This window comes from Tinamus guttatus, unplaced genomic scaffold (assembly GCF_059628265.1).
Source record: "Tinamus guttatus ecotype Peru unplaced genomic scaffold, ASM5962826v1 Tinamus_guttatus_pri_ptg000242l, whole genome shotgun sequence".
Taxonomy (NCBI): Eukaryota; Metazoa; Chordata; class Aves; order Tinamiformes; family Tinamidae; genus Tinamus; species Tinamus guttatus.
The window spans coordinates 6,799,231-6,918,029 of NW_028288776.1; the positions used below are offsets into that span (position 1 = coordinate 6,799,231).

At 51.7% G+C, this 118,799-nt stretch overlaps 3 protein-coding genes across 4 annotated transcripts; 1 reads left to right on the top strand and 2 right to left on the bottom strand.

Annotated features, from left to right (window-relative positions):
* Positions 1–866: 866 nt before the first annotated feature.
* On the bottom strand, positions 867–12,439 carry LOC104580622 (E3 ubiquitin-protein ligase HECTD3). 2 transcript variants are annotated; one of them, XM_088526126.1, is made up of 21 exons: positions 12,110–12,439; positions 11,726–11,886; positions 10,446–10,538; positions 10,016–10,151; positions 9,473–9,588; positions 9,114–9,227; positions 8,394–8,476; positions 7,753–7,918; positions 7,265–7,346; positions 6,123–6,305; positions 5,531–5,583; positions 5,157–5,221; positions 4,686–4,789; positions 4,218–4,337; positions 3,720–3,809; positions 3,144–3,350; positions 2,621–2,750; positions 2,097–2,171; positions 1,809–1,890; positions 1,617–1,688; positions 867–1,359 (listed from the first exon to the last, which is right to left on the bottom strand). In XM_088526126.1, the coding sequence occupies exons 1-21, from the start codon at positions 12,437–12,439 to the stop codon at positions 1,275–1,277; spliced, it is 2,547 nt and encodes an 848-aa protein (XP_088382252.1). In that variant the 3' UTR covers positions 867–1,274. The 2 variants fall into 2 exon arrangements, with proteins under 2 accessions (XP_088382252.1, XP_088382253.1); XM_088526127.1 differs by having other exon boundaries at positions 1,339–1,421.
* A 126-nt stretch (positions 12,440–12,565) lies between these two features.
* Positions 12,566–16,743, top strand: UROD (uroporphyrinogen decarboxylase). Its single transcript, XM_088526128.1, has 10 exons — positions 12,566–12,795; positions 13,848–13,960; positions 14,048–14,121; positions 14,444–14,512; positions 14,609–14,806; positions 15,080–15,241; positions 15,384–15,521; positions 15,948–16,048; positions 16,293–16,359; positions 16,551–16,743. The coding sequence occupies exons 1-10, from the start codon at positions 12,581–12,583 to the stop codon at positions 16,713–16,715; spliced, it is 1,302 nt and encodes a 433-aa protein (XP_088382254.1). The 5' UTR covers positions 12,566–12,580; the 3' UTR covers positions 16,716–16,743.
* Positions 16,744–18,791: 2,048 nt separating this feature from the next.
* Positions 18,792–114,450, bottom strand: ZSWIM5 (zinc finger SWIM-type containing 5). Its single transcript, XM_088526129.1, has 14 exons — positions 113,769–114,450; positions 46,710–47,066; positions 37,753–37,901; positions 37,124–37,274; positions 31,948–32,127; positions 28,675–28,851; positions 27,338–27,484; positions 26,236–26,373; positions 25,447–25,707; positions 24,465–24,600; positions 22,944–23,101; positions 20,745–20,908; positions 20,462–20,543; positions 18,792–20,006 (listed from the first exon to the last, which is right to left on the bottom strand). The coding sequence occupies exons 1-14, from the start codon at positions 114,433–114,435 to the stop codon at positions 19,144–19,146; spliced, it is 3,630 nt and encodes a 1,209-aa protein (XP_088382255.1). The 5' UTR covers positions 114,436–114,450; the 3' UTR covers positions 18,792–19,143.
* Between the last annotated feature and the right edge of the window lie 4,349 nt (positions 114,451–118,799).

Consider the following 118,799-nt stretch of genomic DNA (forward strand, 5'->3'; position numbering starts at 1 on the left):
GCAGCTTCTGGATAACATGTTTCTCCAGGGAGGAAAGGCAAGAGGTGTGAGACAACAGGATAAGTGCTACCTCTCAGCCCCACTCTAGCAATAGTGGCTCAGTGACTCTCTACTAAAGATGGCCCAGCCAGACAACAGACTGACCCCAGAGCTGTGGGAGGGGGAATAAAAGCAAACTGACGTTTGGCGGCTCACGGCTGGGAAGGTGAACGAACATGTTGTTTGGTCTTGAGTTTGTAAAGCTTCCGTCACCTCCATCGCACGCTGACCTACTAGCATGTCCTGCACTTGAACTCCACCAAGTGCTATCTCCAGTCCTGCCCTGGTGGGAGGACTGACCCGCTGCAATGTGGGCATCCACCTCCCTGCTCATGGCAGAGGGGAACAGAGACTGAAACTCCCCTGTTTGCTGCTGCTCTAACCCCTGCTCTCTGGGAGACATCTCTGCAAGAATTCTAACAGGAAAACCAAGACTTGAAGGGCCTGGGAGAACGGCTGCTCAGCCACCAGCCTGCACTGCGGCATTCACTGGGAGATACAGAGCAGGAGGGAAGCAGACAGTTTCCATCCCCTGTGGTGCAGACAAGCACAGGTGGTCACAGGAGCCAGGAACTGGTGGGACATAAAGCAGCCCTGCCCGGACAGCATCCCCGGTCCTGCTGTGCCTTGGCATGCAGATCTGTCATGACACCTGGTGGCCACAGGCACCCCTGCAGCGCCTGTCACCAGTCTGCCCCTTTTCTCCTAAAACCTAGATAAATGATCTCATTTCTTCTTGTGTCTCATTCCAAGGGAATGTGGCCAGGATACTCAGGCTGGGAAACAGGAAGCATCTCTGAACACCCCCACAGTCACAGCAGCATCCCACAGGGTTCTCCATCCTGTACCATAACCTGCCACGCAGCTTTGCAGCCCTACCCCACCTCTGCCTGGGGTAGAGCACTGCCTTGGAAGGGTGGGAATCAACTCTGGGCTGCAGCAGGGCCTTTTGGAGAAGAAACTCATTATAATTATCAAAACCTATCAGATCTTTCTGATGTATCATGGCTGGGGACAGGGTTTCATTCCTGCAATCACATTTATGCTCTGAGCTAGCTCCTACCCTGCCAAAGTCCCAAACCTCCATGCCCAAAGCAGTGCTGATTACCACTGCAGGGAGCCAGGCTCCACACCTACACATTTATTATATATACACATCCTAGGGATGAAAGGGGGTCTTCCCATTTGCATGGTTTGGTTGAACGATTGTCCGTGCTGATGGTCCGGTTACAACATCACTCTTCCCATGGACTCATATCTGTGTCGATGGCCACGCAATTATAGGCTGCATAGCGTAACTTCTCTTCACACACTTTGGCTCTAGGGATGACAGGAGGGGGGAAAAAAACACGAGGAGGAGTTGCCATTGCTGTATCTGTCAGCTGAGATGACAAAATGCTTTTTTGAGTTGGAGGCTGGGCCTCAACCACCCCACATGGAGGGAATCATAGCAGCTGCATAGTACAGTCAGGGCAGCTTAAGTGTGGCAAAGTGACAGGATCCTATGGATCAGCATCAAGGCTGGGAGGAGAACCCAGCTGCCCAGCCTACCACATACAGGCAGCAATACAACTTACGTGGCATAGTTGGGCAAGAAGAGGGTGCTGGAGCAGGTGGAAGACTCTGGCAATGCATCTGTTGTCTCAGAGCTTGGGAAGAAGGTAACAAAGTGCTCAGACCCAATGCAGGCCAATAAGGCAGAGGAGACCCACAGATCCCCTTCAATGTGGTTTCTGTCAGCCTTGTGACTTCGAGAGGGACAGACTCACCCCAGCTTGTCTGGATAGATGTAGATTCGTGCTGGAAGACGGCTTCTGCCAGTGACAAACCTGAGGAAGCGGCTGCGGTCCTCTGTGAAGAGAAGGCAAAGACAAAGCTGATCCCAGGGATATGGGAAGAGACGTTCAGCCACGTCCAGGTGTCCCCAGCGCTGGCAAGGAGTTGCTCTGCTCAGCTGCCATCTGCTCCCCAGGCAGTGACTCCTCTCCCAGGTTGCAGAGAGCACCCAGGGGCTGTTATGGCACAAGATGACATGTAGGGGCAAGCAAATCACTCACCATTGGTAAAGTTGTTGAGTGCTTCCCAGAAGTACTGAACCCGAGTATCCAATGGCTCAAAGTCCTCAAATCGTGCTGGAAGGAAAGATACAGAAAAGGAGTTGCTAGAGCCTCTCCCTTGAAGAACTACAGCAGGACTCCCCTGTTTGCCCACAGGCCCTCTGCTAACACACGAAGAGACTTCTAGGTGTCTGCAGGCTGTCAGCACACGGACCCGGGATGTGGGGACACATGCACTCAGGTTGTCCTCAGAAAACTCCTCCAGATCCAGATCTTGGCTCCAGAGAAGCTCGCGCACTGGGAACACAGGCACAATCCAGCCTCTCTGCTGAAGCCCTGCACGGAGGCGAGCGGCTCCGCTGACCCTACCAGCACTCAGCTAAGGGCAAGAAATAGGCAGACCAATTCTTCACTGAAATAAAGGATAATGCATCTGTTTACTGTGCCTCTCTCTGTCCCAAATGGCAGAGAAGACCACCATCTCTCCTTCAGGGAAACTGGTTTTGGTAGAGTCCTTCACTTACTGAGCTTCTTCAAGGCATCAACTGTGACTTCAGGGTCTCCACAGACTTTCTTTTCCAGCTCCTGCCAGGTGAGAAGGTCAAGAACAGCTTGGGGTACCACCTTCAGCAGCCCAGCCTGCATGGCCATGATCTGAAAAGAAGATGGGGCAACTGAGTGGCATGTCCTGCCTGTTTCCCTGGCTCACAGTAGATTCCAGGGACTGCACTGGATTGAAGCCGTGCAATTGCTCAAGAAACACTCCAAGGAACATGGAAAGGAGAACAGGGTCCCACAGAGAAGCATATGAATTAATTCAAGAATGTCAGGTCTGAAAATAAAAGCCCTATATCTCCTACACTGCTACGAGCCACTTGCCTTTCAGCAAACCCTGGAACTCCAGGATCCCACCCAAAATGGCTGGTTACTGCTGCACTACTGAGCATAGGGACCCCACATGCGATTCATTTAAACAGATGTGGAATAGTAGGGATGTCTCAAGGGGCTGCCTGTGAACTCAGCCACTGATGCTCTGTGCAGCGTTACCTGCTCCTTGCTCTCCTCCAGCCGGGCCTTCTGCACCAGGCGGATGAACTCCTTGCGGTCCTCGTAGCGCACCACGGTGCTGCTGCCGTTGGGGATCAGCTCCACCATGCGCTGGTCGCTCAGCACCGTTGTGTAGGTCAGCTCATTCCCGAACTTGAACTCAAACGTGTCTTTGTCCATGACTTCCATCACCTCCAGCAGCTTCACCTGCTCAGCCCCCAGAAGAGTGTGTATTAGGGAGAGGCCCTCAAGCAGCCATGTGCCTGAGCCCCCATCTCCTTCCTTCTCTGGCAAGGGCAGGAGTGACTGGGTCAGCAGCACATCATGGGATACACTGCCTGGATCTGTACTTGCTTTTTGGTGGACCCTGGGGTGTTACATGCTGAGAGCAGGAGGTGGCAGGGCTACATCTCCCTATCAGCTGTGGGCTGCACGAGTGCTAAGAGCACCCTTTTTGTGCATGTTTCTCTGACACATCATAAGAGTCAAACACAACATGGTGACAGGGACACAAACCACCCCCTTGCTGAGGTGGCAGAAGGAACACAATAGGCACTGCCTTTCAGCCCCTCTCACCAGCACAGAGTCCACAGCAGGAAAGTCTTTGCTCCAGCTGACTTCCTCCCCTGTTAACTGCTTCCATACAAAGCCAGGAAGAGCCAGGACCTGAAAGAGAAAAAATATTTTACTGTGCAAGAAGATATATTTCCAGAGGTGAAGATGGGGCACAAAAGTGCAGATGAGACACAGAGCTGGAATAGGTGGAAACATAGGAGCTTCTCTGCTTTCCCCATGCCCTCAGGCCTTGTCCTTCTCTTATTAGGTATTGCCAGGCACCTTGGCCTGCATGGTGAAGAGCAGAAACCAGAAAAGCTCTCATAAGCTCCTGGCGTAATCGCCCAAAATCCAGGTTGTGAGCTCTCCTAATCCCATGACCCCAAATCCTGACAAAGATGCTTTGCCCCATTATGTGATCGCAGGGCCCTCCCCCATTCCTGCTGGATGGGCTGCAGAAGAGGGCTACTGATTGCCTTCGGGATAAACCTCCATGCAGAGAGAAGGCTGAAAGCTCACCAGAAACTCCTTGCCTCTCAGAGCTGCTCCCATGATCTGCCCAATCCACTCATATTTTGGGAAGTCTTTGCAGGAGGGATTGGGCACATACATGTCCCTGGCTTCTCCAGTGCTGTTACCCTACAAGAGAGAGTAAAATTCCAAGTCATATTCTCAGTCCAGCATGATGCACCACAGACTCAGCTCCTGCAGTGACTTTGTGCACTTTCTACAACAGAAAAGGCCTAAAAAACGTCTTCCCTAGTATTGCTCCTATTGAGAGACAATAATCCAGGCACTTGCCACTGTATCCTAAAACTGGATGCAGCAAAACAATTTCCAAAGCCTGTTAGGTGGCTCAGCCAAACCCTTTCGCTAGGAGAATTTTGACCAGCAGAGGCAGGTACATTCCAGACATGCAGGGGGACAGGACAACACTGCATCACTAGGCATGGAAAGATCCGCCCCAGGCATCCCGACCCACAGCACCTGGTTGGACGTGCGCACGAAGAAGGGCAGGGGCACGGGGGTGTCCGCAGAGCTAGGACACAGCTCCTCTGACATGTCCGCCAAGCTGTCCCGAAAACCACCACCTGCAACCCCAAAAGACCCACATTTTTAGTGATGCAAACTCTATGTGCTCAATATGCAGCAGAGACCAGGAACGCTGGTCAAACCTGACCCCACTGAGCTCCTCTCAGTGTCTTGTGGTACCAGAGGAAATAGGACAGGAAAACCCACCCTGCCTGGCCTGTGGGGGGCAGCCACATTTGGCAGTGCCAGTGCTGCTGGAGGGGCAATGTACATCCTTACGAGGACATGGTGACCTGCCTTCCCTCTCCCCCCATCCAGAGGCAGCAATACAGGAGGCAAGCATGAGCCAGGGCAGCAACGTGGTGCCCCCTTCAACTAACTCCCCACTCTGCCCCACAGAGAGGCCTGGCCCCACGCAGGCTCTACCTTGGTCGATGATGCCCTCTGCGATGAATTTGCACTCCCACCACTGGTCATAACGCAGCGGCCACCTGTAGGGAACCAAGCACAGCCTGAGCCACTGCTTACACCCCAGGTGCTCGGAGCACCCGGGGCTGAGGAGAGACTGGGGAGGCAGCAGGGACAGCTGGGGCACCAGGGGCTAGAGGAGACCAGCCAGGGCCTGAGACAGGGCAAGACATAAGTTCTCCAGAGCCAACTGCATCCTCAGTGGGGAGGCAACGCCTTGGGAATCGCCCCGATACCCTGTGGAACTGTATCCTGCCCAGGCAACCCTTCTGTGTCAACGGGCAGAGCTCCTAGCAGTGCACGATGCTCTCCCTCCCTCAGGCACCACTTACCTATAATCTAGGGGCTTTTCAAACTTGTCAGAGGGTTTCAGGCCTTCATACACCTGTAGCAAACAGAGAAGATCAAGGTTGGCACCTCAGTTTAGAAGGCCAGGTCACTCCCAAAGGGCCACAGGGAAAGTTTGCTGCTCTTTTTAGTGCAACATTGTTATCCTCTGCATCAGTAACACACCAGGGAGAGAGTCCAGCTCCATGGTGTGTTACTGTCTAGGACAGACTTCAACTCAGATCTCCTAAATTCCTCCTAGCATCCTGTCCTAGGGATACTCTGCCTCTCTATCAATCTCTACTCGAGTCAAGTCAGGATGAGACTTTAAAAGATGAGCTACATATTTTACTTACAATATTCAGTGTTATTTATCATTTAGTATTATTATTTACAGTATTTAGCACCATTCCTGGATAAGGGACCATGATCAGCACACATATCTAGAGAGCTTAGGAGTCATATAAAGAGGTACTGGGTAACTCCAGCTCCCATTCAGCTCCCTCCATCCACCCCACGCCAGTTCCTTTTGGTTTCAGAAAACCCCACTCTTCCCATAACAGTGGGACCCCTTCCTGCACTCAGGAGGGGCAGTACCTGGGTGAAGACAGCATTCTTACAGCTGGGGTCCAGAGCAGGGTTGTCTCGGTGCTCCATGGCCAGGCGCCGGTTAATATAGAGCCGGGGCATGAAGTTGGGCTTGCTGGTCTCCGAGTCCTTCAGACACTGGGTGATGAGAGCCGTGCGCCGCTTGGACAGCAGCAGGAACTGCTTGATATGCTGCCAATGGACATGGGCAAGATGTCACATGTGCCCAGCGGTGCCCAAGGCAGCTCAGCTGCTTCCCACCGATAGCTCTGAACTGCCAGACCTCCCCCCAACCCAGAGCTGCTGCAACCTACATAAAACCATGTTCTCCTGAACAACTTTTGTTCCACCTCTCCACTGCCTCACAGAGACTTTGTCTTCTGGTTTGAGAGAGATGTCATGGAAGAGAGATGTCCAGCCTGACCCTCTCTTCGTCAGACCTCATCCAACTCCCTGGCATCACTCAGACTCTCCTTTACCCTCCCTCTTGCCAGACCACAGATCTTATTAGCCCTCCTATTTGTAAGCAAATCAAGCTGTGAAAAATAAAAATCCTCAAATGCTTTGAGTTTTACACTAAGTTATCGTGGGAATTACAATGCTCTCTGACACCAAGTCTGGAAGTGCACAAAAGGGGAAAAGCCTGCAAATGCTCAGCCCACAAATTCTGGGAGAAGTTCTGAAGCAAAACAAACACACACACACTGGAAGGATGAGCCACCTCTCATGAGAAAAATGCAGATCAAAAGCTTAAAGCCAGAAAGTGCTTATTAGTAAAAAGCCTTGTCAATTGGTCATGGCCAGCTCAGAACTGCCAGCAGCGAGTTCTGGAACTAACTTAGAGAGCCCTGGGCTGAGATCTCAGGGCAAACATGTGCTCAGATCACACCCAGTGCAGCTAGTCTGAATCCTTTCATGGGTTAAGCCCGCTCACCCTGGAGTTCTAGTTTGATTCTGCTTGCAACCCTATATCTAAATATTTGCACACCAGAATTTTAACAGGAAACTAATCTCCAAGATCGTCTTTGATAGCTTTAAGGAATTACGCTCTCCAAGATACGTCTCTGGAGTTGGTTTAGAAGGCAGTGACTGTTTCCCTTGCCACAGCCCAGCTGAAGTCACCCTGCCAGAGCTGGGCAGAAATCTCCCACCTTGAGCTTGCTGAACGTGCCGACAGTGTGGTCCCAGGCTGGCACCAGGTGATGCAGGACACTGTCCAGGAGCTTAATGAACCTAGATCACAAAGAAGATGCTGTGACACATATGAGGGCCAGGAATCTGAAAAAACGTATTCCAGCCCAAGAGATTCCAGGTAGAAGCAGAAAAGCAGCAACTCATCTGAACAAAACCCAACGAAGACTTAAATCACAGAACCTTTGCCCTAAGTGCCCGTTTCCTGGGATCATACAAGCTCACAAAGCACTCTGTGCATGCCTGCCCCATGCACAGCACGGCTGTACTGTACTCACAACATACAAAATGCAAGCTGTAAGCCCACACTTAAAGCATAGGAAGCTAATTCTGGGCTCCCACTTTGTCCCCATATGCATCTGCCATTTCCTCAGGGGTCCAGGATGCCCTTCCCGCAAGGAGGCGTGCAGGCAACACCATGACCCTACCAGCTCCTTCCCCAACGCACCTCTGAATGAGCACGGCCCGCCGGTAGAGCAGGTCGGGGTCGGTGCCCTCCAGGCGGGGGTAACGCACTAAATTCGCCAGCTGGAACATGTCGGCACTGAGCCCCAGGTCTCGCTGTCGAGAGGATTTGATTTTGATCCCTCGGAGTCGAACGTCAATCCCATCATCTGCCAAGGAAGAGCAAGAATGATATGCTAAGGGCAGGAGAAAGTGAGCCCTGCAGCGAGGGCACTGCACATCCCCACCAGCGAGCGAAAAGCCTTGGCTGGCAGAGATGCAAGGACAAGACCTTCCCAGTCTCATGCTGGCTTTGCTCCCTGCATAGTTGGACTGCAGAGCTCCTGAGCAATGGTGTTCACAGTTCTCCTCCTGGGGCTTAGTCACCACCTGAGAAACTCAGGGAAACAGTGAAGAGCCAACTTCCAATCAGAGACAGAGCACAGAACCAGGCAGAACAGAGTCACCAAGTCTAGCTTCCTGTCAGCATGCTGGCCATCCAGGCCCCTCTGGAGTTTCCCATAGATCTTCTGCATCCCAGCTGGAACACCAGTGAGGCCAAGAGTGTGAGCCTCAGAGACCAACCCTAAACACACAGCACCCTACAGGACACGTTACAGATGCAGCCATAACACCCAGGCCTACCTCTGCACTCCACAATGCGGATCTCGATGACAGGCAGGTGCATCGTCATGTCCTCAAGGACACACACATCTCCAATGTAGCTCCTGCAAACACAGCACAGACAGGGGCTGCAGAGATGCTCCCTTGCCCATCCTACCAAAATCTGCCTGACAGCTTACTGGGAAAGACGGTTCGACCTCTGAAATGGCAAATTGTGACTGGAACCCAGCCCCAGCCTCACGGTTCCATCAGCCCTGCAACATGCCCAATGTGAAACTCGCAGCCTCCTGCTGCCTCACGTCTAGGCAACCCATTCCTGACCTGTCCTACAGGACAAACATGGCTCCCCAAATCAACCCAGCAGCTACTGGGCTGCACCAATGCTTCCCCGCTAACTACAGGCACAGCAAGGCCCTTCAGCTGGCCTGCAGGAGTTGGGCACGGGGTTTGCCAACATCCCTCAGACTTTAGTGCATCCGCAGCCTGTTTGCCCAGCACCTCACCTGGGCAGGAAAGGGCATGCAGAAGGTCTGCATCTAAGACTGCATCATTCCAGGACGGCTCTGGGAAACAGGCACAGATGATGGCTGCAAATCTGGGTCAGGAGAGTCCTGAACATCTCTCCCAAGGTCCTGTGCCTTTTAGGCCAGACTGGTGAGGATGTAACTGCCCAAGGTAAGGGCTTCCAGGACACCCTGGTCCCTACAATGACCACACTGCTCTCTGCCTCCTGCCACTCACTCATCAATGCCGACATCATTCAGTTTCTTCAGGTTGTCCCCCTCACCGCCATACACTGCAACCCGCTTGGGCATGAAGTTCTCATCGGTGGTATCCACTGTCAGCAGAAGCTTCCTGCAATGGGAACCATGAAATTAGGGAAGATACACCCTGCATGTGAGCACCCATTGCTGCTTCCCTCATGGCCTGTCCACACCCGTATGATGCTGGCTAGGGGCCTCTCAAGCCCAGACCCAGGGTGGGAGCCAAGGAGCAGAGAGGCCAGAGCAAATCAGGGCCACGATGGCCGTGCATAGAGACGGAGAGCCGTGGGGCCCACCCCAACCACAAACCAGCACGCAAGGGGAGCGATGCCTCACTTGACAATGGTGCCTTTCTTCATGTTGAGTCGCACCCAGTGCTGGCCCTGGGAGCCGTCGCTCTCCCAGTAGGTGTCTGCGTGGCTGTCGGTCAGACACGACACGTTGAAGTCCTCCTGGAAGAGGGTGTGAATGAAACAAAGATCAGATCACAGCAGGATTCACTTGTCCTTTAGAAGCTGCTCTCAGCATAAGTCTCAGAGCCAGAGAGGGCTCCAAATAGCCCAGCTCCATTTGCTGGGCTGTGGGAAGTCAGAGGTTCCCACTCAAGGACACTGGGCCAGACCCCAGGGTGCTCTGGGTCCAGGCACACAGCAGGGCATGTCAAACATTCCCTAAAACCAGCTCAGCAGCTCCCAGCAGCAGCTGCTTCTCAGACAGCAGCTCGTGCACTCCTCCCACACAACACCCTGCACAGCACTCTCCTCGGAGCCCTTCACTCCACAGCCCTCCGAGGTGCAGAGCAGTGCAGAACGGCGCAGCACACACGGCACCATCCAGGGCACCGCACGCAGCCCGGCACCCACCTCACCCGCTACTCACCGTGTAGGACGAGACGTCGATGCTGTCCACATACTGCTTGACGCTGCCCAAGTTCTCATCCTCCTTCCCAATGTGATCATATAAGAAATGCACTAGGTCTTCATCACACTCGTAAGTCCATGTTGGGGGCACATACCTATGAGAGCAAGGAGGTTAAAGGGCCTGAAGAGGCAGGAACAGCAAGCCTGCGCTAACCTGCTGGGTTAACGCATCAGGGAAGGTGAGTCTGTGCCCTGATTGCTTTGATCTCATGCTGATTTGGGCTTTGTGCAGGCTTATCTAGGACAAGGCTGTTTGTGCTGAGCAGAACCATCCTGCCCAGCTCCCGCAGCCCCCTCCACCCCGTCTGGAGGCGGCTGTCTGAACAGCAGGGGAGACAGCAACTCGCTCCCAACCCGCAGCCGAAACGCACAGGGGAACCTGCTCGCACCGAAGCCTCTCCACTGCAGCCTCATCCTGCTCCATGGGCTTGGGTTTTGCTCCAAGGCGCAGGGAGTACGTCAGATCCACCACCTGCTCCCACCTGAAACAACCCAGAAAAGAAGTGAGGGAAATGCACAGAAAGGAGGAGCCAGCAGTCAAAGAGCGGCTAGGAGAAGGTGACAGGGGTTTAATCCCCCATCACGCTGCATCTTTCACCACCTCAAGCCTCATGGCTGCCCTTTCCTTCCAGATTATCTCTAATTCTTCCAAGCCATACCCAGCTATATGGGTTCCTTATTGCCTCGCTTTCATATATGAAATGCCCAGTGGACTGGGACTCTTCAGTCCAGAGCAGAAATGGCTGAGGGGGAGGACACCAAAAAGCACAAGCAGCCAGGCACGGGCCAACAAGAACCTTGCTGGGCTCATATGTAAGGAGAAAGGGATGTCAAACAACGAGGACAGGCTCAGAGCACAAACACAGCGAGGAAGATGGTTCTACATCCTATATGTGATTAATCTGTGGAAATTCTCTCCACAAGATGCTGCAGGTGCTAAAGATGGATTCAAGGAGACATCACAAAAGCTCATAGAGAAATAAAAAAACACTAGAGTTGCTAGACGTACAGAAACACCTCTGGCACTGCAAGTTCCTGACCAAGGAACAGCTGGAGGCCATGGAGCTGACTGGGGAAGGTATTATCACAGCTGCTGTCTTTTCGACACTGTTGGGGGATATTTTGTCAGGTGGACCTTTGGCCCTACGCAACACAGGCGTTCTTGTGCTCTGGAGGGTTGGAGGTCAGGCTGAAGAAACAGCAGAAACAGGATTTTTGATCTTTTTAAACAAGGACTAGCTCTCCCACTTCTGCCATTACCGTAGCTGTGTCACAATGCACCTATAAAGAGCAGGATTCACGTATGGATCATGGGGAAAAGTCCAGACTAAAGATCTCTCAGCGAATTATCTACTGGTGACAGCTCAGGCAAAGCTGGCCTGTCCTAAGCACATGCCCAGGGACAGGGAGATGCTGAGAGATGGGAGGCTCAGTCCAGAGGTGGGACAGCAGTACAAAAACTTGAGCGCATAAGTCATATAGATCATATGCATATACAGAACATCACAGCCAAGGACCTAGGTTTAATGTGCAGGTCTCCGGCTCCCCACTGCGGGCAGCAAAACCCCGGCTTCTGCTCCATGTCAGGGTCTGGATGCTGCCCCATCCTGCACAGGAGGAGCCCGGCTGCACGGACGCGCGTGACGCCCTGCGGGGACGACCACGCTACCTGATCACGGGCTTGTAGTCGACGCCGAAGAGCTGCTGCTGCCGCTGGATCCTCTCGGTGGACTCCACGGGGACCAGCCTGTCGCCTCCCTCGGCGTGCTTGCACACCAGCACCCAGCCCTCCTCCAGCTCGCAGCCGCTCCGGTACTCCTCGAGCTGCTCCTGCGCAGGACACGCGGCCCCTCAGCGTCCCGGCCACGGATGGGACCCCCCGGGACGAGGCGCGACGGGCCAGGCCCGGCGCAGCACGGACGGGCCCGCGGGACGGCGCAGACCCCCGGGGCCCGCAGCGCGGCCTCGCCGGGCCCCGCCGCGACACCTCGGCGATGGGCGGCGGCGCCAGCACTGCCGGGGGTGTCACCCGCCGCCCCGGTGCCGCCGTTACCTTGCTGAGCTTCACCCAGAGCCCGGCGCCGTTGCAGTACTCCTCGCCCGTGGCGCGCAGGCAGCCGCCCTTGCGCACCTCGATGGTGGCCCGCGCCGCCCGCTTGCCGCCCCGCGCCGGCCCCGGGCTGTCCCAGACGCTGAGCAGGCTGCGGGCGGTGGCGGCGGCCGCGGCGGCGGCGGGGTCCTTGCAGATCTTGTACTGCACCTCGCGGGGCACGTAGCAGAGCGCGGCGGGCAGCGGGCGGGCGCGGCGGAAGCACTCGCTGCACTGCAGCAGGAACCGCAGCCGGCCCAGCACCTGGTGCGGCGCCTCCGCGCCCGCGCGCATCGCGGCGCCGCTCCGGCCCGCGCGCCCCCGCGGCCGAGCCCCGCACCGGAGACCCCGGCGCTCGCTGCTCGCGGGCTTACGGCAAACCCCGCCCGCTGCCCTGGCAAGATGGCGGCGCCCGCGGGGCGGAGGCAGGGCAAGATGGCGGCGCCCGTGCTGCCTACGGAGAGACAGGGAGCGGTGCAAGATGGCGGCGTACGGAGAGGGCAAGATGGCGTCGCCCGTGCCAACTACGGAAGGGAGGGGCCGCGACAAGATGGCGGTGCCTGCGGGGCGGGACGGAGCGGAGCGGGGCGGGCCAGACCAGGTTGGGGAGGAGCGCGGCGCAGCAGCATGGAGGACAGCGAGCGGCTCCTGTGAGTAGCCGGGGCCCAGGAGGAGCCATTCCCGCCGCCGTGCCGCACCGCGACCCCTCCGGGGCGGCGGGAAGCGGGGGGCATGGGAAGGAAGCGAATCCAGCCGCCTCCTCTGTACCCCCACCGCTGGTGCGACACCGGCGTGAAACTGGAGTCCCGTGCTGGGGACACGGTGCGATACTGGGGACACTGGAGCGGCACTGGGCCCTCCGCCAGGTGGTGTAGCCTTGGGGCGACACTGGTGTAGCCTTGGGGACAGGGGTCCTGCCCTGGGATGGCTCTCTGGGGACATGTCTCCTCAGCCCCAGGCCATGCGCAGGGGGACAGCGCTGGCCTGTCCCATGTCGAGGCCGGGGCTGTCCCGTGCTTGGGGACTCCGCAGGGCCGGGGTCTCTGTGCCTGCTCCACGCGGCTGTCCCAGCTTCGTTCCGCGGGTGCCGACCCCTCTGGGAAGGGGCCGGAGATGCCCTGTTGCCTGATGGCGCCAAGGCTGCCCACAAGCAGCACATGCACTGAGTTTGTTTGTTTGCAGGGGCTCAGCCCCATGCTGCCAGCCCAGGCCTGCGGGGCGCAGATAGGGGCTGGGACACCAGGCGCACACTGGGACCCGGAATCTCTCTGAGCGGGAGCAGCTGCTGCTCCTGATAACCTAATCTCGCAGGGCCCTGGGCAAGGCGCTGCCCACCCGCAGGGAGCCCCTGCGCTGCCCTGGGGGTCCTGGGGCTTTGGCCGGGCCCCACGCGGCCCTGCAAGTGCTGCCGTCCCAGGGCTGTCTCCTGGCTTGTGCCCGGAGATCAGCCTGGCTCTGCTCACCCTCCTGGCCATGAGCAGGGAAAGCACCGGGCTGGGCTCCCGCCTCCAAGATCTCCTTCCCCTTGGAGCACCAAGGGGTCTCCTGTAGTGTCGCAAGAGGCAGGACGGAGTGTTAATGACCCCGTGCAAGGCACCACCCTGCCCGCTCTGCCCTGCTTGTGCCTGGTCTCCCTCTGCACCAGGGTTAAGCGGCAGCTGGTCCCTCTCTGATGACAACCTCTTTCTCCTCCTTCCTATAGCCCCAAGGGCTTCCCCAAGCTGAAGAATGACACGTTCCTGCGAGCGGCCCGTGGCGAGGAGACCGAGTACACGCCGGTGTGGTGCATGCGGCAGGCAGGGCGCTACCTGCCCGGTGAGCAGCCAGCGGGCGCAGGCGGGCGGCGGGCAGGGCCGGCGCTGCCCCGCGTGCACCGCGTCACGCTCGGCCTGTCCCCTGCAGAGTTTCGGGAGACACGGGCTGCGCAGGATTTCTTCGCCACTTGCCGGAGCCCCAAGGTGTGCTGTGAGCTGACGCTGCAGGTGAGCAGGCCCTCGAGGGGGGTCAGTTTGTCCTCTGTCTTCTCCTAGATCAGGACAGGCGTCTTTTGCTGCCTCCCGCTCTGGGTGGCTGCATGTTCCAGGAAGTTGTGTAGCCTGAAGCTTGGCTCTTTGGCAGTCACGGAGCGACCCACTGGGGTGGAACAGGGTAGAAGGGGCCGTGCAGCCACCCCTAACCAGGCAGTTTCCTGAGTTGCCTCAGGGACCCCGTTGCCTGGGCTGGCTGTGTGCAGGTCTGAACCCTCTGTGGGAAGGGTGCCTGGGTCCTTCACTAACACTGCTTCTTCCCCTCTGCCACCTGCAGCCACTCAGACGATTCCCCCTGGATGCTGCTATTATCTTCTCCGACATCCTGGTGGTGCCCCAGGTGAGTGCTATGGCTAGCAGTGATGGGAAGCAGTGCCTGGGAAGGGGGCTGGTCCAAAACTGCCCCATTCCTTCCTCTTCTCTTCCCCATCCCCAGGCACTAGGCATGGATGTTGTCATGACACCCGGCAAAGGACCCACCTTCCCAGAGCCCCTGAAGGAGGTGGAGGATCTGCTGAAACTGCGGCAGAAGGTGGATGTGACTGCGGAGCTTGGTTACGTCTTCCAGGCCATCACACTGACACGGCACAGCCTGGAGGGCAAGGTGCCCCTCATCGGCTTCTCTGGGGCACCTGTAAGTGCTGGTGCTCCACGAGGTGGAATTTCTAGTTGGGCATGGTCTTCCCCACCCCTTCCTCTGGGATGATGCCTTTCCTGGCACCCCCAGAGCTGGAAGGATTGACTTTGGTAGTGTAGTTCATCCTGTGTAGGGCAGGGGATGTTTGATGTGGCAGCAGCTCAGCCTCAGGCTGTGGGGTGCTTACAGGTCTTACCTTCAGCACTGAGCCCAGGACTGGTCCCTCACATCTTCCATCTCCCTCTTCACCTTCTCTTCTCCTTCCCACAGTGGACGCTCATGTCCTACATGATTGAAGGTGGTGGCTCCCCTACGATGGCCAAGGCCAAGAGCTGGCTCTATCGCCACCCCGACGCGAGCCACCGACTGCTGCGGCTGCTCACGAACGTCATCATTGACTACCTGGTGGGGCAGGTGGCTGCCGGAGCGCAGGTGTGTCCCAGGGCCGAGTCCAGGAGGCAGGAGGGCAGAGATTAGGGACAAGAAGTAACGGGGGTCCAGCAGCTGGGAGCAAGAGGAGGAAGGACTGGGGTGCGTGGTGCCCGTGGCTCTCCCAGCCCTGCATCTCCGACAGGCGCTGCAACTCTTCGAGTCCCACGCGGGGCACCTGGGCCCAGAGCAGTTCCAGGACTTTGCCCTGCCCTACATCCGAGACATCGCCCGGGGCGTGAAGAGCAAGTTGAAGTCTGAGGCACTACCCCTAGTGCCCATGGTGAGTCTGGGGCTGCCCAAGGCAGTCCTGTTGCCTCCTACTCGTGGGGAGTAGGAGAACCATGGTGCTCTGCCCCAGCCACGGGGAAGAGCTGGGATGAGAACAGGCCAGAAAGCCATGCCTGGGTGTCTGGGAATTCCTTGCTGCAGGGTACAGCCAAACTGTGAGCAGGGACCCTCCTAGACACAGGGTCTGCAGGGAGCCCCCACCAGCCTGTCCTGGGGGCTCAGCACTGGGCACTGACCACCTTGCAGGCATTGCTCCTCCAGCCTGCAGCAGGAGCCCCACGACAGCTCCCCCCTTTGCAGCTCCTGGTATCTCTCGTGTCCTCCTGGGTGGCCCCTGTTGTCCCCAGCATCTCCTGTGCCAGCCTGTGGCGAGGGGCCTGGCCGGAGCAGGGTCGCTGCCCGTCTCCTTCCTCCCCAGATTGTCTTTGCGAAGGACGCGCACTACGCGCTGGCGGATCTGGCCCGTGCCGGCTACGAGGTGGTTGGTCTGGACTGGACTATCCGGCCACAGGACGCTCGGTAAGAGTCTGGCAGAGCGCTCTCGTGCCCACGCTGCACCTTAGGCTGGCTGCCCCGGCACCTCCTCTGCTCTGAGCTGTCACAGCCTGGGGATTTCTGACCCAGAGGTGGGGAGAGCCAGGCCCCGGTGCCGTGTGGAGCTAAGAGCAACCAGGAGCTGTCCAATGGTGAGGTCTGGATCGGGCCAGGCTGCCCCTTCTCCTGAGCCACACACAGCAACTCACCTGCTTCTTCCCCACTGCAGTGCACAGATAGGCAAGAACATCACCCTGCAGGGGAACTTGGACCCCTGTGCCCTCTATGCGCCCAAGGTGAGTGATGGCTGTGGCCAGCAAAACAGGTTAGTTTTGACCTGGGTTAAAGGCCTCCTTGTCTAAGTTTCCCTACCTGGAAAGTTGGCTCCTGTCCCAGTAGGACTAACCTGTGCCCTGCCCTATGGCACGGGGCCCCAGGTACCCCAGGCTCGATGGGGCTGACACATGGTTTCCCACCGTGCCTGCAGGAGAAGATTGGGGAGCTGGTGAAGAAGATGCTGGAGGGTTTCGGGACGCAACGCTACATTGCCAACCTGGGCCACGGCCTTTACCCTGACATGAGCCCGGAGCACGTGGGTGCCTTCGTGGAGGCCGTGCACGCACACTCCCGCCACATGAACAAGCACAGCTGAGCCCCAGGGCACAGGGACAGGACTGTGGCTGGAGCCTGGACCCGCCATGGCTGCAGGGCTCGTTCGAGGTTGGGGGTGGCATTAAACCAGCACCTTCTCTGTGGCAGCCGTGTGGCTCTGGCTGGGCTGGGGAAGGGGAGGTTGTTGGCTGCAGAGCAGAGGGGCTTTGCTGCCAGCCTAGTGGAGTCTGTGAGGGTGACGTGGAGCAGCTGAGCCCAGGCTCGTGCCTGGGATGGGGCACAGGGGGATTCCAAGGACACCCATCCCCTCTGATCTGTAAAGCAGTTTCTTGGGAGCCCTAAGAGCCCGGCACCAAGGCCCAGCCTGGGTCCAGCCATCCCCCTCCAGCCCTGGACAGGAATTGCTCCAGTTCCAGGCACTAAGGAGAGGCTCAGCCCAGCAAAGGGACAAGAGTTGTCGTGGGCCCCAGGGACTTGGGAATCACATTCCACCTCTGCTACAGGCTCACTGTGACCACTGCCAACGCTCCTGGTGGCCTCATGGCATGGCCCTGCTGTGGCTTAGTTTTCCACAGCCTCCCTCCAGCAAGAGCAATGGGAGGGCTCAGCAAGCACCTGGGGGTGCTGGTAGCACCCAGATGACTGAGGATAGGAGACTGTGCCACCCATAACATCCCCAACCCCGGCCCACTCACTGCGGTCAAAGGAGGCTGCAGGATCCATCAGGACGAGGCCAGTGCTCGCTCCAACGCTGCTCCCGCTGGCGCGGCCAGGGCCGTCCTGCCCTCAGACCCGGATTGCTGGTGCCGGGCGCACGTGGGAATTACACCAGGGTGATCAGGGTGTCTCGCTGCGCTCTGCCCCTCCGCAAGGAAGGGATGCGGGGTGTCCTGGAGAGCCAGGGCAGCCCCATCCCGGCCCGCGGCACCTGCGCCCCGCACGGAAACCCCTCCGGCTTCAGATAAAGGCAGTAGAGAAACATGCGGTAACGTCCATCCCTTTTATTATTAAACATCAGATGAAGAGGTCGCACACACACATACACGCACGCACGCAAAAAAAAAAAGGCAACAAAAGAAAAAGGAGAGAAACAGACTGCTTGAAGAATGCTATTTCGGTGGCGACAGATACCGAGTACAATTGGTTTCCTGGCCGGAGCGCGGACACGAGTCACTTTCCAAAAAATTGTAAATCAAACCAGACAGTAGATAACTAGCCCACGTTCTCTAACTACAAGTCACCATCCAGACTGGCCCCGGCCCCCCCAGCCCTCCCAACCCTTCAGGAAAAAAATGAACTAAACCTACAAGCTGCTGGCCAGGGGCCCCAGAGAGAGTCCATCCCCATGCAGGGCTTGTCCTGCAGCTGGGCGAGAGCTCGGCCTGGCCGCAGCTCCGACACGGAAAGAACGAACGTGCCGAGGGGCTGCCCTGCGGCTCCTGCCCTGGCGCCCGCGCCCACCGCGGAGGCCCAAAACCGCCGCGTGCCCAAGGCAGGCGCTGCTGGAGAGGGGCCCGCGGCAAGGCCGGCGTCCGTGCGCGTCCCAGCGGGCGCTGCCAAGTCCCTTCCTTCGCTGTCCTCACGCGTGGCCGCTCCGTCCGTCCGTCCGTCCGTGCGGGGCTGCGGGTCGAGCGGGCGGTCGCCTCCCCCCACTCCCTTCTCGCTGCCGCCGATGCCGTGGAAACCTGAGAAACGCTCGCGTGCCTTCTCCTCGCTGCGGTGGTGGTGGTTTGTTTGTTTAAATAATAGCTGATAATAATAATAATAGCAATAATAAAAATAATCGTCCCAGCCCACGACAATTTCAAGTATCCCCCAAATAAAAGACAGAATTATAAATAATTATAACTTTACAATTTAATAATTGACACATATACTATAGTATTTACAGTATCATAAATGCTTTTTTGTGTTACTTTTAGTAAGCAATCCCTGAGAACAGTTACTTTAACTTGTTTTTATTGAAGTATCTTCACAAATAGAGGAGTTTGCATGTCTCGGGCGGGCGGGAGAAGCACTCTGCAAAGCCATCGCTTTTGGTGACGCATGAGGTTCTAGTGTTGCGGGTTTCTTTGCTCACTCTTTTATTTTTTATCCCTCCACGTAACTTTAAAGATTTTTGAACTTTGCAACCTTCAGATCCCTCCAGCAGCCGCTTCCGTCAGGAAAGAGGTATTAGATTTCCAGGTTAGCTTTTGGTATTGGCAAGGGAGGGCCAGGGCTGAGCAAACCATTTCCCGTGGTTGCCTTTTGGTTTGTGCCCAAAGAATCTCTGGATCCTCTCAGCGTGTGAAATGGTCAAATCCAAGAAAGAAAGAAAAGAAAAAAATAAAAAAAAATAAACAAAAGAACAGAACAGAGCAGCCTCTGCCGTTTGGGGAAGGTGTTCTCCGCTTTTGTTCCTTCTTCTTTCCCGTGTCCCCGGGCCGTGGCCGGACCCTGCCAGTGCCAGCGGCAGCGGCCGGGGCTCACCCAAACCGTTCTCGCACCAGCAGCATCAGTTTTTTCTTGCCTTTGTAGATTTGTTTGAGATTGTCAATGAACTGGGCGAACTGTATGTGCCCGTCCTGCGCGAGCAGGAAGGTCTCCCTGGCCTTGCTGAGGAACTCGATGAACTCCCCGTAGTGCCGCGGGCTGATGTGGGTGAGGCGGGAGTGCGTGGTGTTGATGTAGGCGCTTATCGTGGCGTCCAGCAGCTGCCGCAGGGGCGCTTTGTCGGTCGACATCAGCTTCCCCGAGTTCCTGCGGCCGGGGATGCCGGCCAGGCCTGGGGCCGTCATGGTGCAGCGGCGAAGGATGTCCGAGAGCACCGTGGCGCAGTGCACGCTCTTCACCACCAGCGGGATGATGGCCGCCAGCTCGTTTTTGCCCAGCGAGTGGCTCAAGGCGCACGCCCAGAGCACGTCGTTGATGGCCGGGTGCGTGTCCTGGTTGTAGGCCAGGTTGAGATGAGTCATAGCCAGCGAGGCCAGTTTGAAGGCCCGGAGCGGGTAGCCCCGGTGCTCCATGTAGCGCGCGATGGTGAAGAGCTGCGTGTAGGTCATGCCGGTGGAGGCGGCGTCGATGACGATCTGGTAGGCGGTCTCGAAGGCGATGTGGTCCTTCTCGCAGAGCGTCAGGGCCGACAGGGCGCAGTTCTGGGGGTCCTTCATGGCGCACTGCAGCGCCAGGGTGCGGGCACAGCTGGCCAGCTCCTCGCGCTGCGGGTAGTCGAGGCTCAGGCGCAGGATGGTGTTGTGGGACATCACTGTGGCAGCCACGATGCTGGTGGCTTCCGTGGGGGTGAACAGAGAGTACCAGCTCTGCAGGATGCTCACCAGGGCCCTCACTCCTGCAAGAGAAACAGGGGTTACGGCAGAGGCCCAGCACCCAGCTTGGGTTACGAGGCTTCTCTTGCATTTCCAGACATCCAGAGCCACCCTGGAGCCGCAGCCAAGGAAAAGCAAGTCCCCAGCAGTGCTGGGGCCATGGCCTCCGCTACCACAGGGACTGGAGGTCTGGAGGGGGGCACACGGATGCCACCCTGCACTGCCATGCCGCAGGGTGTTGGAGAGAATAAACAGCTCCAGCCTGCCCCAACTTGGGGGAACCTGTCCCAGACCCAAATTCATTCCTTGCTATGGCTCTGGGGGTGCACTGAGTTGCCCAAGAAGAAAAGGGAAGCTCAGGAGACCTCCAGCACCCTGCCCCAAGGTTATAAACTGCTCCTGGGACTTCCCTTGCCCGCTTTGCTCCCACCACGTGCAGGCCAGTTTCCCCTGGTAGAGCGAGGCAGCAGGTACTCACCCACTTCTGTTGCACAGGTCACCAGCCACCTCACCATCTCGCGTCGCCGCCAGTTGAGGGTGGACAGAGTCATGCGCATCACCTGCAAGGCAAACCCAGGGTGACCAGCGGCCCCACGGGGCCACCCACAGTCACCCAGGACCTCCCGGGGCGGCGCTACCCCACTCAAGGCCATAGGAGTCTACTCCTTCCATGCGAGTCCTAGGCCACCTGGGGGAGACCCAAGGCCAGCCCCGCAGCCAGGCGGGCAGAGGGCTGCAGGACGCCCGGCGCGTTGCCGTACCTGCAGGCCCAGCTCCAGCGCCACGTTGAGCAGCGTCGTGTCCGAGTTGCTGTCAGCCGGCGTGGCGATCTTGAACGCGTCCTGGGCCAGCTTGAAGATCAAGGAGGAGGAGTGGATGTTCTTCTGGATGGCCTCCAGCACGGTGCGTAAGCGCAGCATGTCCCCTGCACGGTCACAAGGATGGTCAGGTGGCCCAGCCTGCCCCTCAGCCATGGACCCTATTCCCTGCCCACCCCGTGCTGCAAACCAGCCCTCGGGCAAGGCCAACCCGCAGCCAGGGAGGCGTCTCCAGCCACACGTGCACATGGATGTGCAGGCACACAGGATCCTGCAGTCTGACACCTAAATAAGACATCTGTCCCCTTTTTGTCCCCACAGGACAATCCTGTGGCCAGGGGACCAGGCCACAGGACAGCCAAGTTTGCCAATAAATCACCAATGCCAGGCTCCTCTTGGAGGAACGGGCAGCCGCTCAGGCCACAGGCCTCCAGGCCCTGCTCTAGTCTCTCGTCCGTGAGTTGTGTGAGGCAACGCAGCCTAGAAAGGGCACTCAAAGTCCTCCCTCAAAGAGAAGATAAATCCACCAAGAGGAGAACACTCCCCAGATACTTTCCAATACATTAGCACCTGCCCCCAGAGCGGCTCAGTCCCCTGGTATCTCCACACTGCTGCATCAGACGGGACACACAGCACCACGATGCCCGCAGGACACCACCTCGCTGCCCAGTGTTCCTGGTAGGAGCCGCCTGCAGCTTCTGTGCCACAGCACCCTGATCCCTGCAGCCACGCAGCAAGAGAGCACAAGGCTCCTCACTCTGCAGCCTTGGAAAAACTGCAGCAGTGCTGGATTTCCAGCTGGGGAGAGACAGCTTGAACCTCCTCCATCCATTCTGGCCATTGCTTTCAGCCCTAAGTGCAAAACCCTGGGCCCGCTGCCCACCTTATGCCCTCTCCTATGTAAGAGCATCTCCTGCCTCAGGCACCGAGCTAGGAAGAGCAGCGGTGTGGCTTGGCCTGCAGTGACCTCCTGCCTGTTCCTCGCTAGTCCGAGAGCAGATGTCTCCAGTCCAGCATGTTCCCAAGGCCTCTGACCTCTGGTTTATTCCATCTACCCTGGGCTCAAGTTCGAAGGCTGTAAAACAGACTTCTCCCAGCAAAGTACAGCTATAGGGAGATGCCCAGTGCTAAATGGCTGGGGAAAGGTCAGTCTTTGTTTAGAGTGTCAAAAAAAAAGACCCAGCCATTTTCCACACACGTACTGTTTTGTGCTGTAATCCCTTCCCACAGCAAAGCCTGGCCAAGACTACCTGGGTTTGCTGCTTTACTGGACCTGAGGTGTCTGAGATGGAGCTTTACTCCCACAGTCATAAACTGAGCAGCTGAAACTCATGTTAAAAAAAAGCCAAATAATGCACAGAAACACAGCAAACCTCAAGCTGCACCTGGGCACACACAGACAGCTCGGATGACTAATAGCTAAAAATACCTCCTGCCACGCACAGCAGCCGTTTGCAGCATCACCAAATTCCAAGTTTCCCTAAAATGGCTAACGGGGGCGCAGGTGAGAGATGCAGTGAGGATATGGGATCGCACCGGGACATGCTGCGGTGAGGGAGAACTCAGAACTGTTGGATAAAAACAGATTTAATGCAATGCCTATAGCCCTGGCATAAGACTCACGGCCGTAAAGCCGTGTCAGGGAGAAGAAAGGATAAACCCCTCCTGTCCAGACACCAGCTCTCTACCAGCTCAGCACGCTTTGGAGACAGGACACAGCCATCCCTGGAACAGGTGTTGCAGACCAAGGCTGCAGCTTTCTGGAGGTGCCCGTGGATGCTGTGCTGGATGGCTCGCCAGCCCCAAATGCCTGGCTCGCCAGCCCACGGCGGGCACGGAGCGTTTGCCGCCAGAAGGTGGTTTCTGAACAAATGGAAGTTTAACGAGAAGCCTCTGCTAGCCTCCATCATTGGGCCTGGGCAGGAAATGAAGAGGCCCAGGAGACCAGCGAGGAGGTGTTTTACAAGCTGCTTGCAGCTGGGATCCCGGTGTCCCGCACAACACACCCGTTTCCTATCGCCAGCGCTGCCGAAAGCCACCCGCGGCGCCCGAGCGAGAAATGGCCGCGGCGCAGGACGAGCACCTGCAAACTACCCCGGCAGCGCGTCCGACCGCGCCGGGCCTCGCCGGCCCCGCACCAACCTTTGGCCGCCGTGAGCATGGTGGAGGCGAGCTCGCACTGCTGCGACTCCAGGTGCCCCAGGGTGAACCAGCGCGGGTATCTGCTGGGCACCACCGAGACCAGGTGGTGGGGGTGCGTCACGTCGCCCGACGGGGCCGTGGTCTCCAGCACGGGCAGCCTGCAAGGACAGCGGAAGAGGCAGCGACGTCAGGGGCCGGCACGGCCCCCGCGGCGCTGGCGGGGCGAGGAAGGGCCGCTCGCCGTGGCGGTGCCTTTGAACGCGTCCTGCTGCCGCGCACGTGCGGGGGCTCCCGGGCGGCGTGCGCAGCACATGGGCACCGGGATCAAGCACAGACCTACTTGAAAGGGAGAGAATGATCCGTGAAGTGATTTATCAACTTGTAAGGAAAAACACAAACCTCAGGAAAAAAAAAAAAAAGGCAGGAAGGAAGGAAGAAAAAAGCCCTCCTCCCTATGGTCTGCTTTTATGTCAAAGCGTGAAGCAGAACTCCTGGCTTTATCATCTGCTTCTTCTTAAAACGTCCGGTTATGATCAGAAGCGGCAGCACAGATCCCCAGGGCCTCTGCAGCGGTTTTGGGTTACCTGCTGGTGCAGGGATATGCAAAAGCCTGAAAAACCTGGAGGAAAAGGAAGCCTCAGGAAGGGGAGCAGAGGTCTCACTTCGCTAGCCGCAGCGACATAACCTTGTCAGCTCTTACACGTGCCCTGACATGAGTTGGTGCTAGTGTCACCAGCTCGACAGCCAGCCAGGGCAGGAAGGAAACTGCCTCCCTGGGCACCAAGGGTCAGGTAGGCTCTGCTTTCCCTGGTTGTGGGCCTGGGGCCCCCACTCGAGAGCAAAGACCAAATCTTGCCACCCAGATCGGAGACCCCCAACCGAAGGGGTCTTGGCTAGGTGCAGGGCCAGGCACCAACACACACTAGGGAGCAGCGTGATGCACATCCCCTCTGCCACTGTGCAGAATGGTGCGTTTTGCTCCTCTGTAGGAGTGGGCAGTGACTGAGCCTGGCAGGACAAACCCTGTGGGCTGCAGTGGGGCTGTCCTTTTCCCAGGGCAGGGTGTTGATCCTGCTCAGCAGCCACAGGTGACCCTCTTTGCTCCCCGGGGTCCTCCAGCACAGAACAGCCCCTGAGTCCTTAGGTCCTGCTAGGCACGGGGGCCCCAGGCACTGCAGGGCACTGTGGTTGCTCTTCTGCTCTGGCTGCCTCCTAAACAGCTCTTCCCAAGGCAGGGGGAATCTCAAAATTTCTCTCCGAGTTGCAGGGAGAAGGCCCAACAGTCAGCCCATGCAAATGCCTTTGGAATTGAAAAAATTGGAGCTTGAAAACCTGGAATCACCCAAACAGGGAGCAGGCGCATAGCTACCTGGAGCCAGGACACACAGCGCAGGATGCCGAGTCCTGGGCCTGCTTCTGCTCTCATCCTTGCTCTAAGGTTGCCCAGAGGCCCTGGCTGCCCAGTGGAGCAGAGCAGAAAGGAAAAACCGTGGGCAGAGTGAGAAGGAAACAGGCACCAACCTCATGGCCCGCAGAGCCAGCTTGTAGGCCAGATCCGCGTCGTGGGGCAGCAGGGCGGAGAACAGGTACTTGGCAAAGGTGTGCATGGGGACGCTCTCCCGGTGGATCACCTCTCCCAGGCCGCTGAAGGGACCGCCTAGGCAGAAGCAGAGCCCGTCAGCCGCCCGCACAGCACGAACTCTCGCTGGGGTTTGCACCCCAGATCCTGCTCGGCAGCTCTCTGGCGCATTAGTAAGGTTGGATGCAGGGCAAATGGCTGCTTGCTTGTTTTGTATAAACCCTTTCAGGCCGACGTTCCTCCAAAGCTCGGGCCGTGTGCCTCATGCCCCCCTCCACAACGCCTCTGCTCTAGAGACACCAGCAAACCCCTGCTGTGCCGGATCATGGCACAGGAGCAGAGCAGCTCTTCTCCAGCCCCAGCACCACAGACCCGTGCACAGAGGAAGAAGCCAGGATCAGGTCAGAGCCCTGTGTGCTGGAAAGAGCATCTCAGAGATGCTGCAACACCCAGCTGAGACGCAGCAGCCAGCTAGATGCAGACTAGTGGTTCACAGGAGCAGCAGAGTTTCCCTCAAAATACCACTGCAAGCACCCCCCTAACCCCTTTTTCTTTGCAAACCAGGTGAGGCAGTTGCATACAGCCTCTTGGCTGGGGTCAGTGATTCAAGAGATGCACGAACCCAGAGCTGCCTGGATGCCTCCAAGCTCATCACCCAAACTGACAACAGCACAACATGACGGGAGCAAAAGGCAACAGATGCCTAACCCGAAATATGAGAAATGTGAAGCCAAGCAGCATCACTGGAGGAGAAAGTATGAAAAAACCTTGATGCTCGAGTGTTGGTGGTGGCCCGGAACCTGACGTAACGCTCTGCAGGGCAACACAACAGGCATCAGCCCATCTGGGGCTGGCCCCACACAGGGATGAAGCGCCCCCAGCATAGCCCACTGCTCCCAGTTACCTCCCGTGCTAAGCCCCTACCTTCCAGCAGCAGGATGCACTGCTTGCGCAGGGTCTGCACCAGCACTGGGTCCAGCTCCAGGTCCTGCAGCCGGGCTATGATCTGCTCCTCGTTGCGACACACCTTGTCCTGGGCATAGAGGCCTTCAGGCATCACCCTCTGCTGACCCATCCCCATCAGCGCCACCTCTAAGGCCAGGGACAGGTAGGACTCGGTGCTGTCTTGGCTGCCGGTGGCCACGGGCACGTGTTGGTACACCGGGGGTTTGGAGTCTCCTGTGTCTGGAAGAAGGGGAGAGATGCCGCAGGGTTAGAGCAGCCCTCCCAGGTGAAAGATCCACAGCAAAGAGCAAAACCTCTAAAATTCAAAAGCAAGAACCATGCTTCCCTTGCTACCTGCCACAGATAAGGAGATATCCTGATTGATGGATAAAATCTCTTGATAAAATCTGGGGCTTCGCCCTGTTTCTTGCTCTTAACAGCAGAGCAGGGAGACCTGAGCCAAGGGTGACCTGAGCCAAGTGTTTCAGGGCAACAGTTAAAACCAGAACTTTCCCATGGGCTGGCATGACCTGGCCCAGCTCTGCTATGCAGCTACACTGCTCTGCTCCAGCTGCAAACCCTGGGGCCTGTCAAGGCACCACTTCCCTCCCTCTGCACTGCAGTGTTTTTCTGGCTGCTCCTCCAAATGGGGAGAGAGGGAAGATCTGGAGCCCAGGAATCCTGAGCTCAAGAGCTACACCTCGACCTTCCTGCTGGGCACATTTCAGCTGGAGTCACCTGGAACAGAGTAAGGAGCAGCCTCAATACCTGAAATTTCAAGGCAATTTTCCTCTTCTAATCTACAGGCTTCAGTCAGTGTGAGGAAGAGGCAGCCGATGGGGTTCAGAGGGTGGCCTACCCAGCCCTCCAAGTTAGTGATGGTTGTTGCCCCTCGCTGCAGCAGCTCTGCAGAAAAGAAACAAAAGAAAAATAAAAGTGAAGAATTTAAAGACAGTTTCTGCACTTGGAAACGTCTCTGAGACAAGAGGCCTTTCCTTACACTGGTGGCTTAGGACAAGGGGACGTCCAGAGACTGGGAATCAACTCCGGGACCTTAGTTGGAGAGGAAGACAAGCAGTTCAGCTGCCACGCACACTGCTGCAGGGAGCAGCCACCCACCAAAAAAGTGTCCCTGATCTGCTGGGAATGCGATTAAGGGCACAGAAGATGCAGCTGCTTGTTCTTTGCTCCAGGGGGACACAAGGGAAGAGAAATGGTGGATGCATTGCAGAACCCAAGACAGAGTCTGTAAAGTAAGACCTGCAGCTTATCGACTCATCCGCAATGGCAGCCTGGGTATGTTTTGGAAACATGAGTAGAAATCTCTCTGGAGGGAAGAAAGATCTCAATGATTTTTAAAAGCTCCATCTTTTGATGACCTGCAGCTGTCTGAGCTAGCAAGGCCCCGAGGAGCTACCCCCATCAGCTGCATTGTAGTAGCTGACCCCAGCTCTCTGCCGACTGCAACCGCAAAATGAAGAACGCTGCTCTTGTCTCCTGGTACGTTTTACTCTGCAACTGCAACGTCCAGGTAGAATGGGCAGCCAGTTACTGCAGCTCTGCTGACAAGCAGCTTCTCTTTAACGCAGGCACCACCTGCACAGCCCTTGCATGCAGCACACATGGCAACAGTGGCAGCACAAACGGTTTCTGAAGCAGCCCGGAGACCTCGTGTGTTAGTGGGCTCCTCTCTGTCCTGAAGATGTGGGTGCCAACACTGGTTGCTTCAACCGTGTGCATCAATTTGTCATTCTAGGGTGCGAGCAGTCTGGGCCAGCACCACTCTCTGGGGTGGAGAGGACCTTCCCAAGCAGCTGCGCCACCACCAGCCAGACCCAGCAGGATCCTTCTGCAGCAGCCCTGGTCGTACCTTTCTTCTGGTGCTTATATATCTCCAGCTGCCTTTGCTGCTGCAGTCGCAAGGTGTTGATTATGGCAACCGTCAGTCGGAGAGCTTCCCTGGGATACCCGTGGGAGCGCAGCGCATCCACCCGAGCACAGGCTGTCGGGACGTGCTCTGCAAGGCAAGGTCAGACACGGGCACAGCTGAGCCAGAGAAATGCAGAAACCTCTGGGATGTTACTGAAGAGGGAAAGAGCCTAAGAGCATCCGTTTTCTGGGCATTTTTTTTTTCTGTTATCTTCCCCACACCCACTTAAACTCCTGCTCTCGTTTAAAGCCATTCGACTCACCGCTCGTGGCACGGATGCTTCCCAGGAATACTAATGGGACTCCCATCACATTCCACCTGTGGCAGCTGTTGCAGTACCTAAACACTCACCTCAAAAAAACCTGGTATAACTGGTATAGCCTATTGGAAGCATTTTTGTGTGCCCCTGCTGTAACATCACAGATCCAAACACAGGCTGTTATAACCCTGCCTCTTACCTCTTCTAAAATCTGCCCATTTTACAGTCTATTTTCATTGGTGCTCATCCAGCCACCTCTCTCCATCTCCTTCAACAACTCCCTGCTCTCATTACGTAGGAGATATACAGATTAAGGCAATGTGCCTCTGCACTGTGCTGGGAGAACCAGCATATTTGGGATGACATTTTGAACTACTTCCTTGATGCCTCCATGGAGTGAGTTCTGCAGAAACTGTGTCTCTTCTGCTGTCTCCTACCTGGTGTTTTATTATTAGGAACAGTTGCGTGAATTCTCCACAAGACTCACAGTTGCCTAGAAATTCATCCGCTCCTGCTGCTCACTGCTCACCTGAAGTCACAAGCAACTGTGGAGAGGATTATAACTGACTGAGAAGTGAGCAGGAACAGATGACATGACATGCTGCATAATAAGCAGTGAAAATCTCATATTCTTGCAAATGTCCAACCAATGGAGAGAGGGCAGGGGGAAAAACCAAACACAGAAGATCTAAAGTTATGGGCAGGGAATCTATTCTATTCCTGAAAGAGATCAGAGAGCACTGAAAATGCAGACAGCCACCTCCACAAATGGGGTTTCCATATTGCAAGTGTCACCCACAGGGAACACACAGGAAATAAGGGTAAGAACAAACACCTGCACATCGGGCCTTGCTGCTCGTTCCTAAGGCTAGGGGCAAGGAGGTGCTTTCCATCTAGGATGAAGCAGTTTGCAAACAGGAAGATCGTGGGGTTTCCCCACGGGGAGGACCGGGCTAGCAGAGCCCCGGCGCCCGGCGGGGCAGCTCGGCCGCGTCGGGCCGCAGCTCTGCGCGCTCACCTAGCCACAGCGGCTGCCCCTGCGCGTTGAAGAGGAGGCTCTCGCCCTCGCGCTGGTAGCTGGGAGACACGTAGAAGTCGCTGCTAATGATGCGCTGCAAGTGGCTGTCCTGCCAGTGCAGGTCACAGCCCTCGATCGCACGGGTGAACACGGTTCGTCGGGGCCTGGCCAGGGAGTCTGCAAAGAGAAATACTGTGAGTGCCTCGGGGAAGCAGCGGGATCCACCGGCAGCCCCGCAGCAGGAACAGCTCCTGCATGGGAGCCTCCGTGTTCAGCTCCGGGATGCTCAAGGTGACGGTGAGGGCCGTTAGCTGGGAGCAGCTCAGCCAGCACTGCTGCTCCCGGCTCGGAGCACAGAACAACCGAGACGTGGCGAGTCCTTCTCTCAAGGACCCTGCCAGCAAGCGCGGAGCCGCTGCCGGCCCCATCCGACTCCTGCCATTGGCTTCTGACGCTGATCTGCTGTCACGTACAAAGCTGCTGCCTCAACAAAATCAACACTGCAGCCCCGAGGGGAAAGCACAGGGCACAGCACTGGGCTCGCAAAGGGACCTGTGACAGCAGGTCCCGCTGGCCCTCTGGGCAGTGGGGAACCATCTTCCCAGGAAACACTGCAGAACAGGCAAGAGGGCCGGGCAGGGAGGAGACGGCACCATCCCAAACCCGCGGCGCTGCAGCAGTCACCTGCCTGTGCCCATGTTTGCAGCCAGGCTGCTCGGTACCTAAACTGACGTTATTCAAAGCTAGCAAGGGCTGCTCTGTTATTATGCAACCCAAAATAACACAACTTGCTCTGTATTAACGGAAGAGAAAAAGGGAACAGTCTGCTTCCTACACGCATGTCTATCCGTGTGGTCCCTCTGCCTCTGGAGACAGAGGGCTCTGCCCACACACCCGGGCTGATACTACTGGTAAATCCAAATGCTGCCTATTCTAGTCACTACCTGCTCTCCAATGATTCAGGCAACTGCCTCATCTGGCTCTTCTGAGCTGAGATTTCCCTTGGGTCATCGTTTTTCTTGGACAGTGCTGTTGAGCAGCAGCAGAAGGACACTGCCTGCTTGCTTCCTAAGCAAGAACACTGGGGCAAAAGGTGAACTTCTTTTCTCTGACAAATCACACAGGTAGTTTGCAGGGAGAAGGCTGCAGCTCCCCCCTGTCACCAGCTCGGCCACGCTGGGACACAGCAGCAAAAAAGGCTGCAGGACAGGAAGCCTCACGCACGTTGCAATGCTCAGTGCTGCGTCCTGCAGCCTGCGAGATGGCCAAGTTGAACGAATTTGAGGAGGGAAAACAAAAGGCTCTGCTCAAAGCTGAATCGGGGAGGCTGGATAAACACACTCTGGAAACGATGGCAGCAAGCAATTACCCTGAATGCTGCAGGCACCCTGAGGTGGAGAGAAATTAAACAGGTGTTCCCATGTACTGAACCAATCCTTCCCCAGCCAGCAGGTTTACTTTAACAGGAAGCATTTCAGGAAGCAGTGTTTATCTTTCAGTAATAAAAGAGACTGGCAACAATTTGCAGCAGTATTTGCATATTCACAACCATTAACCCCGGGACACCTCCTGGATCAGCTCTGCTTCCAGCGTCTGCCTCGGGCGGGCAGCAGCAGAGGGACGAGGGGACGCTCTCGGCACGGGCTGAGCAGCAGAGGCGCTTTGGAAAGTCTCTGCGTGTCTAAAAACGTGACCTGCTTCGCCCCAGCGACCTGCCTCGAATGCCGGAGCGAATCCTTGGCAGAGCCGGGAGCGCTGGAGCGGGGAGCCAGGAACAGGGCGCGAGGCCGCGCTGGGGTTACGCGGGTCCCCGAGGACGCGCCGCGCAGCGGGCGCGTATGGCCCTGGGCCGAGCTGCAAGGGGCTGTCGGGCCGGCCCCTCTCCCGAGCCGCGGGGGAAGCCGAGAGCACTAATTACACCCCGAAGAGCGAAGTTTCCTTCGCAGCACGGCTGCCTTCCCCGCTCTCTTCTTCCCGCTCCGGCTGCACGTAATACACCAAAGACCAATTATAGCGGCGCAGATGGAGGCACTGTAAGAGCAGTAAGTTTCAATTAATGTCTATTCCAGGCAAAAGGAAAAGGGAAAAAAAAGTGCTTAAACATAAAGGGATCAAATGCTTTGTCAGGGGTCGAGAAAATACTTTAGCGCTAATGAACAACCCCACAACTGAGGTGCTTTGTTCGTGCTCTGCGCTTGAACTGCTTTTAGCAGCCCTGGGTAACGACTCGTCTGCTGAACCGCTCCAGCTACCACTTGAACAGCCACGCTGAGCGCTGGAAAGGGGCTGCGTCACCTCGGGGCTTCCCCTCCCCAGCACCGGTCGCGGGGCTCAGCTCCGCGCCGACGCGGCCACGTACCTGTTCACCAGGTCTGAGCGTCCTCGAGCTCTCAAGTCATTAGAGGGGCCTTTAACTGTGATTTCATGCTCAAAACACCACTAAACGCACCCAAGGGGCAGCCTGGAATCAAACATTTTCGAGCGTCTCTAAAATCAGAGCCTGTGAAGCGTTTTGCATCACTCTGTCTCCCAGAGACATCACCCGCGGGATGACAGGAGGAAGGAGGGACGCCAACCTGCTCGTTGGGGACGGCCGCGGGGTGAGCGGTGCCTGAAGCCACATGAGCTTTCTGGTCCTCCGCCCGAGCACGGCTCCCTGCTCTGCGCCCGCGGGGACGGGGCAACCTGACTGGCACATCCTGCTGCATCCTCACAGCTTTGCGCTGCGCAGGGGTCTCTCTTCCCTGTGATCTGCTTTGGGGGCACTAACTCTGCTCCTTACGGAGCCCCGGGTAGGCTTCCCGTTGACGTCAGAAGGAGCAGCCCCGAGCCAGGGCTCGGCACTCGCACACATCCACGTGCCAGGACTCCGCGGCGCTGACTTTCGTCTGTGCAACCGAAGCGCTGAGCTTGATGGAACTGCCTTTCTGATCACTGCACAGTCCTTCAGACAGGCATGAAATGAGCTTTAAATGAAGCAACCCAGAAGCTCACAAAAGGCAAACTTTAAAAAAACATCACTCAAATCTCAGTGAATCAAAGAATTTGGCAGTTAGGGAAACTTTCCTGTGGCCAAAGCTCCACCACACCTGGGCTGCCCTCCACTGAAGCAGCAGTTTTACCCCGCTGGGGCCAGGACAGACTAGCCCAAGGCACAAGGCCTGGCCTGCAGGAGCTGGTGACAGACCCAGCAAGCTCCTGGGGCAAGTTCTGACCTGGATCCAAACTCTGTGGCCGCGGGATGGATTTCCATTCCCCCTAGCCTGGACTCACCTTGGCTGTGACTGGAGCTCTGCGTCAGCGCGTTGGTGATGTTGGGAAGCTCATTGCCGTAATTGCCGTCTTCCAGGGGACACACGTCCATCTCGCCCCACTTGCGCAGCTGCCGCAGCCAGCAGGATTTCTCTTCCAGCTTGCAGTGCGGGTTCAGCACGACGCACACCCACAGCGCCCCTAAACAAAGCGAGGAGATCAAGAACGTGCCGGGCTGTCCCCGCGGGGCAAAGCTCTCCCGCACCGCCCGGCCTCTGCGCCGCCGCTGCCGCACTTGCACGAAAGCCAGGGACGTTTTGATGGCGTCCATGAACTCATCCCAGCATAATGCACACACCCAGGAGGGGGATTTAGACAGCTTTTAAATAAAAGTGAAACTCCGCTGTAATGAAGCTAAATTATAATCTCAGGAGATGGGGGACAGTGAGGAGGAGGGAGGAAGCGATCGTCTGTGTATGAATTTGTGAGTGCTGTCTGCCAGGACAAATCTAGCGTTTGAACTACACATCAAAGCATGCTTAAAAACACCCTGGCAAGCTGCAGAGTCTGTATCTCCAAAGACTAACCTGATTTTGATCCTACCCACGTTCCAAGCAGTTTAAAGCCTGCTCCGAATGCTATTTCATCTGCCATTGTTCTTGGGGCCATTTGCATTCAACTATTTAAAAAGGAGATTTAGTGTATTTTCTTCCTTTATTTCTTTTTTTTTTCTTCCTTCCTCTTTTTTAATCCCCAGTAGCCCCCAGACTGCAGCAGAGGAACCTGAAGTTTGGCTTGATGTCTTGCAGGCAGGAGCCCTCCGAGGCACGAGACTTCTGCAAGTGGAGGTGCTGTGCACCACGAGAGGCAAAACCAGGCCCGAGGACGTTATGTTATCATTAGGATCCAACTAATTATTTTATCAGAAAGGGCTGACACTGGTGCTGCTAAGCAAACCCACGTCACTCTCCGGCTTTGAGCGGGGCTGCAGCAGCTCACAGAGGTGCAAACATCATCACCTGGGGCTGCAGGAGGAGCAGGAGCTGCATGTGGAGAGGCAAGTCCCGGCAACTCCCGTCCACTTCCTCCCCATCACTCTCAGGCCCTGAAGCTGCCATGAAGTCACTTGTATTCTCATCTTCTTCCCATTTCACCCTGCAAACGCCTCTGAGGACAACCTCCAAGCACAACGTTGGCCACAGCTGCCTTCCTGGGGCTGCTGCCAAACTGCCCAAATTCCCATTCCCACATCCGAGGACTGAGTGGAAGCCTTCCACCCACAGCAACGTGTGGTTTGAACCCAGCCATCCTCTCCCAGTCTCAGAGCGTGGCTTTCGCTCTGCCTGGACACTCGCGCGGTGGTTTCAGTCGCTAACCCAGCCCCGCGCTTGCTCACACGTCGCGCCAAGGGCCGTGCATGCTGTAAGGGCACGTGTAAGTGCTGTAAGGGCACTCAGCAGCTGTGCTCAGCGGGAGGGACATTGGGGCATCCTGATGGCGGTGGCAGCAGTACCGCACCAGGAAATAGCATGGTAGCCAGCACGGCTACCGAACAACATTCAATAGCCCTTTCAAAAGCTGCCCTGCTGTCAGTCGCACAGCGCAGGGCAGGGGGCAGCAGCTCTCCTCCATGGACAGGGCTCCGGGTAGGTCCCTGCGGAGCAGGGTGGCTCCTGGGCCGTTATCTCCCTGCCGGACGTGCCTTAGCGGGGCTGGAATGTGAAGCCAGGCATTTCCCCGCCGCCGAAAACTAAATGCCGGGAATGCTCCGCTAAGTGGCTTAGCAGCAACTACAGAGCAGCAACTTACAGTATGAGAGGCAAAGCCTCAGCCACTGCCTAATCACCAAAATGCCCGCGGGGGAAAAGGAACAGAGCAGCATTATCCTGCCGGGAGCCAGCGACAGCAGCGAGCGGAGAGCGGGACAAGGGCCCCATCTGTGCCCTGCGCAGCATTCGGAGACGAGCAGGGCTGCCGAAGGGCCCCAGGGCCCACAGCTGCAGGGAAGCTTGTGGGGATGCAGCCTCGGTGACACATCAGGCCCTGGAAATGAGGTTCTCCCCAAACCTCTGACTCGGGAGCCGCTTCGGACAGCAGGGAGGTACCGAGGGCCAGCTGGGCGCTCGGCTGAGGGGCGGTAACGAGACTCCGGCTCCACCGCTTTCAGGAACGTGATGAGTCCACCGGAGTTTTGGCTCCTGCAACCCCACCACGATGCTCATGACTTGGCACCCTATTCCAGGAGCCTCCAAGCTCCTTCCACCCTTCCTGGGACAAGAGGGGATGCAGTGAGCACAGGAGAGAGGGATTCACATCTGCCTCAGTGGGGAACTGCCATGATAGCTATCTGGGGAATGGGAAATAAAAAAGAGTTTTCTGAGCCTTTTAATTAAGTGACATCAGCTGACGGCACCACTGACCCTGTCCGCGGGCTGATACGCTGAGCTGGGTCAGACTCCGCATCTGCCCACGCGCTGCAGAAACCTTCCTCCAAACTTCCCGACAGCAGAAGGTTAAGTGGGGAACACAACAGCAGATCACGATTAAGCTAAGCCTCTAAACAAAACTGCTTCTTGATTACGGGGCTCGGCAGAGGGAGAGGGGTCACCGGAGCCTCCCGGCCACGGCCTCGCAGAGGACGAGCGCTCCCCTCCTGCACTGCTGCTTCCAGCATCAAAGAAATTCTCCCCTTTCCCACAGGGTTGCTTCCCCAGCCTAATCTGCTGAAATTCCCCACTGTAAACAAGTGGCAGAGATAAATAAACCCGTCTCCAGGCAGATTAAGGTCAGGCTGCACTTCAGCTGGTTTTTCGTCTATTTTTTGTAATTAGGCTTTAATCATAAGTACTAATGCGCCAGGGCAAACACTCCCACGCTGCCCAGCTCTCTTCCCAACAGGTCCATCCTTTGGCTCCCCAGCAGACAGTGCAATAGATGTGCAGCTGCAGCACACGCACAAGCAAATCATGTTGTCCCCCTGCCACTCTTTTTTTTTTCCTTTTTTTTTTTTAAAAAAAAAAACTTTGAAAGCCTGCAAAATCCTTTACATTTTACCCAGTATAAATCTGCAATCTTCTTTGAGGCTGATCTTGCAATGCCCCACAAGTCTGCAATGCAGTTTTTGTAAAAAAAAAAAATTAAAAAAAAAATCAATGATTAATCATTAAACATGAGCCCAAAATAATTTCTTGGGATCCTACTCTGAGCACCTCACAACGCCACAGCTGAAAACGGGTGTCCTCTTGCTGGGCACCCCTTGGCCCTGGCAGTGGGAGCAGGACCTGCCCTGTGACATGTCCACCAGCACCATGAAGCCTCTCTGCACTGCTCATATCTGTTACTAGCGAACATGACCAGTTCATTGCTCTTCTTGATGCCTCCGTGTTTCCGCTCCTCCTTTTAATGGGATGCTCTGTTCCTAGAGCCAATGTGGTGCAGGGCCAAATACACCAGGAACTGCTTTAAGGGTCAGATGAGTCTCCGTTCCGAGAATCACCCTCTGCGCATGCTGCCTTGGTCACTGCTTGCACCATCCCCACGCTCTCTGCAGGGGCTTCTTTTCTGCACGACAGTGCCCAGCTCTCCCCGACTGCCTGCGCCAGGCGAGCCGTTCTCTGACGCGTGTTGGCTGGCACCACGTTTCACCTGCTGTCACACCAATCCTGCCTCGTTAGGACTTGATGTTCCTCAGCCCTCTTGCCATCTGCTGATGAGGACTCACTATCGCTTCCCCTGGCATTGCTGAGTGAACCGAACGCACCAAATGGTTCCTTGCACAGTTAGGTGAGGACTAAAAAGTGACCACTTACCCCTGATGTATGCTGGGAGGGCTCTTGGCTTGGATATCTAGTTTAAATTCAGGCCAACTAACTTGTAATTCTGGGCAAACTGTTTCCTGCCTCAAGGCCTTCATACATCCATATTTCACAGATGTGTTGTCTTTCTTCCGTGTGGAAATTCTGGCTTGGTAGATTTGGCCACCTCCCTGGGATTCTTGTGCATCCAGCCATCTAGCTGCAGCATCCCCAAATCCTGGAAATATCTTCTTGGCAAGCAAGCACAGAACAGCTCTCTAGAGCCTACATGCTGATTTCCATCTAGGGAACCTCATGCAGAAGTGAGGCATCCTGGCCCTGCCCGGCCCTTTCTCTGCAATGTTTGGCCAGTTTTTCAAATCTCACAGCTCTGTTCGCGTCTGTTCAGCATTCGGGACAAGAGGCTGCAATCTCAGCTGGAGCTTCCACCCGTTACTGTAACGGCACAGCGAGAAGGGAGAGCTTCTCCCCTGTGACCCCCCGTGCTAGAGAGAGCAAGTCAAGGACATTCTGAAAGCCAAAACAAACTGGCAGCTGATTGTCAGTTCTGAGGCACTTTGTGGAGCACAGTGCTCACGGCAGTGTGATTTTCTAGAGGGGATTCTCAAGCTACGTCATTTTGTGGCAGCCACACACGGTGCTACCGCTCTGGACAGTGACAGCCTGTGAATCAATGAGTTCCAGGAATTCCTGCCATAAGCACTGCTCCTATGACTCAGACCAAAGCTCCTTCTACCAGGTATCCCACCCCACACAGCAGGCAGGGACAGATACTTAAGGAAAACTGTAAGAGCGGGGTGAATGTGGAGAGATACTTTATGAGATACCCTTTGGCTGAAGGACTTACTGTGTTCAGCAGCCTGCTCTTCCCCCCATTTTCCTAAGGGATTTTTATAGCAATCTCCTTTGCACTGAAGGGCATATACAGGACATGCAGGTCTTGTACAAAACTCCACCACACAACCAACCCGTCCTGGCCCATGTCATCTGAATGTTTTTTTTTTCCTAATGGTAACACGGTATCAGTCAGTTTAGCCAGTGCCTAAGATGCCTAACCAGAATTAACCACAATTACCCAGAACTGCATCTGAAGCGTGTTCGTTTAACACCATGCTCTGCTCTGGCTGTCCTTCCCCACTCATCCCAGGGATGCACACTGGAGTGGGCAGAAGTCGGTCAAGCAGGACACAGCTTCAGAATCTGCTGCTCCCCTTGGGGTCACCATTCCTCTAGGAATGGCACTTCCATATCCAGGCTATATCCAGCCCCACGGGCCCACCAGCCCTCCGGGCCTCAATAAAGGCTTTTGGCCAGCACACTGAACACAAGCTTGTCCCAACAGCATGGGACGTTCAGTCCTTTTCTGGCTCTCCACAACTTACCCAGCTCATCCCAAAGCTGCCGGCACTTCTCCGTTATGCCTGTCCCCTGCTGCCTCCAGAGGGAGAGCCGAGGGTCGGCCATGAACTGCTCCGTTATCAACGTCAGCATCCTGGCCCCGTTGGAGTCCCTCATACGCAGCATCTCCCGGACCTGCAGGGGCCAGAGAGAAGGTCCCTTGTGAGACAAACCAGGTCCCCTGCAGAGATAACATCCGCACAGAGGCTATGACCTGGGCGGGCAGCATCCACTACCTGCGCTTTGAAGGGGCCCAAAGGACCAGGAACCTGTAAACGAGACCCCTGTGCAAAGAGAGCGAGGAGCCTCCTCCGTGGTGTGGATCAGCCCTGCAGACGGCAGGACTGAACTACCCCACACCACGGCTGACGCGGAGATGGGGGAAAAGCCCTTGGGCATCTCTGCCACCTCAGCGTGCGGGAGGAAGGATCAGCCTGGAGAGCGGCCGAGCTAACCCCGGCCTGAGCCAGCGGCTGGATTAGAGCAGCCCGCGCGGCGGCCCGGCCCGGCGCGGGTTCCCAGCTGCGCGGGCACGGCGCCAGGGCAGCGAGCGAGCGGCCGCCCACGCGCCGAGCAGAGGGCAGCGGCAAGACAGCAGCCGGCTCCTCCTCACCTTGGCAAACATGGAGTTGAGCTGCTTCCCCGAGCCGTAGTACCCTCCCTGAGATAGGAACAGCTTCACCTGCTCTCGGACCTGCTCTTCATCCAGGTGCCAGCAGTTCTCATCGTCGATACTGGCCCCAGCAGTGGGGTCGGGAGCACCTGGGGGAATGGAGAGGGAGGAAAAAGAGACAACTGAGTTTATAGCCGTGGGGGCAGCGATCTCAGACAGCAGGAACAAATGGACCCACCTCTGCTGAGGGCTTATGGGTTCTTTGGCCACACTCAAGGGTTGGGCTCTGTGGCAATGGCAATAAGTTGCCACCAAGCAGCCAGTCTGCCCCAGCACAACCTGGGTGGCACTCTGAAGAGCACCCGTACCACAGAATGGCTTTAAACCTAAAGATGTTTTTAGCACTGTGGTACTGCTCTCAGTCTGCAATCACCAAAAAACACCCAACAAAAAACAACTGGGGATTAAACATCCCCCTCTTTTTTTTTTTTATGAAAACCCTCCCCATTTTCCCATGACGGCTTGATGAAAGATCCTGATGGATGCTGTGACTTTGCAAAGAACCGCTCGCATCTCTGCGCCCTGGTGCTCAGCAACACTCAACAGAAACACAGCGTCTCAGCTCTGCAGAAATTCCTCAGTGAAAAGCGGTGACAAGGAGGGACCGGGGTGGCCAGAGCACATATTGCTCAGCTTGAACCTACTGCTCTCCTCACCTCTCCTCTCCAGCAAGGCCAGCATGGGAACAGCAAGGCTCTGCACAGACAGCCACGGGAAGGCTGTAGCCGAGATGGTTCCTGCTAAATCTTAATGATGGATGCCCGTTGAGCAGGGAAGACAAGCGGGAGGCTGACATCTCTGCTTTCAGGCCTGCCTGCTGCCGAGATGCTGCTCCTTCGCCCTTGCCATGGCTTTGGGGGCACCAAGGGCCCACCTCCACATGGCACCCCAGTGCTCAGAGGTGCCCAGCACCTCCCAGGGGACACGGAGCTGCATGAAAAACAAACTGCAGGATGTCTGCTTGGCCGGGCGGCTGTCTCTTCTTGGCTTATAAATGAGAGGACATCAACCCGAGGGGTTTCGCTCCGCTGGCGGAGGCTGAGAACGCTCCTGACCTGATAAGATACAGCTATTTGTATTTAATGTCCTTTACAAAATTCCTTTAATTTCTGCTAACAATCACTGCCCCAGAGCCTTTCCAGCAAGCCCTGGGCACAGCCTGTGCCACGCTGCAGGGAGAGGACGACGGCGCTCCTGCTGCAGAATAATTTATAGTTGACAGCACAATGTAATTGGGACAGGATCTAAAGCAGCGGACGGGAAAATCGCAGCCACTGGATGCGCACATGGGCTCTCGCCCGGAGCCCCTCGCTGTGCAGGAGGGACCAGCAACGCACGTGACCTGGCCCCGGTGGCCCAGCCTTGGCCACGAGGGCTCGTGCACAGTGGGGCCTGTTCTCGCTGTCTGCAGCACGTTCCAGCTTTTCCGGGCCTTTTCCTTCCCCCCAACTCAGCCCTATCCTTATCTCCGCTGCCCCTTGCAGATAAAGGGCAGACAAGCTGGCAATTTTACCGCATCAGGAACCGCTGACTAATCTGTCTACCACGAGCGCTTATGCGGCCCCCTCGCTCAAGTACCAGGATGCTCGTGCTCTCCTCGGATCCTCCTGCTGCGAGACCCGTCCCATGTCTCCCAGCTCTAGCAATCCAGCCTGGCCATCATCCCAGCTGCATCCATAGGGTCATCAGGAGCACCCAGCGCGACCCGGAGGACACGGAGCACTGCGGTGCTCAGTCCATCCCGGCTCCCTCACCAGGGCCGCGCATCCGCCGCGGCCGGTCACAACTAAGGAACGTGCGAGACACAAAGAAACGGGGCGTCATTTCTGCAGCTTCCCAGGGCTACCCTGGGCGCTCGCTGCTCACCAGCAGCCGCAGCAACGCAGGCACAAACAGCGAGGCGAGGAGCGTAGCTAAATAAAAATCTCCTCCTCCCACGCGACACATTGAGCACGTTTCACGCTGGGGTCCTGACCACAGCCAAATTAGTAACGCAAATCCCGCAACTCCAAATAACAATCTAACTGCGCTTGTAAATTTGTTTTGCTCTCGTATAAAAGATTCATAGGGAGGGTTGTAATATCAGATTCCTACGCATGCAACACAAGCAGGCAGATAATGGGCTACCCAATTACTCCGGGGAGCTGGATAAACATTTAAGAGCAAACAACGGGATTTGTGCGGTGTTTAAATATTAATGGCAGGATTTGTCCACTTCCCATTGCCAATGTTAACACGGTGGTGACTTCGCCAGTGGCATGCTGTGACGCAGCCGACGAGCGATTCTGTGTCTCTGCTCCAAACGAGCCGGGAACGGCATGTAAAACAGCCCCGAGCCTGCGTAACACGTTTCTCATATAGCAGCATTCCTGATCCAAACAGCCTGTTTCAGATGTGCTTCATCTTTGTCCTGCGGGATTCAGATTTAAGGAAACACCAACACACATCTTGAGTGGAAAGAGCGCTTCAGCAGCCCATTTACACTGGCTGGAGAAACAGAGATAAAAACACAATCAATCACCCGGAGCAGGAGCCCTCCCTCACCCCCGGCTCTGCGCTTAACTATTCGCCATCCACCAGAGGCTTCTCCAAAGGGGATACGAAGACCGACAAATAAGGAGTGGAAAAATCTGCGAAATGAAAAACAAGCAAAGCTCAACGTGGAAAACGTAGCACCTTGCTCAGAAATCAGCTGCAGGGTGCCAAGAAAACTGAGTCCTCTCTTGGAGCAGAAAAAAGACGGTTTCCAGGGCTGAAGAGGCAGCAAGACCCTCTCCGCACACGCGTGGACACAAGGTGTCCCAGCACCTGCTGTGGGCACAGCGGAGAAGAGCAAAACTTGGATGAAAGCTCAAATATTTCTTGGCTGCCCAGCAGGAGCCTCACACGGATCTTCAGAGGTGGGGGTATGTTCTTGCCATCATGCTCTACAGGCAGACCTGCCACCCATCTGTGGCATGCAAAAAGCAGTGGAAATTACAGTCTTTAACTAGGGGGCTGGTGCTGACACGCCGATGGTAAAAGCAACACGTGCCGAAGCCGCCGCCGTTCGCCAGGGCCATCTCGTGACTGCACGTGGCATTGCTGCAAGCCTCTGGGCTGCGTCTCCAGCACTTGGAAAGAAAACAGAAGTGAAGGAAAAGCCACCCAGCTCGGTGGGGAGGGAGCGCGGAGGAGGGAGGATACGGCCAAATAAACAAACAACAGAAAACCTCAAAGAGAAAATAACCAGGCACCAGAAAGGAAATGAACTCTAACGGGAGATAAAAATAGCAGTGAAGTGAGGGGGAAGGACTCAAGCTCCGCTGAGCCTCCCAAGCCTCCCGTTTCGTTTCCAAATGGAGGCAGCTAGGACAGAGCCTCCCAAGGAAGAACGAAGATCTAGAAACATCTGATGGAAATCGATCAAACAAAACCAGACCATATCCCGGCTGCCAACCACAGGCGCCTCCAGGAACAGGTCGGGTTTTGAAGAACGGGACGCAACAGTCCAGCTGTGTGTTGGCACACGGACACCCAACGCCTGTCACGGTCCTTGGAGCCAAGCCCCAGACTCCTCTGTAGACTTCTCTTCTTCCCTACCTGGTTCACCAGGCAAAAACAACATTAAAGCTAAATCATTCAGGCTTTTAACTCTTCAAACCTCCTTTTTTTTTTTTTTTTTTTTCCCCCTATGCACCACCTCCAAGTGCCCAATGCTACCCTTGTCACCAAATTCACTCAGGTCTGCAAAGAGCTTTCACAGGTGTCTTGGTGGGAGCTATAAAGAAAGGTAAACGTGCAATGCTAATTGCTGCTACACATCATGAGGAGACCTCAGTGCACTCAGAGAGCCCTGCAGAACCTTGTACAGCTGGGACCAACACCAGGGACACCCATTGCTTGGAGGGCCTTTGCCAGGAGCCGCACACACATGTGTGTTCAACAGTCCCAGAGGCTCCACGAGACGCAGGGAAAGGAACTGCTGGCTGAGCCTCTCTCAAGCTCTTGGGTGTATTGTTTTCCCTTAAAATCAGAGCAGCTGAGCAACTCACAGTACAAATCCTCTGGAGACCTGACCTCCTCCTCCTCAGTGGAAAGGCACAATTTCAAACAAGATTTACCAGTGTCTTGTTCTGCCCTCCAGGCACTGTTGGGGGATGACCTAAGAGTTAAAGACCACCTGAGGACTTCTCAAGTGTTAACCACAGCGCGGTGTGACAGGACAAGTGGGAAAATATTTCCCATGCAGCTGACCTAGCAAGCACCTCGCTGCGTTACAAGGTGAAGGACAGCAGTAGCCCAGGAACCAACAGGCTCACGGTAATCAAGACGACATCTGGGACAGATGTGGGATGATAAGGTATTCCCATACCAACATCAGAGGCAACCTTCATCCCGTCCCCTTCCTGAGATCTTTTTGAGAGTCCCCTCCTCCAAGGCAGCTCCAGAGACCTTCACAGCAGGACCACAGAGGCCACTGGCTGAGTCAAGCTGACTCTCCACAGGATTGCAAGACAGCAGAGGTTTTGTGGCTTCTCTCCCTTTGGCCTCAGAAGAGCACACAGAGCCTCTACGCCAGGTCAGCTGAGCACCACAGACACTGTGTCACGTATCGGCATTTCCGCGGGGCAGACAGGCCTCCACAGCCACGTCTCCTGGGCCGAGGTCAGCAGCTCTCCTGGCCGGGCCCGAGCACAGCCCTAGAGCAGGGTGAGCTACCGAGCTGCAAACAGGGGCCACCAAAACCTCTTCCCGTCTCCCCACTTTCTCCCCGAAAGAAGCAGGGAGACTTCACCAAGCCTACAAGGACTACAAGCTCTGAAACACGAAGAGAAAACGTGTTAAGGCAGAAATATTTTGGCCTTACATCACCAGATGCAACATCCAGAGAAAAAAACTCTTTTTCATGCCCCTTCCAAGGGCGTGCACAGTGTCAGAGTCACTTTGTGGGAAAATGCCACTTTTCACAGCTTCAATATTTCCTTGCACCTCTTGCTCCAAAAGCAGAGCCCTTCAGTGGCCCTTTAGACCAGCGGGGCATCATAATGCAAAGCGCAGCCCCTCTCTCTTCTCATTAAAGCTCTATCTTCAAGCTTCTAATTGAAATTTTTAATGACTGCCATCTCCGGCCTTGCCCTGATATCCATCAGCCTCATCTCCTTCCTTGGCCACAGACTGTTTTTCCCCCCTCACTAAGAAACAAATGTTTGCCTCCAAAGTCCAGACATCCTAACCAGGCTCAAAGGACGTGTTTGCCTGCAGGGAAACAGCAGCTTTCCTCCTGTACTCCCCTCTCTGATCCGGTTTGCCTCGTAAAATAAATCCAAATCATCTACTAACAAGCATGAACCGAAACATAAGAGGAGACATGTGTTACTTCCTGAGTCTCCTCATGTGCTCACAGCTGCAGGATGCTGGGTCCATGCTGCCAGAGCATGAAAGCCCCTGTGCTGCGAGGGCTCATGGTGCTTTTTACCACGCTCTCCTCTTGTTTGGTTGTTTTTGTCCCTGAGAGCCACTTGCCTATCTACAATATAGTTTCAGCACTTTTTTCCTACCCCTGCCCTTCTTGATACCTCCTGGTGCTCTCTGCAATATTTTACCACTCCAAACTAGACCTTTCTTTCCCCCTCTGCCCATTTCTGAGGGGCATTTTCTTCTTGCAGGTCCCACGGCTGCTGGTGCCCACAGCCCCTTTCTCTGCTTGCATTTCCCTCCACTCAAGTCTCCATACTGGCACCACAACAAACCATCACGTGAGCCAGGGACTGGGACTCCAGGCAACCAGAGAGCGCAGAGAACTGGCTTGCCCCAAAGGGCACCAGGGTGAGAAGCGAGGAACGGAGGTGGACAGCGTCACACCACCGGCCAGATGTTCCCGACCCTGCCAGACTTCTTGCTGCTGGACTGAAGCTTTCCCGCTTGCAGGCCACGGGGAAGCCACCCCACCGAGAAAGGCCATAAGTGCTGACACATCGACGACGCTGCAGCCGTGCTCCGCGCCGCAGTGTCACGCTGACATTTTCCGCAAGAAGTGGGAATGCACCGGGGGGGAAGCAGCGGCACCGACAGCCGCTGCGGCCTCCTCGTTCGAGCTGCCACTTCAGCCGGGGAGTGTGGAGGAGTCAGACACGTGAGGCACTTTCGCTATGAGCACGCTGCCCTTTGCAGCCATCTACTAGAGCAGAAACGTGACCTACTTAAGCACGCAGAGGTCAAGTGGGAAGCAGACAGCCAGGCACACCTAGCTCTCCGCTCTGATTGAATCCTTGGAGAACGAGCAAGCGCCTTGGCTGCGCTCCGAGACTGCATCATTACTGGATAGTTTGCATTTCCTTCGAGGAAGGCAGCCGGGAGAGCGGCACACGGCGCGCGGCCCCGCGGCCGCCGGCTCCTGCGAGGAGCAAAGATCTCGAGCCCTGATGCGAGCGCCGCGCCTCCGGCACCGGCGCGTTCGCAGACACAGGCAATTGCCCCTGATTATCTTTATTGTTCAGCCTCTGCAAAAGGAGAAAGGGTGCCCCAGACCCGAGACGGGAGCGTTATTTTATAAAACAGGCAATTCCCTCTGCACAGACCACGAGGGCTCTTCCCCGAGCTGAGGAAATCGCGACACACGCGATGAGAAGGAGCAGCCGTTTTGGTGAGCAGAGGCGGGCAGGGAAGATTCAGTGCCTGTCTGACACTAAGCAGCCCTCCCAAGGAAATATATTTTTTTAAAAAGGGTTTCTGGAGAGGCTGTTCTTGTTCTGAAGTGTCACTCTGCTCATGCACCCTTGAGTGGCCACGGTTACCCTCCTACAAGCCACCTTGGCCTCAACCCAGCAGCAAACCAAGGTGTGAACCCAAGGGTCTGAATTAGTCGAGACCGAGAAGCGTGTGCATAAGCACATAAAGCTCTATTTAAAGCACACCTAAAACGAGTTCAAATCCTAGGATCAGCGACCCTCGAAGAATGTGCGAATCACAGCTGCAAAGGGCAAGATGCGAGAAAAATTTGGATCCCTTTCAAGTCGAGCCCCGGAGGAGCTGCAGGATTCCTCCTATGTGAGCAGCCCCACACAGACAGGGCTGCAGCCCTTCCCAGGCTCCTTGTCTCGGGATCACTGCGCGAGCAGCTCCCTGCAGCGCAGTTGCACCGTGGCTGTGCTTCCCTGGCAAGGTGGAGAGGGCAAAACTCGAAACAGTGTTGAGGACTGTGAGCCAAAGCCCTGCACCACAGCCCTCTGCGACCTTGAACGTGGTTGCTCTTGAGCTTTGCTTTCCACAGGCTGAGAAATTAATTTGACATCTTAATGCTCATCTTCTGAATCATTCTCCAGAATGAGGTCACATTAAATTCTTCTTAGAGAGGAGTAAACTTGCTTGTGGCTCTGGCTAGGTAGCCAAATAGGTAGTTGCCTTCTCTGGTGGAACAAGGCAGTGCTTTGCTCTCAGTTCGAACTCGTGCACTGGAGGGCATGAATTTATGCAAGTCTCAGGGGAGAGAGAATTTTTGCTTTGTTTTTTAAAACCACTTGTAAAAACAAGAGACAGATACTGAATTGGAGCCAACATCTGTATCTTTGTAAGACTCACAATCACCAGTCTTTTGCTGACTCTCTAGCAATAAATATTCAGGGCCATAAAAGCTTTTCCTCAATCTGTTTAGGAGAAAGCAGCTTCAAAAAAAAAAAAGGCATAAAAAGGCATAAAAGCCATTTTCCCCATCTAAGCGCCAGTGGATCAGCTCGGGGACAGAGCAGAGCTCACCAGTGCCTTGCAGATCTGGTACCAGAGCTCTTCATTCTTTTCTTAATGTCAAAAAAGTGAGGAAACCCCCCAATCCAGAAATTGGAGAGCCCAACTCCACACACAGATGTGACCCAGTGACAGAGACAAAAGCTCTCCCAAGGTGGAAGCAGGCACGACTGTCTGGAGCTGAAGGGAGGGGAAAATACTCAAGATCTGAGCTGCCATCACCAGCACGTTGAGGTGGACCCCCAGTCTCACCTCCACATGTGGATTCAACCAGTCCAGATCCTATTTTCGGCTGCATATGGGGCTTTTCATCTGCAGAACACTTAACAGGCCTGTGTTAATCCCCGCGACGCCCTTCCGTGGCAGGTAAGTGTTTATTATCTGCGCTTTACAGCCGGAAGGCCCCGCGCGCTGCTGCGCGGGTCATCGCTGGGGGCCACCTTGGCAAGGGGACGGGGCAGCTACTCGGCTCCTCTGCAAGTCACAGCCCAAGCGCCGCGTTCGCGCTGCCAAGGGGAGCCCCAGGGCAGCTGCCCAGACGGGCTGACCACCTCCCAGGCCAGAGGCACCCGGAGCAGGACTGGGACCAGCTCCTTCCAAACAGAGGTCCATGCGTGGCCCATCGTTGCTGCCTTTGGGCACCAGGTCAGGATGGCAGCGCTCATTTATTGTGGGCAAATTAACGCCCGTGGAGATTAAAGTTTTATCTCCCGCCAGCTCAGCCGCATCTGACTTAGCAACGTGCAGGGCTGGGCTGGCACCGTGTCACTGCACGCTGGAGCAGCCACACGTTTGGCACTCCAGCCCCTCAAAGAGCCTCCTGTTCCAAGGAGGAAACATGGTTCCATCCTCTGTCCTCGGCTTTTCTGTGCTATTCTGACTTACTCCTTGTGCACCACGAGCCTCCCTGCTTTGTCTTTTCTCATATTGTGAAGCCAGTATTTGATGGGTAAACCCATGAGGAAGAGCAGAAGGGCCCTGTTGGCTGCATGGCCAACACCGGTGCTGCACCAATGCCCATGTTTTAATGCAGTTTGACACTGCCACCTCTCCCCGTGCAGCACTAGACAAACGTGGCAAAACGAGGGCCACAACCAACCCTGGAAACCACCAGCTTCAGCCCCACGCAGGGAGTGTATTAGTGCCGAGACACCAAGCGAGGGACAAAGTGTTACCGTGCACTTGGTTGATTTCTGAGTTGGATGACAGGATCTCATCAGCCAACTTCTGGGCAGTGGGCAGCACCTCGGTGTGGTGTGCCGTGATCAAATACTGAACAAACTTCTGGAGCTGGTCCCTGTTCATCTGGAAAAGGGTCTCTGAGATGGGAAGACGGAGTTTGACCTGGTCCGGTTTGCGGATCCTGTACAGCGAAAGCGCCACGACATGGGCACAATAAAAAATGTCCTTGTTCCCGCAGCCACATGTCACTGATGTGATCTTGCAGCGGTCGAAGCTGATGGCCACCTTGTAGGTCACCTCTGGCTCTGTGGCAGTCGCAGGCTCCGTCACCGTCCCGCTGAGGTGGAAACCTAGAGAAGAAAAGGAGAGCAGGGAGACACCATGTTAGCTTGGCACTGACCACCACCACCCACGCAAGCTCAGGGAGGTGGCCGAGGCCACCAAAAGCCATTTGGACATCACTGCTTGAAGGAACGTATTGACCTATGCTGCCTGCCTGTCTCCTGGGACGGGCAGATCACTACCCACTCGGTCCCCTCCATTCTCACTTATGCCTCGCACTTGCTGACTTCAGCTTAGGCCTGGGGGACACGCTACCGGCTCCGCGGCCACAGCAGCACGCGCCTGTGCGAGGGGCCGGCAGCGGAGCTGCAAGGAGCACTGTGCCCACAGCCTGCACCGTCACTCAAACCCTTCTTCTGCGCAGCGCAAACGCGTCTCTCCAGTGAGTTTATTTAACAGCCAAACCCTCAGGGAGAGAGCAAAGCCGCTCAGCTTGCGGCACTGAGGACTCCCAGTCTCCTGGGAGGGATCCACGCCTCCGTCTCGCCGAGCTCGCGCCGCAGCGAGCGTGAGCGCAGGCTGGCGGAACAAGGCCAGCTTTCCTTGTCTTTGGTGGGGCAGATAAAAAGCAAATACAGTGCAACACGAGCTGTCCCCAAAACCCAGTGGCTCCGCAGGGCCAGGGAGTCGCTCTCTGGGGGACCCGGGTGCTGGGCTGCAGGGACAACCCAAATCGCTCGTGCCAAGGTTGATGCCCCTGCTGCCTCCTCCAGCACCAGCCATGCAAGGCCTGCAGCGCCCGTTCTCACCTTCGGGTGCAAAGGCTGGGGAAAAAAAATAGTCCCACTAGCTTTCAAAAGCAGGTGAAGAGTGAAAAATAGGTTATGATGGAAGGGAAGGTCCTCTGAGCCCAAGGAGGGTGGAGGCACCAAAGGAATGCGGGACGAATGCAGGGAGAAAAGACTGGATGCTTCTCACCCTCATTTTGGAACCAAGGTGAAGATGCCCTGGCTCTTCCCTGGGAGCCTCGCTGAGAGCAAGATGCCGAGGGAGCTCAACACCTGCACCCTCCTGCTAAGGGGCCACCCTCTCCACGGTCCCTTCCCCAGTGTCACACTGCATCCCCTCATACTGCCTCCTGCCAGCCTCACAGGAGGACACGGCAGCCCCGGCAGGTTGGGCCACCCGGCAGGTCCGTGTCAGAGCCCAGCACGGCAGCCGCGGCCCTGGTGGCCTCGCCGGAGGGGACACTCACTTCTCTCCAGGTCACTCATTAAGCCTCTGCTCGCCTCGAGGTCCCTGCGGAGCCGGCCGTGCCCCTGGAGAAGGCGGCAGGGCCTACAATTAACAGCAGGAGAGGCGAGGCGGTGAGGGGGGAGATTAAACTCCATTAACTGCATCGAGCCTTGTGCGCTTGCCAGCTCTCACAAAAGCTTTCCGAGACAAATTCTACCAGAGGTTTTTAATAAATGGCATCAAAACCCAGCTATCCGCTGCCAGGCTCTTTAAAGCCACGCCAAAACCCACACGCAAATCTGATTAAGTGTCGAGGAGGTCTGGTCTGCCGCAGCGCCAGCGAGGGGAGAGCCGGCAGCGAGGGACCCCGCTCCGCGCGGCAGCCGCGCGCTCCGTCCCGCTGCGCTCCAAGGGGGCCGCAGCGGGACAATCCGCGTCCCCCCACGCGCGAAGGTGCCCGGGAGCAGCGCGGCCAGGCCCCCCCACTCCGCGCAGGGCCGTCCCCCAGCAGCCGCGCTCCATAAATCTCCCGGATCAACTCCAAAGTGTTTATGTTTTACCACTTCTCCGGTCTGTAATGCTTGGCAGGCGGCTCCGACACGCTGCCAGTTTCTCCCCAGTTTACTTTTGCAAGTGAAAAGGATTGGAAACGACATCCTCAGGCAGCAATATATGTATATACACATATATATACACACATATTAAAAAAAAAAATTCCTCGAAGACAAATTACTAGCTATAAACGCCGCCTCAAAATGCTTGCTCCACCCGCATCGCGAGCTGGATCCCAAGCCATGGCAGCCAGAGCAAGGCTGGAGAGCTCCACTTGCTGAACCAAACAACCTGTTTCATGCAGGTGTATTTCCAAAAATATAAAATCCGCAGCCCGAATGCAGACACTGCCCACGCGAGCGGCTTGTGCCGGGCCCCAGGCGAACACCAGCAAAACCTGCTGGATGCCTCTGCTGCCCAGCTCCATGTGGGATGAACAGATCCCATCCGCTCTTGAGAGGCTCCTGGCGATTCCCAGCCGGGATTTTTGTGCCAAATGGGACCATTCAGCTCATCCGCAGCTGTCAAGTTCACCTGGCATTCGAGCCTGAAGTCAAGTGTCAGTTTAGATTCTGGCCGTCACGGCAGCAGGTCTATTTGAGATAAACTCAAAACTCTACGCAAAGCATTTATCAAAAGCTCAGTTGGAAATTAAACACAGCGAGACGTGTTGCTGGCTAGAACACAGCGTCATTTGGGAAGATTTACATTAACACGAGGTGCACGCGCCGCTCCCCACGCTCAGCGGCCAGGCAGGCGGGTCTCTGCTAACCCCAGGCACCTGCTGCTGGGAAAAGGATTCACCAGGACGGCACCGTCCTCACCTTCAACACCAGTCTTTACCTGCTGATAGGGCAGGACAACTTCTTTAAATGGTCCCTTTTGGGGTTCCAAAACCCTTCCCCTGCCTCTCATGAAGGGTTGGGTATCACCAGATTGGAGATGGTGGTTAAAAAGTAGTTTAAGGTGTGGTTGCTCCATTGTCCACTAAGAAGGAGAAACACTGTCCTGGCCCTGGACACAGGGCCTGCATAGCGCCGAAAGCAAAAACAAGTGCTTTCCTCTGTGTCCCCCCTGCACATTTCAATTTAAGAAGTTCCTACAGCCGAGTGCTTATCTCGGACTTTATCTTTTGTTCTCAGCGTACACTTAATATAAATGAATTTGGTGTGTGATTTGCTGCCAGCAAGTGACAGCGCCAGGGCTTGAAAACCACGAAAAAGAAATAATTAAATCTCATCTTCATAACTACAGATTCATTACACTTCATCCGAGCCTAGCTCTGTCCCAGGAACAGCTTCATTCGCTGCAGCTTGGTTTCTTCCAGCTTCTTCCATTTCTTCCAATGGATACCTTATAGATACTTCACAGTCTCAGCTTCGGTTCAGGCTGCAAAAAGACCTGAATTGAAATCTGCCCCAGGAGGCTGCTGTGGAAGCATCAAAATGTTACCTGTGTTTGAACAAAATCAGCATAGAAAAACGCACTGAACCCATCCAAAAATGTCAGTGTCACACAGAGCAGGATTACGTCTCTTCCCTAATTCCATTTGCCCATCAAACAGGGGCAACATGCACCTTTTCCCTGGCAAGGCCGATCTGCCCCAGCCAAAAGAATCTCTGCTGCTGCCAGCAGGATGTTGGTCTGCCTCTGTCCAGGAAGGGCTATGGTCCCAAGATCTCAAGGGCAACCTACACACTTCACAACAGAGCTGCATGGACAACCCCACGTGGCTCCTGCTCCACCAGTGGGGCGGCAGCGATGCCGAGCAGCCCCGGCGATGAACGGGGCAGACTGCCCTGGGGAGGAGATTTTCCAGCCTTGGTCTCACAGAAGAAGCTGGGAGGAGAACAGCCAGGGTGCTTAGAAGATCTCATGGGCTTCCAAAGCCCAGAGTTCACTCCTAGATGATCCAAATGGTTCATCAGCACCCAACAGACAACCTCAGCATCAAGAGCTCCCGATTTTGAGTTCCTGCAGCCTCAGCTCTCACAATGCATTAGTACCACAGGACATCATTTTGACTCTGATTTAAAATAAAATAGACCCTAGAAATGTCTTCTGGGAGTTCATGAGCCCTGCACCAGTGGCACTTCTATACTCGTTAGCTGGACAACATTTTCCTTGCAGACACTGCAGGCAAGGGGCAGTGCACGTCCACAAAACACCCCTGGTGCTGACATAGGGATGAAGAATCAAGCCTTCAGCAGCAGCTCTAATGCAGAAGACTTCTCTGCTAAGATAAGGCTGTTAAGACCTCAACAAAAACATCTTGAATTGAGATGGAAGCTTCTTTGATCTCTAAATATACTCAACCAAAAGGAGCTTTGCAAACTTTTCTAGTTCTTCAGCCAAGCATTCTTAACCCAGATGTCCACGAGTCAACTATCAGACTGTGTTGCAGCTCCAGTTCATCTACCCGGCCAGCCGTGGGGTCCCTGCCCACAGCTGTCTGACCTAGGGACGACTCAGCTGCTCCTGCCATTGCTGCTGGATCAGACTTCTGCAGCTTGGCACCTTAAGAGAAAACAAATTTCACATTTGACACTGAAAATTGCACTAGTTCAGCTAGGGTTCTGGAAGCAGCTGATCTCTCCTAGAACCTAAGATAATCTCTGACAGAAGGATGCAAAAGATGGTTCCTGTTGCAGACAACAAAACCACAGAGTTGTCTTCTCTGCTCATAAATCAGTCCCTATAACCCTGCTTTTGTGATCCATACAGGCAGAAAATCAAATCAGTCTTAAAATTCTGAATATTAAATCTAATGAAGCCTCCTCAGAACATAACCTCAGCCCTGAGTCCTTCAGAAAACCACAGCAGGTAAAGCAACTTGCAAGATGATTACATCAAAGCGCCTAAGGTTCAGAAGGTGGGAAACTCAAGTCATTCCTGTAACGAAGCAGTTGATGTTGCTCAGCCTTTCCAAAACAAACTCACCTACAAACCTAGTCCTAGACCGCAAGTGGAAATTTAAACCCAAGAAACAAGCAAAGCCCAGGCGTAACCTCCTTTCTTTTTGTAACCACGTCATCTGGAGCACCCTGAAGGTCCGCGTGAGGAGAAAGAGGAGGATTTTGCAGAAGCAACACTAGAAAAGAACTCAAGAGCGCTCAGCGCCGCTTCCCCTCGCAGTTGCTGCTCACAGCCAGCCCCCAGATTTCACACCACGGCTCGGGCAGAGTCACAGTTGTCATTTGCAAAGTGGGGCCATTGTGAACAATCAACTCCTCCTCGGGCACAGCTCTCGCTTGTCTTTCACAAACACGATCCTGCTGGCGAAGCAGCCTCCACTGGAGATCAGCCTCTACCAGGCCCTAACCCTGGCCGAGAGAATCCCGTTTCCAGAAAGGTCCTGCGGTTGCTGCACAGCCTGGAGTGTAGCCCAGGAAGCGTGTCCGCAGGTTGCTGTGGTCCCCCTGCCTCCTGTAGGCATCCCTCAGCATCGAGAGGCCTTTGAGGAGTCTCGAGGTAGGACCAGCACCAGGGGAAGATGCACGGCCACCTGGCTCAACCAGGCAAGCAGACGCTGCAAGCGAAGAACATAGCTCCTCGCCGGGCCGTTCAAACCACAAGCGTCCTCTGCACAACGGAGACTGATAGTTTGGGCACCCCCAAGGGCGCAGTGATGGGAAAGTCACCAAAGGCAGCTGCCAGCGGCCGGCCGACCGTATCTGCCTCCGCACGGCCCCAGCTCCCCGCGTCTAATCAGACTAACCCAATTTCAGCTCTGTGTCCGCAGCACAACAGGCTGCTGCCCTATTATGAAGCCGCCCGGAGAGCTGGCACGTAACGGTGATAAACACACACGTCACACGACGCTGCCGGGATGACTCCAACGGGGCATCTGCCAGGCTTGACCCAAACCAGGGTTAACAAACCAAGGGGCTTCAAGCACCCTCTTCCCCTTCCTTTCCCCACCCACGGGCGATGTCTGGCGGCGTTAAAGCTGGAGTGGGTAACGGGGCAGTATTTTGCTCCCTGCACTGTGACTTCCCGGCAAAGCAGCAGCTGTTTTGCAGCGCGCGAGGCTGCCAGCTCGGCCTTCAGACAAGCGAGAGCTCCAGAAGGCAGAGGGGAAAGAATACGCAGATATTTATGAGACGCAGCAGACACAGACGAGGTAAATTGAAATTCTCCACGCAAGTCATATACAACTAGGTTAACATGACCCAAATATTTTTTAAAATTTCCAAGCCACAGCGGAAAGGTATTTTAAACTAAAATGATTCCAAGCTCTTTAGTCATTAAGCGGACTGCAGCTCCAGTTTGTAGTGGAAAAACCATTTGTTTTTCCACCGTGTGAAAGCCATAACTAGCAATGAATAATAATTGCAGCGCTGAGTGTTATTTATAAGCCATTCTTGGTCACATTTCCGAGCCTTGAAACAGCAGCTTTCCACATGCAAACTTAAAATCAGTCAATATTTGTAATGTAGACAACACCCTTGGGAGGAAGGTGTCTGTGTGCTTACGTGGTAGGAAACGGAGGTTAGTAAAATCTCCAAAAGCTTTCTAGCTAACAGATCAATTCCTCCAGCCTTCTGATCCTGACAATTGCTCAGTCTCTGACCTTGCAGTTGGAAAGGAGATGGGCTCATGAACTCATTTGCACATGACAATGCTCCCACAAAGTGAATCATCTGCCTCCGATAGTAATGGAGAGTCATGCTCAGTGCAGCCCTCCCAGGCTCCATTCAATCGGCGCAGGGCTGGCCTTTTGTGCTGCAAGTGCAAGAAAGACTCCGCTGAAGATGTGTGCAATTAAATCCACTTTTCTTGTTGCTCTTTTGATTCAGCAGAGCTCAATGAGAGGCACCCTAGGCAGGTGTTGTCACACACAGATAAAATGCGCCTTTTCAGAGCGCTCGGCGGACAAAAAGCAAGAGGTAAAGGCTGAATCAATTGCAATTTCTCCCTTGCAGAATGGGGAATCCGCGCTGGTTCCGAGCGGTTCAGGGAGGGGAGGGAGCGCATCTGCATTTGCATCCTGCCCCAGGGCTGCGATGCCGTGTGCGGAGGGAGCCCTTGGCGGGAAGAGCGGGTGCTGGAATGAGGCCGGCAAGGGCCCGGCGTGGCGAGCGCCAACACAGCGCTACCTGCGCTTGCCGCTTCCCCTCGCCTCCCTCCTGCTCCCCACATCACACACTCCTTCCCCTTCTGCAGCATTACCATTCAAGCAAAGCAAGCCCAGCTTCCCAGAGCTCATGAAGACCCCTACACCCCCAGCGCGGAGCCCTGCTCACAGCCGAGCTGACGCTGGAGCAGCCCTAACAAAGAGCGCCTGGGAACACAGCGGGGCCTGCATGGCCCCAAGCCTCCGGCCCAAACCACCACGGCCTTGGAGAAACCCGCTGGCCCTGGGCACGCCGGGGAAGCTGCTTTGTAAGCAGGGAGGACGCACAGGGCCTTGTTTGCGCGGAGGTCGCCGTAAGCGGCTCGGAGCAGCTGAGTAAGCTGGAGGGCCGCTCGCGCCGCCATCTGCTCCCGGCCCAGCACACCTCCTGCACACGGAGAGTCAATCCGCCCGTTTCTGTTCCTGTTAACCTCTCATCAGCCACCGGGTCCGGCCTCGGCTTCGCTCTTTATCCGAGCCAGCTAACGCGTGAAGCGCGCGGCGCTTCCCATCTGTTCCAGCATTAGTAGAGTTAAAGGACAATGCCGTGTCCCGGTCCCAAGCATTCACTTACACAGATGCCCTTGTATTAACTCAATTTCCCAGTGATTTCCATTATTGCCCTTACGAGGTTTCTGGTGTTTGTTTATCTAGGAGCTTGAAATGCAGCTTTTTCTCCCCTCCTGGCCCCTGCTTGGCTCAGGGGGGGAGGTCTGACCAATCTGTGCCCCAGCAGGCTGGTCCAGTTTGGTGACATTCTCCCAAAATAGTCAAAACTGTCCCCACCTTCTCCCTGGCCGGCGGGTTCTTTGGTGCCTATTCAAACCTAAAACCACCCCCATCCGCATCACCTTGCACATCCTTCCACCACCCCTCAACAAAGGTGTGGGGTTTTCTTTAATCTACCCCAATATACAAACCTTGCTCTGAGGGCTTAAGGCTTTGGGGACAGAAGGGAGAAAACATGCTCAGTTTTAAAGGCCCGATTTCCTCTGCTAATTTGCAGCCCTGCAAGCTGAATTCCTGTGCTAGTAGCCTGGACCACATGCAAGCATCGTTTTTGCAGCAACATGAGCAATATAGAGGACTCGCAGAGAAGAAGAGTTAGTGAAGATGTGGTGAACATGTACTGCATGCATAATAACTGGTGGCAAAACGCTCACAAGTGCCCCTTCTTTACCACTATGGTACATTTCATGGTAAGCTTGACCATAAAGAACTTGCTTAATAGCAAGAGAAAATTAGGAAGATAGGATCAGTACGTGCCGTAAATTTCCTGGGAGAATGGGTGAACGCAATGGCTCTAAATCAAGAGATTAAAAGGAGTGCTTCTCCACGCAGTAATCCCCAAAGTATCGACCTTCTCTCCGTGTGTATTAAGGGCTGTATCTGAACAAGGAGCAACATGATTCCTTGTTATTACCCAGGTGTTTCTCAGAGGATACAGGGTTATTTTCAAGCCTGAAAGATAATACTCACAAGGAGGAAGGTTGCTGGGGCTGGAGGCTGCGTGTCCCATCGGCCGCACAGAGCCAACCCGCTCTGCACTGCCACCACCGCCAAAGCCTCAAGCCAACCCATGCGGCCTGCGAGGCTCCGTCTCGAGCTGCGGTCAACTGCCAGCTTCAGCAGAGCCACCCAGATGTCCTGGGGCTGAGAAGCTGGCTCTAGCAACACATAAAAGGGTTTTAATTAGGAAACGCCTCATCCCTGTGCGAAAGCATCACTCTTGTGGATCTTTGCTGTGTTCGGGAGCTTGCGGCACTGTTGGCTCCATGGTCTTTTTTATGTGGCGGTGCGTGCAACCACCTTTGCTCCTCAAATATAACCATAAACCCGCTCACTAAAGGCAAAATGTCCAGTGCAGCAGGATCCTTCTCAAAACCCCGCTGCTGTTTGCAGGGCTGCACCACGGCCTGCAGGACCTGGCTGCTTTGTGCTGCCCTGCAAGCCAAGCTGGAAGGGTCAGCAGGGATTGCAGATCCAGACCCAGTTAGACCAGGGCTTTCCACTTTATTACAACTGTCTGACGCAGCTGTTTTCATGCCAGCATGTGAACAGGGCCTGGCAGTTCAGGAGCAGCTTTGCTTGAGGAATCTGGGAGGACTAAAAACACCCTGGGATGCATCCAGACTTTGGATGCACCCAGCCACGGAGAAAGGCTGGTCTTCGGGGGAGAAGTCACAGGCTCAGCAGCTCGATCTGAATAAAAATTGAGTTATGCTACATAATCCCGTTAAATCGGTCAGAGCCTCCTTGCACTCGTTGTTTGTGGCTCCCTGGTCCTGCTGCACCGTCTGGTAGCGCAAGGAGCTTCTCCAGCCCCAGCAGCATCCTTTTCTCTCCAAATTTTTTTCCCATTTTTGACCTGCTTTTCCGAGACACATCTTCCCTCCTGCGTCGGCAACTTTTCCGGGCCTTTTGTTCCCCACAGTCCCAACCTGGAGGCCAGCGCTGGCTTCTGCCTTCAAACGAAAGCGGCTCCTCGGCAGCAGCTTGGGCACAGGGTTAACAGGGAGACAAGCAAGGATGAGAAAGGGAGGACTGCTCAGGCTTGCAGATGGCGATGTGTTAAGCTGATGTGTTAACCCTCCCCCTTTCCAAACAAGCCGTGTCCTAAGAGGAAAAACAAAACCCAAAAAAGCCCACGCACAATAGCCGCCGACCAACTCAAAGCATGCGCGCGGGCACCGCCGTTTGATCGGCTCGCACGTTTGGCGCGCGCGGGGCAGGAGCAGCCGCCGGTCCGGCCGGTGCTCCCCGCACCGCCGCCGCGTCCCAACGAAACCGGGGCAGCGCACAGCCATGGAGGGAAGCGGAACACAACCCTGGGCCTCCCCGAGATACCAGACCTTAAAATAGCAGCGCTACAATTTATAGGGAACCTATTAGTTATAATTTTCCTGGACCTCAGAAGCCTTCTGAGGCTGAGGCAGCCTAGATTCAACAAGAAAATCTGCTCCAAATTCTTCTCCCCCAAAAGTTATTTTTGCCATTAAAAATAGCTCTGTATTTTTTTTTTCTCAAGAAGCAGAGGATAAAAATCTAAGTTACTGGCAGTATTGCCAGTATTACTACTTATCAAGCATTTCAATAGCATTTGTGGTAACAGTCTCAGTAACACATCTGATGAAAAGGTCAATTAACTTCCTTCAGGTAAACCACGCTTTTAAACACAGAAAAGGGCTCTGCGCCAAAAACACCCCCCCAAAACGGACAAAAACACTGACATTTCAACGCTTCTTGTCTGCTTTCCATCGACACATGTGGAGCTGGGCCCGGACCTCAGCCACCAGTGCAGAGGGCCAGCTGATCTCAGGATGGTGGGTCCAGCTTTTTCTGTTTTTCTGCTATTTTTTCCATATTTCTGCCCTTCCTTCCTTACTGCTCGTCCCTGACAGGGGCAGAAAACAAAGCTGAACCAATCTTTTTGGAAGGTCTTTGAACCTTTATGAAAGATGAGAGACACCATCCCCAAGGAAAGAGTTGTCCCTGGATAGGAACTGCATTTCTGAAGGTCAATAAGGAAAAGCTTCACCGCCGTCCAGGAACCAGCCCCAGCCAGGGCAGCCAGAGCAAAGCCCACTTCGGGTTGCAATTCCAACCTCGAGATAAGAGTGCACTTCCCTGCCAAGCTCTACAACCCCAATTTATAATAAACCCATCTCTTCCTTTGCTATTGAATGACACTGAGGAGACCACAGCCAAACATTTTTACATTGTAGAAATGTTACTATTATTCTTAAAAGGCTAAGCTCACTTCAGTCATTAGTGGTTTCCATTTTTCCCCTCCCCCTCAAAAACCAACATAGCTTAAATTTCAGCACTTTTTAAGGCTGGTTTATATAGGAAAATTAACTTGTTATTACGGAATAAATTATTCAGCAATTGCTATTCCACATCAGCTCCCTCTGTGGACATTTTATTCCAAAATAATTTGGGAATATGCTGTGAGTGTATTAATTATTCCAGAAGGATGTGACTTTAACTCCAGGACAGGGAGTCATTCATGAATAACTGCTGCAGAACAGCACCCTGTAGTAGCTATGGTGGTCACTACCTCTACATGCTGAGGCCTTTAAACAACTGCATAAAAGGCTGATGAAGCTTTTCTGCATATCTCATTAGCTTGGGCTGGAAGCAGGCTAGGCAGTGTCTGCCTAAAGTCCCCCAAAAAGATGGATCCCAGGAAAGCTGGAGCAGGCCGGCAGGCTGGAGAAGGTTTCTGCTCACCCTAATTCCCAGGCTCTGACAGCAAGAACCAAGGGGAACCATCGTTTTCACACCGGGACACTTCCAATGGTGGGAAGCACAGGCAGAGTTTTTCCTGAAAGAGCTTTCGATTCTCTGCATGAGTTTGGAGCCAGGCTTGCCCCCATGCCCTGCTTCCTGTTATGGAAGGGGTGGCAATGCCCCTGCACATCCCCAGGGGACTGCCAGGTTTCATCCATGTGTGACACTCATGTTGGTGGCACCTGCAAGGCACCCACACTAAGGTCCAGCTGCAGCAGTTCCCAAATCCCGACACACGAATCACGCTGGCAGATGAGTTTTCCGATCATTCCATGCTTGCTGCATGAGCCCCAGTCCCACCAAAACTATAGATCACACACAAATTGGCTACTATAAATACTGAGTCTGCTGAAAGGACTCCAACACCTGTGCCACGGCAGCCAGGCTGCTTGCCATCCTCTCGACCAGGCAATTTCCTAACACCCACAAATCATATTACAAACAGAATCCCTGAAACACTATGCACCAAGATGCATATACAAGTGCAATACATTTCCAAGGGCAACAAGACACTTTTTCTAATGCAACTACTGGAGACTCTCAGAGGTAGCAGGGCAGCCCAAGCAAGGGCAGTACATACAAATTTATCAGCATCTCCTTTTCTGGAGAGACCCTGGAGTAAAGATTGGGGTCGCATTTGATTAGCAGTCGCATCATCCCTTTCTGCACAATGAAAACCCTCTGCAGAACAGTCATCACGCTTTAAATAAAACAACAATTAAAGCCCCCCTTTGATCACGTTGTTTTCACATGACCCTCCTGAAAAGTCAGGAAGGCAGCAGGAGGTCTGCAGAGCAAAGAGCTCCTAGCAGTCATCCTTGCTTGAAAGGAAGGCAGTTGGGAGACAGATGCCTCACAAAGAAGCTCAGCTCTTCAAGATCAGCAGTTTTCAACCCCTTTAGTATGCAGCTCTCTGCAAGATCCTTCATGAGGAGCAGATTCCAGGGCAGTGATTTTAAGCCTTTCAACATGACACTTGCTTCTTCCAGTGCCTTCTCCTTATGGCATAAAAAGAGGCCATACCTGTGCCCCCAGGATCTCCCAACTGCAAATCGAGAATCTCCATTTCAGATGAAAAATCAAAAAACTACCCCAGAGGACCCACAAGAAGCTGTAAAACAACAGCTCTTCCTTTTTCAGGTTCAAGATGACTCCATTGCATAGCAGCTTTTGGAATTATGAAGGGCTACAAAAACTGATAACCAGTGAAATTTGAACCATCACTTCTTTGGGTTGGAGGCAGTCTACAGGCTGCCTCTGTAAAACTCATGTTTCTGATTAAAAACTTAACAGATTTTTTGCTGGAAAAACATTGTTATTCAATACACAGACTAGACTGCAGGCTCCTTCGTTTGCTTTTGGTGCAGTGCAAACATCTAAAATGACACCGCATAATGACAAGATCTGTCATCAGGCCGACTGGTGCTACAATATAAAGGAAAAAAAAAGATGCAGACACATAAGGAAGGAAAGATCCATTTGTTCTCTCTGGAATTGGTCAGAATTACAACAAAAGGAAACCTAAGTTGAGCATTTAACACTAAATCCACAGAACTGAAAGGAAAGGAGAAAATTGTGAAGTGAGCCATTCAGCAGTGGGTTTTCTCCCATTATGTGGCATGAAGCCCTTCTGGCATCAGATGGAGATTCTCAGACTCCCTTAACCACAGATGTATTTTAGTAATTATGTCTACGAAAAGGGAAAGGGAAAAAGGGCTGCAATATTCTGGCCAATTATCTGCTCACTGGCTGAAATACAATGCGAGAGCCCCCCTGTAATTGATTCCCCACCTCTCCAGCTTCCCCAAGCCATCCAGAGCACGCACGGATGCCCCGTTTGCTCTGCAGGCAGGGCTCCCTGGCAGAGCATGCCGTGCATGCCAGATAGTTATCAGAAGATTTATTTCAATTTGGAATTTGAAGCAATCAAAGCTCAGTGAGCTCAGCATAACAGAACAGAAATGAAGTAAAAAGCAAAAACAGATGAGTAACTCCAGAGTTTATTCCTCTCTTTCCTTTGAAAATGAGAACTGGTAATCTGAGACAACGCAGTTTAAGAGTTTTACTCACAACCTCAGCAAAGGGTTTTATAAATTGTCCTAATCAACGTATAACCTGACTATTACATGGTGCTTCCACTTAGAAACATATGGTTGGAAACCAAGGAAGTCTTCTGCAGACCGCGCTGTTGAGGAAGGCGAGTTGAAGGCTGAACTAAGATAACAGTCCCAGTCAGGACCGGCCATCTCACCATTCAATACATTTGGTTCATAGTGTCCTTGGCAGGTGTGAAGAGTCCAGGTTGTAGATGAGTTTCCTTCTTCCTTAATCTCCAAGTCCCAAAAAGTCCTGGGCACAGGCAGAGCATGAGGAAGCACAAAAGATGCAAGAAGAAGCTGCCCTGGCTCATTTGCCTGCTGCAATTTACTCCACGGCACAACATTAATCGTACATGTCCCCATGTTCTCTCTACAGCGCAACAAGGAAGAAAAAACGCCAAGCTGCTTAGCCAGAACCGTTAAGATCTCCATCCTTTTTGTTTCTGAATCAGAAGCTGAAGCAGAACAGCTCTGATTGCTCAACAAGCACCCGCTTTGGGCCCCAGGGAGTGGGGGTTCTGCTCCGACGTCTTGTGGCCGAGATCACCCGCGTCAGCAGAAATCAGCGAGCCTGTTTTGTAACTCAAAAGATAAAACTGCCCAAACAACTCAGTGCTTGAGGAAGGGCTGAACAAACTGCTTCCTAAACAGAGTCTGAAGGCCAGAGAAAAGTTCCCAGCCCTGGGGAAAGCGATAACTACTGCAACCGGAGTTTAGCTCAACCCTTCCCCACCCCCAAGGTGCACAGCCAGGCTGGGCCTTGGCGTGGGCAAATCAGAGTTGGTACCAGAAAACTGAATTACCAACTTGTTACATGTCCCAAATTTAGCAGCACAAGCGAAACTCAGATCGATGTTGACAAGCTACACATCTCACTGCTGCAGCAAGTGTGTTGCTGTTTTAAGCACCACAGTCACATATTTCAAACCTTGCACTCTCATGGCTCACTAAAAGAACCAGTCTACCTATGAAATTCAGAACGAATCCCTCAATTTTTCCATTAGGTCACTTAAATCTACAGACACCCTCCCCAAAAGGTGAAGCAGAGGTTCTCTGTAATGGCATCCCAAATGGAGCAAGTCACAAACCCCAAGTGACGCTTAGAGCTTTACCATGTCTCTGTCCCAGCATAAGGGAATTTGCACTCAAATACAAGAATTTGGAGAACCCAGGAGATTAATCAAGGTTGTCTATGAGGTTTCAACAAGAGGGAGCAGCCTACAGAACCATGTGTAGTAGAGGAGCCTGCTCTCCACGAGGGTCTTGGTGAAGAGAACGTTGTCTAGGTACAATCAAGCTCCTTCCTCCTCCACAGGTACCACGGTGCCTGAATCAGAGCACTTTGTGGCCGTGATTCACTCCCTTTGCAACCACTGCAGTGCGGTGAATGAAGGTGAAGCTCGCAGCCCGAGCGGGCGGCTCGCGTCCCTCCAGAGCGGGCAGCCAGAGAGCGCAGACCGAAGCGGGAAACAAGTCCCCACTCCACTGCCAACTCTCCAGGAAGGAAACCTGCCCGTAGACCAGCAGCCCTCCCTTCCCCACAGGCAACGTTCTTGGGCTCAACCTTGCATATTTGCAAGGTTTCAGTAAACTCGGGAGGTCAGGTTTTCCAGGAACCGCCTCATTCCAACGGAAACAGAGCAGAATATGGCGCCTAATTGCAAACCAAATTGCTCTAATGAAAGGGGTCAGGGCGAACGCTGGGAAAGTCACCCTGGCTGCGATCACACCTGAAAATCGATCCAGCCAGGTCGATGCAGTCGCGCCCCCCGACGCCGTTACCGCCGTTTCCTGCGGTTGCCTAGCAACCATACCGGTTTGCTGCACCGCCGCGCGTCAGGCATTAAATACCCTCATCCGTTGTTTCTGCGGATGAGGAACTGCGAGGAGATGAAACGGAGAGGCCGTTTTCTCCTCCAAAGGGGGCCATGTCAGCACCCGCTTGACGCGATGTGCATTCCCATCAGGACACCGGCCCACGGTACGTGAAGGAAAGAGATGGGTGAGCAAGTCATGTTGGGGGTGAAAAGGCCCCAACAGGCACCTCCAACAGCCAACGCCACAGGTAGACACAGGCACAACACGACCAAGGCCAACTGCCACAAAGCAAACTGAGGGGCAACAACGCATGGAGAAGACCTCTTCATAGGCTCGTCTGTCCCCCAGCGAGCTCCCTCAGCCCACACTGAGCCATGGGGCAACTCATGGGCTGAGTTCCTCTGAACAGGGTGCATGGAAAGCTTTTCACCCTGGGAGCTTTTCATGAAAATATCAAGTCAAAACTTTCCTGAAGGGTGAAATTAAAAGGCTAAATACTTATATGCAAAGAGAGGGATTCTGCCTACTGCTCCTCTCAGAGCGGGATTGCATTTCCAAGCCTTGCTTGGCGTGTACCGGCACTATCAGCTCTGCCATACTGGATGTTCTCCTTAAACCCCAGTTTCTGGAGTCATGGGAGAAGCCTGGCTATAACAGACACTTCCAGCAGAGAGGAGAGAGAACTTAAAAGCACAACAAATCATTCACAAATGGAAGTCAATCTTCTTTTCAAAGCTCCTAACATTTTTAGCAGATCTGCTCTTTCTAACTTGGCTCAGGGCTCCTGAGCACACAGCTTTAGCTATTCTGTCATTTTATTTGCTAGAGAAACACACACTATATTTTGCTATTCTTCTAACTCTCTGTGATTTGGGCTAATGCTCTGGCCTCACATTGATTTAACTCACACTCATTCCAACTCTAGTAGCATCTCCACCTTCCCAGATGAAGCGTACACCCAATGCCTGGGTCCTCCACATCTAATGCAGCTTCTGCTCTGGTAAGTGAAAGCTTACTTTGCTCTCCTAAAACCTGTGTTAAAGATTCCAAAGCAAACCCATCCATCAAATTATCAGTGGGAAGAGCAAGAGAAACACCTCGAGTTCCAGCGTAGGCTGGTCTGGCACAGGAAGGTTTGCCTACCTAAGTGCCAATGTGTTGAAGGGACGCGGTTATTTCAGGCTGGTGTCTAAGCTCTAAACACCACCACAACTTCCAAGTTTCCTGCAGTTGTGGCCTCATGCTTCCCCACCAAGGATCTGCTCGATGGCTGCCCATCCTCACTGAACAGGTTCATTCTTTCCCATCTCCCCTGGAGTGTTATACCCAATGTCCATGCACAACACTGCTGCTACTGTACAACATTGCAAAGCTTTGAGGACAAAATGTGTCCACGGCAACACATACACACGCCAAATTAAAATGAGTCTAGGCTTCAGCAGCTTCCATCTCTCTGAAGAACAATAGCTATTACCTTATTTATTTTAAGGAGGCAAATTAGTAAGTAATTTATTGAAATCTGAAATAGACTAGGAGTGTGCTGGACAATAGAAGGCCCAGGTGCTTTCTCCTCCCTGGCTTCCCTGGGAGTCAACCTCCCCATGCTGCCTTTCTTCTGGAGGAGGTAGAAATGTTTTCTAAGGTGGATTTCTAAGGCAACTCCAGCTGAATGACTCAAGGAGTCATCAGTCTTCAGACGAAGGGACACCAAATTTAGGATCTAGCAGGTAAAGTGAAAATAAAGACAAAAATTTAGAAATAAAAACTTCAGTGCATCTGAGTGATGAACGCACCTGAACTGGGTCTGCAGACTGCTCTCATGGACCATGACTTTGAGATCTTACAGGAGACATATACTTTTTCAAAACAGTTCTGGTTCTTGTTACAGAAGCTACCCATCTAGAGGTCAATCCATCACGAATGGATGGTTCTAAATACAGCTGAAATTAGGAGTCTCTCTCCATCCAGCCAGCTACCAAGGATGCTCACAATGGGACCCAGCTATAGTATCATGAAACTCTCCAGAGCAGCTTTCTCCTCACCAACAGAGAGGAGAAACTGTTTGGAGCACAACAAGCAGCAGGGTCTCATCACATTCACCATGTGCAGCCAAAATGTCACCTCAAATGTCACCATATAGCAGCTGCTCTAACGGCCTTGCTTTCAGATATCCCACCTTGTTTCTCCAGGCATAAAGAAGGACTGTTGTTATCAACCAAGGTTGTTGTTATCAACCATAAAGGTGGCTGTTATCAATTGTATCAGCATGCTGGACTAAAAAGAAGTTACATTCACAGTATACTCAACATTCATGCAGGCAGAAGTGCTTGTGAGGTAAGAGGAGAAGAAAACACAGCAGATAATCAGGACTCCTAAAATGAAAGTGTGGAGAGCTCTTAGTCATGGTTACCTTCAATCCTAGTGCTATATTATAAAGCAACTTGCTTTTTAAATGAGTGACACTAAGGAGCATTCACAGCTGACATATTCCTGTGTGGACCCTCTAGGATCCAACAAGTCCTGCTTATCCTTCAGCCTTTCTCTTACCAAAGGTACTAAAGCTGCTTTAGCAATCTCATAGTTTTCAATCACACACCTGGAAAGAAGCTCATCTGTGAGCACTATATTCCACCATGAGATTTTGCTGCATTTGGGCAAAAGGTGTAAAGTATGTTGTATGGAGACACCATGAGACCCATAAGCCTAAGGAAATGGAACTAAAAATAAATTTAAAGCAAATCCCCTTCCAGGCTCAGTTAAGTTCAGAAAGCCCTAACCATCCCCTGACAGCTGACCAGCTCAAAGCCCAACGCAGCCACGTCTGCGCCTGCTCCTGCTGCGCTCCAGCCCACGAGCTCCCACAAAGCCCCCACAGATGCCCCGCTCCAGAAGTGCCTTCCTCCCTCCGCGGCCTGCAGCCATCCCCATCCTCACCGATGGAAGCGTTTTATCCCAGCTAGCTCCATTTAGGCTGTCAATTCAACTTACCTCTAAATTTTTAGCAGCCAGCATCTGTACTGACTTGATATTTAAGCCAGCCACTAGCACTTTTGCACATTCACTTAGTCTGCAGCCAACAGATCAATCTGCCTCAAATACAGGAGATCTCTTTTTAACACTCAAAAGCTAATGAAAAAAATCCCCTCTGGTGAAAGGACAACACCGGATCAGAAAAGTTTTATTAGCCCTTAACCATGCAAAGTTGGAAGCTCGTCCTCTGTTTAATTCTAATACTCTGGCTCTGTTAAGCATTAACTGTATAAATAATCAAATACTTCACATGACAGAGCCATGCTTCCAATCTGGGTCCAATAACCCAGAGGGTAATGAAGGGTGTAGTCTTCTGGGCTCGAGGATTTCCAGCGCTCTCCAAACACCAGAACAAAGGCGCTTCCCCCCCTCCACGGCCTTCAAAGCCAACGCTTTGATTCCCTCGGCGAGACCACATCAAGCCGGCGCACAGACGTGCTAACGTTACATATCTCTTCACGCCCCCTCCGCTCCAGCGCCGCACACGAAACCACCAGCCGTGGTGCGGTCTGATGGCTGCGAGCGGCCCCATGGAGAGCGGCATCCACCGAGGCAGCGCTCCCTCTCATCTCCATCCATCCGTCCATCCCCATGTCCATCCGTGCTGAGGCAGGCAAGCTATAGCAGAGACCTTCCCGGCTGCCGCCCATCCTGGCCGCAGCCCTCGAGCCGGAGTTTTCCTTAGGTAACCCAGTGTCTTCCACCAAAGCCCACTCGTGAAAGACGAGCATTTTCCTGGCAAAGGGCACTTGGGTGAGACAGGATCACTGGCGCTCCGGATGCCTGTGGTTGCGCACCGGCCTCCGAGGGGCTGGATAACTTGATACTGCTGAAAATAACTGTGGTTTCCACTGCTTTTAATGAGGACTGTGATTGTGTGGCACCTCTGAAACCCTGAACTCTTTAGGTTCCAGTTTCCCTAACTGCCAGGCAGGGTGATGCCACTGACAGGGCCCACAAGGGCATTTTAAGAATCAGGCTGCAATCATGATGCTCATTAGGAAATGACCAGTGTGTATGCAGAACTGAGGAATGTGAAATACTTAAGAAATATCTAAGGAAAGAAGGCCTGTTTGAAATAAGAAGCTAAATAAAAAAAAAAAAAAGGCATTAAAAAAGCTGTATCTGATGCTGGTCATCTGCTTTTTCCAAGGTCAGACTAAGGTAATTTGGGGAAAATATTAAATCATCTAATGTCCAGGACTTCACTGTTTTCAACTGATGCTATCACTGTAATACTGACTGAAAGCTTAAAGCCATTTTTGACAATGAGAGTAGCAGGAGCCAAATGAAGAAATGTTCAACCCATAGCTCTGCCTAAAATTGCACTTTCAGTACTTCTGAGTTGACTTTGGAAAATTAGTATTGGCTTTGCCAGAGCCCAGGAGAGCAATTCTGCATTAATTATCACTCTACTCTGCAGACAGACACCCACAAAACAGCCAATTGCAGGACTCTTGGTCAGAGCAAGGGAGCCAGCACCAGGGCTCAGCACACACACCTTCTCCTTGGAGTGTTTTCAACCACCCCACTCCTGCAGAAAGCTGCAGCTGCGTTGCAAGGTAAAGCACGGGCCCAGCACAGCCCGCAGCGCATCCACACTGATGGGTTCAGCTTCAGCACACAGCAACTGAGCTGTGCAAAAATGACCTCGGCTCAGCCGTGGGATCTCACACCCAGGGCACAACGAGTATGAAGTCCTTTGGGAAGTGTCACTAAATACACTAAGCATTTGGTGGCACACCCCAGCATGCATGCTCCAACTTGCCTTTCCTCCTGCACCAGTCCTTCCACTTTTTTTTTTTATTATTATTATTATTACTTATTTGTGTGGCACAAAGGAAAAGACTCTATGAACACTGGACCCAAGGCTCTCAGTATCACTGGGATCCCTCGTGCCTGCGGAGAGGCTTCTCAGGACAGCTGTCCCCCCAGCACATGACATGCTGTTGGGCAGATCCCTCCTGCATCTCCCAACTATCCAAAATGGCAGGCACCAGGTTTCCCTTTCAACTCCACCACAGTCAGCAGGCTTTGCCTAAAAGGCAATTCGTTGCCTTTTTATGCTAAGAGGGAGATGTTCTCTCCATCTGCAGAGTAATTTCAGACACCCTTAAAGCCAGGCTCTTGCTCTTGCTCTTCTTGCGGTGGCAAAGACAGAGGAAGCGCTGCAGCTCCCTGACATCTGCCTTCTCTGCCAGCTCCTCCAGAGAGCTGTTGCTGCTTACAGCTCTCCCATCTTCACAGCAAAGTCTTCTAACAGATCGCATCAGACACATGCCTGGGTCCTTTCTGAAGGACAGTGGCAATTGATGAAAACCACTGTTGAGCAGATTTCTTTTGGGGAAGGTTAAAACTGTTTTAATGGAGGATTTACAGGCCCCTTCACAAAGGGAAGGATTGCTTTTACAGTTAAGGAAAGAAGCAGATTCACCAACCTAGTGTCCATCCAAAACAGAGCATGGCTCCATCTATTGCTTGCTAAGCTCCTCGGGCTTCCGGGATAAAACCACAAAGAAGCCCATAAAATCAGAGACAGCAGAAGTGCCCCTCCAAAGAGGAACAGCTCCGTACTCCTCATGGAGGAGGATCGCTGGCCCGACACAGGGTGGGAATGCGCATGTGCCCATATGTGAGATGTTCTCATGAGGGCACATTGGGAGGGGACGGGAGGGAACCCACAGAACTAGCTCGCTTCTGCAGACAACACAGAACTGCACAGAGTTTCACTTCCTTGGGTTATCATGGATGCTGGAAGTTCACATGGGTTCAACAGAAGGAAAATCCACCAACGCAAAATACCATCTTCTCTGTGCCTAGAAATCCCTGCAACGCAGCTCTCCAGGCAACAAGAGAGGGCTCAGGAGAAGCATCGATCCAGGCTTCCCTTGCATACGTACGTGGTCTCCGCATGACACCTTCCATTGATACCTCTGGAGACAGAAGACAGAGCTGCACCCCTAGTCTGCCCAAGCACAACCATTTTTAGGGCTTTATACCAGTTGGAAAACGTGCCCACTGGTAGCACATTTCTTGCAGCCTCCCTGCAGCGGGATTGACGCATCAGGATAGAGCTGCCCAGCAGATCGGGACCCAGAGCAGCTAAGAGGCAGCAGCATCTCTGAAAAGCAGGGGTTTGGGCTGCAGGAGCACAGAGGTTGCTGGGTGCAGAGGCTCTTATACCAGCCACCCACTGCTCCAGCATTGCAGGGAACCCACGGTCCAGGCCTGGCATCCAATGCCAAGACCTCCAGTAGGAGAAAACGAGGACAGAAAAGCTCTTTTCTCACTGTGAAGTAACAGAGCCATGCCCATAAAGCCCCCTTTTTGACTTGTGTCAACACACAAATGCTAACACAAAATTAAAAGCTGATTTCATTCCTGACTTGCAGATTCTGAGGAGGAGGAAAAGAAAAAAAGCCAGGCCATCTGCTCGAGGCCTCTGCAGCAGAGGGGAGACTTGCACAGATTCCCCAGGCAGAGCCCTGGTACAACATAGGGGAGACTTTCAGGTTGACTTGGCTGTTCATTTTCTTTAACGCAATTTTGGACCCAGATGTTTTATAACACACTATCGAGCACGTATACGCAAGGAAACGAACTCTGATTTAAATATCCCTTAGAGCACATTGCTCTTATTAAACACACTCTGCAGAACTATTGCTCCATACAGCATTAAACAGGACAAGGCATTCTAGTAGACTACAAAAATTGGCCTACAAAAAATAAACACTTCTGCCTCACTAGGGGCATCTGGAAATGACCCAGAGAGCTTCACTATTTTAATCGGTAGATTTTTTTTTTTTGTACAACAAAAGAAAGAATTTAATTGTGAGTTTGGACAAATGTTCCTCCAACACTTGCAAGGAACCCGCTGCAGAACACAGCGGCAGAGCACGCGTTGCCTCCCAGAGGGGAGAGCTGGGGGACCGCCGCGCGGTCTCGTTTTGCGCAGGCCTTTCTGCACAAAGTCCCCTTCCCGCTGCCACTCACTAAATCACGTCCTTGAGGAAAGGAGCGGGTCCCAAACCCAGGGCCCACCCCCTTCCGCTCCCAGCCGCATCCGCGCCTCCCGCTGCGCGCACATGGCAGAGCGGGGCAGGCCAGACGCCGCGGGGGCGCCTCCAGCATGACGTTCCTTCGATTCCAAACCAGAGCTCTCAAAGGACGACCCATTCATGCTGTTTAAAGCTGATCCAGTGCTACAGACGCACACCCCATTCCTCTGGTATTTTTTCCACGAGTCACATCTGCCCCGGCAGCTCAACGCAGCATCGGTTTGAATCCGACAAGCAGCTCCCCGATCCCTCCCCTCGTGAGCGGGGGTGATGGTGGTCACTTCTGGAGCGCTGGCACATGTGCAATGCTCTTCTCCCACATCACCGCAGACACCTACCACCCAACTGCCATCAGAAGGCACCGGGATCCGCAGATCCACGGGTGTGAGCTTTGGGAGGGCTTATGCAGCCCTTTGCCAGGGCAGCACCCTAGGAGCACTCATCTCCATCAGTGATCAGGTCCCAGAGCAGCAGATGGGAACAGCACCTTCTTAACCGGCCTCCTGTCTGGGGAAACATTGCTGGTCACTGGTTTCTCAGGGCTCTCCAAATTCCTGCTCCACAATATGCAGAGTGGAAACAGGAACCGTGGACTCCCTCACCTCGGATCCTGCCCAGGGACTGCTCTGCTCCCTGTCTGGCTCCTTCCTTCTCAACCGAACGCTCCAAAAACGAACAAAAACAAACTCTAAAGTCGTGACACTTTTCACAAGACAGACTCCTGGCTCTCCAGCCAGGACCAACTGCAGACACTACAGAAGTGTATTTATTTTAAAATAACTATTTGAGCTGAAGTCTGAAGGAGCACCGATCCCTTTTTAAGGGCTTGCGGTCATTGTAAAAGCTGATCTTAAAAAATTTTGGGCTCTCTTCAGAGAAACCCACTGTTGATGTCTCAAACATGGTGCAAGTACCTCCACAGCTCTGTGCAGCAACTGCACATTCCACAAACAACAACACAGAGAAGGGCACTCGCATCACACAGTTAGGAAATACCAGAGCCAGACAAACTGCCCTCGTGTGTTTGCATTACACGATGCCTTCTCCAATGCCATCACATACTTCTCCATTCCCTGGAAGATCTCTCTCCTCTCCCTTCCTTGGCCTCCGTCCCAACCCCTTCCCGCTTGCCGCCGCGTCCAAACCATCTCAGTTTTTCCACGGGCCCTGCCAGCGCCAGTCTCACCTGCCACCTCGAGCCCAGCAGGACACTGGGGGACACGGTGCAAGCAGGATTAGGGACAAGCTCCGTGCCTGCGCTCGCGTTTCGGGAGACGTCTGCTCCCGTGCGGACGGCCCCAGGCGAGGCCATGGGGAGCCGCTGGCCAGGGTGGCACGCGGCCAGCCCTGTCCCCCCCGGGAGCGGGGTGGGAAGAAGCCTTGTCCATTGGGAAGAGACGCTGGTAATTACCAGCTGCGAGAATCAAAGAAATCCCTGCTGAGCGCATGCAAATTCCAACTTTTCATCGGTTTGGCCACATTTTCAGAGGGATGGCAAAGACATCTCTCCAAATGGGCACCTCCTCCCTCCTCCTCTTGCACTAAGCTTCACAGCAAGCTCCAAGAAAAGCTCCTCAGGCTTCTTCAGCAGGGCAAAACTAACATTTTTCTCCAGGCCTGCTCTCCAAAATGGCTGGACCCTTTTAAGCTCTTTTTCACTCCCGCCAAAATGAGACAGCTTGAGACAGACATCCAGCATGGAAACTGAAAGCACGGATGCTTAAACCCTGACAAAATTACAAACAAAACTGAAAACAGGGTCTTTTCTTGAGCACTGGTGGGCAAATCTTAATCATAGATGGTGCCACCATCCCCGGCTCCAGTAATCCCCATCCTCAAGCAAACTGCTTCCAGACACCAGCTCTGCAGCCCCACAGTGCCCGTTTCAAGTCACTCCTTGCCTGAGCAGACGTTGAGATTGAAACAGAATGACAGCAGGATAATTTAGGGGAAAATTACATTTTCTATATAACTTTCATACATGACTATATTTAGCAGATGGAGAAACAAAGTGTATGTATTCAGTAAATATGTATTTTTATATCCATAAAATTATAAACACATATGTATGTACCAAGGAAAGCTTCAGAAAGTCTATTTTAAGATGCTCGCCACATGCAGAGCATTAAAGTCTGCAGTGTAGTTCTTTTGCCATGCTATTATTATAATAAATACGGAAAATGAATACACAGTTCCCAACTCCTGAAGGTCTCGAGAGATCTAAAGATGATCCTGTTCTCTTCTGGTCACCCTCCTTGGTGCCGTTTCTTGGGAAAATTGGTTTCACATGTGGGCTGACTGCACCTTGCCTCATCACTCTGTCTGCAAAGCTAATTTAGAGCTGCCGAAAGGCTGCGGGGAGGCAGGCAACAATTCTGGGCCTCTGAAAGCCACAGGGTCAGCATCAGAAAAATTTCTGGCCTTGCAAGCAGAGCGAAACCAGCGGCTTTCCACCTTCCCTGTTCAGGAGGCATTAATCACCTTCAGATGGCTCCAACCACTGGAATTTTTGATCAGAGCTGATGAATTTCCTCTCCATGATGAATTTCCCACCTCGGCTGTTCCCATCTCTCCCTGGGCGCTGCCTGCAGGGAAGGATGCTGCCTTCCTCTTCCTGCTTCCACCTCAGCCGGAGCCAGGAAGCTGCACAACTTTCTCCACCTTCTTTCCTCTGACTTCTGTCCTGGGGGAGTTCACGAGGTTTTAATCAGCACCTGGCACTGTATCTATCAGATATGCTAATGAGGTACCTTTACCTTAACAAACACCCTCAAGAGCAGACTCATCTACCTTAATTGGTAAACGCTTCATTAATAATGCAGCTGAGGAGTCTCAGAGCTAGAAATATAAATAGCAAGTTCTGATGCAAGGACTTTTTTTGTTCTGTCCGTACAGATTGAGAAGGGCTCCGCACAGCCCTGACTCACTGCTCGTCGCCTCAGACAGAGGAGCCCTTTGCAGGGTACACAAAAACTCCATTCTGTCTTTGCAAGGACCAAGTTCAGATCATCCCTTCACATGGGGAAAGAAAGGCAGGCTGGATGGATGGCATTCCCGGGCTCAAAGGCACTGGAGATCCCGGGAACCCGACAAGGCACATCACAGGGGTCAGCACGACAATGCTACCGAGACGGCGGCTTCCAGCCCGCTGATCGATACTGGGAAAGCATTAAAACGCCTATTCAGTTAAGTCACAAATTCCAGTCCTATGATTAACGCTGCTCTTAGCCAGAGAGCAAAGGCTCAAACATCCCAACCAGAAAGGACATGTGAAAAAAAAGATCCCATGTGTCTGGGGCTATATATTCTGCAACAAAATGACCCCAGGCCTACCGCCTTAATCTCCAGCTTTCCATTTTAAGGTCTTAGCCAAAACAAGACAGGGGAGCCTCTGAAACCCAGCACTACTTATGAATTCCAAGGGTGTTGAAATAGCAGACTTGGGCTCTCCTTTTCCTTATAAATTCATCCTGCAGACAAAAAGCCAGACAATTAGGGATTTTACACATACACTGTCCAGCTGGAGACTTGATCTTGCTGATCTAATCAAGTTTCTTAGAGTGATGACCATTATTTGTACACAAGACCATTTTTATCACTCTCTCTGTAAAGCTCTGCTTATCAGCCCCTGCAACAGTCTGCATGGGTCATAAGTTGCTAGAGGTTTAAATTTAAGCATAGAAGCAGCAGTAAGTGGGGCTTATTGAGTTTGGATACAATAGTTGTTGGCAAATACCTTCTTCCTATTAACACTTGCAAGGCACCCAACTCAGCCAGTATCTACATAAACAGAATCCCAGGTTTGGGATCCCAAATCCAGACATTTTGGAGTAAATTTTTAAATATTACAAGCAAGGAGGTTTGGGATGGTATTCTTGGTGAAAAACAGCCAAACCAACTTCGTTCCAGACTCAATTATTGTGTTCCCATCTTAATTTTATCTAAGCAACCCTTCTCTGACCTCAACTCTGATAACTTACAAGTGTCTCTCCACATTATTTATGGCAACTTTCCACAGCAGATGGTTCTTCCAAATAGTCAGAGGCCTCTTTCCAGAGTTTTTAAAGCCATTCTAGTACCAAATTTCATAAAAAAGGTTGTTGTAGAAGTGTAAGTCTTAGGAAATTTCAGTGTGATTTCTGCTGCCATGCTTAAATCTCACTTGGAAATCCAAAATGTACCAAAAATGTTTTTGGGTACGTGAGCCTTTCCCTATTGGAAAGAAAAGGCAGGCCTCAGATTTCCAAAAGGTTAAAAATACTTGAACCTGGAAACATTGTCTTTTCCAAAACTTCCCCCAAATCTCATCTAGTGTTTGTGGGATAATGACAGCAATAAACCTTTAACAGGACACTTTTCAAAGGCTGAAAATGTACCTTTTTCCTACAGATAAAAACAGCAGACCAATGATATTTCCTAGCAAAGCAGCATCAAGACAGGATTTTCCAAAGCAAATCCAAGGGCAGTGCATGGGAACAACCTCTTTGTACCTAAAGGCTGACCAAGCAGAGGGGCTCAGAGTTGCCCAGCCCAGGCAGGGCCCTGAAGCAGATGAACACATGGTCATACGGGATGCCCTGGTAGGGCATGAAGACAGAGGAAACCAACTTTTCTGGCCATCCTGAACTCCTGATGGCCAGGAAAACAAAGCCACACACTTACCTGTAAGGACCCCGGGCCAAGAAGTCAGAATAAATCCTCCCCTGGCACAGGAGACTGCAATCGAGGGTGCCCAGGGCTGATTCACAGCACCCAACCATTTCAGACTAAAATTCATAGGGCTCCTTTGCTGCTCCCACACCTATCTCAGCAAAAGCCTGTCCGTAAGAGACTAACATTTAGGCAACTAGCTCTGGCTACAGTAAATCTCCTTCTTCCCATTTTTTTTTTAATCCATAACCACCAGCTTTAAAGCTTTAAATCAATATCCCCTCTTGCGATCTGCATTCAGCAAGGAATTATTCACATGGAGAGCTTTAAAAATTAAGCTAAACCCTGCAGGGCCGAGGCCAAACTTAAATCACAGCAAAGCTTTAAACACTGGATCAGGGACACAGCATGAGCCACGTCCTGGTCTTAGATGCAAACGAAATGTAGAAAACAAAGCCAGTGTTACTACATTAAAAAGAAAAATCATAAATGGTCTGTTCACGGCTTGACCTATGGACATAGGAGAAAGGACTTCCTTCCGTGAGGAGAGGTCAGTCAGCTCTAGGCAAGCTTCTTGTAAAGGAAAAAGGCTGAGTGTCGTCTTTGGAGGGAGAAAATAGCCTTTTCTTCCTCAGGCGGGATGCCGGCCAGGTGGGACTCGCACGGAGGGAAGGGATGGGCAAGGAGAGGCAGCGCCGCTCGCTCCACCCGCGGACGTGTCCACGTCCAGGGCAGCAGCGGGTCCCCAGCGCCTCCTTGCCAGCTACAGCTGGCCCCAGGCTGGGCAGAACGTGCCAGACACCGAGCTGGGAGTCTGCACCCTCCCTGGAGGCGCCGGTTTTGAGGAGCAACTGAAAGGAACAGGGTCGGGTGGACACGACCCAACGCAGCTCCTGTGTGCGCCCTACAGGAACATGAAGGAGAGAAGGAGGGATGCAGGAGAGCAGAGAGAAGAGCTGGGCCTGAAAAAGGGAGACAGGTAGAAACTGCCCGGAGCCCCATGGACAGCCTGTCCTCCCTCCCACCACTCACACACACAGGTCCTTCTCCCTGGGGACTCTCCCACACCGCCTGGAGTATGGAGTTACTTCCCACTGTCTGGAACAGGCCCGTTCCCAAACCTGAGACAGGTGCAGCCCTTGGGGTACAAGACTGCACGCGTTGGGTAAAGCCCTCTTATTTCCCCAGTGCTCTTCCCACCACAGTTACTGGACCAAAACAAGACTCAGTGAGGACAGACAGGGTAAGGAGCTGGAAAGAACCTTAGAAGTGGGTACAAAGCCAAGTAACACAAAGTGGAAAGGTCTCCTGGCCCCAAACACCCCTGTGCTCCACTCCCACCTTGGCATCTCACAGGTACACATGGCACAGGCAGCCTCCAGGCTGGAACAGAGAGGTTAAGCCCCACGTTCGACCTTTCCAGTGCCCACACACAGCCATTTCTCTGGCTTTCCATCGTTGGGGTGAACACCCAGGCCTTAATATTTGTAAAGTCTTTAGGAAATCTTTAGAGGGGAAGAACAGAGCATTATTATGAAATAATAGCTTTTTATTCGGTTCCATCTGAAAGCAGCGGTTCTTTGTTCAGCCCTGTGCTGTTTAAGCCAAGGGTTAAAACTTAACTCACTTGGATTTAAGAAGGCCATCCCCTGTGGTGGGGGAGAGGCAGACTTCTGAAGATCTGAAGAACAAGATGTCTTTCTGCCGTGTTTGGACTCCAATAAGCAGCTTTAGCTCTAACAATAGGTGGCTGAAAACCCAAATGCCCCAAAGCCTAGAGGCAATCAGGACTGTTTAAGCATCCACAACTGACATTTCTAACACCACCTGAAATGTGTATTTTCCTTTCTGTTTCAAAGCCTTATTTTCCAATCAGATTATGTGCAGGATAAATACCCTTATATGGTGACAGCAGGCACTGCACAAGAAAATTGGGGATAATGGTAAATGCAAAGATTTACAGATACTTATCTCAGCATCTGCAAGAAGTATTAGCTTTGAATGCAGTGTTCAAACACAATGTCAATCACCAGAGCCCAGAGAAACTGCAAACTTGCTTAGCCAAACTCAGCCTAAAGAAAGTAAAAATAAAAACGCAGAGCTAGATTTTTAGAAATTGTCTTCTGAATGGAAAGCAGCAGCCACATACATGAACTGCCAGGCTCATTCATGCTAACGGAGAAAACCCACAGTCGAGCAACTGAGAAAAACAGCCTGGGCTCAGCAGGAGGTTGTGGCCAGCACAAGCTCTCATTTGGAGAGCGCGCTGTGCCCAGAGCATGCAAGTTGGCAGAAGAGCCCATTGGCACTGAGGGACACTGCGGGTCCAACACATCCTGGTATCTCAGATGACCAGGCTGGACCTCTGCTGCTGGCCGGCAGCACCATGAAAGCACAGGTTGCTCTCGGAGCTGCTCCGATGGCCAGCGCCTTCCCCAGTGCCTGCTTTCAGCACCGAATGTCTTTCACACCCCTGGAGTCACCTGGGCACTCAGCTGATCCTCCAGATAAACAACTCGACACCTAACAGCACAGCTCGGGCTACAGCCATAGATCATCAACAGAAAAAGCAAAGCTATTATCTGAAATCTTATCTGGTCGCTGCAGAAACGCAGTGGAGAAGGTCAACTTTCCATCATTCAGCAAAGAGACTCAACGCCAGCACATAAAGAAACACTAAAAAATATCACTGTTGAGTTAAGACAACTTTGGGGTTTCTGCTTTGCAGCCAAATATCACTCAGCGGCCATTAAACAGATTTTTTAGCCATCAGTGGAACATTAGAAATTCCATGAATTTAAAGTTTATTATTTCCAGAATACAGTTTATATTTTTTCAGGATTTATACTCCTTGGCTTCACTCTTTTCAGCTATAAATAAAACCATTTGCTAAGTTGGCTGATACACCACAGCCCATGACTGGCACATTTATGCAAGTTGGCTGAAAAACAAGACGGTTCAAGGAATCGCCAGAAATACTAAATCCAGTTACTTCAAATCCATTTAAAAACATCTAATAAATCTGCAGGGATCACTTGATATACAGAACTGGCTAAACTCAAGTAGTCGTGCTTCTGCTCAGCATCTGTGACGTTTATGGAGAGCTTGATATGCATTTTACAGCTTTCAATCTCAAGTCCTTCGCAGTCCGTCACAACAAAGTCATGTATCTGGACAGTCTTCAGAAAAGAAGCTAAGAGAAAGAATTAGCAAAAGAGAAACAGCAAAACAACCCTGTAATATTCCTCATGTCAATCTCACAAGAAGCTGGAGACGCAAGAGAGCCGCATCGATGGTTTCCCATTTCGGGGGCATGCATGAGGCAGAGGTGTGACAGGGTACACAGGGGTCACTGCACCCTGACAGGACTTCAAGGGTGGCAAGGCTGCCTCTGGCACATCCCAAGATGGGCAATACTGCTGCCATCCACCAGCAACATGGCCCCCAAGGAAGATGCAGGAAGGCCAGCATAAGCCCAGACTGGTCTCTGAAGTTCTAATCCAAACCCCAGATGAGGGCAATACTGCACTTCTGCGACCCGATCGTCCTCTGGTCCTTACTGGCAGTTCAGCAAGCGTCTGCTCAACCTTGGACATTCCACGCAAGAGGGTCACCTGTGTGTCCCTCAGGAGGATCAGCAGTCTCTGCTCACGTAGCTCTCACGGAAAACACTTTCCTGGATACAAAAGACACAGCAGCTTCATAAGACAGAACACAATGGTCTGTTTTGTCAACATTACACCTAGAAAGAATCTATTCTGCAGAGCTGTGTTGCCTCTGGATATTACTCACATTGTGTCTTTATGCACTCAAGACATGTCCTCATTGTGCATTATGGCTGCAAGGAGTGGCAAGAGCTGCTAGGAGGGAAAAAGCACCAAGTGGAGCAGAGTGCTGCAACTTTGATCTTGCTTGAAGCCAATGCAAGTGCACACACCACAAACGAAATGTAGATTTGGAAGCTGCTTGGATCCATCAGCAAGCTCTGGAAAGATGGTGAGCCTGCACAGTTACTCTTGAAGTCAAAGAGAGTTCAAGAGCTTTAAGTCTAGTGAGGCTGCATCAATGCAAAACACTGCTTAGGACCAAATAAGCACATCTTTTGAGGCAAATGGAAACTCTGAAATGCACCCTACTGTCACAGCTCCCTGGTTAGTAAGAGGTAGATTATGAAGGACCTGATCACAATAAATAAATAAATAAATAAGATATCCAACTTTTTTTTTTTTTTTTTTTTTTTTTTTAAGATCACAGCATTCATAACCTGTACCCTGGGAACTCATCGGAAACAGAAAGGAACCTTAGCCTCAGGACACATCAACAGATCTCACGTCAACACACAAGGGATTGAGAGCAGCCTTGCTTCCCTGGTAAGACAAGTACCAACAGAGAGGGTACAGGCATCCTCTCACCAGAAAGAGGTTCTGCAGGAACCCAGCTACACAGGTAGGGGCTGAATATTCATCTACAGGAGCTTTTACAGACTTGTTTTCTGAATATTGCAAAGCTGCTCAGGCAGGTGATGATCAGAACTGCAAGAGCAACACAGCAGGCCCTCCACAAACACATGCTATCCTCACCCACAAGAGAGCAACTCAAATTTTTGCAGTTTCCCCAGGGCTTGAGTCTTAGTTAGGCAAGGCAGAGGAGGAAGAATAAACTGGTAAATACTGAAGACATGGACCAGAGCATTCCTCATGGCCTCCCCTGCTCCAGGCAGCTATGTATTTGTGCAGGAGTTGTTTTGTTCTCAGCCACCTGAAGAGGCAGTGAATCATTCGAGTTTTAGTTTGGAACTATTTGACCTCCAAGACCAACAGCTTGGATACACCCCTCTAGTTGAGTTTGCCTTACCCAAAAGTAGTATTACTGCTCTTAATGTCCTTCTCTCCCCTTGCAGTCCCAAAGGGCAGCAGTAGTTGGCTATCAGCAACCATGTTTTATCCACAGAAACACCAGCCATTTCAGAGCACCTAACACCCATAAATGCAAAAACTTGTTGGTTATCTTTCATGCTGCACACTGGCTGATGAAAAGCTGAAGAGGTTATGGCTCCCAACAGCCTGCTGCCATTTAACTCACTTCCCTGCTGCCCCCAACCCTTCAAGGACACCAACAACCACCAGCAGCACCGCAATGCTCAGTGCCCAAGGAACAAGCCCACGCCACAAATGCCTCCTTTGCCTCTCCTCCTGCGGTCCGGAGCCAAGAAACAATCCCTTCCTGCTCCTCCCTGGTGCAAGAGCTCAGAAAATTGCTGAGTTCAACCTTACTTATCACTGGATGTAGTGCAGTTCAGCTTCCTAATCCCCTACATCTGCATTTTGTACAGCCCTTTTCTGAAGCTCTTCAGATTTGTTCTACAGTTTATTATCCTGCTCAAGCCAGATGACGCATCTTTAAACTTTCCACTCAAAAGAAGCGCTGAGGGATAAAACTGTTCAAAACCCAAGAAGCTGACCCAGAAAATGGTCCCCACAGAAAATGGTCAGCAGGCTTGAAGTCATAAACTTGATGAGACCACAGATTATCTTTTCTGTTGCAAACCCTCCTGGGTTTCTGGTATCATAACAAAATAAACATTGGAGAACTTTCCTTCTTTGCTTTCCTCAAAATTCGGCAAATGACCAAATAAAAGTCCTGAGCCCTGAAAGCTGAAATGGAAAAAAAAAAAAACAAAAACTGTGCTCCTACCTGAGAAGGAGAGAAAGGTTTCTAAGCATGGAATATGTCCTTGTCCATGTCCTTGTGCTTCTTCAACTCAGACAACTTTAGAGCAACTCAGATCCTACAGGCCCAAGCAGAAGTTTTCCCACCAGTACAGCCCAGCAGTCAGGAATGATCTATCAGACTCTAGAAGCTCAAATGTATTTAGTATAAGGTCCTTGGATCCCAACGTTAAGGCCGCTAGCCCAGGTGATGTGGGAGCTCAGAAGGAGCCAGGCCATGCAGAGGCCAAGTAGAACAAGATCTCAGTTTGAACAGATCCTTCCTTCAGAGTTAACCCTCATGTTCTCTATTCCTTCTCATAAGAATCTCAGCCTCAGCCCTACGTGGTTGCCAATCAAGCAGTTAAGCATGTTCACCTCTTAACCTGTGCAGCCATCAAAGCTTGCACAGGTACAACTGGGAGGTTTTGCGTGGCACACACCTCTGCTAGGGGGGCCAGTGGAGAGCCTGCTAACACCAGCCGCAGGAGAGTGGCCGGGCTGGCCCTGTCCCCTCAGCCGGTGCCCGCTCTTCCCCCAGCAACCACAGCCCACAGATTCCTCAGAGCAGGCCTCACTAGCAACAACCAAACAGCCTTTGCCTGCCCCACCAGGAGAAACCACCTAAGACGCAAGGACGAGCAGTCAGCAAAAGCCTTGGCTCCTTCTGCTCATCACCACTGTCCACATTTCCTCGCACCAGCCTCAATACACCTTTGGTTACGCACTAGAGGTGCCGTCCCCCACGCGCTGCCACTCACATGCGGCACAGGCCAGGCTCAGGCAGGCTGACGCAGCAGCAGGAAGGAGGGTTCAATTCAAGCAGCCAGGCTCCAAGGGGGGAAAATAATAAAAAATAATAATGATAACGTGAAAATGTGGCAATTATTTCATCCCAAATGGTTTCAAGCTCTTACTGGTTCAATAAAGGCTTGCCTGGAAATTAAAAGCTGGAGCACTTGCGGTTCCCCCCACCGCAGATGAGGCTGAGCGCCAGTTCCCAGGCCGCAGCTCCTTCATCCAGACGGGCATTTCCCCTCATCCATCCCCATGGGCACCAAAGGACCCGCCACTCTGCTCAGGGACTATCCAGCAGTTGGAGGGCAGGGTGCCCGCGGGGCTGCGAGCTCGGCTCCCGCTCCGGCGCCATTCCTGCCCTGTTGTTAAAGGCAAACAAAAGACACGCGGCACGGTGGGCCCCGAGAAGGGCGCCTTCCCTCCAACGAACCAATTCCAGTGAATATTCATAAAATTACTCCAGCTCTAATTTGTATAAAATGACAGCCTGCAAACCAGGGATGATTGAAGAGGACCAAAATAATTTTGTTTGATTACGATCTCCCCTCTTCCCCTCCCCCCCACCCTCCCCAAACCTTCATTATCTTTTATGCTTATTTAAACTCTGGACGCTGCATGTTCATCTCAATTCTCCCTCCATCTCTCTTTCTGTTGGTGAGTTGCTGCTTTTTTCTTTTTCTCTTTTTTCTCCCCCTTCTTTTAACCCTCCTTCCTTTCCTTGTCTCACTGTAATTTCCTTCTTGCTTCTGTTGTGCATTCAAGGATTTGAGGAGGTTTTTCTGGGAGGTGGGGGTGGACTTCATTTAAAAAAAAAAAAAAAGTGTGTTGTCTGGATAGAAAATTACATTTGCATGCTCGAGGGGCCTGAGGGCTTCTCTGTGGGCTTGGCAAAGATCCTACCTCGAGGAGGGGGGGAGGTAGAAGATGCTGATTTGATTTCCTCCTCTTCCCACCCCTTCCCCCCTTTCCTTTCCATATTATAAATGTCTGCCTGATTTTTCTTTTCTTTTTCTGCATGTGCAAACCACTTCAAGAACAATGGCACAGATTAGAGGCCTTCCTTAGGGCTGTTTATGAATGCAGTTGTGGAGTTCAGCAAAGCAGAAACATTACATACAGTAATTGGACATTTAATTACTAATGAAGCTAGCAACTGAGGGCTTCTTTTTTTTTTTTCCAAGGGTCTGAAGCAATGTGACAGACCCTCCAACTGCAGGTTTAATTATGGTTGGAGAAGGGCTTAATACTCCATCTTACACTCTATTACCCTCTTGAAAGCCCTTCTGCCTTTTATTCGTAATTTTTTGCACCCCTTCCCCCTCCGAGGAGGGAAACATCACAAGGCTCAGGCCCCAGGACAGGATTGCGCTTCCGCCGCTCCTCGAGCGCCGCAAAGCTGACGCAGCACCAGCAGGCCTCAACTGCCTTCCTACGGACACAAGCCTTGGAGGAGCACGGAGGGAAGAGACCTGCTACGTGGCCTCAGACATACAGAACTCATCCTCACAAGGTCATTCTTAACCAGCAGGTTTCCATCCCTTTCAGCAGTGAGACAACTGCAGAGACCTTTGTCTCCCACTCAAAATTTCTGACATGTATTTTCCTTCCTTTTCCTTCCTTCCTCAACCCCTTGCAAAGTCACCATCTCCTCCACGGCCCACAGGGCAAAGGAGACCAAGGCCTGGCCTCAACACCCCACACGGCCGAGGAGCCCCAGCAAGCTCCGGGCAGCACGAAAGCAAAGTCTTCTTCCCAGACATGGAGCCCCTAGGGCTACAACCAGGCATCTGTGCAGTGCTGTGCTGCTTCAGGGAGGCAGCAGCAGATGAACAGCTCATGGTTCTGGGTAGTAAGGCAGGGAAAAAATAAGAAATCAGGCCAGGTTCATTTCGGTACCAGAGGTCCCAACCCTGCTAGTGACAGCACAGGTCTGAGGATCCAAAAAAGATGAGCCAGTCATTGCACCACCAGTTATCTCCATCCCATCTGTAGCAGAGGTGACAATTTCTAAGTGGAAGCAGAGAAACTCTCCTCTGCTTCTGGCAACAAGCTGTTTCAGGACTTCCTGAGCTGGAAGTTGCATGTGGGCCATCTGGTTTAACAGCCACCATCTAACGCTGAAACCAGGCTGCGATATGGCTGTTAGTAAGTTCAGAGCTTTTTGATCTCCCTCTGCCTTGCTGTGACTTTATTTCAGTGTCGCTCCAATTTCCCTCTTCAGGTTAGAGGAGCATGAGTGCCAGGCAATCCCACCTCCTCGCGCAGAGTGCTAAGCTCCAGGGAACAGAACCTGGAGCTTCTGCTGATCAGAAACTTCTAATTGATTACAGATGAATGCTATGCAGTTAAACTATTGGATTTTAAAGAGCACGGAGAGCACTTTTGTAAAATGTCATATGCATATTGGGATTTTTCTTTCCTGCTTTTAATGACAAAGTGCAAATGTGGAGGAGAAAAGGCAGGAGAGGGCAGAGTAACAGATGTCAGGAGATGAAAAATACTCTCAAAGAGCAAGTCATCCATTTCTTCCTCCAGATTTCCCAGCACGCTCCCTTGCCTCTTGAAGAGGATAAGCTCTCAAGTTAGCTCATTTTAGCACTCGTGCATTACAGAGCATGTGGACATAAATTGATGACTCCCATCTAAGCAAACAGTACAGGCCTTAGGTAGGACTGTCTACACTGGTCTCAGGGTGAGATGCCAGTGGCCAGGGCTCATCTCTCTGGGAAAGCTACGCCAGTTTAGCTAAATCCACTGCACGAGCAGCCCTTTTCACCTGCCCCACTTGCACATCTAACAGGGATTCATCTGCCAAACAGTGCCAAACATGCTCCCTACAGTCACCTGCAAGAGGCAACTCAACCTACACACCCCCAAAGCAGCACGTGAGCAGCATCAGTCTCTCTCCAGTGACTAATAGGGATACTGGAGGATCGCGCTGAACCACGGAATTAGCTTTTCAATGGCTGACAGGAGACAAGATGAATCCTTCCCAAGGAAACATTTACTTGATGCAATAGCACCCCACTGTCTTCTTCAAAATGTGGGATTCAGACAGCAAGAGCTTGCTGGCACCACTCAGAGGCCCTGCTGTTCTGCCTCCAACTTGGATCCCAGACAACTGACTCCTGGCTGTTTCCAGAAGCTGTACCATGCTCCTTGAACCAGAAATAAGAGTCTGCACTAGCATCTCTCTAAACTCTGGCCAGTTCCTTGGCTAAATTCAACACCACTTAGTTGCACAAGCAAGGCCCAGGAGGGCAGCAGCTTCAGGAGATGCTGTAGCCTGGTCCGTCTCTTCTGCTGTCCCCACAAGTGGAAGCAGCCAAACAAGAATTATTTTAACGGCCTTGGAGATGATTTCCAGGCCACCATGTACACGTTTTTAGGATGTAGCTGATGGAGTCAATCACTGTTTTAATGAGATAAGCGTTTTCAGATCCCTTTTCAGGCTAAACAACAGGGGACCACAACAAAGCAGGGCAGTTTGGAACATGAAGAGGACACCTTTTAGAAAGTACAAGGAGCCCACACAGGCCTGCATGGACAGACAGCAACTTCGCCAGATCCCACTATCAGAAATCAGGATGAGCCACTCAAAAAGCTCTTCTGCACCACACGCTGTCCTGCCAGCTACCATGGCATGAGGCTGCCACTTCACATTTCTTAAGAATGCCAAGTGTCCTCAAAAACTACCCCTGGGAACTGCTCGCCAACAGCTGGCCCTGCTCACTGAGAGCCAGTTCAGTGCAACAGAAATGCTCATAACACACTCATACACTCATCCACTTTTGTGTGTGCCACAAAACCTCAACCTGCTGACTCATCTCAGCAGTTCCAGGTTATCAGAAACCTCAGAGGGGATGAGAGCATCTCCTCAGGGTCACCAGTACCCAAACCTGCTGTCATGCCCAACCAACACTGTCAATGCATTTTACAGCAACGTATTTTACAGCAGTAATAATGAAAGAAAAAGACAACCTAAATACAGATTTCTGCAGAACCAAGCCCTGATGTAAGCTGCCTTCAAATTGCAGGGCAGCACCGCTGCATACAGCCCCCTCTGTAAGAGATCACAGTTTGCTCAGATGACTCACAACTGCTGCTGTCCATCTGAGAGCCTTGAAATGGGGCCCGCTTTTGAGAAAAGGCTCTACCCCTTCCTGCTGAAAATTGGGCCTCTTCAAGATGTTTCAAGTCAGACATTCAACACTTAATTGCTTTTGAAGACCAAAGAACCCCCCTCCATTCTCCTCCCATGTGTTTATCTTCTGCAGAAGTCAGCTGCTGAGCTTGCAGGAGAAGTATCAATAACAAAAATTCTCACGTTTCACACCCACTACCATTGATCATACTTGCAACATCTTTCCTGGCTGCCTTAAAAATGCTTATTTCCAGACCTCAGCCACTCTCCTCCCTAGAAAAGCAGGAAAGGTGCCCACCAGAGAAACTGCTTCTACAGGAGGAAAAAAAAATACCACCACTACCAACAGGTATGAGAAACCATTCCCTTAGTCTTTGATCTCCAAAAGCCCTTCAAAGCCCTTGAGACCCTTCAAGTAGCTCCAAAAATTGACTGCAGAACCCCATCCGGATCCACTTACAGGCCATCAAAAGGCTGGAATGACCAGTAAGCAGTGAGTAGCTGCACTGGAAAAAAAAAACTTGAGTGGAGATTAGAAGTAGCCTCCAAGTTCTGACTCATCACGAGGAACCTTCTATCTACAACCCCCACTGATCAGGGACTCAACTCTTCCAAAGCTTTTCAGAAGCCATTTCTGCCTAGAGAGAAAAGGCCACAGCACCACGTTCCTAGATGAACTGATCTATGGGGAGGGAAGATGAAACTAGAGAAAACAGATGATGAACTTGTGCTTTGGCCTTTCCTTCTCCAACACTCTGCTTGAAACACTGCTGTCCATCCTTCTGAAGCAGACTGCTCTGCCAGCTGCCCCGTTCCTCTCTGGGAACCAGAGGATGTCACTGCTGCCACCGATGGATTTCATTCCAGTGGGGAGCGCTGCCCCTGAGCACATGCCATTTGTCACTCACCAATGGGTTAGTGCATGGGTTAGATCCTGTTCCATGGCCCCCAAGACCTTCGCCAAGGGGAAACTTTCACATCTTGGCCAGAGTGAATCCGGATGGGGAAACCACAATGGGATCACCAGGACTACCTCTAAACCACCCACAAGTCCTGTCCATGAGCCAAGGGCCCCTGCAGTGCAGCATCTGCTCTCCTCCTACCCCCTCCATGCTTTCAGCTGCGCAGACATCAGCCCAGCTCCACAAGTCACTGCACATCAACCTGAAGACAAGAAAAAACAGAACTCAAATTCATGCAGAGGAACTTCACTCTCCAGAAAGGCTGAAAAAGAGCAAGCAAGCCCACTGCATTGCTCAACATGGAGTCAGATGAAGGCAGCAAGGCCTTTCCTGTTAATTCATTGTTGGGTTTGGAAGCAAAATGGTATAAACAACCCTGCTGGCCCCTGAGGATCCTGGCCAGGCTCTGGGGAGCTCGTGGGGCCAGCCACTGGCTCCGTCCAGAGTCAGCTCCTTATGTGAGCATCATGATGAACGGCCAGCGCCAAACCCCCGTGACAGCGTCTCCCAGGAAAGGCAGCACATTCTTCCTGCAAACCTCAGTAAAACCCAGTTGGAGACATCTGCTGCTCGCAGAGAGCCCGTTGTCATGACAGAAGAACACAAAACTCTGAAGCTGGACTCCCTTTCAACATCTATAACTTGCTACAGCTGTTCAGCTTCCAAAAGCCAGCGTAAGCTGATTTGCAAAGAGCTTGTATATGTAAACTGCACTATTTCTCCAACATAAATAGTACAAACCTGGTTTATAATTTCAGCAACTCGATGTTTTCTTGGCAAAGAGCAAACCAAAGGAACTGGAGATAGAAACATACTCCGAGCAAGTTCGGCCAGCCGCACAACAGGATCCGAAAAGGTCCCAAAACGATGATTCTTGCAGCCGTATGACTGCAGAGCAAAACAGCATCCCCTCACTGCAGCTCTCTCACACACACGCGCTGGGAGCAGTGGCCACACAAGCATTTCGCACTGGGTACAAACTATACCCACCCCACGGGTGCTCCAGGGACCGGGAGAGATTTATTGCAGAGTCGGCAAAATCTAAGAGCCAAACCAAGTGCAAAACACATTTAGAGTCATAAATATCCCAAATCTAATCCTGCTCCTGTTCTTAACAGACCCCGACATCTGTATTTTTAGGGCAACAAAGTGTTCTGCTTCCTGTTGTAACACCTGGTAAAGACAGATGACGAGAGCACACTGACCAGAGCCTCCGAAGCCACCATCCCACCACTCTAGCTCATCCCAGCCTCAAACAACCAGGACAATTCGGTAACCGTCAGCAGTGCTGCCAGAAGCCTAACGCTCCAAGTGCAGACCTGGTTTTTTGCAGACCTGCATCACACATGGCATCTCCTGAAGGACACAAGGATCCGCACACGTTCACAAACAGCAAGGCTCTGCTATGCTGCTTGCACACTGTATGTAAAGTGCCCATTAAATCCAAGTACTTTGGGAGCTGCCATACCAACGTGATGCTTTTTCTTTGTTCCCTGATGCAGAAAGCATCCTTTGAGCTAGCTAGATTTCAAAGCTCTCCACTCCTCACTGCAGCCAGAGATAAATACATTAGGAGGCAAGGAATTAATGACTTAAGACAACAATTCTGAATTTAATAGAAAATGTTCCTCCCACCTCTTGCTCTGAAGAGGAGGATGACTGCTAAACATGTGCAAAACTTGCATTAATTCACCAACTGTTTCCATGGCAGGACCTGGTGACGCAGTGAAATCAGTGACTTCATTTCCTGAGGACATCAGACCCTACTCTATATTGGTTTTATACCTTAAGTTCACAGAAGGATGCTGGATTTATGGCTTCCACAGAAATCTCCATCAAGGCTTGTACCAGAGCACAAACTAAGAGCATAAGCTCTTTATGGAGCTGCACCTTACAGCCTTTCACCACAGTGTCAACACTCAGCACGATTTGCAGCTCCTGCAAGGAGAGAGCAAGAAAATCACCTCCTTATCTTTCTGAAGGGCTGCAAAGTAAGTATTATGCCCGCATCTAGTGCTCATGTTTCAATCCTCAAAGCGAGGAGATGTTCATGCAGCTCAGAGAGGAGCTGGGCAGAAACCTCAGAAGACAATTCTGCCATATGAAGAAAATGCCCAGTAGTGAAAGCAGAGAAGATGATGCAGACGTTACACAGGACCGAGAAATCACCAGTGTTATTTCCAGCAAGCAGTGGTGAGATAAGTAACCATTTTACACACCTGAGCTATCTTCAGCAGACTGCTGACACTCGCTTCTCTCCTCTCCCAACTGCGCAATTTATTTTCATAGTTAATTAAAAGGAGAGCTCGACATCGACCTGCAGCAATCGGGCAGCACCTTAGCTATTTTTGGAACAAAAAGCACAGGACAGAAAGCCATTGCCTTTGACAGGTAGGGAAGATAGCTGAAATAAGTGATCTTGTTTGCTTCTCTACAGCTTCTGTGTTTTCTTCTCATTTAATATTCCTGGACATTTTAAAACAAAACCCACTCAAGAATCCTCTCCTAATCAAGCGTTTTAGTAAAAAATGCACCACATCCCAGAGATTCACCCTGGTTTTGAAAGCTGGATTTCAATCTGGGGGACAAATAACTGATCCCAAAGGAGAGAGGAAAAAAAAAAAAAGTTAAACCGATTCAACATTAAAAAAATAAAATACAAACAAAATCCTACCACAAGAGCTGGACTGTAAATAAGACCATTTGCCTTTGCTTCCTTTGCAAAGATGCGGCTGAAAGGCAAGATCAGCATTTCCCAGGTCTGTACATCATCTGGCGTAACAGTATGGTCTATCCAGATACAAATATTTACCCTGATTTCTACAAGCATAGACATGTGGAAGGCAAGGTGATGTTTACAGATTACGAAGATCAATTTAAACGGTGTCCTATCTGCCCTGCTTAGTTTCCCTAGTAAAGTCCTATAACGTAAATCTTCATATACATGTGCAATTAGGATATCTAGTTGAAAATCAAGCAGGACAGGGAATAAAGCTAACCTCTTCTTCAGTAAATCTGTCATTTTAACTAAGTTATTTTGCCCTGAGGTTAAAAGCACAGCCTCTATAGAGAAAAATGTCCTAGCAGCAGCTGAGCAGCCCAGTCATCACTGGGATGAGACATCCCACTTCATCCTCAAGAGATGGGAAAGCACAAGTGTCGTGCTAAGGGACAGAGACATCAAGTGTCAGGGCAGACTCACAACCAAGTCAATCATACATATAAGATGCTCAAAGGGAGGAATTTGGAGCAGTCCCTGGCACCCTTGGTTGCATGTGCCTCTCGGTAGCTCCCCACCATGTCTCAAAATGGCTGTTGAGATAAGGGCAAGGGTTGGCCCTCTCCTTTGCGAGTAACAAGGACAGCTGTAAAACCCTTCCTGCCACACAGCCCAGGTGGCACTGCACGGTCCTCAGATGTCGTACTCTGAAACAAGCTCCTGGTGCTGATTAAGTCGCATCAGGAGCCACGAGCTGCCAGAGATCAGGACCCTACCACGAAGCATCTTAAGGTCACGCTCAGAAAAATGGAGCAAGAACCCTGGCCAAGGTTACTGTATGAAAATGCATTTCCTTCCCTTGCAGTTAGGATACGTGCTTCCATTTAGTTTCCTGGAAAGAAAAAGGATTAAATAGGCCAATTTCTGACTTGTGAGCAGATTCGTGCGTGTTTGACAACATCCCGACCATTCAAAAGGCATGGAATGGCTCCTCTGCCACCAAGCGGGATCCTTCCGTTTGCCAAACTACATCCAAATATTTCATGGAAATTTAGCATCGCATACAGGCAAAGCTTCTCCCTCCACTGCTTGCTTTCAGTTCAGCATCTAGTTGGCCTAAGGACTTGCCCTCACAGGGACCAAATCGCAGACACAGAAGACATTAGTTAAGTGTATTAACACAAGATCTGCATCTCTTCTGGAGAAAAGCACACTTTCCATAGCTCAAAATAGCTCAAAAATTGACTTTGCTTGAATGGGCTTTAGAAAAAAATATACCCGAGACCAAGTCTGGTATATCTCAACCCAAAGAGGTGTTTCTTTTCCCCAGAGAACACTACAAACACATCACCTTAGCCTTATGAAGAGCCTTGCTGGTAAGTAAGGTACTTGACAGTAAACAAGCACTGGTAGTATCTCCTCCCTAATAAAAAAAAACTTGCTGTGAATTTTGCACCAATTCAACACTTCCCCACAGCTTCACTAGCAGATGAGAATGGATTTTGAAGGGAATAGCCTTACTTTAATCACAGATTTCCAAAATGACAGGTACACTGCAAAAATGAAACACATTCATGAAGCCCCGCAGGAAAGATCAATGGTTTCAGGTTTCAGGGAGATTAGACTGTATATTTTTTTAAAAGGTTCTCCAATATGAATTTGGTTTAGACAAAAAGAAGAAAGTGGGGGAGAAGCGTAATCTATAACACTTGTTCTTTCTGAGTTCAAAAGCCATTTATTATTTTGGAGACACTTTAGCAGAACAATTCCCAAGCCACCAAGAATGTGATTTTTACAGCAGAATTAACCATTATAAGCAGAAAGTTGAGCTCCTGGCATCCTGAGGAGATCTGGCACAGTCTGTGACCAGTGTACTTGGAAGTAAAAAGCTGATCCCTTCCACTTCACTCCTATTACAGGCCTTGCCACAAGCCTTGCCAAAATAAGCAGCCACCACAAGCCCAGATCTGACCCATAGAGGCTCTCCATGAATTGAAGAATGCAGCTTCTTGAACCATGTAGCCCTTTGCCTCTGTTAGAAACCTCCGGAGGCAACATCCATCTGGAATATAGATCCCTTTTTGTCATTATCCAGGGGTGAGATCAGGTGCACAGTCCATCAATTACAGCAGGGCTGAGACTCTCCTTCAGCCCTGAGGATCTTACACCCAGAAGTTTGCCAACCATCTTCTAAAACTGGAGATTTTGCCATATTCTGAGCTTCACCAAGGTAAATGCCTCGACACACGCAATTTAGGTAAAGCACATAAACAGGAGAACAATGATTTTTGGGAAAAGAAAAACCTTACTGCATCTCATGCACGCTGGAATACCTTTATACCCAGAGTTCCTTCTGGCTACACTGCCTTTCAACTCCACAATTCCTTAAGAGCCATTCCCTGCATTATTCAACTTGATCTGACACTACGGGAACTAAGCAGACCAGAGAAGAACATCTCCAGCTCTTGTCTGTTTGCAGATCCCTACTCATTTGCCCAGAGAAAAATGCAACTCCACAAAATGAACAACCTGAATGTAACCCCCCCAGCACCACATGGACCTTGGCTTTCTGAAACTGGGCCAGGTTTTCTTCACCTGCCTTTTGCACATCCTTTGGGACAATCATCTAGTTTTCAGGCTCTCAGACCTCAATTTGAAACTCACTGGGCTGGACGACAGAAGAGACACAAATAAGGTAAAGGCGGAAAGAGAGGAGAAAAAGAGGAATATTAATTTGGAAGGGAAGCTGGCGGAACACAACTACAATGTGTTTTTTGAAATCTTCTCCTATCTTCTGCCGCTCAATGACAGAGAGGCCAACCAAAAGACACTGTCGAAGGCTCATGCTGGATATATTTGTAGCTTCTTGCCTTGTAATATTCCTACTAAATGCAGGCTTTAAGTTAATTGTGTGTACCTGCTGTGGTGCATTATAGCCAAGTTCTCAATAGTGGCCAGAGACTAGTGCTTCATTTAGCAATTGTATATCCTCTCTTTCTATGTCTAATGGCACAGAAAGCAATTCGAGTAAAATCCATCAATGAAAAATGGTGGGAAACAGGCTGCTGCCCAACCCATCCCAGACACATATCTGATGGTGAAGAAAGCATCTCGGACACCAACAGGGAGAAACTAATCCCAATAGCACAAATATGCAGATATGCAAATACACACATACTCTTAGCGAGTGCAATGAATAATACCCACCTGGATGTCCAGCAAGCATTAAATTGGAAAGGAGCTCCGTCTCTGCAGCACTCCAAGCCCCACTAACCCCCCACTGGCACCATTAACTTCAGTGGGATGCCCTCCCCATGCGGCAGGGCTCAGAGCTCTCCCATTCCCAAAGATTCGCTCTCCCATTCCCAGCAATTCACTCTTCATTACGCTGCCTGCAGGAGATTCACATGAGCAAGAAAACAAATGGCTGGGTTCTCCCACTCTCTGCATCTCCTGAAATGCTGGGCAAGCAAGGACATCAAAACAGATCCTCTTGTAATGGGGACACGGCTACAAAGGGGAGGTTCTTGCAAGTGGGGTACCAAAGACCAACTCCAAAAGGCAGAGATGGATAGACCAACATTCACAGACCATTCCTAAATAGAACAAGTTATTCAAAAACATCCAGGAGTTGTTCAAAAAAAGAAAGAAAAAGAAAAGGAAATTTGAATGGGAAAAGTAGAAGAGAACAGTTCTCTGAACACTGTTTTTCCCTTTTCCCTCCTCTCCCAAGCCTGAAGGGCAGAGCACCCTTTCCTCTGCCTAAAGCAGCAATAGGAAAAGAAGGTAAGATTCTCTATCAGCTGCTACTTGGCAGCTTGCAGATACCTCTCCCAGGGAAGCAAACTCCAGGTGACCTCCAGGGGGACAGCAAGGACCTCTCCCGGCAGATAAAATGGAGAAGGGCTTATTTATTTTAGCTGCTATGAAATGTCTGGATGCCTATGTTGTTTACAGAAGGGAAGAATGTCAGCTAGTTGGTCTGCTACTCAGCAAGGGTGAAACATCAGTTATACTTGGCCTCTTACTAGCTGTGCTGCCCAGGCATCATCTAATTGTCACTCCAGTTTACAAGCTGATGATTTGTGTTAAGATAAGGCTGAATGAATTTCTGGCAGCATGTTCAGAGCACACAGGAGGCCCAGACCTTAAAGAAAAGGTAATTCAAATCACCTTCCCTGTCTGAAACACCCTCCTGGCCATTGGTAGCAGTGGGTCTAGAGAAACGGGATAGCAAAGCAAGAACCAAGGATCACTAGCGGTCCAATGGGCAATTCAGCCTCACAGACCCAAAACCTGCTCACTTGGAAATAAATTCACTTGTTTAAAGTGCCAGATGGACCTCACATGCTGATCAAAGCAATGAAGACTATGTGAGCATACAGTTTCACCAGCCCTGGAGCCAGCACAAGGGCTAACAGTGTTCCTATCCTACAGGAGATGGTCTTAATCTAGACAGAAACATCCCTAACATGCTCCAAATCACTGATCTCTTGGGAATACGATAGTGAGACACCACAAAAAGGACACAAGACAGACCTCTGAAGCCTCCCTGGTCATTCAGGGTAGAAAAGTCTTCCAAGATGAACCACACTGAGCCACCATGATTGGAATTGTCCTAATTGGGTGCAACAAACAAACCTCCCATCCTAGCATGCTCATCCACACTCCCTCTACCACTGGTGTCATTTCCAGATCAGGGCAGACACAGGGCACCATCTATCCCATCCACAGAGGGAACCAAGACAAAGGGAGACCAGGAGAAGCCTCCAGGCAGGTGAAACAGGCCCGTTGTGAGCACCCCTCACTCACGGCCACCGCGCTGCCAAGCTGCTCTCCACTTGTGCTTGGAGGCCTTACCAGCCCATCACTGCCCCCCACACCAAAAATAGAGCACAAATTACAGCACTTTTCTCCCTAAGAAAGCATCCTGAACTGTGGCACAGCATAAGGCCTCACATAAAATTCCCATTTCACTTGATTTGGGAACATATTAGAGCTCAATATGAGGACTCAAGCAAATCTGACTATTGCATTTCTGCATTCTAGCTAAAATTAGATTCTCTTAAAAAAAAAAAAAATGTGTGTACAGTGCCCTACTATTCCCACTGCCTCCCAAACTTCACAGGCTTTTTCCTCCTCCCTTACAAATTCCAAAGGCAGCTAATTAGCCAAGACTCAGCAAACCCGGGTTAAAAAAAGAAGCTGTTTAAACTCTGTCAGGGAGGCAGATGGCAACGGCGCGTTTCAGACGCTGCAGGCTGCATCAGCACTTTCTCCACCCGATGGTGTCTGCACACGGCAGGACTGCAGATTTGAGGCAGCTCGGCACTCTGGCTGCCAACAGGCCACAAAACAGGTGACTCATCGCCATGAAAAATTTTTCCCCTTGCTCACGTCACACTGCCTGGAAAGGCATCCGATTTTATTTATTAATTTACTAGAAGTTTTCAGCCGTCACGAGTTGGCCCTCGCCCAGCACTCCCAGTCTCATGCAGAGACATAAGCACTTTACCACCAACCACAGCCTGGGTGTTTCCCAGGGCATCTAGAGGGCAAATATTCACCCTGCTTTCCCCAAAAGTGCTTCTCACCTCATTCACCTGCAGGCAGGAAAAAAGACAGGGCTGCTGCCACTAAGGGGGCTCTGAAATCTGTCATGGGAAAAGATAGTGCTGGTTTCCAAAAGAAGCCCAGCTGACTTTTCAGAATAATCCCTTACACCAGCAGGACGCCAGCCAGGTAGACACGATTTAATCAAAATGACATCAGGTCCCACTGTAGGAGTGGGAGGTCCCCCTGGACGTGGTCCCCAGTGGTCAGGCAGACTAGCAGAGGTCAACACCTGCTCCGAGCCCATGCTCCTGCTTTCCTCTCTTGCTTTTAATCAGCCTTCCCTTCAGACATCCTCAAGATGTAGCACACCGTGCCCTGACCCCCTGCTAGCACCGTAAGCCACCAGCCTGCAAGTGAAGCAGCAAATCCTATTTGCCAGCACTGCGGTGTCTTCTTGCCCTTCCCACTCCTGTTCCAGCCCTCCTCCCATGCCCTGGGCTGGGGCATGGGCCAGCAGAGAAGGAACCTCAGGGGCACGGCAGCCACAGGGAATTGGGATGAGTTTCTCTCCGTGTGGTAAATTATGTTTGATGCACACTGGGAATCCCCAGGGAACCTCCGGGACTGGCCAGGAAAGCAAAGTCAAGTAGGTGGCATGTTGCATTAGGCTGTTCCCAGGAGTCTTGAAGCCTTGAAACGAGGGACAGCACATACTATAGTTGGGCCTTGGTCCCCATACCCAAACAGCATTCGACCATTGTGTTGCCTGTGGTCCACTCAGCAAGACACTCTTGGTCTTTCAGATGGCCATTGAGCATTTGCAGGCTCTCCCACCACAGACAGATAACAATCCTAAAACTGACTACCATCTGATGGCTCTCACACAATCCAGCTCAGTCAGAGATTGAGGGCTGCAGCAAAACATCTGTCAAGAGAACCTGCGTCACGTCCCCAAAATACTCATCTGGGATAATGAGAGGCAGCTGACCAGTTTCACCTAGAGCATGACCACAAAAGACCAAGAGCTCCAGATGCCACCACAAACCAGTCCCAACACAGCATGTGTCCCTGCTTCCTACACTTACTGCAGCTGCTGAGGGAAGGAGGCTTCTCCCACTGGATCACACTCAACAGAAAGGAAACACCAAAAACACCATGATAGACCTTTTTATTTCATGTTCACATTCAGAATCAGCAAGACCTTAAAACAGAACAAACTGATCACATCCAAATGTACCTCAAAGAATGAGGTCAGTTTGTTTGTTTCTTTTTGTTTGTTTGTTTGGCAGGGAGGGGAAGGCTTTTCACACAGGCCCCCATGCCCAGCTTCAAAGATGAAGTGAACACAACATGACCTTTCAGACCAAAACCACCATGAGAGTGTGGGATGATCTCAAAGCAGAGAAAAAATAGGAAACTCAGAAGACACTGGAAAGCTTCTCTGACAGTCATGTGTCATTCAGGAAAGAAGCGAGTCCAAGATGACAAAAAGCCCCAAAGCTACGGCAGTGCAAGAGGAAATGGACCTCAGTATGTCACAGGCTTCAACCTGCTTTGTCCAGATCAGACTTCCTCCCGCACAGACTGGCTTCTTCCTTCCCTCTTCAGCCAACTCCTGCAACTAATTGCTCTCATGCCTCCTTCCGCACTTGCCCGGTTTGCGCTGCACTGTGACCACAGATGGAGAATCACAAGCCAGGGAATTTTCACAGCTGGAGAAGATCCCACCCACCCCCAGCCATTCTCCCAGCTAGGGCAGAACACACATCCCTGAGCACATCCCAGAGTGCATGAGACAGGGTCCAAGAGGTAACAAGGGACTGCAGAGAAGCTGTTGGTCTGCCAGCAGTATTAAAGCCTCATCGAAACATCTGCCCCATGCTCAGGGACTACTGATCAATAGCAGTCTATTCTTGCACATCAGCAGGCTTTGCAAGCACCTGGTACACTCCTGAATGAGGTTATTAATACCTATAATCTTTAACTTATAGCCCATAATGAAGGAGTTTTATCTACATTAATAGCAGGCCAAGTGACAAACAGGAATTTTACTATCAGTGTTCACTGGGATGAGGGAATCTTAATCCTGTTGCTGCAGAGGAGAAAAGACACAAGCAAAGATGGCACTGGCACAGTGGAAATGGGGCGATTGGAAAGAACAGTGAAGGAACAAGCCTCTAAAGGCCTCAAGTGAAAGAAAACGAAGAAAAGAATCCAAGAAAAAGAATTTTTTTTTACCATAGAAAAGTAAATCGCTAACATGGGCAGCCTATTCCACCCCGCCCAGGGGAGCCTCTGAGACAAAAGAACTAAGCACGATATATTGATCGAACCCAAGATGAAATACATTTACCCCATATTTTAAAAGCCACGAACTTCCACTAGGGAAGTACAGTTCCCTAGGAGACTGTCACTCACATGGCCCATCAATGCCCACCAAATTTCAAGCCAAATCCAGAGCTTCCCCTAGTTCCAACATCTTCCTCCCATGAGGATGTTCTCATGCCTTGTAGAGGCACTGGGATGCCCCTGATGCCTTTGCCCAGCTCCTCGCCATCCTAGGTAGCATGTTAGGGGTGGCCTTGGGTCGTAACAGAGACAGGAGACTCTCAGACCTTACCCTTGGCATACGGAAAAGCCATGGAGCCCCCGGGCTGAGGGCACAGGCCGGCCCCACAAGGGTTAACCCTGCTGCTGCTTCCCGCTCCGTGGGCTTAATGCGCCTAGAGCCGCAGCGAGGGTGTTAAACTCCTACACTCGCAGTTCAAAGGCAGCTTTGCAGCGCTGAGCGGTCTTAAAACGCACGGCTTTTCAGAAGTGTGACCTTTTCACAGGGTTTCCAATTCTGTAAAGATTTGTTTCCTCCTCCTTCCAGCACGTAGCTAATTGTAGTCATGAAACACCTCCTCCAACAACAGCGCACGTGGGCCAGGCTCCCTGAGGGCCCGCAAATGTCACGACCGGCTCCCTTTGGCTATCACGATGGCCTTTCTGCAAAGGTTCATGGGCACAGAACGCCATCGTCCCACACTCCAGCACTCACAAATCTGGTCTCCATCGTGTCCCTGTGCCACAGGGCGCAGCTTGGCCCCCCATCCCGCTGCAGGTCTCCCGCCCTGCACTGAGATGCTGGTGGCTCTGGTGTTTTCCAGACTAAAATCCCCACAGCAAAGCTGCCTCTGTGCAAACAAAGCCAAGCCTTAAGCGAACAGGACAGACAGACAACTCCCTGCCATGCTACATTTATTTCCTTGCAAATGAGCTCAAAAATTGCATCAGCTCTCCACCATTTTTCCCTCCATTCCCGCTATGAGACAGGGAGCCTTTTGAAATATTTCAGGTAACTCCTCCACAGGCAGCATATTAGCTGGAGTGAAACAACACAAGAACAGGTTGGAAATCAAGCAGTAAAAGCCCAGTGCAACTGCGCTGCTGACCATTCACCAGTGCCAGCACACGGAGCATTCCTTTGCCATTCAGCTAGACACATCATAGCCCCCAAAGTTCATAAATTACTAATCCAAGACACCATTTGCAAAGAACGTGCTGTTTTTGTGTCAACAAAGCTTCGCCAATCGCAGGGCACAGCATCTCAAAGTTCAAAGCCTGGTTTACAAACTTCCTCACTGAACTTTGGGCCAAATGCAAGGGAACTGAGGCCTTACTCCAACCTCAATAAACCTGATGCAGAGCTGCCAGACGAAGCATCAGTTAAGCTGCACACGGGCATCTTTGCTACCCATTCCCATATTTACTGCATGGGTTTGTTTGGATGTGCTCCGCTCACGATTTGCTCTTTGGAGCAACTCCAAATCTGCCTCCCTCTTAAGTCTTCCTACAATAAAGTCATTCAAACTGATTGCAAACATGAGATGCTATGCTTGATTTCTCTACACACACTAATTCTAGACTAGGTCACCAAACTATTTTCATAGTTGTGTCAGCACTGTCTAGACAAACCATTAAAAACAGGATGCAATGCTCATCAGAAATGCAATGTCAAGTTCATGCCCAGAGATACTGCGGGAGCCACGGACAGAAAAGAAAAACCCAAATCTGTTATTACACAGTCCACTCGCACAGATTGGCCAGAGCTGCCTCAGCCACCACTTCTTTATTTAAAAGGACTTTACTGATGTTCACCAGAAAAACGTATGTTTAACTGCAGTTAAGAAAAACACACCAGCTTCAACTGGCCCAGGGAACAGCGGGATCTTTGGAAGGGTTTATCCGAGCAGCAGCGTGTGCTCCGTGTAGTCGTGTCCCTGCTGCCTCCCTCACACCACTGGTATCCAGCTGCATCTCCGGCCCCAAACCCTTGCCAGGAGGCCAGCAGCTGCGTGCCATTTTCCCATAGGAATTCAGAGCACCCCTGCAGCATAAGGAGCAGCAAAGGGTCCTGGATAAGGCTGCCCCTCATCAGCCTCCATCATCTCCACCAAATTGCATCTCCACCAAATTGCAAATCTCCAGTTCCCTCCTAGCTTCCTTTTTTTTTTCCCCCCTAGCATGATGCCTCAGAAATTTGTCTTTCCATATTTTTTTTTCCACCACTTAACAAGGAACTCTTCCAAACTCAAAAAAAAAAAAAAAAAACACCACGCAAGTTGTAATCTTGGCAGAAAGGGACGCGCTTATAAAAATCATCACTCTGTCAAAACAGAAAAATAATGCAGGAGCTGATCTGTGCACATTAATCCGCTGCAGTCAATGAGGAGACAATTTCCCCAGAGAAAGTCATACATTAAAAGGAAAAAAAAAAATTGGAAAGGAAAAAAAAAGATTAATGTGACTTTGAAATATCACAAGCACCGTTTATCTTCCTCCTGCCACCACAGTTTTTTTTCTTTTATTTTTTTTTTTATAATACAAAGAGCCTTAAAATTCACTGCGAATACATTCCTTCTGCCTCAGATGTGCAAACATAGGTGCATTACAGTATAGCTAAAATATAAATATACTACCACCTGCTCCCTCAGCATACAGCCTTAATGTTTTGAATTAATTTAATAAAAAACTTAATTGCTTTTCCCTGGCATAACCTTCTAATTACACTCCGGGTAGATACATGCTTCCCTGAGCCCCCACGTATGTTAGCAATTTGGTCACACACAAAGTTCAGTCCCTGGTACTTCCGTGTCAGCATCAAAGCCGCATGCAAAACACTGTTCCCCGATATCCATTTAGCAAGAGATAGAGAGCTCAAGGCTCTGCCACTGCTATGACCTGAAAATTCAAGCATTCCCTTCATGATGCAGGACTAAAAGATTTTGCCAGCTAAAAAACCTGTCTCAATCTATATAACACAAAGAAGAAAGCAATGCTTAAACCTGAGTCGGATTACGTGAACTCAGCCTTTGGCAATTCTGAAACAAATGAGCTCACCAACCCATTTATATTCTCATTTTCCTTTTACACATGTCCCATAGATCATAAATATACATTAATAACTGTAACACTCAAAGTTTACATTCAGTGCTAACATTTAGGATCAATACTCTTCAAATGACCTTTAATAGTAATGAGCTACCATAACACTGTCTTGAGGACATTAAATTTTTTATTAGAAATACTTTATTACAAGTGTTCAAACCCGTCTCTGCGCACCGCATGCCCATACAAATAAGCTCCTGCCATTGTATTTTTCCTTGATGAAAACAGTCCTCCACGGATTTTGAAAACGTGCAGCACAGAGGCTTGAGATCCTCCATATTTTCAGCCTAACAAGTTTTTTTAAAAAAAAATATATATATATTTGTTTTTAATCAAAAACCGCAAACCAGAGGTTGGAAAAAAAAGATATTTTCAAAAATATAAATAGGGGATAAATGGCTTGAACAGGATGGGACTGAGTGCCTAAACACCATCAACCCTTAGAGAAGGAAGGTCCCTAGGATCAGAGCAGCACCCACTGGGATCTACGGAGGACCCTGGTTTCCCAGGAAGCAGCTCTGCTTCCATTCCCTAGCTCAGAGGGGACCCAAAGGGAATGGAGACAGTGTTTTCCTCTGACTGGAAAGCAAAAATTGGGAGAAAGGGAGAAAAAAAACAAAATCAAACAAAAAACCCCAAACCTCCCAAAAAGCAAGCAGGGAGAACATTAGTGAAGCAAACAACAGCCCACTAAGATCCAATCCTTTTTTCCCCTTTAGTTTTTAATGTCTAGTCAGGGCCAAAGTCAGATGATGTCAAAGTCTCTTTGCTTATTTGGGGCATTAAAAAAAAAAAAAAAAAAAAAAGGGGAGGGGGAGGCAAATCCTTGCAACAATTCCCCAAGCCCTGGGCTCAAGCGATAAAAAAAAACTGATTTTAGCTGATTTTAATGAAACAGTGAAATCAAACAATGGAGGTGAAGTCAGACAAAGGAATCATGGAGGAAAACAGAACAAATCTCTGCAATGTCGGCAGATGCTACTTCTAAAATTTGCTAATTAAAAGCACTATACGCACTGCCCTTACCATCCCATTAACAACCTACATTTCCTGAGGACAATTACCATGCTGTTACAAGCTCCCCAAACTTGACCATGTTTGTAGCACAAGCAGATTTTCACATCTCACTCTGAATTTCTTGGAGTCTCAGCTGTTAAGAAACCTTTCCATATTGTTTCTTATCCATACGTATCTAAGGCGGGCTGGACACCCCTCAGCTAACATTTGGGCCCCCACAGCTCATTTGGCCACAGGGAAGGCCCCAGCAGAGCATTTTCATGGGGCTGGCGACGGACCTGCCGCAGGCGATTCCTGCTTCTCAATGACCCAAGCATGGCCAAGTCAGAGCAGAATAGGAGCAGGAGGCTCCTGTCCCCACATACTGATAAAAAGAATGATTACACTTTTAAGTTCACACAATTCCCCGCAGTTGTAGCCATGTCATATCTAGATTGTCTAATTTACATGCATATTCATAATCCCTGTGTATTTAATTAAATTCTTCAATCCCTGGAGTGTCTTTCCTAAACAATAGTAATTTATCTTGCATAGATAAGGGTGCCCTCGATTTATTCCACTCTGTAGCTAACAGGATTTCCTTCTGATCAAGGGTAGGAAGCAGCCTCGAACAGAGGGAATCTTTAAATATATTTAAATTGCAAGATTAGGGCGCTTTTCTTTCTTTTTCTCTCTCAGCCCAAGTTACCCCTCTTAAATGATAAGTATATTCCCTTGAGCTCCGAGGAGAACCTTTCACCCCGCACCTTGATAACAGCTGCATGCTCCAAATGCAAAAAGGCTGCTGCAAACGCTGGGCTGGAAAAGATGAGATTGAGCGCCCCGAGCCAACCCGCAGCAGCAGGGCTCCCTCCAGGATGGTCCCTCTCCCACCCCCTTCACCACAGGCAGAAGATCCCTCCTTCACACCCTATAAACCCTGTGGGGAAACCCCTGAAGTCACAGATGTGAAGAGTCTCCAGAGGACAAAGTCCTTGATGTTCTCAGCAAATATCCCAAGGCCCTATGGCGAGACACTGGTGCTTGTGGGCTATTAGCCAACCGATAACTTCTGGCACCTCAGAGATGGACAGATAACCCGGCAGACCAAACAGAGGAGAAACTCTTCACAGAGGAAGCCCTTCCGAGAGGCTTCTTCCTCTGGCACACTAAGCCTGTGCAAATATTAGCATGGAGAAATGCATTTGGCCTCCAATTAGAAAAGCATTAAAATATTTAGCAGAGTCAAACTGCCAAGAACATCATGTCTGGAAGAAAAAAAAATCTCATGCTACAACACATTTATTTTATTACACAGTTCTCATGGCCTGTGAAAACTACAGCTCCATCGGTCCTAGCACCTTCTTTGCCACCCTCCTCCCAGACCTCATTGCAGCTGTCTAGGACAGCACTGAAGTAGGATGGAGAAACGCTGGTTTCTCCAGCGGCCACAGTCCCTCCACCAGCTGTGTTATACTGCACATAACCAGGAAAGCGTCATTCTGCTCTTGCTGCCTTTCCTCTTCCTTAAGCACCCATGTGTTGGCCAATGGGGGATAACCCACCCATTCTTATTTTCCCTGGCTGCTTCTAGCCAAAACCCTTGAAGGCCTGAGAGATGCTGCTACTGTGAAAACAGGGGCAGGTTTTGCTGCCTGCTCTTTCCCGAGTTGCAAAGTCCCACAACCTCAGACAATCACCAGCCAGCTCTGAGCACGTGGATCCCACCTTGTTTCATACAGAGCACCATCCGTCACATCCTCCTCCAGGTGGTGGGGGACCATTCCTGCAGCCACCCAACGCTATCAGCACAGCCTACCAACCACATGCCTAAGGCTGCATGGGGCTGACACAACAAATGGCCATTATCACTTAAAACAGGTTGCTCTCTTTCCAGAACCCTTTCTCAGAAGAAAAAAAAAAAAAAAAAACAGAGGGAAGGGTATCTTCAAGCACTTGAATACGACACAGGACACTGTCCTGGACGCAGGATAAAGCAGGATTTAGGACTCACCTGGCACAGCCGGGAGACAGCAAGCAGCACCAGCAGCCCTGAGCCTGCCCACGGATGCAGCCTGCGCTTGCCAAATCCTTTTCCCCAGGAATTCTTAGCAAGATTCAGACATTCCCAGTCTGCTGTTTATTTTAGTACTTGCAGCTCTCTGGAGCATGCAGGGACATCCTGTCTTAAAACCTGCTGGATCTCTTGCCAAAAGGACATCTGCTTGGAAGGCAACTTCTCCTGCTGACCAGGCCCTGGAGGGTTGAATTCCCGTCTCTGCGAGCTCCCAAACATGCCCTCGCACCCGCAAAGCCAACCAGTTCATAGCAAAGCCAGCAGCAAGAAAAGCCACTCGGGCAAACCACAGTTCCCATTCCCACTTCAGAGGCCTCACAAGATTTTTACATCTTGGAAACATTTCTTCCCACTCAGAGCATTTTTAGGTTAACGGTTCATCAAGTCTCACAGTCCAGGAAACCATCGAGTGCCTGACCGATGCGTGGGTGTGGGGATGGGTGAGGAAAAACAGCCTCTTGGACACCAGCACTTTGCACAGCGCTCAAGTCCTGGGCGCTGATAGTGCCCGCTACATCCTTCACCTGGTTCTGCAGGCCCCAAGAGCTGCTGCTACCAGGGGTATTGGGAGGAAATATGTGACACAGCGGCTCTCCTTTTGGCAAGAAAAAAGTCTGCTGGTGTAGCAGAACAGTGGTTCTCTGCTTCAATTTCATCTCATTTGGCTCTTCTGGTCTAAGCCTTAGCTTCCTGAAGGAGGATAAGGAAGCATTGGCCATTTCAAGGAAAGCCCTCCACATCCTTCTCAGAAAACCAGTGCCTTCAAGCAAGTTCTCCAACTACAGACAATCCCAAGCCATTCCCTTCACATCATGAAGTCATTCTCCCACATCACCAAAGCTTTTCTGCAGCAGAAGTCAAGGACGTGGAAGCTATGGCTAAGAACATTTAGCAGCTCACCTCCACCCCGCGCTGCAGCACTGCGGTGCCGTGCCCTGGTTCTGGAAGCCACGACTTCATAAACCACCAACTGAACGTGCTCCTGCATCGCAATGGGCAGCCTGCAGAGTGTTTTCTTTGGCAGGACAGAGGCTGTGAAGCTAAAGCAGACTGAGGCAAATTCAAGATGAGATGGAAAGAACTCAAGGAAAAGGAGAGCGCACATTTCTGTGCCATCCAGGCATTTCTGGGAAAGAGCAAAGGGGCTACTCTTATGCTCGGCACCATTTAGAAGCCACAGTTTGGAAAGCACTCCAAAGCTCAGTTTGTTCTTGGTCATCCTTGCAAGCACCTGCTTCACACCTGCCATTGCCAAGTGATATTTTCCCCAGTGGGAAGCAGGTGAACAGAACAGACAGCTTGCAGCACGTCAGAAGCCACCAAGATCATTGTCCCACCTGATAGTACATCCATCGCAGTGACTCCATGACCTTGGGGTCTTCAGAGAGCTCAGCCAACCTTAAGAGCCCCACAGAGCACCAAAATAACATTTCATAAATGAGGCTTAGAGCTCGATTTTCCAACCTTCAGGCCAGATGCCCCTTATTTTAGCAAAGGCATCAAAAAACAGATAGTCCATGATTCGTGGAACAAACAGAGACAGTTTAAAAAGAAATTCAAGGGGGAGAAGATACTTCCTGGATAGGAAAAAAAAATAGTAGTAAAACATAAGATTTATCTCAAAATGTAACAGATCTGGGGGACAAATTTAAAAAAGAAACCACATAATGCTTGCCCAACTGCTTTAATTCTCACATCTGCTACTTCACAGTAAAGTTTCCTGTACTTTATATAATTAGATATGTGTACATGTACATACAGATTTCTGAGATTTGTATGTATAGGTCCCAAAGAAATTCTTCACTGTGCTCACTAAAAAAAAAAAAAAAAAAGCTGCAGCAAGAGTTGCTGGGGAGGAAGGGAATAGCATCACCTCACACATCAAGGTCTCAGAGATGCTGTGATGCAAATATGCAGAACTTGGACTAGTTTGTAGACCACAGGCTTCAACACATTACCGGAAGGCAGCAAGAAAACACCAGCTTACCGTTAGTCACCTCTGGCTCCCCATGCAGCCCTGTAATTTGGAAGTGAACTGCAAATCCCTGACCTAAAGCAACTCCTAAGAATCAGTATAAATGCAGTATCATGTTCCTGTCGCTGTGCCTGTTCTGGCTGCTTGGCTCAGCCCCAGTCTGGGCCGCATCGTGCTCCCAGACACAGGAAACACTGCGATAGGGCTGCTGCAGGCAACGTGTCCGTATTACCTGGAAGTTGGGAATGGGGTGTCTCACAGACAGCACACCGAAACACCAAGACGCAAATTCAGGTCACCAACCACCCCCACTTGGCAACCCGGTGACCTGTGGCTCTTTCTGCAGCAACCAGAGCTCTCATCTCTTTGGTCCAAGAGGGATCCAGCCTTTCCAGGATGCTCTCAGGCCGAGCTGCCCAGGCCACAAGGTATCCTCTGCACCACATGCATTCAGAGCCATGCTTATCTTAGTGCTTTAGCTCTCTTCCCGTGCTAAAAATTCATCAATCCAAGCACTTATTGATACAGGTCTTAAGGACCTCCAAGAGCAGAAGAACATGTCCCAGACACTCAAACAGACAGCAGCAACGGGAGTGGGAGAAGGGAAAGGTGAGACCAGTGTATGTGCAAAAGGGATCTACTCAGTTTGCAATCACAGTCCCATACTAATCATTCTGATGCAAAGGCAGACACATCTCAAACTCATCTGACTCATGGTGCCTCTCCTGCTAAGCCCAGAAGCTACCCAAACACCATCACACTGCAAAATTAAACACTTAAAACACGAGCAGTGAGGGAAGAAAGTCATCTCCATCTATGACGGAAGGACCAAACATCCTAAGTGATGACATCCTCTAGCACAACTGCTGCAAAGTACCCAAACGCCAAGGCCACCATAGCATGTCACCCTTGGGATCAGCAAGATGGGCCCTCCAGAGAGAGGCTGACCTGCCAGTGTCAGGGAAATTAAAATACAGGGAAAATAAATAAGGAAGGCTGGATGTTCACCAGCAGAGCTAAGAGGATGAGGTGCTTCTCTGGAAGCAACCAGGGTCTCTATAGAGAGGGTTGCATCCTCAGTGCTCAGGGAGGGAGGACAAACAAGCAGGTCGAGAGGCACCAGTGGATGTTTATCCCATTCTCATCTTTTTGTTATCAGGACCCCAGTATCAGCATTGTTCAAAATGGCTGCTTAGATGGTTGCCAGCAGCAACAACAGAATCTGTCCATCTGCTGGCATTCTCCTTAATCCATCTCAAACACTCTTCCTCTTTCGAAATGCACACAGGAGGGGGAGAAAAAAAAAAAAAAAAACAGTCCGCCTTGTACAAAGAAACAGAATCCTCCTATAACAGAGCCTTTTAACTAGATTTTATGCCACCCCTGTTTCCAGGACACACAGACAAAAGTTAATTTTATGATAAAAGAACCAGTGTAAGGTGCTTTTTTGTTATGAGATCAGAAAGCAAATGGAATTTGAATTGTCTGCAGTGGCATGTATCTGACAAAGATTAATTTAAACAGATATTGTCTCTGAAACCAGAGTCCATTGAACGGCTTCACAGCCTATCAACCATGCGAAAGCGGCTCCTTCAGCGGCGCTGCTGACTCCACCACTTTCTTTAAAAATGGCTTAACCTATTTCGCGTAAGATAAAAGGTCATATATAGCTCCATTTTACAAGCCCATAATAGCCAAAGCCACACCAAGCAGGGACAATTGGAAGAAAATAATAAAGGGGGGAGGGATTTCCTCCCCCTTCGCAGGCAGATGCTCCACACTCGCTGGGGAGCGAAGCACGCTGGTGGCAAGCGACTCCAGGGCTGCTGAGGAGCCCCACATACTACAACAACTCCAAAATACAACAAAATCCTGAGGCTGCTGCTGTTTCCCAGGGCCACAGAGCTATTTCTTCCCTTTTTATTCCCAGATTATAGGGAACACCGCAGGGCAAGTGCTCCCAGGCAGACTCGGAGCGCTCGAGTCCAGTTTTGGGAAAAGAACGAAACAGCAGCAAAACAGATGACAGCCAAGAACACTTTTAACATAGTTTCAGTAGTTTCGAGAGGAAGCTTCTGTATGCAGTAGAGCCAATGAACTGTTAGCAAAATAAAGACAACCAGCCAAAAAAAAAATAAATTAAGAATTTCTTTATCATCTTAAAGAAAACAAAATAGACGAGAACCAGTGACAGGGAGGGAAAACATGGTCATTTTTCATCTGCCCAGATGCATTTCTTCTCATTTGGCCCCTGAAGCCATTGTAATCCATTAATGCAAATATTATTTATCTAAGGGAGCCGTTTGCTGCTCTGCCACTCGTCTTCATGAAGGCGCCGGGTGCTGCGGCACAGCCAGCAGCATCCTGCAACCGCTGCCTTCAACCCCTATAGCCCCAATACGGGGTAATTATTATTAATGCTTTGAGTCAGCACTTGCTGGAAGATGTGGGCCAGGGCTACCTTAAATCCTGGATGCCCCATCTCCCCCACGCTCTCCCTGCAGAGCCCCTGCAAATTCACTGTGACACAGCAGTGCCCATCACAAACCTCCCTGTCCCCCTGGGTTTGAAAGCCAAATCCACATTCGCGCACGCAACCTTTCCAAGCGGCATCCTGGCAGATCTGCCTCCCGAGTGCGTTCGTCACCTTCTTTTTAAAAGATGTGAGAAAAGCCAAAGAAATAAAATCCCTGGCACCCACACCTAGAATGCGACAAAGGAAAAGCCCAGGATTTTATTAACTCGCGCATGACTCAAACTGCGCCATTTCGCAAGGGCTAACCCCAATCCTGCTTGAACTCCTAAGCTGTAAGCTTGAGACAAAAAAGCAAATGCTCTTAAAACGAAGCACTAGAAAATCCTTTGGGAAGAGAAGTGTGCTGGTGTCACGCACAGGTGAATCCTCAGCGCTCAATAAACACTCCTGCAACACCAATCAAATAGAAGCTATCAGTACTTAAACTTCACGATTTAAAAAAAAAAAAAAGAAAAATTGAATTCACTCTCTTGGAACATTCCACTGGAAAAAAAAAAAAAAAAACCACCACCCAGAGACGCTTTGCCCTCACACTCCCCAACAAGTGAGAGGAAGCACCACACAGTTGCTGCAGCAAATTACTTGCACTTCAGCAAGACGTCAGGCCCAACCCAAACTCTAATTGCAAACCCCAAGCAAACAGGTCTGTGTATCTAACTCATACAGTTGTGAGGATCAGATAAAAAATGCAAATGCATCGAGTCCTGCTTTCCCGAGCTCACGGACAAGCAGTTTTGGTGCCTCAGCTCGTGTCTCTGCCCCAAGGAATGGCAGGAGACCACAACCACCAGGCATCCTGCTGCACCCACGGCAGGACAGCGACTGAACTGGTCCCGTGCAAGAGGCAGGCTAGTTTTGCAGCATTTACTAACGTAGCCAAGGTTCAGTTTTTATTGAAAAAACAGATCAATTTTGTATTGACAATGATGCTGGAGAAAGTCAAGACTCAGCAGAGGCAGGAACCAATTATTCAGAAAAGCTATTTTCCTCCCTTTCCCTCATTCCCCAAAGACCAAGGGCACAACAGCCCCTGTGATACAGCCTCTTCAGGATGGTATCCAACAGAGAGGAAGGACATACTAGAAGTTCATTTCCATATCCTCAGAAAAAGCCTTCCACACCTCTGGCTCCTTGCAAAGAGTGCGAAGGGGCTGGGAAAAAACAAAATCATCTGCTCCAGGCATGGGGGGAAAAACACAGGACCAACCTGCTGCCTTCTGAGCAAAGCCAGGACCAGGTGTGAGTGTCTCCAGGTCTCCAGCAAAACTCACCAGTGACATCCCAAGGAGGAGTAAGTCTAAGAAATAGAACTAGGCGAACAAGAAAAGCCCCTTCCCCTGGCCCTACAGGGGAAGACAAGTCCTTGCTCAGCAACTCCAAGACCACCAGGAACCAAACACCGCAGCCTTTCCACCAAGGGACACTCACTGGGGCTCCCCTCCGCTTGGCCACATCTTTCATCAAACTGGGAGGAACTTGGGAGACGTTTAAGACTCTCCATCATGTTTGAGAGCAACTGGCTGAGAGGCCTCAAAGCTACGGGATCAGCGAGCTGCCAACCAGCAGAGCGGTCACACTGGCTTTATTTCTTAGGGAAAAAAGCCTCATCTAGTGTATTATGCAGGGCTGCAGAGGAAATGGAGCTCTTTCAACTTGGAATACCGAGAAAACGTGGACTTGATCCCACCGCCATGCCAAAGGGGAAAAAAACCCTCAATACGTTTCAGGGCTCAGGATCAAATCCTACTTTGAACTCAACATAAAACAACAAGGAAAAATCCCTTATGTAAGCCCAGCACAGCCCAACTGCTTCCCGCTCCTTGGAGTGTGGTCAGATGGGCAGAAAGCAGAGCCTTGCACTCGTAGGAAGGATGGCAAATCCACTAGATTTCCAAAGGGAAAATTCTCCCTGTTCAAACCCAGAACGTTGTTATTTAGCAGCACGATCACTGCTGCTCTAGGACAAAGAAACCTCGCTGAAACCCCCAGTGCTCCGTACTTTGCAACAAGATGACTCCAAGTGGCACAAAACGCTCTTGCTTCCCGAACCGCTGCCAGCTCCTTAGCAGCATTAGCTAATCTCATCTCAAGCAAAGTGGGCAGAAAGGGAAAAATCTGCACCACAGCTAAGCACAGAGCTCACCATCACACCTAAATGCAAAATAATCTTGAAAATTAAACACCAACAAAATATTAGCCCTGCAATTCCTTCATTTTGCTTTCTGAGCTAAACAGAGATGGAGAGCAGAGCCGGAACGCAACAGGCTAAGCCCAAAACCACCCACGAAAGGTGCTGAAAACTCCTCTTCCTGGATGAGGTTCTTCTCCAAAGTTAGGTTCGTACACGTCCAAGTGAAATGCACAGGCCCATAAACACTCTCTGCTATCCTAATGCTAACAAGATTTTTTAACATAGGCTTCCATAGAAAATTCAAGTGTTGCATGCCACAAGCAACCCTTCACAGCCCAAGAGCTGAACGTGGCTCTGCAGAGCTGCTCAGATGAGGGAAATATGAGACGTGTTAATATTTTAAGTTGTCCAAAAGTCCTATCTGAGGTTAAGAGGGAATAATCATAAAACATCTAACATCAAAGCAAGCATCAAATAGCAGCAAAGCACATTCCCCTGCACAAAACTTCAGAAACAAAGCGCACGGGCACATGTGTTTCACGTTACTGCAATTTTAGCTGAGTTAAATATTTCCTAGAAGATTCCTTCTCTCTGTGACCAAAATTGAGATCTGCTGTAAACAACTTGCGTGTTGGAAGCAGAGAAAGCCAGTTTCCCACCTTGGCTAGGCAGGGATGGATAAAAGCACACATAAGCTGCGAACAAACTCCCATCGCCTGTTTACGCCAGAAACCAGAACTTGTCACACGTTGTCTGAGAGAGAGAGGGGAAAAAAAAAAAAAAAGGCAGCCTTCAAGCCTGTTCCTTCTTAAAGCCCGAACTAAAATATTTTAGTTTTCCCTAGGCTTTATTTTTCAGGTCTCCTTAGACACTTTAACCAGCACCAATATGCCCACAGTCATAACCACCTAGTTAAAAAGACAATTTACTTCATATAGTCTGTTTACGGTGCTAAAAAAGACTCAAAAACCAATAAATAAATCCACTGCAAAAACTCCAAGTTAAAATTCCAGCTGTCAAAGCTCTGCTAACCCTTTCCACACAAGCAGCAAGAAACTCGGGCGTTTTTAATCATCTCAGATTCCAGTTTTGTGGAAATATCTCACCTATGAGGGAGCTGCAATAAACAGATCATAAGTTTTAATGTCTAACGATTCTTCACTTTAATTATATATGTTAAGAAAAAGTAATTAGAAATGTAAAGGGCATAATATATGCTTAAAGCGTTCAACAGTTTCCATCATGATAGGACTCATTAACCTCCTCTGGCCCCTTTTATGTGGTCTGAAGTATTTTAATATACACTGTGGGATAAAGTAAGCTGCCTGCAAAAAGATAAAATAAAAATTAATTAGTAAATTGGGAACACATTGTACAACCCCAGCCTAAAATTAAGAGCATATAGAAAAACTCGACTCCGTTAACCACGTGGTGACGGGGGACGTCAGGTTTCAACATGAGAACAATATTCTGGTGAAATCCAGTGACCCTTCCAAACCTGTTTCTGCTGGATGTGGTCTTAAATCCCGACCCAGAATGAGGCCGATCTTTACATAACACATAAACAACCCTCACCAGGGCTAGCGAGCCCCACAAAACTGTTTTCCCCAAAATAAACACCTCTATAAAGCAGCGCACTATCTGCATCTTGATAAGGACAGACAACGCATACAAATTTGGACTCTGTCTCTTACTATAATGCAGGTGAGAGACCAAACGCTTGACGCCTTTTGTTAGGAAAAAGAGAAACACTCCCTGACCTGGGGAGCATCCCACGCAACAGCCAGGATGAATGGCAGCCTTGGCAAACAGGCTCACTCCGAGTGTTTACCGAGCTGGTGCATTTTTAAAGCTCGCCTTCATTGCTGCTCTAGCAGTAAATGTCGCGTATTTCCACCCCGCCGCCCTGCATACCGCGACAGCGGGGCACGAAGCCTTATCTCGGCGAGCTCCTATATAGCCCGGCAGGCACGCGGCACGCACCGCATGCATTCCCCAGGGGTTGGCTGTAATGCGCAGAGAAACCTCCAGCTGGAGGCTTACCATTCCCAGAAAAAAGCACCTTCCAAAACCAGCGTCCCACAAGCAATTAAGGAAAAGCAAACTCCCACCTAGAACCGCCACAGATACTCCCTCGCCCCCACGCAGCCGCGACAACTCAGGGCAAACCGTATTATACTATATTAGGAAGCAGAGGCTAGAAACATGAATTTGTTATGCTGGATAATAGCCTACTGTCAAAATCCACTGAAGGTCTTTTCTCTCTCCAAGAACCCAAGAGATAATGGTGTAAAACTTTTGTTCATAAATATTTATGCGAGCGAACTTGTTAAAAATTAACCGCCACCGTTAAAGGTTTTGTATCCTTTCGAATTCCCGGCATGCAACGCCGTTGCATGCTTTATATTAAGCCTGGCATTTCTGCATTCCTTTCCTGCATGCTTTTGTCATTTGTCTAAAAATTAAAAGGGGGAAAAAAAAAAAACCCACACACCACACACACACAAAGACGGGATCTGTACACATAATAATAAAGCAGTTTTTAAGAAGACAAAGATGCCTGTGTTCAACATCCAAGATCTCTCTTTGAGCAGAAAAAAAAAATCAATTTAATGACTCCAGTGAGATCAGGGTTTAAGTCTCGCTTAAGTTTTACTAAGCATAAAGGAATTATTAGTTGGTAATATAGGCATATGTTTTTCTCAAACCTGCCAGATATGTAGGCACAAGAAAGCTCTAGTCCGAAACACTTTTGCCCACGTGTCTCCAACCCTCGCCCACCACGGCCATCGTCATCCTCCAACAAGGCCGTTCCAGTTGGATTTTATTTTTAAATTTTTTCAAAGAGATTTTTCCAACCACAGAGAGAAGGAATTCCATGTCTGTACAATTTGAGGCTTTTTTTCCTTGCAGGTCTGAGTCAGAAACGCAACTGCACGAACATCTGATCTTTATTAGCACCACCTCCACCACACAGACACCAGGTTGCAGCGCTGCGAGTCCCAACCGCCCATGGAAGAGCTCGTTCCAGGGGAACAGGAGCTCGGATTCGGTGCTGCCAACCATCAGCCAAGCCAAGGCTTCTTCCCAGGCTTAATGATTCCCATATACACTGGCAATCAAGCTCCTATCTTAACCGCAAAAGCACACGCAGAGCATTTGCATCCCAGGTGGCTCCCGCTGCTCTCTCATCTTTCAAGGAGCATCCTCAGGATGCATGCAGAAAAAAGCACTTCCATTCCACTGCACCACCCGAGAGAAACACGTTGTCCTTAGTGCAAACCTTCCCCCAGGTCCGTCCCAGACGCCCCATACCCAGAGCTCATGCTTGGAACGTAGAAGTGGAGTCATCCCATTGCACCACAGCAGCTCCGAGAGAGGCGCAGCAAGGATGACACCCAAAGATCACCCCAGCACCACCAGGACGTGCTGCTCCACCCCAGAGCACCCACTCGGGCAGACAACGGGTCCAAGCTCTCATTTCAACGCCCAGGAGAGGGCTTAGACTTGTTCAGGGATGTGAAGTGCCAGGGATGGGGCCATTCCCATCCTCTGGATCACTGGCTCTGGGTGCCGGGTGCCTGCAGAAGTGACAAGGACCCGGCACACAAGAAAAGGGAGGATGTCACCACTGCCATTCGGGACTGCTTCACAAGCCACACACGCACTCGACCCCAGCCTCACCAAGACAGTCTAGGACATTAATCTCCTCCGAGTCACATTTAAAAGAAAACACCCTAAAAAAAAAAAATCTTTTGTACAGGAGCAACCCTCATTTGAAGCAACCGTTACCTACATCTCCTACAGCAGCTGCGCTTGCATCCGCACTTTGATAGGCATTTTAAACATTGCCCATAGGGTAGGGAGCTATTTTTTCGCTCCTCTAATTTTAAAGTTCCTTCAGAGCTCCTTCTCTCTCCCTTTCTTAAAAAAAAAAAAAAAGAAAAAAAGAAAAGAAAAAGAAAAAAGAAAATGGTTTTGAGTTTCAAAGTATTTTAAGCAGACTCCAAATAATTAATCATGTTAACGTAGCCCTTAGAAAATATTAATTCATCAAAAAAAGGGTATAATCATATCCTCGGAGGAAATGCTTTTGTGTTGCATGAATTTTCACTGCCTATCCTCAGAGGTAAAAGGAAATTTTCCTTTTCTGTTTTCTATTTTCATGCCTCGACTGGAAAATGTTTTGATAATGCCCTTTTGAATGCGAACTGTACCAAATGTGATTTTTTCCCCTCTTTTAAGGCAGCTTTTCCCCGAATGGAAGGAGGGCTCTTTAAATAAACGCAGCGGAACTAACCAGCCCTTAAAACAAAAACACGGCCCCCGCCACCCCCTCCACTCATTCACGCCCTACCCCGGCACAAGGCGAATTTGCATTTCCACATTTGCAAAACAAATTCCAGCCCGACGTCCCTTTAACGGCGCCGCGCGCTTCAATCGCCTCTCACAATAAGCGGGCGCGGGTTATTTTGTGCAAAACGCTACGGTTTGTCCCTCTTGAAACCCCAGCGCCCCGTTCCCGACGGGGACAGGGACTGAGGGGCCAGGGGCAGTGGAGAAGCGTCCCCCCCACCCTCGGTTTCCCCCCCTCCGGCTCCCGCACCCCCCGCGCAGCGGGGATAGCAGCGGGGGCGCCGCTGACAGCGGCCCGACGTGTCGCCCCGGGGCACCCGGGGGTGGGCGGGCTGGAACCGGGAGGGGGGAACGCAAGGGGGAAACATCCCCCTCCTCGTTCTCCCCCGCTCTGGAGGTGCTGGGACCCCCCGCACGGGGAAAACAAAGCGCGGGGGGCGGCGGCGCGGCCGGTGCCGGCCCCGGGGCGGGTTTTCCTGCGGCCCCCCCGGCGCGGCGCACAAAGGCGGGGGAGGGGGGACACTCACCCACTTGCAGCGCGTTGTCCACCGCGCCGGTCTCCAGCAGGCGGATGCCGCGGCGGAAGGGCAGCCCCTCGCCGGGCGGCGCGGCGGCCCCGGCCCCGGGCGGCAGCGGCGGCGGCGGCCCCGCCGCGGGGCTCTCCTCGCCGGCCGTGGCGCCCGCAGCGGCGGGGGCGGCGGCGGTTCCCCCCGCCGCGGCCGCGGAGGGGGCGGCCGCGGGGGAGGCGGCGGCGGCGGCGGCGCGGCCGGGCTGGAAGCTCGAGTACATGCAGATCTGCCGCTCGCTGCGGGGGAAGCTCCAGTAGACGATGCGGCGCTGCACGGGCTCGGGGATGCGCTGGAAGCGGCCCTCCACCCGCTCGAAGGCCCAGCTGCCCGCCACGCGCTTGGCCGCCGCGTCCAGCAGCGACTCGGGCTGCAGCACGACGCCCGCCCCGCCGCCCCCCGCCGCCGCCGCCGCCGCCCCCGCCGCGGGGCAGCAGGAGGCCAGCGCCGCGGGCGCCCCGCTCGCCCCCGCGCCCGCCCCGGCGCCCGTCCCCGCCGCGCCGGGCCGCGGGTGCGGCGCGCCGGGCCCCCCCGCGGGGCAGGCCCGCGAGCACAGGCGCTTGGGGCCCGGGGCGCCGGCGGGCAGCGGCGGCCGGAGCAGCTCCTCTCCCTCTCCGCCCTCCGCCATGGCTGCGAGCGACTGAGCCGGCCGAGGGGAGGAGAGACGGCGAGGAGGAGGGCTGGGGGGGAGCGGGGCGGAGACTGCAGGGGGTGGTCCCGCCGCCGAGACGGCCCCGTCCGCGGCGGGGGGGAGCCCCGGGACGAGGGGACGAGGCAGGGCTGGCCGTGACACCCGCGCGGCCCCAGCAGGTTCCGCTCCCCGCCGCGACACCCAACATGAAGCACCCCGCGCCCTCGGGCTGGCAGCGGCGGCCGGAGCTGCACGCAGAGCTGCTCGCGCACATCGGGGTCAGCCTTCTCCTCCACACCCTGGTAGGGAAGATGCTCATCCCTCGCCACAGCATCCCGGAGCCCAGAGCACGTTCAGCCCAGAGGCGCCACCGGCCCTTAGCACAAGAAGTGAGGGCCACGGGCAGAGCCTGGCAGACAGGGAGGACAAGGGCATCTGTAGCCCTTCAAGGCCGATGACCCAGCTCCTGTGATCAGCGTGGGGGGAATCAGCCCAGGATTTTCCCCAGAAATACCTTCCCCTTCCTTTGTCCTGTCTGATTTTAGGTGACTGACCTTTGAGTTATGGTGGATCTGAGTTCAGTTTTCTTACCCTGCGGCTCTTAGGTTCTGTGCTTCGAGCAACCTTAAAAGAAATCCCTTCCACCTGCACTTCAGTCACCTCTAGGCCATTACTGGTTCCTCTCTCGCCACCACCACTGCCTGTTTATTCTTCATGATAGTGCAAGTGTCTGTTCCCTGGAGCCACAGGGCAGCACAAATAGAGAACAGGAAATTACAATGCGTCTCTACGATGCCACAAGATCAAGACCAAGGTCTCCCTAGGTTTCCGTAGACACAGAAGGAAGGAAGGCCAGGAAGGAAGGAGATGCTCAGGCAGGTGATGAGAACAGCCGGAGTTCCCACTGCAACAACAGGAGGTCTCTGCGTTAGAAAATGAGCCACATGGTAATCGAGGAAGGTCATGATAAGGTTTCCCTAGAGGGCTGATGTGTTCCTGGTCTTGCTCAAGACTATCAGGGCTGACTGGTTGCAGAGCCTGGTAACAGGCACAAAGGACACACAGACTGGTTTCCCAAAACGCCCTCCCTCCCTCTAGCCCGGAGGGTAGATCACCTTCCAGAAGGGCTTATTGCAACGTGAGCGCATTGGACTGGGCACTTCCCCACACCTGCTGGCTCGGAGCAGCTGTGGGCACTTGCCTCATCCTCCCTGCTCACAGGTCAGCACTAGCCCCACTAAATGGGAGTTTCTGCCAGCACCCATGTGTCCCATTGGATCCTCTCAGGTGGGATGCATGGGAGCCCGTGGGAGTGTTTGGATGCAACATCTCATTTTTTCCAGTCCCTCTGTGACCAGTCTCTGCAGAGCTCACCTAGTGACAACCTTGAGCGTCCTTACTTAAGTCGTCCCCAGTCTGTGCCAATAAAGAGGATTTTTAGACTTCAGCCTAAGCGCTGATGTTATTCACAATGAGCTGGTTTTGCACTGCATAAAACATATAATCCACACTCAAATCAAAGCCAGGTCGGTGCAGCGGATGGACAGTCTGTCTCTGGGGGTTTACCACATCATTTCAAAGACAAATCAATCTTTTTTTTTTTTCCTTTTTTTTTTCTCTCCCTCTTCATCCAAGCATTCCTTCCTTTTGCCCAATATCTCCCCTCCCTGTCTCTCCTTATTCTTTTCATTAGCGCCTTGAATTTTGCAAGCAGGGAGCTCTCCTCCTCCCAGAGAACATGGACAGGTCTCTTCTCCCCAGGGAAGGATGCAAAATGTCAGCCCCCCCACCCAGTCCCTGATGCTGCTCATTCAGAGCCTGGAACGAGCGACATCAATAATTCACCGCACACTTTCCATAACGCAGCCATTTGCTGAGCCCCTAACGCCATCAGCCTCAGTTCCCCTCCTCGCTCGGTGTTGTTTGCTTGGGGTCCCTCTGCACTCTAAAGTATCAACTTAAGGCCATTCGGGCCCATGCACTGATGCTATTCGTGAAGAGTTCATTTTTCATGCTAGCCCCAGAAAGCATTTTATTGTAAGTGCCCGGCTAGAAAAAAATTTCAACCAAAGGGGTTGGAGCCCCTGTGGCTCTACAATGCACTTACTGTTTATGCAATGCTCTAGCATGGCAAATTATTGAGGTTTAGAAGTTAAAAGGCTCAGTTAGAAGTCCAGTTTTAAGCTGCAGGTACTGTGAGGGAAGAAAAAATACATGATTTCCTCTTGCCAGAAAGTGACTGCAAGAGGACCTACAAAGAGGGTGGGAATGGGCCCTGCTGATCCACTCTGCTCAGCTGCTCTGCGCAGGTTTCCTGGCATCACGAAAAGCCGTCGCCCCAGCCGCTGAGCCCGAACTCAGCCTCTGGCCATACCGGGGAGAAAAGTGCATTGCTGCATCGAGCACACAACCTGCATCCAGGAATGCTCAGGTCCATCCCCAGCCCTGACACTGTCATGTTGTTTTCGGTATCTCACTTCAGCCACATCTTGTGCGTTAGGGTCTGAGCAGGGTGCACATCCACGGATCCTTGTGTCTCCTACTGCTGTGGATATGGGCCAAGTGCCCATAGGTTACAGCTAAGTTAGCATAAGGCAACAAATATCAAACTCAAGGGCTGCCTGCTCTCTGCATGCTCTCAGGTGCACCCCTCTGGCTCTCCTCTCTCCCCTCCTTGCACAAACTCCATCGCTAGCAGAAACCCTCACAGCCTTTTCCTGGGCAGGACAAGGCCTGGGCAATTGCCCCTCTATTTGATGCTCCCATGCCTCTGACCTCTCTCTGCCTCTGAACAGTAGTGTCATGTTGTACCCTTGATAACACAGATAACAGTGGCTGAGTCTTACAGAGATGACAACAGAGCCTTCCAAGGCCCACCAAGCACCAAGAAAGTCCTCTGAGGACAGATGAAGATAGGGAACAGCAGCAGAAACTTTATGGCAATTAGCGATTGGAAATGAGCTGGAGAGCGGAGTGCAGACAGCCACCAGGTTCCTGCTCACGTGACCCAGAGGATTCGCTGTTCCTAAAGAGCACCGGGTTTATCGGCAACCAGACTCCCTGTAGCAGCCGGCAGCACTGGGCACTTGCTCAAAGTGTGGCAGTCTCTGCCTTTCCCATGTCACTAGTGCTGCTCAAAGCAGGGGTAAAACAGACAGAGAGGAGTTAACAGCAGCTCCCCTGGCTTAATGCGTTTAGGAGCAGAGCAATCTTTTCCCCAGCATATTTATTCCTTAGCATCCCTGGGGATCCAATGTCTGGGAAGGGACAGGGAGCTTTGCCCTGTGTACTAACTGGCTTCACAAGGAAGGGGTGCAAAATAGTCTGGTTGCCCATGGAGTTGAATCACATGGTTAGACTCTCCAGTGTCTCTCTGACAAAGCGTAAGTCTGAGCTGGTGCTTTCCAAGCTGTCCGAATTCCGCAGGGATTCTCTGCTGACTCATTAGAGCTGAGTTCATGCTACGCTCCTCTTCCCATGGGGACCCAAAGCGGCATTTCACTACCCAGCTACTTATTTCATGAAACTTTCAGGAACTGTCTCAGGGACCTCCTTCAGATGTGACTGCAATTGCTCGTGTGCTCAAGAGAGAGCTCCGCGGACTGAAAGCTCCCCTGTCCCCTCCCCAAGCATGTGCCGAATCCAGAGCCCGTGTGTAGGATGGATGCTCTCATGCTCGCTTAGATACGGGAAAACCTCCGCTCGCCTGTGTCTGCTCAGATGCAGAAGAATTTAAAGCAAGGGATGCTCAGGCTGGGCACTGCTGTTTGTCTACTCTTCATCTATTGCCAATGCAAGCCCAGCCTTCAGGATCTAACAGCCAGATGCATGAGGCCACGGGGTGGTACGGAGCCAACGACCGCGCACCGGCTCCATCACCGCTGTCCACCCTGACACGCATAGGGGCTGAACCCAGCGGGGATCCCAAGGGACAGTGGCAGGAGGCTAAGCATGTCCAAGCTGGGGCTTCCCTCCCTCGCAGTCTAAGCTCCCCTTGCTGTGCCGCTGCCTTGCGCAGAGATTTCTGCCCTCCCAACAAATGCCCTTGCTGCGGCAGCCGAAATGCTCATCCTCTCTCGCCTCCCTGGAGCGGATGCTAACGGCACAGAGCCTCCAGAAAGTCACTCAGCCCTGAGTGCAGAGCTGGCTGCTCCCGTGGCGCTGGGCTCAGCATAGAGCTGCCCTCCGGGACATTGCCCCCATCTTGGTCATCGAAGTTCCCTCCCATTAATTAGAAATGCTAAAATAGCTGGGAAATCATTCTGCAGGCTGAAAGAGCAGGAGTAATTTATGGAAAAGCAAAGTGTAGCCAGGACATCCCCATTTGCCTTTCTTATCGGGGCTGCCCTGGTGGTGGAGAC

Coding starts and splice junctions, on each gene's coding strand:
- UROD (XM_088526128.1), top strand. CDS start 12,581: ATGGCGGCGCCCGTGCTGCCTACGGAGAGACAGGGAGCGGTGCAAGAT. Junction 15,522..15,947: donor CACTACCCCTAGTGCCCATG/GTGAGTCTGGGG, acceptor CTTCCTCCCCAG/ATTGTCTTTGCGAAGGACGC. Junction 16,360..16,550: donor GTGCCCTCTATGCGCCCAAG/GTGAGTGATGGC, acceptor CCGTGCCTGCAG/GAGAAGATTGGGGAGCTGGT.
- LOC104580622 (XM_088526126.1), bottom strand. CDS start 12,439: ATGCGCGCGGGCGCGGAGGCGCCGCACCAGGTGCTGGGCCGGCTGCGG. Junction 7,347..7,752: donor CGGGCCGTGCTCATTCAGAG/GTGCGTTGGGGA, acceptor TTTGTGATCTAG/GTTCATTAAGCTCCTGGACA. Junction 6,306..7,264: donor GCACGTTCAGCAAGCTCAAG/GTGGGAGATTTC, acceptor GTCCATTGGCAG/CATATCAAGCAGTTCCTGCT.
- ZSWIM5 (XM_088526129.1), bottom strand. CDS start 114,435: ATGGCGGAGGGCGGAGAGGGAGAGGAGCTGCTCCGGCCGCCGCTGCCC. Junction 20,909..22,943: donor CATGCTCACGGCGGCCAAAG/GTTGGTGCGGGG, acceptor GTGACCGTGCAG/GGGACATGCTGCGCTTACGC. Junction 20,544..20,744: donor CGCTGGAGCTGGGCCTGCAG/GTACGGCAACGC, acceptor TTTGCCTTGCAG/GTGATGCGCATGACTCTGTC.